We start from the raw sequence: 122,654 nt of genomic DNA, 5'->3' as shown, positions 1-122,654 counted from the left end.
TTCTCTCAGCTGTGTAATTGGTACTGCCAGATGATACCACAAACTAGTAGGAGTCTGTCTTCACAGAGAGGACATTTGCAAGTGCTTATCAGCTGCCCCTTCTCTGCATCTTATGGGAAAAATCTCACAGGAAATGTGAAGTTCTGCTCCCTCAGAATGCACTAGAGAAACTCCTGTTTCCTCAGGGAAAGGGAGAGGAGAGAAAATAAGTGTTTCTACAGTCTTGAATAAGCCTTACCTGCAAAAGAAACAATTTTTTGCCGCCTTTGTGCACAGGAATGGGATTTCTGAGAGCAACTGCACCTTTGTTGTTCTGGATGGCTGGTACATTGCCCATGGACCCTCAGCTCAAGTAGCAAGAGGAAGGGATGAAGGTCAGGTGGGTTCACAAGGGAGAAGGGAATTAGTTCCTCGTGCCATTTTAGCTCTGTACTTTTCATCCAGATCAGAGCAGTTGTGAGAGTTTGCATGCATTGTTTCAGATCAGGAGCTGGACAGTGAGTTTTGTAGCTGTGAAGATCATCTCCCTGGGGAGCTGGAGGCAAGAAGGACAGTGTGAAGCTAGGAGAATATGGACAGAAACATGGTTAACACGTAAGGAGATCATTCCTTTCCTTACCTATTGCTAAGCTTTTCTAATTACAGATGCCTTTAAACCAGAGGTGAGCAGGAATGGAAGTTCCCCTGCAAGTTTTAGGAAAATGTTGACATTTTTAATAGAAAATTTCACTTGCAACAAAACACATTATTTTCCCAATAATTTACCAGAGCACAGTATGTACTGATTGACTTTTAGTTTTTGTTTCTCAACTGAAAGCTACTTAGTGCACCTCAGTTTCTCCCTATGGAAGGTTTCTGTGCTGCTCTGGGGTGAAGCAGCAGGCTACAAGTCCAAGGGCTGCCTGTTTCTTCATCAGCCTTACCCTGGACAACAAATCTTTGCTTCTGCTCAGGAGTAGGAGGGAGCTGAAGAGAGTAATCCAGGTGCCCCTCTTTGGTCCTTGATCTATAGTAAGTATCATACAATACTTGGCACGCACACAGTCCTGTTTTTCCATCCAGAAATGAACATAGTGTATGTGAACTGATTAACAACAGCTCTGAGGATGAGCTTATGACTTGTTCTTTTACACTGTTCATCTTTTCTGACTTGAATTCTGTGCCCCCGTGCCCTGTCTAGGTCTACAAGCAGTTCTGGGGATCAGAAAGGCCAGGCTTCAGAACAGTAGTAGATTTATTGTGCATGAGGAAATGAAATCCTCTAGTGTTTGTGCTCATCACAGCTAAAATCTCTCCCCATACATACAACAGATTGTACACAGATTTGCTAAGAATCAGTCAGCTCATGGAGTCAGGAGCAGTGCAAAGTCCTTAAGCTTTTATAATTATTTTTTAAAGTAACTAAAATTATACTGTGAAAGCTTAGAATGTTTTTACAGAATATCAGGAAACCCAGTTCTTGTTTTGTACTGCACTCAGAAGTGCCACAGTGCTGCAGCACCACAGAGCTAATAGCAAACAGGCTTTTCTTTTACCTCCAGATGTCCTTGAAGCTGCTGGCTTATGTTGGAGATGTAATATTCTCCATCCTGCTCACTTGTGGTTCCAACTTGTCTCAGTCAGCAACGTGTTCCTGCAGGAGCCAATCTCAGAGGGACTGGGTTTGGTGATTGTTTTGGCTTTATTTCAGCCTCTGCCAGGATTTTACATCAGTTGGATAAAACGTGATTCTATTTGACCTTACAAACGTGCAGTGCTAGAGCAAAAGGTGAGGACTGTTACCAAGGTACAAATTTGAGCAGTGAATGTCAGAGGAAGTTATTTTATGCTTGTGTCCTTGAGTGAGGAGACAATACCCGGGGAAAAATAGAAAAAGAAATACCCGTTTCTGTGCTGTACTTCCCATTTAGTAAATATATTGCAGCACTAGCCCAGAGAGGATGTGTGTAGGGAGCAGAAATGCAGATTGGGAGAGCCTGGGGTGCTGGTTGCAGATCCTTCAGGGACACCTGCTGGCAGCATGGCCCGAGCAGAGAGGGTTTGGCTGGGAGACTCTTGATGCCTTTCATCCCAGAGGAGGGGCAGGGGGCTCGAACAGCCGTGGGGAGAAAGAAGGAGGGGGGTGAACCAGGTAGATCAAAGTCCACAGGGCTTACAAATTGCACCTTTTATTTCTAGATGCCTAGAGACATGTAGAGATTAATTTTGCACACGTTGGTAATAACACAGGAAGGAAGAGGGGGGAAGATTAGTGGGAGGGGAAGCTAGGAGAAGCAATCTCTGAGTGAGGTGTAGAGGAGCTGTAAAAATGCTGATGAATTTACTTTTGCTGAATTCTTAACACAACATCTCGTGTCACTTTTTCCCCCATCAGAGGATGAGGAATCTTAGCACTTACATGGCATATTGTGATTCTTCACTACTTGCTCCTTTAGCAGCAGGAAGTATTTTATCAATGGAGAAGTGGAGAGCCAGAAAATTATTGTTGTCTGAGGCTGCTGGACTAGAAACAAAGCTCAGGGATTCTGTATCCCAAGACCTTGCTCCCTCTGATGGCTTGTACTGCCCAGATGTTTTCAGTGGGATTAGATTGATTTGAATTGGGGGTATGGACGTGTTCAGAGCTGGTACTAAAATAACAGCTCTGCTGACCTCAGAAGGCAGCTGCTGTTTTGTGCCAATATCAGTCTCACAGGATCATGGGTAGGACTTTCACACATGCTTCAGTGAGTGAAGAGCTCAAAGTCTACCTGTTTACATAGATTCAAGCTCATCTCAGTTGTTTTGGGAACTCCATCCATGGGCTTTACCCAAAGTGAAGCTGGAGAATATGGATGCAGTTCAACACCAGCAATCTCTGGAGGCAAACCTGGGATCTAGAGAACAAAGGCCAAGTGCCTCTGGGGTTTTAGCTTCTTCAAACATTGCTGCTGTTCTGTTTCTTTTACAGTAGTGGCTGTTCTGCAGTGCTCTGTGAGATGGCTCAAAAATTCCTTCTGCAATCACTGATGCTGAGAGCTGGCTAGAACAGAAAACTGCATTTTTCAGCTCTGTAAAGAAAGAATCACACATAAGACAGAAACCAAGCTTGTTTAAAGGTAAATCTATTTTTAAAGTCACCATTAATCACTGGCTTTTAATTGGAAAACCTTTCTAATGAAGTATTTCCAAAATGCCAGTAGTAGGACAGAAAATTTCTACTTCAGGGTACTTTAAAACACAGAGCACAAAATATTCCCTAGGTCAGATTCAAGTTGCAAAATACTTTAATTTCCAGTGAGCTTAATAGATATGTTAGTCAATGGCTGTCTCCCTCACAGTGTCCATTCAGTTTGCAAATAAAGCAAGATTTATGCAGCTTTTCTTTTAATGCCCTACTAAAGCTAACAACACATCCAAGTGTTAAACACAAAGCACTAGACAATGTAATTTTCTGCCTTAAAATACTGAACAAATGATACTTTCCCGTTAAGGGCTGGTAAAATAAATTGATATTTGCAAAATAAGATGCTACTGTATGTTTCCAAATATTTTTGTATCGTGTACATTCTGTATATTTTTGTTGTAACAATATTGTTTGAGCGCAGAATCCATTAAATTTTTTTTGTTGGTGTTTTTGTTTGTTTGTTTGTTTTCTGGTTTTTTTGGTGTTTGGTTTTTGTTTTGTTTGTTTAAACAAAATTGAGCTGTTCTACACCACATGTCAAAAAACAGCCAAGAGAAAGCTTGGGTCAGCTAAGAAGTAATGCAGGTTTTTCAGCATTTCATCTGGTTTATTCTTGAGACTTCCAGGATGAAGACAGGGAAAAGCAGCTGTGGTTGCATCTCAGGGAAAGTTTATCACAAGCATTGCTGTGCCTAGGAGAGACCTCCTCACTGTAAAACACCTGGTCCCATGAGGATGTGGTCCAACCAGCTGAGGGCACAAGGAACTGGTCAGGACTAGAGCAGTGATTTCTTACACTCCAACCAGCTCACAGCCACCTGTTCTTTACATCCAGCTTCTCTTTGAGTGGTGAGTTCTTCCCTGCCTTCTGATCAGGCAAAATACTCCACAATCATCAGTGCTCCAACTTGAAGATGTGCAAGAGCAACAGAGGGTGACATGTTTTACTGAGTGGTGCTCTACTCACTCTGAATAAAACATTCTGAAGGAAAGTATTGTTACTTCTCAGAGCTCCTGAAAATGCTTGAAGGGGCTTGCTTTATCTTCAAACTACTTTTACTTTGCCCCATGTTACCTCAGATGTCAGTGACACTTGCAGATTCCTGCATGTTACCCTACCAGCTCCTCTGCATTGTGTGAATAAAGGTTTTTAAATGGGAGACATCAAGGACAACACTCCTGCAATTTAATGTAGGCAGACCAATATGGATTTGAATGTTTTATTGTAAACCTTATTATAGGCTCAACACAGTGGGGTCACAGGAAAGCATTCAACTTTTATTATCAGCATACAGCACTAGCAAAACAGTCACTCAAACTTGAACAAGACTGTTAAAGTTACTGTTTCAGGGAGAATTGTTCTGATGCCCTGTTAGCCCTTCAACCAGCCTCTGCTGCAAAGAAAAGTAACAAGAACTTTTTCTTGCATCAGGTTTGCAGAAATAGTCCTTCCTTACATGGTCACTCAGAGGCCTCAGGAGTTTTAATTCCAGCTGTAGCCAGATTTTCTTCAAGGATTCTGCTGTCTAAATGTCCTATCATGTGGGTAAGAATTCATTGCTGAAATATTTTAAGGTCTGAATAATTGGGAATAATAAGGTCTGAATAATTGTTCCCATCTTGGGAACTTAGTTTACTTCAATTTCTGAAGAAACTTCTATTAATTTGAAGTTAATATTTAATTTGAAAATTTTCATGTTTACATCTCCATAACTGAAAAACACGATTATTTAGAGTTATGCAAGATGGGTACTAAGAGCATACAAAGAAGGTCTTGATCACAACACAAAACAATGAAAATTCCTCAAATAGCCTTGGAATTTAACATGTCCCTCCAGTGTATGAATGCATACATACAGACTGGTTCCTAGAACTCTTGTCAGGTTTAATGCAGTTCTGTTTCACACCAACCAGCAAGTTGTTTATCTAGTACCAGAAAAGCAAACTTCCACTTTAAACGTAGAATGTAGGAATTAGCTACAGGTTTGTTTCCTATGTTTTCTTACATGAACAAATATTATTAGTTCATTTACAATTATTTATCCACACGTTCGTGCTTCTTTATATATTAGAAGAAAAGTAACCACATCTTAATGATTAAACATGATAATTTAAAAGAGATTTAAAATACTTAAAACATTGAAATGCTTGCCGGGTGAGGGATTTGGGTTGGTTTTTTTGTGTGTGCAAAGACTGTAAAAATGAAATATCTTGATTTCCTCAGAAAAGGAGTAAGTCATTCAAAGAATCTGGTAAGCACTGAAAAGTATGTAGGAGTTTGCATAACTGGATATTTACACATTAAAAAGAGCTCCAACTACTTTCTCTAAGAAAGAGGAAAGGCAGATGAAACCACAACTTAGGTTTTACTTAGGTAATACTTTTAAATATAAATTAAAAGTCCTGCAGTAGTGAAACTGAGCTGCACAGAAGAAATTAATGATTTATACAATACCCTTGAACAAGTACAGAATAATTAAAATCATTTCAAGCCACTGATGTTTCTCTCATGAATTCCTCAAGGACAGTCACTACGTTTTTGGCTTCTGGCATTTCTGCATGTTCTACTTTAACAATCTTCAAAAGGATGTCTCCACTGCCACAGTTCTTGAGAAACATGTAACACTTGAACAAGGCATAGTGGTTCATTTCAGCCTGGCGGATGAACCTCTTCAGGTTGTTAATGTCTTGAATAGCCTGGGAAGAGTAATAGAGCATTTCTTATCCTTTTACAGGGAAAGAAAACACTTGGGAAAGTGAAGGAAGAATAGCAGGAGAAACGAAAGCATTTCCAGTAGGAATTTTAAATGACTACTCAAGAGTAATGTAAGAACTTAGCATTGTCTTTGATGCATATTGCCACCATTATTATAATGCAAAATGCATGCCCACCACACCTGGGTAGTGCCCAAACTTGTAACAAGGGTTCTCTCATTATGGCAGATCACCTAAGAAGTGTTAACTACTGAATCCATGTTACCCAATTACAAGATGCTGTGTATGCACAGCTTAAATGAACAGTATTTTACGAGAAAAAAAAAAAGTTTTAAATATAAGAACATTCCTTTTGAGTACTCACTGAAGAAACCTTCATGCTACTTTACAGTTGGGTCTTGTCAACTACAGTGAGTGACTCCTCAACTTAAAACTTCAGGGTTAATCAGTTAATGATATATAAACAGCCATAATAAGTAACCATCAACTTTGCTGAAAAAAAGAATGTTTTCTCTCTCAATAACCTTGATGCCTTATCAAAGACTTTTACCATATATGAACAGATACCTTCAATTTAAAGTTTTCCAAAATCTGCCGGAAGAGAAATGGATTTCCCCCTTCAGCACCATTCACAAAAGCATGCATCCAGTCCTCACAGAATTTGTTGCTTCCTGTTACATCAGGAACACAGAAAAGAGATATGAAAAAGTAAATGAGCCCAGAGTAACCATAGATCTGTGTTCACCTGGTTTCATCACTCTCCTGTAACAACTGGCAACAGGACACCTTTACCAGGAAATAAATCTTGCAAAAAACAATACGGGTGGAAGAGAAAAGCAAACATAGCTACAGTGGTTACATGAAATTCTGTTATGCTTGCTGAATCCCTTTTCATAACATTTATCAAAACACAACAAGGAGAAAAAAAACAAACTTCTGCAGCTTCTCTGTAGTGTACAAATCATAGTTTCATGGTCTGCAAACTACATGCACTGGGGATTTTCTTATTAAACATTTTCAAACCAAAGTTTTAGGGTATCTGGTAAAATAAACTTGGCTGCTACCTCATAGGAAAATAAGTGTTGTAGCTCCCAGCTAGAATCCAAGCTCTTTAGGCATGAACCTATGAGCTTCTGAATGTCCTCAGCTCTCAGCAGCTGAGGGAGACAAGTGTGTAATCTGAAGTATTCAGTTTTAATCTCACCTGCATTATGAAACTGAGGCTGAGGTCCACTACAGTCTACAACCATTGACTTGTGCTGCTCCTCAGTCATGGCAATACACAAGGATGTCATCGTGCCTTCCTGAACAAGTCCTTGGAGACCAGCAACTGCCAGAAACCTGACACAAAAAGCTCCTGTGAAACACTTGCTGCTTTATGACTCTTGAACAGCAGGAACAGGAGGGTGTCATGCATAACAGGCTACTATAGGTTGTTCTTAAAGTATCTTTACCTGCTAATATCTTTTTCTGTTTTTTCATCCGCATTTTTTACTTCCACAGGAGTATAACTCAAGGCCTTAAATAAAAAAAATAAAAGAAAAAGGCAGCTAGATGCCATTTTGATATTCCATATTACTTCTGTTGCTATATTACAGTTATTAGCAATAAATGAATTATGTGGTACTCGAAAAAGTGTTCTTTACAGAGAAAGGGTAGAAGCTAAGGGAATATTCCATATTATAGTAATTGCAGCTGGTTCTGCATTCAGAATCCATTGATTATACTCTATTAGTGATTCCATCCGAAAAAACCTCCTCAAACCCAGGGACCAGAGACAGAACTAATTTTCCAGTGAATTACACAAGGCACACAGCCAATGTAACACTCATTTTGGTTCAGAGGAATTACAGCAGTCTCATGCTGTTTCTAACTTTTTATTCTAATTTCAGTTTGGACAATAGTATGTAAATTAAAATGAGTTAACTGTAAAAATTGACTGAAGACATTGCTGTGTACTTCCTTTAGCAGTAAAGCCAGGAAAAAAGTACTTGCCATGAAGTAAAAAAAAAAAACAAACGAGGAAAAGAAAACATTTTAGACATGATGGAGTCACTGAAATTCCTTCTGAACCTTTTTTAGTTATTCAGTTTGAAATACACTTACAGCATGTAATAAAAAGGCAAGTTTCTCCTGGAAGAGCTGTACCACTCTCTGTATAGGGCATATGGCATTCTCAAACCAGCTTCTCAAGTAGGGGTTAACATGGGTCTCCAAGGTTTTTTGCTGTAACAAGTTGAAACATTGCAACTTTAACTTCAAATTAGATTTCTACACCAATAGAAGCATATTAATAATCCTTTCAACCTAAAATAATTGCATGTCAGAGCCTTGTTAAGTTCAAATCACAGTAGGCTAAAATAATGAGTTTGACATTTAAGCCACACTTATGTGGAATATCAGCAATAAAGGGCTTCACATTTGAGGCAGACAGAACTGTTACGTTATGGTGTATGCTGAGCAAAGACCATGCAACAGCAGATGGGATGAGACAGACTTGAAATGCATCATCTCCATTAAAAAATTGTGACGAGAAAACCACTAAAAATCCCTCCTTATGGTTCAGAAGTTCCAAGAATCTACAATGACATTGATAAGTTTTCTGTAGACCATTACCTTTTATTAGTCATTCTTCTTTCTGAATCTGACCTTTAAGAGATTTATGACTGGCACAAAAAAATAGCTGCCTCCCTTTTTTTTTCCACTTGACTTGTGTGGTTGATAGCACTTCAGACATTCACTGGCACTACACTGAATCAAGTATTTCACAGTGTTTCCTCACTGGTATTTGAAATAGCTGTTTTGTCTCTATAGACTAAATCTACCACATTCTCTTAGTAATCAGTTTGCATAAATAGTAATTTTCACCACTTAAAAAAAGTTACACCTTACCTCCAAAACAAGGTTTATCTTCAGGCTTTGAATGTATTTGTCCAGCTCAAGTCTGAAAGTATCTTCTTAAGGACAATAAGATGCATCAGTTAAGACCTGTATTTTTCCCTTTCAGTAGGTGGCTGTTACTGACACTTGCAGTTACTGGAAGGTGTGCACAAACAGGCTGATTTCAAGTAGGAAACAGGCAACATGAGGATATAAATTTTACATTACCTCCCTCTCCACACAGATAAAGGTAAGGATATAGTTCCAGACCCTTCTCTGAGCCACCTAAGAAACAAACCACATATTCTGGAGTGTTGACATCTGAGTCCAGTGCTGCCATTTCTAGAAGATTTTCTTGTTGGAAACGACAGTAATAACAACCAACTTTACATTCTGGTATGCTGTGCAAAAAAAAAAAAAAAAAAAGAAAATACCACCTTTGTTACAGATATATCACAATAAGTAAGTGCAAAAAGCAGCAGTAGCTAGATGGCAAGAAGTTTGACGCTGTCAATGTTTCCTACAGCTTTTTGTTCACAAATGTTTTTCAAAATTTACCTCAGCTCCACTGACACTACGTTTCCCATTCCTTCAAACAGGGCTCCTTTAGTGAGACGCTTGGCAATAAAACTGCGCAACTCAGTCTCGGCTTCAGCTGGTAAGTTTGTGTCCAGCAGGGAGAGGCTTTAAAAAACAAAATGTTAGCAAAAAGAAAAAGTTAGTGTTTTCTCTGAACAACCGCAGAACGCAACCTGCTTCTAGAAGCGGGACCACTGTGACCTCTCTCTGGCTCACAGGTAATTTGCCCTGTGGCTTCTGGCTCATCAGAACCGCTTTCCTGCGAGCCCAGCAGCCCGGAGCTGCCATGTCAGCTGATGCCCAACTCCCCAGCAGCTACCCACGAGTCACTGACCCCCCTTTGTTGCTGTGTTTCCCTAGTTGTAATACAGAGCAATAATCCGTTACAGAGCCTGTGGAAGTGCACCGGGCAGCAACACAGCCAAGACTTGAGGATGTTGTGTCAGGGGCAGTTTCGCTGTCCTGCACTGTGCCCTTACCTGAAGTCTTGGCTGGAAGGGGTCTCTGCCGCCGAGCTGCCGGTACCGGTACCGCCACCGCCATCCCCACCGCCCTGCTGCGAGGCTCTGCAAATCAAAGGCGTTTTCTGGATTGATCTCACAGCTTTACACAGACCGGGGAAAAACCACTGCGGTGGGGAAAGGTATGGCTTTAAGGCGCTGTAAAGCAGGAGCTGGGAACCGGGACATTATGGGATGAAAGAAAAAATTTTGGGGGGGAGACGGGGAGAGGGAGAAAGGGGGGAATTAATGGAAGTTAAGCCGCTGGGAACTGACAAGGCCTGGAACCTGCCTCCCCGCAGGGCGGGCCCAGCGCGCAGCCTCCTCCCCAGGCTCCGGTCCCCTCACCTGCAGCTCCGGTAGCCGTAAAGGCTGTGGTAGGTGCTGCCGTGCCGCTCCGGCCGCCGCTCCTCGCCCGCCCCGCCGCCCTCCTCGCTGCTCTCCAGCTCCCGCTCATCCCCGTCCGCCAGCGCCGGCAGCATCCTCACCCCCTTCCCGCTGCCCGGCAGCTCCGCGCCTGCGCTCGGTGCTCCCCGCCCCGGAGGCGAGGCCGGGCAGGGCATGGAAGAGCAGGGCAGGGCAGGGCATGGAAGGGAAGGGCAGGGGTGGGGTTGTAGCTGCTCCCAGCCCGGCGTGGGGCAACCACGGCCGCGGAGAGACCGCGCCCTGCACCCGGGTGATGGGTGGGGGATGAGTGGGCAGGGGAGCTCGAACCGGTCAGGGTGCGAAAGGCCACATCCTCATCCAAACCAGAGCTGTGCGCGGTAAAGCTGAAATAGCTCTTGTTGCTGTAACTGCTGCGTTGATGTAACTCACTGAAAAGTGCGATATAGATACGATAGTACCTGTGTCAATATAATACTTCAAAGGCTGCTTACTGACTTAAAGGCGAGACCCACTCAAACCGCTTTGGACAAGATTAGCTGTGCTGCCTGTTTTTTAAAAGCCAACTCTGCTTCTGAATTTTATTTTATTTTTTTCTGCTAAAGGAGCACACGTGCTAGCTAAGCCTCATAAGTATCAGGCAGTTCGCACAGCAGCCAAGCCCTGCAGCTGAGCTGCTGCAGGAAACCAGCAGGTCTTCTCCGAGCTGGGGCCTCTTGTCCAGCTCTGATTTAGTTGATAAGCCAGGACCCGCTTCTCCTGGACATGAAACACGGAGTCGGGAAGCACCATCCCCCCCCTGCAGCTCTGACAAAATGGCGGCTGAGGGCACCGCCCAGCGGCAGGGGCAGCCTCCAGTCACGTGGGCAGCCCCCTCCCTCCCTCCCGCCCGCCCGCCCGCCCGCCCGCCCGCCGCGGTGCAGGCTGGGAGCTCGGAGGCGGTCGCGCCAGGAGGGATCGTGGCGGCCATTTTGTGGCTGCTTCCCTCCCGTCCGCGGTGTGGCTGCTGAGGGCATCGCTGCTCAGGAGGGAACAACTCGGCTGTCTCCTTTTCGTCTAGGTTGGGGTTGCCGCCGCCGCCGTCATGGGCCGTAAGAAGAAGAAGCAGCTGAAGCCTTGGTGCTGGTATCCTTCTGTGTAGGACGAGGCGGGTGAGGTGAAGGAGGGGAGCGGCCTGGCCTAGTCGGGTCTGTGTCCCGTCCTGTCCCGTTCTCCGCTCGGCTTTTGGGCTGTCCTGGGATGGGACTTGTTCCTTCTTTCCACCCTCGTTACCTCTCCATTCTTGGTCCGTTCTGGTTTCTGTTCTCGGCGCGACGATGGGGCCTGCTCCGTGCCCTTCCTCTGCCCCTCCTCCCTTCCTCCGCGCGGCCTACTCCGTCCCTTGCCGCCTGCCTCGCTGGAGGCCTCGGCCTCAACCGATGATCCGAAAAACCTGGGCAGGCCGCAGCTCCTCCAGTCTTGTGGCGCTCCTGTAGTGAGGTCGTGGAGAAAATGGAGAATGGCCTTTATCTCGCGGGGGTAGGAGGTCAACAGAAGAAAAGGCTCTAATTAATACAATTATTTCAGAAAAAGTAAGGTAGATGTACTTTAAAAAGACCCTTTGAAAACTTTTTTTTTCCTTTTTTTTTTTTTTTTTTTTGTGGGCGAGGGCTTTCAAATTTATAATTGCTGCATCAAAGTCACGTACAATTTCTTAGTATGCAGAAATACCGGTGGGTTTTTCTTCCATCACTTCTTCATGATCTGCTTTTTTTTCTTCTTCTTCTTTTTTTCTTTTTTTTCCTTTCTTTTTTTTTCCTTTCTTTTTTGTTTTTTTTTCTTTCTTTCGTTTTTTTTTTTTTTTTTTCCCTGCGAGGTGATTGCAGATTTACTTTTTCTTTAAAATATGTCTGCATAATCTAGAATCGTTTATTAAATTTAAAAGCTATTCTGAGATCTTTTGCTGTTTTATGTTGGAAGGCACCTGTGCTTCTATTTTAGCTGTTAATATGTTTCAAGTTTTGGTGGCAGTGAGGGACAAGTTGCCTTAACAGGGAACAGCTACTAAAGAACAACTGTGTATTTGTGTTGCTTGTAAATACGTGTTTGAAGTGTTGACTTAAATACTAATTCTGTTTTGCAGAAAGGAAATTGCTGCTTGCATCTTCTGTCCCATAGATGTCCAGAAATATCTTAGGTTTAAATGTTTCTTTCATTATTGCAGCAAGCTGTGCAGTGTGGTAACAATTGATAGCTGGGTGGATGACTGAAAAAGGAAGAGCATCTTTACTTAAACCTTTATTCCCTTTTATTGAATGTTAGTAACACATGTTTCTAAATATGTACTTCTGAGTAGTTAGATTCACTTCCCTTTTGAGGATTTAAAGGCAATTTCCTCTTTAATGTATCTAGTTGTATGCAGAGAAGCAAGGGGTCCACTTTGAAATAACTTAGAAGTGGACAGGCTTGTACCCAGAAATATGGAATTAAAATATTCTGATTGTGTGCAGGAATCTTGCCCATTTTGTACCCATCTGAAGAGAGAAATGCTGGATGGTGTGAGGAGGAGGTTTGGCTTCAGATTTGTCATGCTTTGAATGCTTAGAGGTGCTTCTTATGCTGCTTTTTGCTTGAGGAAGAATGAGTCTCAGTAGCTTATTGTTCTTTGGAAAGTCACTTTTGGTTTCAAATGTTTCCTTAACACTCTTCAATAGGTATTGTAACAGGGATTTTGATGATGAAAAAATCCTTATACAGCATCAAAAAGCAAAGCACTTTAAATGTCATATATGTCATAAGAAACTGTATACAGGACCTGGTTTAGCCATACATTGCATGCAGGTAAGAAGGTTCAGAATTACCTAAGCTTTTTTCCTAAGTTTCTAAAACGGGAGTTAATAATAACCTTAAAAAGATGTGGGTTTGGTGCTTCTGGAGTCTTAAAAACTGATGAGAAAAAGGACAGTAATGGGCTGTTTCTGAATGAGGAGCCCTACTGTGTTAGCAGTCATGGAGTGTATGCAGTAGAGATCTGATATAGGAGTGAAGGATGTGTAATGTCTTGGCATTCAGAAGACAAGTTTTTGTAAACTGTTTTTAGAAGCTAATAGTAGCCAACAGTGATTAGGGATCACATAACAAGGAAATGCTTGGCCAGAGAGATTCTTTCCATTAAGGGTATTTCCTTTGTATCTTGAAACTGGCTGAAGAACTTGTAGAATCTAACCAGAATTGTGGTCACAAGGCTTTTTTTGTTTGGTTGGTTTTGTTTAGGTACATAAAGAAACTATAGATGCTGTTCCAAATGCTATTCCTGGAAGAACAGACATTGAACTGGAAATTTATGGCATGGAGGGCATTCCAGAAAAAGATATGGAGGAACGGAGGCGGTTACTTGAACAAAAAACTCAGGGTAAAGTGTTAATTTGCTCATTATCTGTTACTCCCCTCAGCTGTTCCTTAGTGATACTCAGCTGTGTGATACACCTCTTGCTTCTCAGAAGAGTAAGGGTTGGGTTTAATGCGTTCTTTGAAGCCTGAGAGCTATTTTTCTTGTTCAGAAATGTGTCCTAGTGCAGCTGTAACAGTTACCTAACAAATACGGGGATGGTGATTTTACTTCTCAGCATAAGGGGAGGAAAGGCCAGGGTTGATACAAGCCTGGTGGGTGCCTGAATACTTAGATTTCTTTGCTCTTTAGGTATACATATGTTTGAATTACTTCAGTTTATTCAGAAGGCATGAGGCTGTCGTGAAGCAAGACCCCCATTTGTGTTGTGGGTCATTACAAGTCACTTTTTATCCCTTTATTATTTGTACACATATGTAGGGTCACTTTTTTTCTTACACTTAATTCTCTTTAATTTTAAAACATATGATTTAAAGTTTGTTTTCAATCCAACTTGTATATCCCAGATGAAATGAAACTTGTAGAATATAATTTGTCTGCAGTGTGACCATGTACATTGTACTACCTAACAGAGAGCCAGAAAAAGAAGCAACAGGATGATTCTGATGAGTATGAAGATGATGAATCTGCAGCTTCAACTTCATTTCAACCCCAGCAAGTTCAGCCACAGCAGGCATACATTCCCCCAATGGCACAACCAGGTTTGCCTCCTGTGCCAGGTGCCCCAGGGATGCCTCCAGGTAAGATGGTGTTACTGAAAAACTTTATAAGGTTTTATTTTTAAAGAAAAACTTTAGTTTGTATGCTGGAATAATGATTGTCCTTTGTGACACTGGGTGTTAAGAGGTCACAAAATCTTATTGTGAGGTGCACATAAGCAGTTCCTTCATGTTTTTTTTCCCTTCTTCCATTCTGTGTGTGCACACACATCTTCCTGTGTGAAGTAGATTTAAATAATTAATGCTTGTGTCTAGATTGAAGGAATGTTAATGTGGTAGTAAGGCAGGTTATTACTTTAAAGGTAAGTCTGGCAAGTGTTATTTGTGGTATTTTATAGCCATATTTTGGAAACAGGGCAGAAAGGCTGCTGCATATCTATAGGCTGCTAATATAGACCAGGCAATTTATACACAGGCTACAAATATATTGAGGAGAGACTTTCCATCAATGTCAATGAGTGAAAACTGTTCTTAATTACATGTTTTCTGTAAGGATGAGGTATATTCTGTGGGGACTACTAAGAAAATGTACATGGCTGAGAACAATTAATCTAAGTCAGATTTGCAATTAATCGTTTTTACTGTGTTATTTGTAAGCAGTGTTATTTCAAAAAAGTAATCTCTTACAGCTTCCTGTATAGCATCTATCCAGTCTGGTTGTATTAGATGAGATTTTTGTTAGTAACTTGATGTTGTCAGAGTTGTTTGAAATTTGTGTTTCTTTTTAGGTATACCACCATTAATGGCAGGTGTTCCACCTATGATGCCTGGAATGCCTCCAGTGATGCCTGGAATGCCACCTGGGTGAGTAGCAAGAAAGACTTCATATTACATGTTCACGCTTTGCATTTTAAACTGTCACAGAAAAAGTAAAACTAAAAAGAAAAGTGTATGTATGTGAACACTCTAACCTTAATATAAGACTAACCAAAGAACTGGATGGCTGTAAACCAACATTAGAAATATGACCTAGCTATGAGTTTATGTATAAATTATGTTGCCTATTTCTTAATTTTATTGAGTAGTAGTATAGTAATTAAAATCTTTGTGTTGGTTTAGAGCCGTCTGTGAACTGCTGTTCCTTTGTGTATTGCACGTTATGTTGTGCCTCTGGTTAGCAGTCATCAACTTAACAGGAAAAAAATGTTGATAGCTTAATTTTTCTTGTACTTTGGGCAAAAGTAAGTTGTTGGATTTTGTGCTTGTTTGGGGTTTACACCGTACCCTGTCACAATGTGTTTGGAAAATCATAGTTAGATTTTTGATTTTGTCATAAATTTTCACAGATTACATCAACAGAGAAAATACATGCAGTCATTTTGTGGTGGAAACATGTAAGCATCTCATTAATGTAATTCTAGGTACATTTCATTATGCCATTTTGTCATGTTTTTTATAAGTGTAAAATTGTCTTACTGAAAACCTCTGAATATTGCCTAAGAATTTTGGGAAAGTGTCTAGTTAGGTTTTGTTACTGTATAATTCCAAGTTTCTGTGCTTTACCTGAATGCATATTACAAAACTTTGAAAAATGCATTCTACAAAGTAGTAATGAAGTAGATCCCTAGGGACTTGCAACCTCTCTTGAACTAGAGCACAACTTGCTCTGCTTTGTGTTTTACACTGTGGGACATACTGCAGGAACTTTGCTTCTAAGTTCTAAAATTTCCTGAAACATTGTTCTCTACTGAGACATAAATGTTGTTTTAACAGTCTTTGAATTTAAAATCATGAAATAGTTGAACATCTTGTCTATGCCCATTATGGGTGTACCTTTTCTGGATGGAAACTGAGCGGAGTTCTACCAGGCTTGCTGGTACTTAGTCCTCCTTAAACTCTGTAAGCTTAGGCTAATGTGATGAGATCTAGTAAAGGATAAAATAATTTGCCAAAAGCTCACTTCACTTGCATTTTGGTGAAATTTCAGGGAAGGGAGGTGGTGTTACATCATGCTTTAAGCTATTCTAATCTAAAATTTATGTGGTGATAGTTTGTTTAAAAATGAGCAAAGAAGAATTAGGACCTAGGAAAGCAAAATTGCTGCCAGTGTGACACTAGTTTTGGCACTATTCCTGCTGCTTCTCAGGTTATTTTTTTGGTGGCAGCAGGCAGAGAGCATGCTGCACTTTTTTTGTGTGTGTGTCTTAAAAGGTAGCTGTCAAGATGGGTAGCAAAGCTGACTTGGCCTTCTCCAACTGTTAATCCAAAATAAGGGCAAGGGTGCTATGTTCCTTCTCGTTTCTGCTTCTGCACTGGGTCTTTATCTTGTGGCCATGGTAGACAAAAATAAAATAAGACTGGGTAGTGATTTGCTTTGCAGAATGAATGCTCCTCTGTTGCTGGTAATTTGTCTTGATTTTGGAACAGCAATGGTGAAAGTTTTTGACTTTATCATACAAATAGAAACTTCTTAGCGGGGTTTTGGGGTGCACTTGCCTGCTATGTATCTGCTTCTCTTGCTAACTAAGTACTAAGCTTTCCTTTATTTTGTTTCACTAATCCAGCTTCAAGTGTCAGCAAAAAATGAAGCAAACTTAAGCTCCACTTGGTTTGTTACGCAGCTTTCTAGTTTTAAAACAGTGTTTTAAACAGCTTTTTATGGAATTGCAGCCCTGTGCTGGAGGAGTTTGCTTATATTAAGGGTTTTATGTATATAGTGTACATGGGGAACTTTTATTCATTTGTAGTGTGATTTAGTAGATGAAGATAAAAGGAGTTATTTAGGTGCAACATTTCTATTAGGAAATACAGACCACTTATTTTCTGCAGGCATCAATAGCAAGGGAAAAAAACCAACAAAACCCAAACCTGTTTTTAAGATGAAGGAAAAATTTACTATAATAAATTCTCATTTAAAAGTAAAACAAAAAATCCCACTTCTCTGTTATTAGTATAGGGAATATTTAATATTATTCAAACTCCAGGAGCTTTCTTATCCTGTGATCTGTTTTATTAGTCTTTTGTGGATAGCTTTACAGGTTTAGGTTTTCTGCAGTTTACTAGGAGGAGAATAAGTTAAAATAGTATGAGGGTGATATAACCACAGAGAGACTTGTGGTGTCAGAAAAGAGTAATAGCAGATGTACAGACATTCAGTGTGATGGAGTTAGCTGGTTTTACAATGTACAGTTTTTCTGAGTGTACCAAGATCAGATTCTTGAACACTCTGCTGAAACTAGTAGCTTGAAAGAGATTTTAACAGACACCAGTTCTGGAAATCTGGCAATAATGGAAGTGAAAGCTTGAGGAATTAAGTTCAAATAAAAGGTGTTTAAGGATTTTCTTGGGTTTTTGTTTGTTTCTTTGGGTGTTTCTTTTGCTGTGGGAAAACATTTCTAACTGTGGAGACAGCTGGTATTGAATTGCCTCTGAGAAGTTATTTACCGTAAATTTTTATCTGATCCAGGTATGTGCCAATTGTCCTAAAAGTTTATCATGAGTGTTCATACCAGTGCTTATCTTCTGTTCATTAGGATGATGCCTATGGGTGGAATGATGCCTCCTGGGCCAGGAATACCCCCCCTTATGCCTGGTATGCCACCAGGTAGGTCAGGGTTGTCGAACTCGTACTATGGTGAGAGCAAAATTATATTTATTTCTTTCCACTAAGATTTAAGATTTCTATACAGAATTATACAGACTTATGCTACTGCCTTTGTGGGGATTGATTGCCATTGAAGCTACTGTAGTGCACAGCTGAAGTTGATTTATGGCTTTATGGCTTTTGATTATAAATAATTATTTGGTACCACTTTAAAAGTAAAAATTAGAATACATTCTCCTGTTCCTGTTGCACCTTCTCTGGCTTTTGTGTTGCCTAGTATCTCTTCATCCCTTTCTTAATGTCTGTGGCTGTACTTGGAAAATCATAGTGATTGAAAATGTGGGAAATAAGAAATATCCAAGAAATGAACCTGCTGTGTGAAGAAACTAAGTGGGAGTTTGGTCTCCTACCATAGCTAGGAGAGATGTTTCTCAAGTTTGTGCAGCTCTTAACAGCCTTGAGTTCTGAGTGTTGCACCTGACCTGCAGCCATACTGTGATGGCTTGAGATGTTCTGGTTTCCCATTGATATAGACAAATGTCATTGATATGATGTTAACAGCCTGGTTCTGCACAATAATACAATAGAACTGATCTGGGCTGTTGGATAAAAGGCTGCAGAAAGTAAACTTGTGTCATTGTTCCATTGTGCTAAAGACCCCTAGCAAAGCTGATCTTTGTTTTGGTCACAGCTCTGATACTGTTCATAATGGCTGCATCTTTTGGATTTTGTAAGGCCTTTATGGCGTGCTTGGCAGCATAAACACCGTGTCCTGGAAACAGTTACTGCTTTAATTGTGTTGTGAGCGCACACACTTTGCAATTGAAGCTCTATAGAAAATACAATTCAGTATTGCTCTGAAGTGTGAGGTTACTGCCTGTACATGGACATTTATTGACTGCAAACATTTGTCATGTTTTATTTTACTGATGCCTTAATACATCTTCTTTGAGAGACTTTAAGAAACACTGTTAACAGTAGCCTGTAAGGGGTGTTGTTAATCCCTCCAGCCTGATGTGTTACTTTGTGTTTTGTAGGTATGCCACCTCCTGTTGGTCCTCGACCTGGAATGCCTCCAATGACCCAAGCACAGCCTGTTACAGCACCGGGCATTCTTAACAGACCTCCAGCTCCTGCTGCATCAGCACCTACCCCTCAGCCTCCAGTTACTAAACCACTCTTCCCAAGTGCAGGGCAGGTAAGGTAGCTCATAGCCTGGAATCTCTCCTTATATTCTTCAAATCGTGTCAGTGTGTACTCTTTATTATTGAGGAGACCCAAGAAAGGACTGGTTAAGTTTCTTGCTTGTGTTGATGCTTATGTTTAATTTAGTGTACTGCTTGAATGAGTTTTAAGAGTCTTTTGTTTGTCTTACAACAACTATAAAACCAGGCAGAAGTTCTGTAAGCATGTGGGCAAGGAAGGAGTAGGCCAAACACTTTTTTAATCCCTTTAGTTATTTGTTTTAAGGGTGCTTTGGGTGGGTGAAGACGTGTTAGTCAGCTACAGGATTCTGATTGCATAGAACTTTACCTAAAATTTCCAGAGTATAAACCTTGACATGACTTGTTCTCTCCCTTTCATAATGGCTCTCTACCTATAGATGTACTAATTTATTCTGTAGTCATGTTAAACTGCATAACCATTGCCTGAATTAGGAGGCTTTTTACTTTTAAAAAGTTTAGGAATAAGTTAAGGTAGTAAAAATCTGTTCAGAGGTTTTGGGGAGGGAAGTGGGTGATTGGTAGTGCCTTGTGACCTCTGCCCTTTGATTGCACTTGTTCTGAAGTTTTTACTTGCTTTGAAGTATGTTGCAGAAACCTTCATAGAGTACTAATTTGCATTTTGGACTTCTGCAGGGAAAGTACTCATTTACAAAAGCACAGTCCTTTAGTAAGAAAGGACTTAGCGTAAGAAATCCTTTCATCTGGCTACTATCCACCCATTTGTTTGGAGACTTTTCACCATTTCCTTTCTTTTATGCTACAGATGGGGACACCTGTCACAAGCTCAAGTACAGCTTCCTCCAATTCAGAAAGTCTGTCAGCATCTTCTAACGCTCTGTTTCCTAGCACAGCACAAGTACGCAGGAAGTCACAGTTAAAAACAAATTGCTTTGCAACTTAACCCTTTGGACCGTTCTGTAAAAATCTGAAATTGACTAAACATCTTTAGATAATTTCTGTTACATTCCTCATTATGTTGAGCTGGAAAAACTGTAGAGTCCTTGATTGCGAGTTGCATCTCACTAGAAATAAGCATACCAAAGTGCCCAATTGTTCTTAGTGTGAAAGAATGAAATGCTGCATCCTGGTTCTAAAGGGTTAAAAGAGCATGAAAGCAGTTAAATGCATTTTAGTGGGCAGTGGTTAGCTTGATGCATGGTGAAGGCTTTTTAGTTTATGTTGTGTAATATAGTACATCATAATGTAGGGAATCCTGTAACTTGCATTGTGTGCAAAAATTAAATACTTTCTTTTGATTAGAAAGTTCAGATAATTGTAAATGTACCGTGACCAGAAACAAAAGCATTTTCTCATAACCAAAGCTTGCTTTGGAGAGTATTGCATCTTCAGAGAGAGCCTGGTAAAGCAAACTTTTCTAATATAAGAAAAATACAGGAAATATGACATCCTGGAATCTGTAGTAGATCTCGTATTTGCCTTTCATATTGATTCTTAATTCAGCAGCGAGATCAAAGATCCATAGAGAGAGAGAGTACTTTATGAAAAATACTGCAGTGTTTTTATAGAGACAGTGCTAAACGCTGACACAATAGAGCTTTCTTAAATATTTAATTAAAATATTTCTTAAATACCTAATTTTAACGACTAACACTTTAAGCCAGACTCTAATGGTTGCTTAAGTATTTTATTTAGTGAGAACCGTGAATTTATACTTACAGACTGTTAATGGAACAGTGAATCAGGAAAGAGGCATTTACCAAACTCAGTATTTTTAGATAAAAATTGTGATAGCGGAGGGGACGTTTTGTTGGTTTTCCTTTTTTTCTAGTTGTGGCTTTTGACCTGCCAATTTTAGACTTTCCTCTGTGTGTGTGTGTGTGTGTGCGTGTGTGTGTATATGTGTATATACTGGGGTTTATTTTGTCTTTTTTTCAGTTGCTCTAGTGTGCAATAAGGCTGAACTTTACTTTTGTCAAGCTTGTTTTAATTATGTATCTTACTGGAAAGTTTCAGAGTTTTAACAGACATCATATAGGTTTTCTTATGCTTTGAGAAATAAATACTGATCTATCTCTTGTGTTCCACAGGCTGCAGCAGCTGTTCCAGGTCCAGTTGGTACTGATTTCAAACCTTTGAATTCTACACCTGCAACAACAACAGAACCCCCAAAACCTACATTCCCTGCTTACACGCAGTCTACAGCCTCAACCACTAGCACGACAAACAGTACTGCAGCTAAACCAGCTACATCTATAACAAGTAAGCCTGCAACCCTCACAACAACCAGTGCAACCAGTAAGTTGATCCATCCAGATGAGGATATATCACTGGTAAGTTAAAAGATTTTCATTGTCATATTGAAAAATGCTGTTTTTGCTGATGTGGCTGATGAAATAGTATTTCTTCTGCGTTATGTGTATTTTAATAACGGTGAGAGTACAGACTGTGCCTGGCTGGTGTAACAACCAAGTATTGAGAGAACTTGAGTTGCAAAGTGCTGACTGGAATATCACAGGATCTCAGCCTTAGTTTAGTAGTGATAGGTTACTGACCCCAAAATAGACCTTGATGTCAAATCAAATAGGTGTAGCAAATGAGTTTAGGACAAAAGACTTAAGGTTGGAGTAGTCTCAGTGCTCTTACACTCAGATTTATGGATAAAAGCAACCTTAATTTCAGTTCAGATAGCTTTAGATTTGTTGTTACCTTTTTCTCAACTTGGTATGAGGAACAGGCTTTCTTTAGCTGAGGGAGGAAAATTTGTGCTAGAATGGTAGATTCTAGTGTGAATTAATACATTAATTTTGAAGGAAGTGGGGGAAATCCTGATGCTGCTGTATAATGTTACTACTAGCAGTTTTTGAACTTGTAGGGTAGTTGAAATAATGTAGTATCTGTAATCTGCTTTGTTATACTCTTTAGTTTGGTACATTTGAGTCTTACTATGTGTTGTGGTTGTCTGTCTGTTCCTGGTTGTAGGAAGAGAGAAGGGCACAGTTGCCTAAATATCAGCGTAATCTTCCTCGACCAGGACAAGCTTCCTTGGGTAATCCACCAGTTGGACCAATTGGAGGTATGATGCCACCACAGCCAGGAATCCCTCCACAACAAGGAATGAGACCTCCCATGCCACCTCATGGTAATCATAATTCCCTAGCTTTTATTTCTTGAAAAGATTTGCCTTCACTATAAACTCTTCTAAAACTCACAGTGATGTATACCAGTGGGGAGGGTGAAGCTTTTCACAAAACAGACAAAACAAAACAAACCAATATGGGAAGTCAGCATCATAGTGGATATTGCAAAATACAAGAGAACAATGATTACATCTCAATAAATTTGTTCTGACCTTGAAGAGGTTGGAATCACCTGTTGAAAGGCATATACTCAGTCATATGTTTATGATATCTTAAGTCTTTGCAGATAATATATTGCAGTTGTTACATTTCACACAGATTAGATCATGGCAGAAGCTCAGATGTATGTACTGGTTTGTGACAGGATTGTTAATTTTCTTCATAGAAGCCAGTATGGGCTATGTCTTGGATTTGTGCAGAAAACAATGATAACAGATGTTTTAGTTACTGCTGAGCAGTTCTCACAGAGCATCAAGGGCTTTTTTTTCCTCTTCATACCACTTTGCATCTTAAATGTTCTGTTTATAGGTCAGTATGGTGCTCATCACCAGGGCATGCCAGGGTATCTTCCTGGAGCGATGCCTCCGTACGGTCAGGGCCCCCCGATGGTGCCCCCATATCAAAGTGGACCTCCTCGACCTCCCATGGGAATGAGACCTCCGGTCATGTCGCAGGGTGGCCGCTACTGATGCTACTGCAGACGCTCTAATAGGTTTGGAGATTAAACGTTTTCTCATCTTGTGCTGTTAATATAGCCCAGCTTCCGTCAATTAAGGCTTCATTGTGACTTTAAAAAAAAAAAAATAAGTACCTTCCCACATGCAAGGAGCTATTGGACATTCTTATTTTACATGGGAAAAAAATTATTTGGAATAATAACAGGAAGTTTTCCTGATGTTGCAATTTATACTGTATGGCTTCTTTTTCATGTTTCATCTAGGTTTTTAGAAGTGAAGTATAGTAAATATGGTTCGTTAAATTGTGAAGGCGCTGGAATTACATGAACATACCACCTTAAAGGCAAGTTCTGTGACATTATGTTGCTCTTTGTGAAATGATGCCTTCACAGCACTTCAAGTGCTGTTGGACTTCACGTCCCCAACATAGTTTGGTGAGGGCTGTAACTGTTCCCAACTACTTGTACATTTAAGTCTGAACTTGTAACAATATTTAATGTATTTAGAGTTACTCCTGTTCCAGGGTTTAAGTAAACTGACCCACTAAGGTCGTGTGACTTTTCTGTACTGTTATAAACTTCATTGTAATAAAAGAAGATAAAAATTTATATGCCTTTTTATTCGTGACCAGATGTGGACAACTGCCTGAAAGGTTTGTACAGATGCATGCCATGGTAGCTATTGATGTAACAAACACAATTATTGGTGCTGTTTTGATAAGATCTGAATTTGTTGTTCTAAAAGTTAAGTCACTCCTTAGCTGCACATCTGAGTAGACAAAGACCTGTACACTTATTAACTCACTCCTCAAAAATGAGGCTGCAGGAGGCACATCTTAACTCTTGGTTGTGACTTCTCTTAATGCATACGTTTCTTTATTTGTGCTTTCTTGTCCTCATAAATCTTAAATGTTTTCTAGTCCTGGAACTTGTAGGCTGTAGAAGTGATTGCCCTAAGATGCATCCTAGTGCCGGATGTGTCCTGTTAGTTCATTCTTTGGCTGACTCTCTTTAATGGGCATATGAATTTCAGGAATCTTTTAGATTAAGATTTCTAGAAGCTTAGGTGCATGTCACATGGGTGAGTGACCTCCAGTTGATGTTGTATTGAAGTTGACCTGCAAAAGACAAAAAAGCAGTTTGACCAGTGTACAAAAGACTAGAGCAAGAGTAATTTGTAATATGCTGTTATTTTTACTTTAAATGTTCAGAATTTCAGATCTTGGGAGAGTCTGAAAGATGAACCGTCTCTTAAGTGCTATGATCAGATATTGGCTGAGTTTCTTGAGCCATTTAATAGAAAGTGTCTAAGAGTAAGAGAGACTGTAATCAGTTCTTCTCATTATTTATCAGAGAGGTCTTGCCCATGTGAATTAGTCACTTACCTGTTTATGAGAGTATGGTAAAGGTTGTAAGTCTCTCAGTGTCTAGTATCCCCTTGTTAGTGTGCTATATTTATAATAAGAACTAAAATGTAGAGGGAGATGTTGGAGGGAAGGGAGGTAAGAGCTTCCCTGGTCTCATCACAACAAGGGAGAAAAGGATTGGTGAACTTTTCATTTGCAGGTCAACTTTAAATACATGTTCCAGCCTCAAGCCTTACCTGTGCAATTTGATTTATGGGGATACCTCTTTCAGGCTAGCTTAGAAATTTTATCAACATTTTAATATCAATTCATGTTCCACTAATATTTTTCTTGGTAGTGGACATTTTTTGCTTAGTTATAATATTGAGCATTTTGGCTCTTTGTCTTGAAAGTCTTGGTTTTCTAGCTGCCCTCAAGTACTTCACGTGGCTTTATTCTGTACTGTCTTTTAACAATCCACAAATACAGTACAACTAAAATACTACATTCTCTCTGCTTCAGACTTGGGGTAATGGAATGGCTCATGTAAGCACTGTAACAGCCAGTACATGAATTGCAGCTGAATGGCCTTAGTTTAACCATTACAAATTATCAGGCACTTTTTTTTTAAGTGTTAGTAGTTCTAAGACCATAACTCCAAGCCTCTGATGAGAAGCAGTTCTCTCTGATCACTGAAACCTGCTGATCACCTGTCAGATGTGCAGTATTTGGCTTGCAAATGTGCTGAGTGGGCCTTGGTGTCAAATCTTCTGTTAGCTTTTCATCTTGCTTTATACACAAGTCTAACAGATGAAACTCTTTTGCCAGGCAGTGCTTTTACACTCAAGTTGCCTTCTGTTTTTCTTTATCTAATGAAGATAATTACAAAACACTGGAGAGAATTTTTTTTAGTGTCTTACATTCATGCTTTTTATGATACTACACATAAAATTAATACATTGTGAATGGATCTTAATTTCTGCTTTTAAAACTATAGGCCTTGTAGCTTTTTCTGAAGATCATATTGCTGCTGTAAGGATGCTTTACTCCACTGCCCCTAGTAAAGTAAATACTTTCTCCCTTTGGTGTCTGCATAACTCATTGGTATGTTGGTTTTGGACCCCTACTTTTATTGGGATAAATACTTAAAAACCTTACTGCATGTACTTTTAACTCAGCATATTCTGCAAGTTGTATTAATTAAGAGTTTTCCTCTTTTAAATAGTGACTGTCTCATTGTACCAATAATAGTACCATTTTGTAGCTAATACTGTGTAGACTTACAGGTTGGACACACATTAAGACTGAGCTTTCCTTAGTTGTAATGTTATGATAGTTCCTCAACTAAGTACTGCCATTTGTTATTCATATGGTACTCTAACAGTTAACCAGCAAGCAGGTGAACAATTTTTCCATGATTTTTCATGTGAATACTTTCCTGCTTCTGTCATTTCTGTGCTGTAAGTGCTGTGATGTGGCTACCTTTAGTTCCTCCTATGTCTCTTGTGTGTATTCTTCTCTATAAACAGCTGGGTATTTCAGTGCATATGTTGTCTGGTGGTCCCTGCCTTCATTTATTTGGATACTGCTTCTTAATATTCAGAGAGTTGGATTTATGGTGCATTTTCCCAAAAAGAGAGAAACTACTTTGAATGTGCTAATTGTTTGTATAAAGACTAAGGCTTGGTTTACAATACAACATAGTTGAGCCAGCAAAATCTCTAATGGAATGCAGCCATGCAGACAGATTTTGCTTTAGTTTCTCTCTGCCCTGGAAAGAGATTTTAGAAGCCTTTTATGATGACAGAATAGCAAATCTCTTCTAGATCTGTTGCAGGAATCTAGTGATATAACTGCATGGGCTAAAGCTTTATTTTTCAGTATTTGCCTACATTTGCCGTGGCTAATCCTTAGTTAGAATTAAAACGATGCAAATGGATTTTGATCAGCCTCATAAATGTTGAATAAAAAAAGCAGGCTGCAAGAAAATCTTCAGAAACAGGTGGGAAAATACATTTAGCAAAATACTTAAAATTTATGGCATCTAGCATGTGTTAAGAGGTTCTGAATTACTTTATGCCTGGTCTCAGTGTATCATTATGAGAGACTGATCTCATACCTGCTGATTTTAAAACAAAAGTGTTGAGACTAGCATGAAAGAACCTTGGAAAAGCATGGGCTAGTTTTTCAGAAGTCCTTTATGGATGTTTCATATGCCTTTGAAATGTCTTTTGCCTTTGACAAAGGTTGCTTTAAATAAAATCTTGAAAATTTAGCCGGCTTATATGGACTAAAAATTTAATTTTCTGAGATTTGGATTGGGTCTTTTTCCTTCTTCCACAGATGAGATATTTACATGCTAATAATAAATTTGAGGCTGGGATGTATATCTAACAATTTCAGTGCATAACACTTCCTCACTCTGTGCATGCATGGGAGAATATAAACAAGCTTCTAGAAACACATTCAGCTGCATCTGCCTTCAATGATTTCTGCAAATATTTTAGTGTATGAAGCTCTTGATCAGTGCTTAAACAGAACTATATAACTTCCTTGAAACCTGGATAAAATTGGAGTATATAACCTACACTTATTTTATAGGAATCAAAGAATTCTGCATGCAAGATTAAAAAAATATTAAGATTGCTTCAGTTTTATAAACAGCAAGAAGGGCATTAATGACTCTTCAGTTAAATTGAGGTGGATATATCAGTCCATGAGCTGGGGCTGCAATTTAAAATGGTTACTAATGACAGTTAAAAATAATAGTAAATGTCTTAATAATTGTACTGGTCTAGCTTCTACATACTGAGGTGAGGGTGAACATTTCAGTGGCTGATGGAATTTATAACTCTACTTTTTGTCAAGTGGTACAGCAAGTACTATCAGTTCTGGGAAAAAAAATGCTCCAAGACCAACTGACTTGTGTTCCATTGATCAATAAAAAGTGTCCAATTCAGAAATAGTTACCAACTGTAAGGAGTTTTGTTTGGGCCTAAAGAAATAGATGCAATAGCAGTCATTTTCTTTTGTTTGCTTGATCACTGGAATTTTGTTAACTTTGAATGCATGTCTTTCACTTAATTGGGTCATGTTTTTTCTAAAATTTAAATTTTTCTTCTTCCTATAGCCCTGCCATAGGACAGGCTGAGGCAGAGTCTCAGTGTTGCCCTGTTCAGTCTGAGGCAAGTGGGATTTATTTTATTCATTCTGGGGGCTTTCACAGCTTTATGGCTGTTGGATATTTATGTCCCCAAACTTGCAGCAAGTTTGGTGAAGGCCCCTAAATTTATTTTAAGTTAGGGTTTTTATTCTCTTTCGGTAGATGGGCTCTATATTAATATTTATCTTTTATGGTTGCATTTTTAAGAGTCTTAGGGGGAGGGAATATGTTTCTAGATGTTTGAGTACGTTTTCTCTTCAGGGAATGCCTTTCCTTCATATCTGCTCAGGTAGTCCTTCAGCCACACTGCCCCCTCTCCCCTTCTTCCCCTGCATTGCATTTGTGCTGTATTTGATTTTGGGAATGTGACTTCGTGTGGTCTCAGAAATAGCAGCATTTAAATGTTAATTACCACTATTTCCTCTTCTGGGGGATGTATTGGTTGAAGTGCTGAAAATACTTAGGTTTTAACTAGTAAGTTAAAACAGTCTTTACAGTCACAAAATTGTGTAGCTCAAATTATAGAATAGAGTTTCCTTGGATTTAAGATGTTAATACTGCTGCATCTGTGAGCTGCATCACAACAAGTATTAATGTAGAGCCCTATGAAGAAATAGAGATTCAGGTTGGTGAAGTAGAAGAATGAGAAATGGAACCTGCAGATTTTCCACCTGGCAGTTTCAGGGAAAACCTTTTCATCAATCTCAAGTACACCAAACTTGACAATACTGAAAATCATAGCACTTTTTTGAAACCTCATGGAATTCTGCTGTATATTCAAAATTTGCTTAGGTATGTGGTTACCTGAAGTTTTCACACAGTGACTAGCAAAAGCCTCTATGCTGTGTGAAGAAAAATTGGCTTTAGTTTTGCTGCTTAGTTTGTTGCACATAGTGGCCTTGAATGCTTGAGTTGCTTAAAGATAACTTCAGCTTCATAAGAAGAGTTTTTGTCCAAGGAGGTCTTGCAGTGAAATTAAAGTGAAATACCACAGTGAAACAGGAAATTCAAGAGTGTTGGAATGAGGCCTTAAAACTTTTTTTAAATTTGAGATATTTTTTAAATTTGTAGCCTTTTCTTGATGAGCATAGACTATATATTTAATTTCTTGCTAAGTAATGACCCCTAATGTGATTTTCAGAAATCTTTATTAAAGGATAGAGTTATAATTCTAACTTCATTACAAGAATGGATTTCACATTTGTTTTGTACTGTGCTTTGCTTTTAGTCTGCCCATTATTTTTTTGTGTACAACTCCCCCCCCAATTGTAGATTAGGAAAATTGACATTTCCTTTGTTAACTGTTCTGAAATTATTACTGGGCATGGCATTGCTTTTCTAATTCTCCTTGTGATGCTACTCTTGATAACACTGAAGATTTTTAAGATACTACTGCAGGTAGTGTTAGTTTGATATGCTCAGTCTCTAGGAGCGTGTGGCTTAGCTTTTATTTCCATAGAATATTTAAGGAAACTTTAACCAAAAATTATATGCAGTATGGCTGGCTCTTTTTGCTTACAGACTCAAAATGAAAAAAGGCAAATTTCAAATGCCTGATACTGAACTTCATTAACAGTTTCCATGTAAGACCAAACCAGTGCTAGGTAGTTTTTATCCAGCTACTCATATTCAGCTTGTAATCAAACACACAAAGATAAAATTCAGATATGTATGGTTTCTTGTGTCCAGTGGAGTACCCTACTTAGATCCACACTTGGATGATATCTTATAAATCAATACCTTGAGGAGAGGTAGAAATTTTTTAATGTAAAGAAATTGCTTTGATCCAGTTTTGTTGAAAATAATTAGGTTGGGCATATTAATGAAAGAAATGTATCCAAAAGGTGGATCCTGTTTTCACCATGTCACTGATAAAGCTCTGTATATGCTAATGCTTTGGAGCAAATGAACCATTTCTTTGTTCTGAGTAAAATGTAGCTTTTCTTAGTAACACATTGCTGTGGAAATTTTTCTTGAAGCTGCTTTTAGACAATTTCAAGAAGATAAATTGCACACTACTTCTGGAACTATCTGACATGAACACAAGTCTGCAGGGTGTTAATTACATGAATTAAGGTAGAGTTTGACAGGGTTTTCCTGCTATACTGCAAATATTGCTTGTAATTTCTGGTGGGCAGTTCACACATACTTCAGTCCCATCCTTGATAAATTTGTCCTTCCTGTGAGCTTCTAAAGGACGGGACTGGGAGATCTTTTGTGTTCTGTCTTTGGGAGTTTGTAGTTTCAGCAGATTACTTCTGTATCACTCTAATCTGTTTGTCCTTAAATTTGCAGCAAGTAATGATGTGCATTTATTTGCTTTAAATTTTGTCCTAATGAATGCATGTGCAAGTGCTGCTGTCTTTCTAGTCACAAGGATGTCACATTGGCTCTGCTTTTTGCTGGGAGTATCTCCTATTAAACCAGCTGGCCTGTCATCTCTTTAAAACAACTTGTAAAACTCTCATCTAGTGCAAATGGTTCATACTTTGCTCTTTCTTTGAAGTTGTGTTAATGATGTTTTACTTCCTGCCTCCTCCTGTGGATCTAATGGGAATAGTTTAAAAACATGACACTCTAAACAGGGTCCCTTTATTTGGAAGGGCAGTAGTGTGTTTCTGCTGCCACTACAGGACTGCAGCAGTCTGAGTGGAAGTAGGTCTTGAGGAGTTTGTTGGGTTTTTTAAGGTTAAGTAGAGGTACGTTTTTATTCTCTTTTTAAAGGGCAAGAATTACTGATATTCTGCTAAATTTGGTGAGTTTACACCCACTGTTTTTAATAAGAAGTGAAGGGGATGTGTAGCAAATTAACTACATACCATGTATGAAATTCTGGCTTGCTTTAGAATTGTCAGATGAGGTCATTATGTGTTCTGTGTTTTGTCTAACAGACTAGCCCTTAAATTCTCTGAGGAACTGAGGAAGATTTTTGGTTGTTTTGTTTTGTTTTTAATTTGAATGGTAGTGAGTGGGTTCTGTAAAAATGTAGCTGACTACCATATATCCTGTAATAGTAGTGGCAAGTAGGTACAGGAGTAAGAAGTTTTGAGGCAGCCTTTGAAGGGCTTGAGATAGAATTGACGTGATTCTGAAGTGAAATTTATATAACAAACCTTTTGAAGTTCTGAAAACAGAAGTTTCTCAAAATAGAAGTTTTTTTAAGGCACTGTGAACAGCAGCTTTGTGTGGTCTTTCGATTATCAGAATGCAGATTCTCATTAAGACTCTGATAGAAAATACAGTTTGGCCACAGTAGTTGTAGAGTCTGTTGCATAGAGAGTGCATGTTTAGATTATTTTGTGAAGGTCTGTGTGAGGGAACAGATTTTGTGGGCAGCCATATCTTGTCTTGAACCCCAGGATCCAGGATGTTGTGCTCAGTTGTTCGTTCTTGGCATCCTGATGAATCCTGACTGCCCATGGTATGAGCTGTTTGAGGGCTGGTATTTATAAGTGAGCATGATTGTGAAATAGTGAGGTGCTTCTTACAGGCTTTTTTGCAATAGGAACGATTAGCAATAATGCTGGTTTAATGACAGTGAATTTAACTTCTCTATAAATATTGTCTTGAACTTACCTTAAGGTTTAATAGTAGAATTTTAATGCCAGTATCATCTTAACTAAAAATAAACCAAACAAATACATGGAGATCTTGAAAGCCTCCTTAAAAAGCTTCTCCTGTTAGCAGTTAAAGCATATCACTGTTGGCTAACTGCCTTATCCCAGATTGAAGCTTCTGACCTATCAAATTTTATTTCTTAAGTTTTGTCTGAATCTTAACCATGTTTCCAGTTGCTATTCAGAAAGAGTGTGTTTGTAGGATCTCAATTTCTGCTGCCCTTAGTAGCCAGTATGTTTAAATGGTTTTAACTAACAGCAGCTTTATATTGCCAGAAATTAATGCCATACAACCAAAGAAGTCATTTCACTGTCTTCAACTTAGGAAACAATGTAATGGTTTGAAATGTCATGCAGAGGGGGTTTTTTTGTTTGTTTTTTTGTTTTTTATTTGGTTACCTGTATATGTGTTACTTGCATTGAATTTTTTAGCTTCTCTCTGATTAATTTTAGTGGAAGAAAATACATTTTACTCTTCCATTTGTAAAATCTAGAATAAGAAAACCCACTTTAGCAGACTGTTTAATGAAGGAACCTGGTGATGTAAGTATTATAATTTCCTTTGTTTGTGGTAGGCAATAGGATTACCTTGTTAAACTTCTGGCTTATGTATGAAAACTATCAGAATGTAAGGGCAAAGTTAAAGAAGTTTTAGAGTTGCCTTTACTTCATATGCTTTTCTTAAGCAACAAATTGCAGTTACTGAAGTTTGGCAGCTTTTTAAAATGAAAACGAAATTATGGGTTAAGCTCCTTGGTTTAATACAATTTGTGTTTCTGTTAACTAGCAGCAGAATTTCAGCATTTGCTACTTACTGGTAGAGAAGAAAAATTCCACAGCACTGCCAGTACAGGTTAGTTTAATCTGTAAGTACCTGATGTTCCTATTTGAAATAATTTGTTCAAATGATACCACTTAAGTACCTGAGGGGAATTTGGGTTCTTTGATATGTTAATGTATCTGTTTTCTACTACTGTTTCCAGTAGTGAGTGAACATCTAGATTTATTTTTTTTTTTAAATCTGTAATGGTTTTAAACAGCACTTGTGGGTAGGTAATATCTGCCAGCACTTGTAAGGAAAATTTAATATGGAACTTTAACAAATAGCCATTGCTGTTACTGGAAACTGTGAAGACTGAAATTGAAGTCACTTCTTCAGTAACTTGGCTGTTATAGAAGAGACTCTTATCAGTGAACCAATTATAGGATATATTTGTTGTGTTTGGTAATAAGCATTTCTGTTTGTAAGAATATGTAGCAGTAATGTAATCTTTATTTCAGTTTCCTTTAGCTATTGCTAATTACTCTCTTACTAACAGATTTTTACTTTGTTAGGCCTGTAAGCCACGAGCTTGTTCTTATTTATTTTTCTTATTGTTGGCCCATATCAGCACTTCAGAGATGATCTAAAAATAAAATTTTGCCAAGCCATTTTATCTTACCCCAGAGCTGCTGCTCTTCCTCTGTTCTTATTTCTTATATCAAGTTCCATATTCCTAGAAATTTGGCATTATGCTTTTACAGAACATTTTACACATTAAAAGAAATAGAGATTCTTTGTAATTGGGTAAAAGAGGCAACCTTCTCCAGAATAGCTGCATACATTTTTTTATTTAAGTTTTTTGTACCTCATTTCCATGTCATCAGCATGGGAGATGGAAGCTTTCTGTGCTGTAACACATGGCACAGTCTCACAGCTGCTTTAGTTCACTTCCCAAGGGCATCTGATCACACACTGGATTTTGAGGGTCTTGTGACATTGTTGATTGATAATTATACAGAAACCAGATATGGGGAAGATTATAGATGAGTGTGGTAGCTGTACAGGCACCTTAGTTTTCCAACTCATCTGAATGGTCTAGCATGGTTTCATGAGTGACATGACACCTCCAGCAGTATTGCTGCTTTTAGAACTTTGAAATCTTACCTGATACTGGAGAATTCATCACACTTAACATAAAAAGTTTTAAGGGGATTGTATCTTCACATATTTTAGAATAGCTCCACTTGAATGTTATGTAGTTGTTTGTCCCTAGAAGAAGAAGGAAAAAAAAAAAAAAAAGTTGAATCATAAAATCTGTAACTTAGCTTTGCCTGTGTTTTCTAAATCTTAATGGCATATCTCTGTGAATAATAGAGGTATCTTGCTGTGAGGCCATTATCCTGTTAACAGAATATGTGCATCTTCATTCTAAGTCCTGTGGTTGACCCTAGCTGATACGTCATGCAGTGCTCAGTAATAACTCAGAACGAGAAACTGATTGGTTTTGGCTGCTGAATTACTTTGGGAAGTCTGAGTTTTGACAGTGTTTGGATGCTGACCTACACGACTTGTACAGCAGCACGGCAATCATTGGGGATAACTGAAGGCCAGTGGTGGTTCTCCACAAAAGCTGCATTTGTCCAGGGTAGAACCTGAGATGAACTTGGGTAAAACATCATTTCTTTGTGAAGCTTGTGGCAATTAATTACAGTACTTTTTGGTAGAATTTTTATTTTCTTTGAGACAGGACCAAAACAACACTTGGAATCTGAGCTTTCAGAACCAGGTGAGAAGTCTTTTAAGGTGTAGCTCAACTTCTAATACATCGTCACAGCAGCTGTCCAGTCTAATGTGGTTCAGAAGTCTTCCTTCCCAGTCCTGATACGGTACATGTGCAAACAGTGAGTAAGCTGACACTGTTTCCTTCAGGCTTCTGCTTGATGTGTCTGAATCACCCCTTCAGAGTTTCTGGTCACTGTGCAGCGAACCCAGACCCCAAACTGGCTTTGCTGTCTTCTTCAGGTACCTTAAAGCACATACTGAATTGTGTCCCCTCTCAGTAGCAGTACAGCCACAGAAGTCTGTGTGTGTTGAAGTGTTTTTCTGAAACTTGTCTGCGTTTGTGTAAGTAGTATGAAAGGGATGGGATTATTCATCTGTTCAGTAGACAAGTGGCAAAATAATTGATGTTGAATTTGAGAGAGACTGGTAAGTATGTACATCACTTTAATGCATGCAAATAGTCGTAACAGAAACTAGCTTAATCTTATAGCATTCAGTTTACAAAGAAGATTCAAAGAAAATACGGAGCTGACATCATTTGCATCCATTGGGAAACTTCTGTGAACTGTATGCTTCAGGAGTGGATCATTGCACATATACAAGTCTGTAATGTGTGTCTACTGCTTTGTAACAGTATCCGATTAAACAAATGAAACACTGTTTCTGTGTGGGTTGTTTTTTTTTCCTCTTCTTGAGGACCTTTTTAGATTATTGCAACAAATGTTAGCTATTCCGAAGTGTGCAGAAGTATAAAATCCAGCTTAACTCATGTTATGGTCTGAAGAACTTTGGCCTAGCTCTCTGGTTATCTATAAATTGCAAAAACTCATTCATGTGGGCTTGATCTTGAAGTGCTTTCTGCCTGGAGAAGAGCAAGCTAATCCTGACTTCTTCACCTGTAACTTTCTTTTGCTGTTGATCTGCTGTCCTTCAGCTGACCTGGCTATTTTAATTTGGAAGAGTCGGGGAATATGGAGGAAAAGTATCTAATAGCATTTTCATAAAACCTGGTAGAGGGCGTGCTGTCTTAAGTGGTCTGTCCTAAACCCTTTCAGAGCAAAACACTCGAGGAACACAAGGCAGCTGTGAAGATGTGTGTTCTTGCAACTTCAGTCTGCAGCAAGAGACTGGATTACTCTGCTAGGCTTGTTGGTCTCATGTAGCTGACTGCTGTTTATTCATAGACTGAGGTGACAAAAGGAAGATAAATCCACATCTATTAAAAAAAATGATGTGGGCAGGCTGGAGAGGGTCCAGAGAACAGCCATGATGATGACCCAAGGACTAGGAATCCTGCTGTATCAGGAAAGGCTGAGAGAGCTTTATTCAGCCAGGAGGAGAGAAAGCATAGGAGAGAGAGCAACACAGTGACCCAGTATTCAAAAGAGCTGCAAAGAAGATGGAGGCTCCCTTTTTAGAAGGAGTCACAAAAAAGACTTGGAGTAATGGATATGAATTGCTTCTGGAGAGATTCTGATTGGCCAGGAGAGGAAAATTTTCACGAGAAAAGTAAACCATTGGAATAACCTCCTGAGGAAGATTTGGCTGGACAGGGTGCTAGACCATGCTGTTGCCAAGAAAGGTTGGACCAGATGAACATGGAAGTCCCCTCTATCCTGGAATTCTGGTATGTTTTTAATGCTACACTACCTGGAATAATGAGTGCATTCTGCATGCATGTGTGTAATGAGAAGGAGCTTAATACTAAGTAGAGGACCCTTTAGGGAAGACTGCTACTTTGCATGAGTTTTTTCTGGTCCTTTTGGCTCCAGGGAAATCTGAAGGGGCATTTGGGAAGTGGGGAAACTGCTTTACCCTAAATGCTTGCCAAAACAAGGCAGCTTGTGTGGTGTGTGGTTGGGTAAAGCACTCCCAAGTTTTATTTATCAGACTTGGAGAATTTGAATGTGACTTGGTAGAGTAAGAAGGCTGGGTCTGTACTTTCCCCTATGTGAGCCTCTGCAGCTTGTTTTGCAATGTGTGAGCCTGAGTGTTGTTATGCTTTCTCTAAATTTTTTTTTTTCCTGTGGGGTCTGGGGAGGATTGTGTTAATAATACCCTGATGAGATAGAGTTTGTAGTTTCTAAGAGGTAAAATGGGTATCTTTGAAAAGCAAAACACCCCTATTTAGTCCTCAAAGAAAGGACTCAGTCTGCTGTTAGGGTTACAGGGCAAAGGATTACTGCCAGGATCATGTCAGGTGCCTGCAGCCAGGATAGAAGCAAGTTATAAGATGCCTCCTCTTGGCCAGGTTGACTGTTTTAATTCTTGATCATGGTAACAGTTTTTAAAACAAAGCCATGCTTTTGCCATAGCAGTTGAGCATTTTGTTTCAACTGTTTAGCAGTCAGCTCCCATTCCCATGCTTTTCTCTAAGTTTGAATGCCCTCTATTTACTGAGTTAAAACCATCCTTTATAGCCCATGCTAGACTTAACAAAGCTGCATTTGCCCAATTAAATTTTCAATCATACACTTGCCACCCCCATCAAGGAGGGACAGGAGAGGTTTTCCCAGCACCTCAGCTTTTTTGGTCCTAGCAGTTATGGGCTCATCTTGGAGAAAGCTGCCTTTGATAAGCTTAGCCCCTTAAGGTTCAGCTTAACCTTTAAGCCTACTCTTAAAACAAACCCTTGAGTTTGCTTTACCCTGGTGAAATTTCCCAGCCTGGATTTCCTATGCAAAAACTGCAGCCCAAAAATTTACTTGGCTGTTGTGCCTCCTAAGTTGAAGGCAAGGGAAGGAGGTGAGGATTGCTTGGCCAGCAGTCACAGGCTTGCTTTCTGCTTCCTGAGGTCAGAAGGTGAAGGCTTGGACTGGACAGAATAATCTCTAGGTTTCATCCTGTTCTCAATTCATAGTAGCTTGCAATTCCTTTTTACAGTTTTTGGCTGCTTCCAGATCTTGACTGAAGTTAGAAAAGCAAATCATACCTTGCTACTGTTAGAACTGCATCTTCAGGTAGGGCAATTAAGTTCGTAAGAAACTTAAAGATAATTCTTTCTAAAGGTAATTTGTTAGTTTAAAATTTAAGCTATATGACACATTTTCTGGAAACTAGTAAAAATACAGTATCAAATGATGTGAAACTCCAAGAATAAGCTTTATTATTAGAAGCTTAATATAACAAGATGGTTGTAGACATAGTGCTAGAAGCAGGCTCCTTTGCATTTTTTCAAATGGCTAAATCAGGCTAGACAACAGAATATTTTTAAATGCAGATGTATACAGTACAAAAAACCTGAATTATGTACTCTGTACATTTATTGGATAATGCTGCAAGAACATTTCACCAAGTGCAGGAAATAACAGTGCTTACAAATACCTAACAGCTAACACATCTCTGCACCCCTTCCCATAGACAGATACCTCTAGTATGGTTTGTCATATTTACATGGAGGAGCAATGTAAGAGTGAGTTTGAAATTGTAAACCTATTTTTTATCAATCCTTATGTTTGCAGTTGTTGGGTAGATATATTTTGTATATTTTAGTGAGCAAAGTCTATAGTGGAATATACATGTTAAAAGTTCACTTGACCTTTCTGTTGCTGCTTCAGAATGAAGAAAAACAAGTGGTCATAGTGGATAAATTATGTTATTGATCAAAAGCACCCAGAAATTAATTTAAAATCCTAATTTATGAGCTAAGAAGGGCTCCCTGCTATAAGTGCTTGCTCCAGATCTCAGTTCCCCAAATATTCATGAGTGGGGAGGAAAAATAATGGTTCTTTTGTCCCAAGCATATGAGCCCTGTTATTATTGCTCTCTTAAGTTTGAAATCTTGCTTTTGGTGACCCCAGAACTATCAGAGGCTTTTGTCTCAGGGTATATATTTATTTTTTTTCAGAAACTGAGACATTACTTTAGAAAAGTATGGTTATCTTGCTGTCTGATGCTCAGCCACTGCAGCCCATTCTGTGTTTTCAGTGTGACAATGGTCACTTCCAGTACTGTGTTGTCTAACAGCACAGTAGGTGCTGATGATTATTAAGTGTTTGTTCTGTTGAACGGTGGCTCATTTTCAACCTCAATATTGAAAGCAACAAGACCTCTAAATGAAAAGCCCAAGTAAAAGGTCACGTTTTCATTTCCAGGGGGTACTGAATCAAGATGAAGTGGTAAGATAGGAAACTCCTTCACGTGACCACGGATAAATAATTTTCTGTCCTTGGTCCAACCAGAAACTCGTTTGAGAATTTCACGAATTTTGCCAATATTCCATACAGTTCCATGGAGCCACTTCATTCTCCTCTCATCTAAGGACCCACTGATTAATTTATCAATTTTAGTTTTGTGCACAATCTTGCCTAAGCCATAACCCTTCCCCAGAAAAAAGTGAGTGTAGATTCTTTTCTTTCTGGTAGGAACATCTTTCATCTTGATGTCATATAAACGTCCCAAGGTTTGAAGGGCTGTGTTAAGAATTTCATCTTTTTCTGGATGAGGCTCTTTGTCTAATGCCTCATCTGGCCAGTACAACAAGGTGAGCAAAAAATAGGCACTTGCTGGAAATGGCCTTTTTCCTTTAAAGAACCTTGCACTGAGATCACGAAGAGTTAGCATTGGAACAAGTTTACCTGATCCTGGTGCTAGGCATGCTAATGTGATGTGGCACAAAATGTAATTGATCAAATCACTGTCCTCTAGTCTTAGTGGGTTTTCTGTATAGAAACTGAGGATGTTCTCTAGCTTGTCAGCTGACCTATTCTCTTTCTTATCTGTTAAGAATGACAGGATATTAGTGACACTACCTCCACCGCTCTTATAAATATTCATGCGCCTGATCAGATGGCTGTCAGGGCCACCATTGGTGACTTCCATCTGTGATGCTGAGATGAAGAATTTGGCATATACTTCTGACTGTCTTTTTAGCCATTTTCTGGGGTTATAAATTTGCTCTTCCTTTTCAACTTTTTCATCTTCCTCTTCCTTCTCCTGGTGTTTATCTGTTTGGAAATAACTTAGGTCTTCCGAGATCCATTCCAGAGCATCATACAGGTTCTGGCGTAAACCTTTTAAGCGTGCATGAAGCCTTCCCCATGGTTTTTCAATGTCTTTAGGGATGTAATCTGTGATCAGGTATTTCACGAGCTCAGAATATTCCCCCTCTGGACTTCTGCAGAATACAGGGACTGTGGACAAAAATCTAAGAAGACGACATCCTACTTCAACTTCTCCAAAATAGCCAGCGTTGTTCATACTGTCTCGTTCTGCTTTTGCAGCCCTTTGTGCAGCCTTGAAGCATTTCATAGCTTTTAGAGCCATCTCTATCTTTTCAATGATGCTTTCAGGAGTGTCTTCCTGTGTCATTTTATCCACAGTAAAATTAAACCATTTCCTGTAGACTTGACCTTCTGTATCTAAAATATAAGAATCATTCGGCAAATGAAGTTTTGCAACCCCTGCCCAATATTCTGCATCTTTAAATTTTTCATTGCTGTAGTGCAGTCTGGCAAGCTGCTGGGCAAAAAAAGGATCTTTGCCAAGGAGTTCATATGCAGCTTTTAAAACAGCTATAGCTTTTTCACAGTCTTCAGCTTCACAGACATGCTCAATGAATGGGGAAAAGAGAGTATCAGTATTGTCACCCCTGCTTCTTTTATCACGTCGAATAAACAGATCTCTGATGAACTTGATGAATTCCTCTCGTCCAAATCTGTTTTCAAAGAGTGTCTTTTCCTGAAGAAGTGCCATTGCAAGTTGACTTTGAGGTTCACTCCCTGAAAGCTGATACAGAATTTCTTTTGCGACCAGACAGTGTATTATCCGAACAGATGAAATGTAGGTGGTACTTTCTCTTAGTTCAATAAAAATCATTCTTGCTTGTTCACTCAAGTTACTTTTGAAATCATATACTCTTGATTTCCTTTCTGTATATACCCCAAGTCCCAGAAAAGCCTCACAGTGTGACAGTGAAACATATGAATTAGGTACATAAAAATTAAGCAAAGCCACATAACGCATCAAAAATGTGTCACGAGAAGAGCGGTCGATGTCTTGCAGTATGTGCCCTACAAAATCTCTCACGTATGTTTCATTGAACTCCTCACACATCAGGACAAAGGTAAGTATGAATTCTGGCCTGACATCTTTCTGCTTCAGTTTTTCAAGTTTAGCTTTGAACAGACTTTTCTCTGAGTCCGTCAGCTTGTGAGTGACAGAAACTGTGTCCAGTGGAGAAACCTTGCAAAGCCTTTCAGGGTCATTGGATCGTCTGCAGCACATGAGGATGAAGTAAGGTCTGGGGGAATTAATTTTCCTGGTTCCTACAGCATCCATTAACTCATTCCTTAGTTCTTCTAAATAGTCTTCATCATAATCTTCAATCAGGAGGAGCACAGGAAGACAGTGACTGATTTCTTTTTCTTCATAATCTCTAAATGCAAGTGCATGCTCACAAACAGTTGCAGGCGAGTATGAGGTTTTTATAACAGCACATCTTAAGTCCTTTCTTCTTTTCCATAGAACTTGCCGTGCGATTGTGCTTCCACCACTTCCAGGATGGTGAAATATCTTTAGTTTAGCCACGGAATAGTTGAATCCACTTCCTCGCAAAATATCACCTAAGAGTTTGCTTGCATCCTTGCATGCTTCACGTTCAATGATTTCCCCACAGCGTCTTGTGTCAGCAAGCCAGAAGTTTTCCCAGATGATTTTTCTCCCTCGGTAGAAGTTTTGTTCTATTTCTTGTATTTCTTTTTCAGTCAAGAGATCTATTTTGATGTCGTCACATTGGTCAGCACAAAGGATTTCTAGGGAATACATTTTCTCTTCTTCCAGCAAGGGAAGTGTGCACAGCCCTCTGGTGGAAACGGGCAGATGCCTGGGTTGTGCTGTGGAAGGCAGCATTGCTTGAATGGTGGCATCAACATGACTTAGTTTCATACCCACAATACTGTATTGTTCAAGTGTCTCGATGCTGCAGGATTTCTGGGCTAGATTTGCCCACTTCTCGTAATTTTCTCTGGACTCTGCAATGCAAACAATATACTCTGTGCCATTCATCTCTGTATAGAATTCCTCAAAAGTGTCCACAAGTGGTTTCTGGGCAGGAGATAGCAATAGGAAGAGCACAATGAAAGACCCTTTTGGCAGGATTTCATCACAGATGTAACTGATGGCTTTCTTAAGGTATTTTCTTTTTGTTCTGGTCCATGTATTGTCATCACAAGGCTTTTCATCTCCGTGGAAGTCGCTGCGCCCATTGCAGAATACCCAGCTGGTCTGATCAAACAAGCACAAATGTTTCTGAGGGGTAGGGATGGCAGTCTTACTTTCATTGGAAAAATCCTGTAAAAAATAAGACCTTGTTGCATGGTGTTCTTTGAACTTGCTGTACAACCCTGACACATTAGAATCTTCATCGAAGTCAAAGACACAGAAAATGTTCAAGTGCATTAAGAAGTTGACATTGTTCAGATTATGCTGTTCACATCTGTTTGTGACAAGGATGTACCTCAGGGAATCGTCCATATAGCTTTTGCCATCATTTAGTAGAACTGATAACTTTCTTCCTAAATTTTGAGGTATTTCTGTATGTACTTCTGCACTGGAGAGCTCAGCTTTTTCTCTATGAGCATCTCTGCCTTGTAAACCTTTAATGAAAGTAGTTTTATCATTGTCCTTTACAGGTTCAGACTTTGCTCCTAGTCTCTGATAGAGAACTCGATCTTTTGTCAGGATCACCTTCTTGCTGTCTTCTTTATATTTTGGCAAATACACTTCAAACAGTTCGTTTTTCACTAAACTGTGTGTTGGTTCAATGTCAACCTCCACCACAAATCTTTGTTCCTGAGAGTCTTTTGAAATCACTTCAACAAAAACAGGTGGGTGAATACATTTCCTTGCAATTTCTTGTAGATTTTCAGAAAAGCATTTTTCTATATAATCTAATGCATCCACATAGAGTTCTCGCTCTTTGACCTTTATGCCAATTATCTGTCCATGTTTCCAAGTCTTGTCATCAATGCTGTCCATGACACCAAAATGTATGGTGCCGTTAGTTCGAATGTTCATGCAGGCTGAAGCAAATCTTATTACTTCAGAGGCAAACTTGGATTGCAGTTGGCTTTTTTTCAGTTCTGCAGCAATGGCAAAAGATTTGTATTCATGGCAAGGAGTGATCAGATCACTGACTCCTGATTCTGGAGGAAGAACTCTGTTTTTCACATATTTGAAATCAGCATTCTGACTTCTGAAAGGCCGGCAGTTGCTGAGCTCTAAGGCTTCATCAGTACTTCTAGTCTGGGAGTTGTTACTTCTCCTCTGCTTCTTGCCAGAACCAGAACCTGCATTGTCTCCATCAGTTTTGTCTCCTGGACCACAGCTGCCTCCACTTGAAGTTTTTTGAGCAGAAGCATTTCTGGGTTGTTCTGGATCTGTTTGTGCATCAGCTCTGTTGGAGGTTTTGCTGCTGGAGTTCTTGGCTTGCTGAGCACTCAGCTGCCGCAGTTCATTTCTCTTGCGGATTAACACGTGGATTTGTCCTGCCTTCATGCCAATGCCTTTCAGGAAAGATTCATCCAGTTCCATTAGCACTGGACCTGTCACTTCTTCTGCATGTAGCTTTTTTACATACTCTTTCTTGATTCCAGTAGATTCGAGCCAGCATTGGACATGATTCTCATCCCATTCATTCACAGGTAATGTTGTGTAATCTAGAAGTTAAAATAATGTATTATTAATACAAACTAAATGCATACTTGACAAGACATTGTAGTCCTTGCAAAACTGGCCATGCTGAATGCTAGATTTTCTTTCTACCAGTCAGTGAGAGACTGTGTCTTAACTTGTCAAATAAGTCAGTTCTGATGACAAAAAGCATCTTTAATCAAAAGCAGTCCTGAGCAATGGTAGAGGACTAATAAATGGGTGAAGTAGGAAACCTTGAGAGAGGTTTGGAAGCTGTCCTCAAAGGGAGTAATGGAAGTATCACAATATTCCCTTAATAAGTATTATGCTGTATAAAAAATATTACTAAGGTATTATTTTAAAAAGTATTATAAAAGTCTTATGGCTGTATTCTTCAAACTAGTGAGGTTTGGCTAGATCATTTATGTACTGGTGTCTGTACATAGCAGACATCAGTAGCATCAATACAAAGAATAAGATGATGTAAAGAGTACTGATTAGTTTCTCACTAGAGATGAGCCTTAAAATGCAGATACCGAAACGCAAATTGCTAAATATAAAGTGCAGATTTTCTGAAAGCAGCACATACCCATGGCCTTTGATGAAGGAAATCCTGCTGTTAATGTAGAAAACCCTAGAGAGAAGGGGGGGGAAAAAAAGTTTTCAGATTTGCAGCAAACATGCCTTTATTGCTTCTGTTTTTTCAACTCCCTCCCCACCTTTTTGATCCAGGGAAGTTTCTGTACCTCTAAAAGCCAGCCCAGTCTTGCCAGCTATGCTGCTTCTGTGCACCCCCACTGTGCAAAGGCAGCAGTAACCACCCATGATCTAGGGACAGCTAACAAGGGCTGAAGTGAGAGAGATGTGGTTGGTTATGAAGTTTCTCTTACTGTCATGTGATACTCAGCTCTGCTGGTTCAGCAGGTGTCCGTGGTCCAGCCAGCACCATCCCTGCAGCTCATGGTGGTAACACAGGGACTCACAGCTTCTGAATTCCAGTGTAAAAGGAGCAGTCAGCAGTGCAGCCAAGTCAGCTGGAGGACTCAGCACAAGCTCCCCACAGTGTCTGAAAGTGCAAGGATTGTAACTGAGGGAATGCCAGGAGCGCTCACTGCCCAGGATCACAGCTTGGCAGGAGGTGAGTGCAACAGAAAGTGGCAGCTTGGGGAAATACTGGGCATAGGAGAACAGGGGCAATAGAAAACACTGTGGTGTTGGGTTCATATTCACCATTTAAGCACCTGCTGGGCCCTGCAGAAGCATGTGCACTTACAGGTCTCACTGTGGCCAATAGCTGTGGGCTAACCAAGTGACTGTAAGGGGAAATCTCTTCAGGACTGCTCAAATGTGCCTTAGTTATGAGCAGGCTGCTCGACCAAGCACTAATAACAAGAAATGTGTGGAGACTGATTTCTGGCACAGCCTCCTCCAATAAATGGGCTAAAAATGTCCCTGAAATACTGGCCTTTCAGTGCCTCTGGCCAGCACACCACCTCCCAGAGCTGTGCTTGTAGCCGTGGGTGGGCCTATGGGCTGTCACACACAGACACAGAGCCCCCACCTTAGTTTCTGGCACAGCCCGGTGGTGCAGCTGACGTCAGGCAGCGATCTCGAAAGTGAAACTTAACGGGGAAGAGGAACCAGGGGGGGCCTGGCGGGGGGGGAGGGAAAGCATCTGGGGGCCACAGCGCCTGGGGCTGGCAGGGGCTGCAACTGGGGAAGAGAATTTGGGGGGGGAATAAGCAGCACTGGTTTTGTGGTCCCCACAGCCTGGGTGTCACTGTTGGGTGTCACTGGGTACTGTCGCTGCATGGATGGGCAGGGAAAGGACATAACCATGGCTCTGTGGGGGCTGAGGTGTCTGTGCCCCCCCTCAGCTGCTCAGACAGCCCCACTTATCCCTGCTGAGCAGCCCCGGCCTCAGTGGGGTGGGGGGGCAGAGCTGGGAGAGGGGGACAGTGCAGTGTGATCGTTGCTTTTCCTGCCCTTGCTACCCGTAAAATAACTGATAAGGCTGCAAAAGAAAAAACCTTCACCCCCCCCCTTCCCGCCCTCCACCCCGTGCAGGACCCAGGAGGGCACAGGGAGAGCTCACCTGGTAGAGCCTGCGGGTAACAGGATTGGCTCTTCCGATGCTGTGCTGATGGAGACTGACTGCAGAGGTGTTTCCAAAGATGCTGCAACAATGCTGAGCTCTACAGCCCGCAGCGGAAAGAGCTGGAGGTGGAGTCTGCTGGGTGTCTGCTGCGTGCTTCTTCTGTGTGAGTCTCTTGCGCTCTTAAAGAGTCCTACGGCTACCGGCCAAGGAAAAAGAAAAGATAAGCACTCTCGACCCACCCAGCCTCCACCCTTTCTCAGCAGTGCTCTTGGAGCAGGGGTGGGGAATGGCATTATTTACCTATATGGGCATTATTTATGGGGTTTGAGTTTTGTGTGCGTTGGGTTTTGGTTTGGTTTTTTTAACATTTGGGCAGAGCTACACCACCACTTACTGCCCTATCAGCTGAGTGTCTTCTCAGGCCAGCTCACCCAAGTCAATATTGACAAGAGCAGTTGGCAGGGTCATAAACCAGCTCTCCAGCAAATAGCACTGGTGCACAAGACAGTGCTGATACGTGCACTGTGCAGGGCACTCAGTCTTGCAGCCAGACCTGTCTCACAGGCTCTTTTCCTGTAAATCACGTGGTAAATTTAATACAGAAACAGTTCTGAGAAACTAATATTTTTTGCAGGGTTTGTGTGGTTTTGCAGTGTGTGTATGTGGGACTGTGTCCCTGTCTGTATTCTCTGCGTGAAGCCTTATCTTCAACTAGCAGGAGATGGCTTTTTTTGGTTGGTTGTTTTTTTTTTATTCTGCCACTGCTCAAAACCCAGGCCCATGCCCCTTCTTTGGGAGGCAGGAGGTTGCATGCTGCAGGCCCAGTGCAGCTGTAGGTGATCTTCAGTCCTGTTGGTCCATATGCAGCAGAAGTCTGACCTTCTTCCCCATGCAGACATTGTCACTAAAAGCTGTGTGTTCATTCTTAAGCTGAATACAAGTCTTTATTTAGCAGACTTATAAAACAACTTTATACGAGAAGTACAAAAATATGAAATAAGCTTTTGAATCTTAGTTAAAACTACCATTATTTTTTTTCAAGCTTTAGAAACATGTAACTTGCACAGTTGGCATCCTAGGTAAATTGCTCTCATACACTGTAAAACTAGGGGAAAAAACTTCCCATTAATAGCTGTACATACCCAAACATACACACTATGTCAATAATTTATTAGTTTAAGACACAATGGCAGTCATACCAATTCCCACTTTGTCATTTTCTCCTTTAATGAACTCTATTGAAAGATGCAGTATCACTTTCCTCTTCCAGTTCCTATAATATTATTAAATATAAACATAAAACTGATTAGGGATGATTTGGCATGCTTTACACTTGTACCACTTGGATTTGATACCACTTTGTAGTAAAAATTAAATAAATATAAATATGTTAAATAATAAATATATTGTAAAAGAACACCCCACATATTAGAATTCAACATTTCTTCATCCTTTGCACACACTTAATGCTTTGTCACAGCTTTAGGGACAATGAAAAGAAATACTGCATCTTTAAAAACATAGGCTCACATGGATGTGATGCACAACCAATACAGACAGAAAAATGGGGTTCCTTTACAGCTTTATCACACCCATTAAAAATGCTGCCTCTGATGGCACTGTTCAGTACAACTCTCATTGTCTCATATTTAGTTCTTTTTTGTTTCCCCAGGATCCTCTTAACTCTGACTTTGCAACTGTGGACCCTTCTTAAGAAAGTAAGGAACACTTGAGAGACCATGATCAGCTGCTCATGAGAAGTTCACAGCTGACAACAGGGTATTTATTATTTTTTTTTCTGAAGTTAGTGTAGCCCTGTTGTGATACTGTTATTTAAATCAAGGGCTGTTCAAGCTTTTCTGTGAATACTGGTCAGTAATTAAACAAAGGCTTAATTTCAAAGTATGTAAACTTTAACTGATTTGTTAAGTCAGTATTTTTTTAGAACTTCATTATATCTGCTCAAGTATGAGGGAATAATTTTCCTGGGTAGTGCTGATTAAACAGAAATTGTATTTTCTCTACAGGGTTGGGGAATTGTAAAATATTCCCTTTACAATCACTGTGGTGTGCCTAATGCATAACGTGGCAGTAGTGCAACAGCAGGTTCTGATGATTTGCTACAACTCTAAGTCTCCTTTTGCAGATCCCAGTCCCTAGTAATTGTATGATTCCAATTGCAGTATTTTGATTCTTCATTGTAAAACACATCAGTCATAAAATCAGGTACAGTACAGGGATATGGGGTGGGTGACCACCTCAGCTTCTGTGCTCCATTTTCACTGTCCTGAAAACTGCCATGGAGTAACTCCATCACCAGGGCTCGGTGCTTTGCTGAAGTTACCCCTTGCTCCTTGGGCTTCCACCATCTCCGGATCCAGCGCAGGCAGAGGTACAAGGCACTTTTTGGAAGCTTGGTTTCTTCCAAGAGAGAGAATTCAGCTCTTTGATCCCACTTTTCCCTGCTAAAAGTAGGCCTGTTTCACAGCCCTGTGCTTGGAATGTTTGTTCCAGAGCAGAAAGCTCCACCCTTTTCCTCTCAGACATTGTCTTCTGCAAGGCTCAGCTCTGTAGAGTCCTGATAATAGTAATGCTGAAACAGTCTCTCTTGGCAGCAGATATGCATTGCATTGTAGGTGTGTAGGAGCAGGTGTGGGAAACGAGTTGTAAAGTAACACACAAAATCATCTGGGATAGAGCCCAGGGTCTCCTGCACTTCAGGAGGCAGTTCTCTGTAATGGTGCTTCTGTAGAGAAAAGAATAAGGAGAAGCTCAGGCAGGGGGTATGTTTTCAAGTTCAGCTGTCTGTCTGTCCCAGAGGCATTTTTCATGGACAAAGTAACCTCATATTAGGCTATTGTAAAGCAGCTTCACACCTAAACCCAGGTAAGACAGACACAGGCTGGCAATGAACAGCAAAAGGAGGCAGAAGCATAGTCTGTGGGTGTTGCTCACAGAAAGAAGTCCTTTACCTTGTTTCTCATTGCCCTCAGAAGATCCCGGACTGAGCCTCCTTTATAGGATCTGAATTTTCGAAGATCTGCAAAAGTAATTGCAAGATTTCCTTTTGTGTTTTGATCCAGCACTACTTGCTGGCCTCAGAAGCAAGGTCTGTGTGTCTAGCATCACATACACTTACAGGCACACTTACAGATAAACATGTACTGTAGTTTGAAGGAATACTTTGCTGACAAACAAATGTGTTAAACCTGACACAGTATTTTGCTTACTTTCCTGTCCCAGCAAACTGGGAACAACAGCACCTAATTCCTTTCACTCTGATAAAACACTTTCCCTTACCTGTCTGAAGAGGAACAGTGATGTGCTCTCTCCAGTCCATTTTCACCACCTCTCTTCCACCTCTTTCTAATTGCTTGACTATTGGACCATCTAAAGATTCTTTCTCTATACGGTCGCTAACGTCCTGGAAGAGACATTCAGGTTAGTTCTAGTTTTATTTCCTAGATTTTCCCAACGCTTTAAAGTTGCTGCTTCTGGCCAGTTGCAGCCTGGCCTGATAATGGAGTAATGATTCTATTTCACTTCATGCCAAAGTACAATTCAGAAGTCTCTGAGATGATGCGTTAGGTATTACAACTTTGCTTCATCACTCATAGTAAGGTTGTGGATTATATCACCTCAAACCTCCTCAAAGCTGGAAAAAACTGAATTCAAGATTCAAAGACTGTATACAACAGCTCTTAGAACTGAAATGATTGAAAAGTTTGACACAAACCTGAAAAAACTGGAGCTGTTTTTCTAAACTCCAAAAGAAAGGATGCTTTAGCACACAGCTGGCAGATGGACGTTTCTGAGGGTCCATGTTTATCATTTGCTCTATTAAATCACGAGCAACTATGTCTTCTGCAAGGAAAAGGGTGGTAATTATTAGGCTGTAAGGAAAACCGAATTTTTTGTACTTTAGAAAATCAAATCATTATGTTCTCTACTTCCTCCAACACGATCCTGAACACCATCCCCAGCAGCTCCAACACTGCCCCAACAGAGAAGCAGCAGTGCTGAGTCAGTGCCAGCATGGAGATGAAAGTTCAGCTCTGTCCTACCCTTTAAATACATGAAATAACTACAGGCAAGCTTGCAGGGTTCCAAATTTTGTATCTTGGAGATGCTTTGGGGGGTACTAAATCTAAGAACTTCAGGAGCTTTACTTCAGGAGTGCTTTAGGCGTACAACTCTCATCACCACGAGGTTGGGAACCCCGATGGGTCACAGTTCTGTCATTTCTGTTGGAATGTGAACACCAGTGGTGTTCTCTAAGCTCAGCAGTGGTTTTTGTTTCCTGGGTGTGTCCTACCGTGTGTCCCTGCACTCAGAGCCTCCAGGCTGTATGCTCCCAGCAGGATGTTGGCTTGGCGCTGCAGAGATTTGCCAAAGGGGTGGCTGCCTTCAGAGACCACGTAATAAAAGACACAGCCAGCTGAAAAGATGTCCACGGTGTATGTCTGCAAACAAATAACCTTTAATAGCAATACCACTTTTTTTTTGCCCAGGAAGACTTTGAGCTGTGATTCGTAGGTCCCTTATTTTGCAGCTAAGGAGCACAAGAAACTTTTCCAGGATCCCATAGTCAGCTGCAAGCCAGTGTGAATGTGGGGCTGGACAAGCTGACTCTCAGGGGTCCCAAAACATTGTGATTCTGTGACTGCCCAGGCACCTGGTACTGTGCATTTTACGTTCTGACTGAAGGATGTGCCATCTCTCAAGGTGTGCAGCCCTCTCTGGAGGAGCCCCAGGGAAGGGTGAAGACTTACAGGGTTCTCTTTGCAGTCTTCACTCAGCATCTCTGGGGCGATCCACCCCTCTGTGCCTGGCACACCCGACCGGCGGCTGAAGCTGTGCCTGCCCACAGCCAGCTTCTTGCAGAGCCCAAAGTCTGAAATCATGGCTTTGACTTTCCCATGGGCATTGGGCATCGAGATGAGGATGTTATGGGGCTTCAGGTCTCTGTGGACTGTTAAAAACACTCATTTATTCAAGCCAGGCAATCCCAACTATATTTGTAAAGTTTTAATGAATTGTAAACCTTTCAGCAGGCTGAGCCAGCATTTGTGAAAACAAATCTCAAACTGTTGTCTGTGGTAGAGGCTTATCTTTTTTTTCTTTTTTTAATCCATCATATTTCATGTGACTTCTCAAAAAAAAAAAAAATGCATCACCCTGAACAAATGGCAGTGACAAGCTGTGCAGCTCCAGTGCAGCAGAACATCACAGGGCCAGACACTCTTGCTGCCTGCACTAGGTGGAGCCTCTTCGACTCTCTGCTAGGACTGAATAAACAAGATCCAGACCAGATTCTTTTTTTTATAAATGTGCCATATGAAACAAGAAGCATCCTTACCAATGCTAAGGGAGTGTAGGTAAGCAAGACCAGATGTTGTCTGTTGCAGGAGAGTGATGGGTTGTAAGCCATGTTGACTGAAGGCCTTCTGCTCAACATACTAGAAATTATAACAGGAAAAACAGTCAGCAATAGCATTGCTTATCATTAGCCCCTCTATAGATAGTAAGTATAGCTCCCCCCCTTTCCCCCACCCCCCCAAAAAAAAAAAAAGAAAAAAAAAAAAAAACACACCAAAAAAAAAAAAAAAAAAAAAAAAAGAAAAAAAATAGACTGGGTAAATTGCAGTCTTCAAGCTGGTGACACATCAAAGACCCTTTCTGTTGTTGGCTGAAGGTGATGATCTCTAAAATGTCATTTGGCTCTAGAATTCTCTATAGCACTGTGCTCCAGAATTAAGAGCAGAGGGTCTTCAAAGTCTGAATGGTAGGAGTGGATGGATGATGAGAGGGGAGTCCTTCATGGGAAGGAAAATCAAAGACCAACAGCTTCTGCCCTTCAGTCAGTGCAGGGTTAGGGATGTCTGAAAACAGCCCTGCCCTAGGAATGTGAAACTATCACAGAGGTGATGGCAGGAGTAACTTCATCTCCTGCAGCAGGCACTTCAGCAGCTTAAGCTAAAGGAACCTGAGAAGGCCTTTCAGGGAAAAGACTTCTCCCAAATCCTGTATGCTGGTCAGTGCCCCATCACCTCCTGCAGCGTGGCAGCGCAGAGCTCGATGGCGATGTACTGGAACTGCCGGTCCCTCTCGGTGCAGAAGTAGCGGATGACGTTGGGATGCTCGTCTGACTCCCGCAGCAGCTGAACCTCCCGGTCTGCAAAGCTGAAGCACTCGGGAAGAATCCTTTTCACTGCAACATCACGGTTGTCAAATGTCCCCCTGCAGGCAGGCAGGAAAGCCACATTGTCCTTCTACACTGTGTACAAAGCCCCTGACAAGGGATGACGTTTTACAGAGGCATCTGAAAGGTCCGTTTGGGCATTAAACATTTCTAAGGGAAGCAGTGAATAAACACTGCATGAAGTATTCCAGACACAGGCAAAATTGTTTCATTTCTGTCAGTATTACATACGTGGGTTAGGTTTTTAAGAAAAGAAATATAAAGACTTTGTTGGTCTATTTAATGCTAAATGTACGTATTGTCCTCTACCTGTAAACAATCGTCCCTTCAGCTCCATGTCCCAGTACATCTTTTGGGTTAAAGGAAATCTTGCCAACCATCACTCTGTTCACATCTTCATCTGAAGGAAAAACAAGGAACAAGGACTTGGTCAGGATGGGCCAAGTCAGCTTTTTACAACTGCACATCCCTCTGGGGCAGTAGGTAAAAGTCTTTCTACTCATGCCAAAACTGATCAAAACACAAATGATGATCAGAACAAATGAACATCTGTGTTTTGGCATTTTTTTCTGAGTAGGCAAATACTGGTGGCCAAATGATCCAACAGAGTCACAATCTGTACATAACACCTGACATAATGTCTGCAAAGATCATGGCTCAAGACTATGTAAGAGACTACTGATTCTCAGCAAACAAACTCTTTCTGGAAAGCTTTATAGCTGTCTTGTTGAATTTAGGAAATGCTGACTGCCAGTTAGGGTAGTGTGTTTAACAGCAGTTCCTCTGAGTATGTGAATTGTGCTGTCATCCTAAGGGCTGGGGAAATACAAAGACTGATGATAAGAGAGACTGGGTCAACTTTACCTCCCTCATCCTGCTCAGTGGAGAGGCAGCTCCCAACATCAGATGTGGAGATGCTGGAATAGGCAGAATGGTTTGATGCTCTGGGGGACATATTCGGTGTGCTGGTAGCTGAGCTCTCTGTCCGTCCATAGGAGGAGTCCAAGAAATCTGCTTCTGGAAGGAGATCACTTGGAGCATGGAAGGGCAGCTTCTGTTGCTGCAAGAGCTGTATCTTCTCTTCCAGCTGATGCTGTCTCTGTTGCTGCTGATGCACACTCTGTGAGAAATCACATGCAAAAACCAGACCTGGTGAGATGAACAAAAAAACCCCTCCAGAGCTGGAACATCTGCCCTGAGAAATCACAGCTGTATCAATGTTGTAGCCTTTGCAACCCCCTGCACAGCTGCAAGGAAGTTAAAAACCCACCCTGTAGTGTGTTACGTTCTAACTACTCTGTCATTTCTTGGGCTACAAAGTGTTACTCTCCTGGCTCAGTTAGCATTACCATGGGGTAAGTGATGATAAAAGCCACCCAGCCCACAAGCAGGAAAGTGCTGAGAATGATGGTGGCCATGTCTTTCAGCATGGAGTCCACAGCAGCCTCTGGCCGAGGGATAGTCCGAGCTGGTTTCTCCTCAAGATCCTTTGGAAGGACAGGAGGCACTTCTGAGGAACCTCCAACCATGTCAATAACCTGAGAGGAACAGAGAAGCTGTCAGGTCAGTGTCTTCATGGGTAACAGAGCAGTTACACATTGTCCTTTCTGCTGAATCATTTTTAACAGCTTCTAATCCTACCAAAGTCAAAGTTTTGCATGTGGGGAAAAAAAAAAAAAAAAAAAAAAAGCAGTGGAAAACCCTAATTCTGAGATAAGGAATGACAGATCATGATAGCAGTGCTAAGTACATGAAAATATGACAGAAGAAATCCATGTAGCTTTTCCTTCCCCAACTTGTACTTCTTCACATCCTTCAATCATCCAGTAAAATGATGATTCTCATCACAAACCTCTTCAATTGTGGCTTTATCAGAGTCAGCTGGAATCACATTTTCAGGTCTCTTAGGTAAATTGCTTGGGAATTTCTCCAGGATCTTTGTAGGGGCAGATAATGGGGTCTCATGGTGCCCTTTAAATAAAACACATTTGTTGAAATAAAAAGTTGCCTTTTTTTAGGAAAAATAGCCTTGATATCTGCATCTTTGCTGAAGAACATAGGTAAAGTTGATTCACAGCCCATCCCTACCACAGAGGCCCTCTGGACATACCACTGATTTATAAACTTCAGACTGAACTTGAACTTGCTTCAATTTTGAATCAAAACTAAATACCCTGAAAAGTCAGTTCCAAAATTTTGGGATTTGGGACACACAGGACAGGCTGACAGTTTATCAATATTATCTTCAGCCTCTGTGCCTTAATCCTCCATTTGTAAAATGGGGAAAATGCAACTATCGGATCCATATGATGAGTTAGAATAACATTATGCACAATCAAAAAAACTCAAAGGAAACAGAATACAATATTTACAGTAAACAATAAATGATCTCTGTTCCTCTGTGAAGGAGGGAGCAGATAAATCCTGAACAAACTGAGCTAAGCACTCCCCATCCTGAGCCTTGAGCAACTCATTATGTAGTCCTGTTCTTAAAGACATGAAGCATTCTTATGCAAGTGAGGACGAATTGGAAACCATTACTAGAATTCAGTAATGATTGCCCGGGTCTGGGCAGTCCTTGTGACTGATTTACAGCTCTGAGGTTTGGATGACAATTGTCCTCCAGGTGGCAATGTGACCCTGCAGGGAGGCAGTGGGTACCTATCAAGAGCCAATCGTTCCAGTAGCTGAGTTTGTTCTTTTTCAGTCTGCCTGAAAACTTGACATCTGTACTGGGGGTGATAACACACTCGCCGTTGTCTTCAATCGTGACTCCTTCAGTTTTTGGACCTTCCAGTAAGGGTATGGCACTACCACGGGGCTGGAAAGAGAGATTATTGTTACTGTTAAGGAAGCACCGTATCCCTGGAATATTTAAATAGGCAACTAAATGAAAAATTGGAGGTCAAAACTGGTGGGCATGTAAAAATAACAGGCAGCCAAGTCACCGTAAGTAAACACTGACATTGTGCCCTCAGCAGCTGCTTCAGCAACCTTGGACCTTGTAACCTTCCAAGTCACACGTTGCCTGGGAGATGAGATTAGTCTCTTTTTTCTTAGAAAAGTTAAACAGGATCTTTATTTCCTACCTGAGTAGTCAGAGCGAGCAAAACAAAACCACGATGCAGTTTCCTGCCTCTGGGCAGTTACTTTGATGAACAAACCGGGAATTTTAACATTAACCACAATGCACCAGCAATACCAGAGGGCAACCTCTGGCTCACTCCTGCTAAGCTGGCCTGGCACAGCTCTTGATGAGCTACAGCTTCTTCTCTGCAGCATTTGAAATGATTGCTCGAGTATGGTCAGACAGTCCAACACTCCTGCTCACTGTTCCATGAAGTATTTTATTTGCTATGCACCTCGATAGCAATCTGCAATTTAAAACCAAATTTCTCTAGGTGCAGCTTTCAGCGTTTTACTCAGATCCTTCTGCCACTTCACTGCTGCAAAGTTGTCTTTTTGAAATATATTTTAATGTATGTTTCCTTTAATTATTTTTTTTTAAACCCAGGACAGTACTAATTCTGAAGACTTTTCAGCAGGGGTTTTGTAGCTCACAACTTACCACAACAGTTACTCCTTCGTGCACCATTGATGGGGACGCATACAAACTTGTGGAGTATTTCCCTACATACAGAGTTGGTCTGGAAAAAAACAGTAGGTGTTAGAAAGAAGCAGACAAAGGGGTGTTTTACCACCTTAGCCAAAACCTTGGCAACACAATCCTGCAGAACTAATGCACAAGCTTCTCAAATCATCAATATTTGTAGCTGGAAAAGCTGAGCTCTGTAAAATTCTTTTAAGTACTGCTATAGTATGAAGCCATTGGTTTTAATTATGAAAGCGTTTTAGTTGATTATTCATGTCACAATTACTCACTGATATAACTTCATTCTATTTCTTAATTACTCAATAATTGGTATTTGCCAAAATCTTGTGCTCTGTTTTTATAATGTGAGAGGCCTCAGATCATTAAAAAAACAATTAAATTCCAGATTATAAAAAGCTATTCAACACAGAACTTCTGATAAAAGTTATGAATATACATTCCTAAGTTTATGATAATTACTTGGAGGGTTTTTTTTTTGTCTCCATCTGTAGACAGTAAAATATCAAATTATTATAGAAAATAATGGCTGGAGAACTAGATCTGTTTTATGTATTCTCTTCACCATCTTGAAACTTACAGAACAATCCTTAGCTGTGTATATAAATAAGGTTTTAATGACAAAGCTCTGTCAAATAGAGAGTGAGGACAACAGGAATATCCATGCTCACGTCAGTTTGCTCTTGGTCTCTGTTTCCTTTGGGAAAGGGTATTTCCACTTGGTGATGTGTCCAACCTCCCCAGACATGAAGGTCAGGTACCGCAGGGTTTCTATCCCCACGTTGGTGTGCAGGACCTTCCGTAACCCTTCTCGTTGCCAGATGTAAAAAGCCACCACAGGAGAAGCATAATTCTGAATCCAGAGGACGTCACCAGACTCACTGTCCACAGTCACCACCAGTCCATCCCCATTAGACACAAAGTGGGACATTTCTGGAACACAGAAATTCACAGGAGGTTCTCTGGGGTGCTGCAGACGTGAGGTGTTTGTAATACAGAGGGGCAGAGCTGGTGTCAGCTGCAGAGTCCATCACACCTCATGTTGCAAAGGAACAGCTGAGCAGCAAATCCATCAGCAGAATTAAATCTATGAAGGTTCAGTTGTGATGCAGTAGCACTTTTTCTGAGCGTGCACCTCAGTTCAGGTTTGCTTCCTCTCCTAAATTTTAGAGTCCTGTTTTCAAGAGCTGTAACTTTTTTACAATTTACCTGAAGCTACACAACATGCTCTGGACATCACGGCATGTAAAGGATAAAACCTGGCAGATGTACATCAACTGCACAGAAATCAGACAGGCAGTTTGATCTGTTAACTACAGAAAAAAGAAATCAGAATATTTTTGCCCATATGCAAAACCCATGGCCAATAGGTGTGTGTGGGAGGGAAAGAACACAGAAAAGAAGTCAGCAATTGAATTCTTACTGTATTTTGTATCTTCATCAGGCAAAGTAGCTGCATAATCAAAATAGGTGGCATTCCATCGCAGCTCCTTCTTCTTGGTGTCATACATTGTGATCGTGTACTCTGTTAAAAAATATACAGTCTGTGAAGCAAAAAAACCTATGAGAGAATAGAATCAATCATCTCAAATGTGAGAGACTCTTCAAAACACCACACACACCACTTACTGCTCTCTGCAGTTTCGTTTTCCTAACACTCCTGATAAAACAAACATTTCAGAGCTGTAGAGAGACATTGTCAACCAGGTGCCTTGAGTTGCCAAAGAGTGGGTGTGAGTCCACCTGTGCCTGATTAGGACAGGCCCCTATTGGGCATGAGCAAGACCAGGGGGCCAATAAAGGTGGGACACACACCCACAGAAGGCACCTCAGCTCACTCTGGTGCGAGTCCTGGAAGAGACCAGCAGCTCGTCGAGCTTCAGGAGCAAGAATGGCTCCTCCCACTACACAGAGCTGTTAAAGGTAACTCCTGATCCTCTCTCAGGAGGCAGAGGGGCCTCCAACAAGCACAGTGACAGTGCCTGCCCACCCTGCCAGCATTCTGCTTCTGCTGCACAGCTGCTTCTCATCCACTTTATTACACCCAGAAATTTCCAGAGTCTGCATTCTAAAATTCAGCCTACTGTGTTCTGTAACTGAACTATCACACTTCAGAAGAGCAAATTAACAAGAAGGTTGAAGAACAAGTCTAGAACACTTACTCGTCCACACCTCTCTGGTATTGGTCTAAGTGTAACAGTTATTTAGAGTATTGCATTTGTCCTTTCAGGGGGTGTGTTCTATCTCCCTCTAAGCAGTTCTTATAAAAGCTGTGTGGTACAGAGCAAACTTGGGGTCACAGCTGCTACTGGAACACAGTTACATGGAATATGAACACCACTTAGTCAACAAGCACCACTGCAGGGGGTTGGATCTATACAGGTGCCTTCCAGTCCAAACTGTTCTATGATTCTGTGTCTATTGTCAAAGCTTTTTAAAAAAAGTGTCTTTCTGCTGCTATAAAGAGTTAATAATTTTTCTGTGTACAATCATGATTTAAGTAAGTATTTCTAAGAAATAAACTTGAACACCTAAACTGATCACAAGGTCATTTGTTATAATCCTAAACTTTAAAAACAATGTCAACATCAAATTTTATTCTAAGCTGTAGAAAATAAATCATTTGACCTGTTCTCCCAAGGTACAGGAGGGACGTTGATGGGCAAAGAGTTTCTGCGAATGAGGAAGTCAAGGTCTGCTGTTTCTCCCCAGTCATGAGGTCAATCACATACCAAATATCCTGCTTTTTACCTGAAATCACAATGAAGCCACATTACCATTCTCTTGGAAAATTGCATTTCTATCAAGCTTTTCACTCTTTTTTTTTCTTTAGTAGTTTCGTGAAGTTAAGGTGGGTAAAGCATTTTTAATAAAAGAATTTCTCATAGTCAGACTCAGTTTCATCATTTAGTACTAATGGCCAATCCCAAATATGGGCAGGAAAAGCTAAATACAGCATTTAGAGTGGTAAGTACTAGAGGCTGAATTATTTTTTCACACTGACAAGATCTCACAGAGTTCTGAGTGCAGAACAGCTGTGACCTGGCAGAAGAGGAGACTGAAGGGCTAATGTTGAAGGACAGTAGGTGGAAAAAAAGGGTTTAGACATTCCTAATGGATTAAGGATTGTGATCCTAACATCCCACTCATGAGCCATGACCATAAACATTTCTTTGACTGTTTGAAAGCTTCAAATTAATATTTTTCACCCTTTTTTTTAGTGCCGTTAAGTGAAGAATCAGCAGTAGGTATTGGCCCTTCAGAAGATTAAAAAAATACTAAAGTTCATCCTGATCTTTTTTATCCCATTTTACTGTTACTATGGTAAGTAAAAAGTCTTTCCTTCTCCCTTTCTCCCAAATCTATCTGCAATTAGAACAAGTCATGACAGCCACCTATCAATTCATTATTTGTAGAATAAATGAACTGACTCTATCTCAGGACATGGAGGATGCCCAACTGTTGTAATGTTGTAATTAGATGAGAATAATTAATTCTCATCAAATTATAATTGTCAGTGGCATTTATAGGTACAAACAGATTTTAAGTAGAAGTCACTTTTTGTTGATAGCATCTCATAAACCAAAAAAACCCCATGCAGGCTACTGATTGCTCATAAAAGCTGCTTTCTCCTTCAGGACAAGCAGTTGGTTTTCAGTCTTCAAACAGTAGCTGAATTCTGTATTAATCAGATTTTCTGGCATCAGAAGGGTTTATGAAAAATCCTAATAAATACCCAAAATAAAACATATTTCCATGCATCCCTTCTGGGAGTCTCTACATTTTCTAGTTGCTGAGCATATTACAGTCTGAAGGAGATGAAATTTGAGCTCACCCATGTACAGGATCCCATCTGAACTGCGACAGGGAGATGCCTGCACCAGCTCTGGGATGGTAAATGGAAGTTTCTAGAGGGAAAAAAAAAAAAAAATGTCTTTTACATTGGTGGGGCAGTCTTCACATTTGTGCTTCTACACAGAAATTAAATAAATTCAAAAAGAGAGGAGTTAAACAATAAATTAATACATAAATACTAAAAAATAAGAAGGAATAAATTAAAATAGATCACTGCTTTCTGGATTCACCCATGAAAAGAATTAAAAATCATTCTGCAAGTTACAGGGGTGGGTGGGAGTGGTAAATACTAAAATATTTAACAATAGTAAAGTTCTTAAGGGAAATCATAGCACCTGCCACAAAAAAGAAGCTTGTGGGAAGCCAAATATTTTACCTGGGTTTCACCACAAAATTTAAAAATAAAAATCAAATGTTAGCATCTGTGGGAGACATGGACTGGTGACTGCTTTGACAAGGTTCAGCATTTTTGTCTGCTTACTGAATCTTACATCTTCTCAAGGTGACAGCACAGACACATTAATCCTGCCTTTGCCAGAGGGATTGAGAAAATTGAGTATTTGGGTGAAAGTGACTAATCTGTATTATTCCAAGTGCACCTGTCCCACCAAATTGTACAGATCATTCACTATTTGGGTAATAACACATACATTTGATTTTTCACCATCGTTATTTTAGCAAGCTACAGAAAAATAGTACAAGGGGACAGGACATGGATGTTGTTGCATGTGTTGTCCACAGGCAGCAGATGATGGTTTTTGACTAATCCCAGCAAGCTTTTCCAGGAAAGTGGTGCACTGCCACTGCACACTACAAATGTCTGCAAAACTTTATAGTATGGTCAAGAAAGCAGAAAGTTTCCTTGGGGACTCACCCTTTGTACCAGTCTGATGATGACACTTTGATAAAAATTATTAGAGGAGAATTTAAAAAGGTACTTACAGTCAGGCCTTCACTGTTCTTGCCACCCAGAGTATACAAACTGCCATCGTTTGGGTCTGGAAGAAATGCTGGCCTAGGATGTAAGCAGCAACTCTTACTGACAAAAACTGCACCATGCTTCTCAGACAGGAAGGCAAACCTGGTCAGCACTGGCTTTACAGAGAACTTCATCTGAGATTAGTTGGTTTTTTACTTTGCATTATCCATTTTTTAAAAACTTTATTAACATGACAAGTGAAAATGTAAATACAAGATGTTTCAGAACTGGCACAACATAAGGTTACTTGTGCATTTGAAAATGAAAAGATCTAAATGTGGCTGGCAATCACTTGGGTTAAAGCTCTTAAACAAGAGCCATAATCTTTTGAAGTGCCACAGAATTAAAACCAAACAAATAAACAACAGGGAGCATAAAGAAGACAAGCAGCCATAATAAGAGGTGCCAGAAATAAGTAAACTTGAGAGGTAAAGGCATTGCTCTTCCCCCCAAACTACATAAAAAAACCACACAAAAAGCCCAACCTCAAAAAACAAACCCAAAAAAACCCCAAGAAAGAAAGGATGTTACCACTGACTTCAGAGGCATCAAGTTAAAGCCCCAAATTTTCTGCTAATGTGATTGCTGTGCTGGGGGAATGGCTCTGAAGTAACAGCTTGAGGGATTAATTTGAAGATCCTGGTGGTGGTGGTTGGAGCTGCCTATGCTTCACTATTTTTAGTCTTTTATTTGAAGATAATGAGTAGTACAAAACCCAGAGATCACTCCTGAGCTGTTTGTTATTTTCAAAGCTCCTCGAATAAGATTCTGGCACAGTCAGCACGCTTGATCTCTTAACCTGAGCAACAGCTTGAGAGAACAGTCTGCAGACAGGACATTTTTTCTGTGTGCTACAAATAATTCTATGTAACTAATGACATCATTTCTGTATCTGCTCTCCAAACCACCTGGAACTGACTTGCACAGCTCCTCCAGAACATAGATCCTTTCTGTTCTGACTAAGCTGAATTTCAAGATGTCAGTGAAACTGAACAAGCAGTAAGTGAGATAAAGGAACCAGACTTACTCTTCCACATGGATGGGCACCTGTAGTACAGGATCTGTGGGAGCAGAAAAAGATAAAAGTAAAAATGCTGGCAATTCCCTGAACTCAGCAGGCACAGGATGAAGCCAGGCCTGCAGCAACTTGTTACATTTTCAAAGGCTGATGCAGGGAGTTCCAAAGGGGCCATCTGAGCAGCTTCAGTGATCCCCTTTGGTCAGGAAACAAGGTTTGTAAAATGGGAAAGTACAAAGTACCTGAGAAATTTTAAACCTTCTGTGGTTCTTTGCTGAGATTGCTGCCCAGCAAACCCTGGGAGGCAACTCAGAGCAGACAGCAGTACCCTCCTGTACCTTGAGTTTTCTCCTGATTTCTCAGTGGTGTCTGGTGCCCCCAGGCACCCTCATGAAAGCCCACAGTGGATGTGTGTGACCCCCCCCTGCCAAGAGCCACTGGACCAGAACTTGCAGCAACTGCTGTCTCTGGGCAGGCTTCAAAACAAATTTGTCTTAAAATAAAAACAGTAATTTCATTTTCATGTAAGATGATGTGACTTCAAAATTACCATCTGAGGCCTCCATAAATCCTGAATCACAGGATTTTCAATCCTGATGACAAACCCACAGAAGTTCCCAGATTTGTGAGACATACTCTACAATTTCCAAGACAACTGTCAATTTCCAAGTCACCAGAAGATGCACATATAACACCAGAGACAGAAAGCAAGCAGGAGGTGAGAAATAGCAGGTTTTATTTTCATCAGTTTCTTTTTACAATAGCAAACACTCTCAGAGCAGCTTTCTTGGGAACATAACTACATACATTATTATTATTTTTTTCTCTTTAAGCCTAAAAAAATGTTCCAGATACATCCTCTAAGCTGTCACAAGGTACTCTCCTGGTTCCTCACCACCACACTCACTGCTAGCAGGCAGGAATATATGTGAGAGAAGAGCTCCACATGCTCTCTATTTAAATTACCCAAGTACACATCAAAAGGCCCTAAGAATAATTAACATCCAAGCAAAGGAGCTCAGTGATTCATCAGTATCTATCTGACCACACTCTGAGTCAGACCTTTAGCCTTTAACTACATCAAGCAACTCATTCCTATCCCATGTGTGAAGAAATCATTTTCAGGACACACTGGGAGGGAATTCCCCACTCCAGACCTCAGTGGATTACATCCAAATTACTTCCCAGTGTTTGCTTCAAGTGTGCCACAAACTTTATGATATTTAATGCAGCACGTGGTGAATTGAACAAAAAGAAGAGAAAGACACTGGAGACCACAGGCTGGAGTTTTATAATGACAAATGCTTCAGGGGATGGGAAAAGAAACAGTATCATAAGTCAGGAGGAAATGGCACCTGCCTCAGCTGATCTCATGCAAATGCTACAAGGAACACGACAGGCAAAAGTCAAATAAACTTTGCAGGTGCCCTGATGAACTGATTATGGTCTCTCCTGGTAAAAAATAAACTGCTGACTGTGGTAAAGACCATTGCTAGACACCAGCAACCTTCCCCAGTGCTTGATGAACTTTGTCATAACATCTCCTCAAATTATCATTAGTGATAACAAAGCTACACAATTTGGTTTTGAAGTGACTGACTGCACATCCATTGTTTAATATAGTAATGCAATTTTTCTTTAAAATCCCCTTCTCAACAGTCTAGGCAAAGCATAAGAAAATAATTTTACAGTAAAGAGCTCCACTCTGCTCAAACTATCTCAAAGGTCCAAGAAAGTGTTGCAGGATTTTATCAGCTACAGAGCATGCACCTCAACAGTGGAAGAACACACATACAGAATGCAGAAGATTGAGCTTTTACTGCCAAGCTTGTACTGCTGAAAGCTGCTGGATGTCACTGACTACAATTCCTTCAGCAAGTGTATTCAGTACTTTAACAAATGATGCCAGAAATCCCATTAATGTCTTAAACTCCTTTTGCTTGTTTTCTCAGTTACTGAAATTTTGTTTACTAACACAGATAAAAAAGAGATAAATGGAACAGATTAAGATGTTATGACAACGCAGCAGGACTTTTTTTAGTACTTACTGGCACATGAAGCAAAGCACAGATTAATTCTGATGGCTCCCTGCAACATTTAAGTGTTGTGTATGAGCTGTTAGGAACATTTAGTTTCAGTATCTGAGTCATTTCCATGGATATTCACAACAAGTAAACACAAACTGATGGAGAAGTTTATTTTCTGAATTGCAAGGAATTCTCCTTTCACTACTAGCACCATCCACATGGAGAGATGGGCTGTGGAGAGTCGTTTCTATTTTTAGTTATTGGAGTGATGTAAATTTTCTCATTCTCTTAGCACTCATGATCTGAAACTAAGGTGGTGGCTTTGTGAAGCTACCTTGAAGGCAGACAGTGAACTCTGCATATTCACTTTCATGTGGTTTAGGACAAATTCCAACTGCATTTCAAAATTTGTTTTGAAATAAGAACTCTGAGATAAAAAGAGAATCTCGAGCTCAATTTCATGTTGTCAGTTGTTAAAATAGTTTTCATATGCTTGGCTACAGACTAGTAACAGAATGAGTTGTGTTACAATTACCTTTGGCCCCACAGTGAGTGAAACAGAAAAAGTTCTTGCAAAAGTCAGGGAACTGAGGTCTTGTCTTCCCTTCAGCACTCAGCACTCAAGTCTTAACATGCTGAACTGGAATCACAGAACTCAGCTTTCAAGACTTCCCTGAGCTCAGTTCCCTGCAAGTGGGTAACCCATCTGTTCAGTGCCAGCAACAGTGACACCACTGAACAAAGCAGTGAGTATTCTGTATTGGAACAAAAGGTTTAGAGAGAAAATGTGATAAAACTGATAAAAATACATTTACCTTTCTCTTAAGCTTCCATTCCCTGTAGCAGAGGGAAAGACAGTTCCCTGCCATCTCCTGCAGAAAGCTTTTGGTTACAATATCTTGCCCCAAAGCTTTCTACTTTCTAGACTAAGAAAACAAAGATGTAAAACCACCTATGGAGCCCCTGGGTGGGGCTGGTTAAGAACCAGGACATCACCCTCTGGAGAGCTCCAGTGCTGGAGGGAAGATCAAGTTCTCTGTAGATATTTCCATGGGTTTCCACCTGTTTTTCCTGCAGCCTCCACTAAGGCAGAGTACATAATGATTCCTGCACTTAAAATCCTACAATTCATACACACTAGCTATAGCTTTTTTGTCTGGTAATACAGACCTCTGGGTAAACCAGCACATGCACACACTATCAGTAAAATTATCACCACTGGTACTCTTCATGAAATTAATTCAGCAAAGCATATCAATGCCCACAAGCCCAGGAAGCTCCAGGGCACTGGCAGAATTAAAAACATTACTGACACCTCTCCTTGTCAGGATGGGACTTCAAAAAAGTTACCCTGTAAGAACTGAGAGGCTTTCCTTGTTACAAGTTAGTAAGATATTTGTAAAATAACAGTGTCAAGGAAAAAAAAAAAAAAAAGAAAGTAAAAGGATGTTGATCCAAGATTTATTCTAGAACTCTAAGTTTATTCACAAGTGCAGCAGTTATTAGAAACCTGTTAACATAATGAATGTCCAGTAATTTAGTAATTACTTGGCTCAGTTATGCTTCCCTAAAATTAACATTTTGACCTGGCAGCAGGCAGATGTCCAAATACTGTGTTGGTTGCATCATGACCAGAAAATATTTCTGCCTGTGAGTGGGCAGAAGTATAAAACAGGTTTCAGATGAATCTAAAATAATTCTAGCCCATATTTTGCATACATACATGGAAAAAAGCCATATATACAATTTTTGAAACTATAACCATAATGCTAAACATAATGCATTTGAATTTTCTCCATCTTTCATAAACACATGATAAGATAAAATTTACCCTTTGTCCCTCAAAAATCCCAGGTCTTGTTTAATGCATGGGATGGAGTTGCACATTTTCAGCACAGTAATGTGCCCTTGCACAGAACATACAAAAACAGTGACTGAAAAGAAGAAGTGGGAGATTCTGAAACAGCAAATGAGTCAGTCACTGCCCCGCTGGAATGAGCTGGAAAAAACAGTTTCCTGACCTGAGGCCCTGCCATAAGATTTGGGCTAACGGGCCAGTTCTAAATCCTGTCATCCTTGCCTGCTGTTGCAATTAGTCAGTAAATTAGGCAGTAAATGAGGCCAGAGATACTAACAAAATATCCTCTGGAAATTGCTGAAGAGAGAACTGTTCTGCAACTGCTTTGCTTTGACAGTCTTTATTAATTTACAGCTATGCACAAAGATCTTGTTTCTTGCCTGGGAATAACCACTGTAACTAGAGGAGGACCTACAGGTCTCAGAGTGCTCTTTAGAATCTATTTCATACCATTAACAGGTACAGTTTTTATATCTTTGTCTTATCATGACAAGTCCACTGGGTTCCATAGGTTCTGACTAAGGTGTCAGAAATCAAAACCATTTAAGTCGATTGAAGGTCATAATTTTCTGGATTTCTACAGAGAACTGAAGATTGTACCAAAATTTCTGCTGGCTCTAAGTCTAGACCCAAACCTGTATCTATTATATGCACTTCTGCCAAATTACTTCAACTTAGTTTTTAGGGGAAAAGCTCCAAAGGAGCTGGTGAATGAAAAGAAAGAGATAATTTCGAACAGTAGAGAAGGACAGAAGATACTGTCAGAAAAACAGAGAAATACTCTGTCCCAGAGTTCTGTTTGTAACTCTACATTCTTAACATTTCAGAGTTCAACACTCTGCTCATCAGCCTAAGCTGTTAACAGCAATGTAGAGGATGATTTTTACAAAGATGTGAGGGAAAAGGGCAGTCTTAAAACCACATTCTTAAAGCTCACAATGAAATCAGAATTGTGAATACGAAGTCTGACACTAAGGGACACTCTCCAGATTCCATCTTGCCAACAGGTTTCTTGTCACCATTTCTATCACTGTCTGCTTCCTCACCTGCATGTAAAAGCAAGCACACAGTGCTGAGCCCCTGTACTCATCAAAAAAATCTGTAGGAAATGACAGGAGTTGTTTTATTTCCAGCAATTTTGGGGAAGAAGATTTCACCCCAGGTAATCTCACTGAGGATGCTCACTAAGTATCTTGCTAGTAGCAAGTGCAGAAATCATGGGAGTCTATCACACTGTCACTTAGCAATGCAGGCACCTTTGCCAGAACCTTATTTTAGTCTCTGATTTTAAATGTGTGCTTTTCAATACAATGTTTTTGTGAGGCCACAGCAGGAGAAAAGGTGCCTCTCAGAAATCTGGGAGGAGGAGTGTGGGTTGTTTCTATAGGCTTTCCAACCATATTCCAGCTTCCCAAAACCCAGGGAATGAGCAGCATCAGTTACCTGGTCACTGAAAAACCCTGACAGCTCTCAGAGAGTAGAAGAGTTCATCGAAGCCACCAGGAAATGAAGGTATCAAGCACCCTCAATAAACAGGTCCACAATCTCCCTACATGTAACTGCAGCTTCATTTCTGAACCACTACCACTAAATGACCCATTTTTTTTGTCTGCTTTAAGGGGAGTACAAGTATTCAGACTGCCCTTCTTGCCAGCACTACATGGAGGCAGGAAACCCAAACATATTATTGTGGTGATAACCACTGGCTCATTTGTTTCTGCACACCCAAGATAAACTTCAGTGCTAAATTAAAACAAACCACACATGGCAAGATTTCCATGTTTGTTTAAGCACTGCTTGATAATGAACACTGCCTTGCTTTTTTTCCCTCAATGAAAATAAAATGTATATGAATTGCCCTTTGTTAAATACCTTGCTGCTTAAGTGCAGTAATAAAATGTTCTCTTCCTGAGGAGTGGCTCTGCAGCACTTCAGGTGACCTCCACAACTTCTCCAAGCACAAGAACTACAACACAAGGTTCATTGTCTGAGCACCAGGGGCAAATGGCAGCTGCAAGAACACTGCTTGCAAAGCACAGAGCTTCCCACTGGGGAATTCCCTGGTACAGTGGAAGAGAGAGGGCACCCAACAACTGTGTTTATACACTAATATTAATACCCAATTCTGCACTATTCAATCTCTCCAGGGATTCAGCACAGCAGGATGGCACCGACTCTCCAGGGTTATTGGTTTCCAACACTGCTGTATCTTTGTTGGGCTTCCCATCCACAGGGAGACCACCAACAAGTACAGTTTTGCAAAAATAAATACAAACCCTACAATTACAGATTAATTCACCAATTTATATGGACAGACCCTTGTTCCATGTACACTTAACTAAGTTAATTCATGAAGCATCTTGTAACAGTGGAAACTACCATTTTTTTTTTCATTGACCCTTGTGTGTTCTATTACACAGAATGGGAGTAAGTGCTTTGCAAAAAGCAAGTGAACAGAGCTGGTGCTCATGAGATGCAGAATAATACAGCTGGCAACAGTGAGAAGGTCTCTAAAACTGGATTATCCAGTCTGGCAGTTCCAGTGTACCAACAATGGTTTTGCAACTTTTTTAACTTTTTTTTTTTTTTTTTTAAGGGAATTTCCTTGAGCAATACACTGTGATTAAGATTCTTTTCATTACCAAAGTACCCTAATTTCTTCCCCAAAAATCTCTTGCTACTTACTAAATCTGGCTGCAAACAGTTATGATATCCTACTAGTACAGGACTACCTAGTGTATGTTCATGCCAGCTGAATGACAAACAAAAACCAGCAAGCTTCTCTTAACACCACAGTAGCCAAGAGCAACAATAAAGGAGGCTTACAACTTTTTTTTTTTTTCCTCCAAGCCTCTTCAGGTAAAGGAGAGGTTTAAATTTAAAGAGGAGTTTTAGGAGAAAATGTAATCAAACCTAAAAACAAAGATCCTTCAAGGAAATACTTGGTCACCCCCTTTTACTGCAAGAGGAGCTACAAAAGCATTCTTTGCTCATTTATGAAGTTACCTTTTTGTCTGGTAGATTTGCATTTAAATATAAATAGTTTTACAAATAAGAATAACTGGTGTGTACTGCAGGCATCAGATAAACACAATCCCTTTTGTGGAATAATTTCAGCTCACCTACTAAAATGACATCAGCCTTAAAAATAGAGGACAGAATGATGCAATCACTGACTCCTTTCTATTTGACCTGTTTTCTCATTTCTTTCCCAAAATGAAGAGAAAGTCCTCCTATCACTTCTACCATATGTAATCAGAGTCCCACTAAAACAAAATCTATTAAATACTGAATTTCTGTTCAGTAATTAAAATTACAAAATCACTTCCAGTCACTGAGCAATGTTAAATTTCTTTCCATAAATATGAGGAGTTTTTATTTAAAATCTGTGCTGTTTCTTATCATTTACTATAGAAAAAAAGACCTGAGGTTTGTGCAATATCCACTGCTCTAATTAATGTAAAGTATTCCAGACAGAATCATGCAAACCCTTTGCTCAGTTCCACCAGCTGACATCCTCATTTGACATCTTTGCTGTGATCCTACATTGAGCTCATTCCCATATAACATGACACCTACCAGTTATACCACTAGAGTTTACACATTCTGGTGAAAAAAACCCAAAACATAAACCTGGAAATTATCTGCAAGTGAAAATGTGAACATAATTCCAGAAACAGCTTAATTCTGGAGGAAGAGCAAAAATAAGAAAGACAAGAAAGTATTTACCAGGCCCTACAGCAGTCTGGATTAACAATTGATTTGTCTGTTACTACTGTTCCTGTGTAGAGGGCATCAGGACACCTGCTCACCTTCTTTTAAAGTCCACTTGATAGCTCCTGTCCTCTTGCTGACAGCATGCAAACTTCCATCAAGAGTGGAAACAAACAACAGTGTTTCTGGTACAGTGACCGAGGTGGTGTTCTGGAAAAAGAGAAATCCAAATGCTGAATGTAATTGTTTCCTACAAAGTCTGCTTGTAACTGCATACAATGCATTGCCTGGAACACCATCCTTCTTCCCAGTCACACAGACTGAATAACTATTTTGTCCCTTTGAATTCAGTGATTTTTAAAATTTTTAAAATAATTTTTTTGCTGTCACTGCTGTGGAGCTGCTTAGTGTGCTAAGAGACAAACTGGGAGATGCCTTAAATGAACGATCTATCTACAACTCACCTTCCATTTTCATTTTTCTTAATCAAAGTCTGCTTGCACTAGAGTTAGGTGAAACCAGAGAGGGAGCTCACCTAGGGAAGGACTGATACAAAGATTTTGTGATGAGATAGCACAGGTAAGGAGCTTCAGAGCAGCTCAGAAAACCTCAGTGTGAATGTCAAAGCCACATTTCTACCAAGTAAACAGAACACACTTTTACCAGGGTTTAGTGCCCTAGAGATGTGAAGATACTGGCTGGGGAGAACATGGATAAATAAAACTGAAAGGTGATCAATATTCTGTGGGGCTGGAGTGATGGGCAGGACCTGCAGGATGGCACAGAGCAAGGCAGAATGTTTAGGAGAGATGCAGCTTAAAAAGGCTACAGGAGATGCACACTGTTAAACCTCTTCATTGTGTTTTTATACCTCATGTCTCCCAATCCTGTATTTCTGCTGCAGAGAGCAAACACCACAGTTAAATGTAATTCTTAACCTACCACAGTTCATGAAATGAAAGTGTAGGCATTTAACATAATAATGTCTCCAATGGTTTGAGTTACAGAAAAAAAGCCATTTTAGTCATGTTAGAACTATTGCAAAATAAAATAGAAAATTGCCAATTTAAAATCTATGGATATAGGAGTAACTTTCTTTGGAAACTGATGCACTTTTAGTGTAACTCAGCTGCAGTGTTAGACTTTAAGGTGAAGTATAAAGCTAAAAGAATAATATAATAAAGTAATAACTAGCCAACTTTCAGGTCATATCTACAAATATGATAAATGCTTCTTCCAATCAAAATGAAAACGCCTGGAATAGGCAGTGCAGAAAAAATGAAAGTACAAATCATCAATACACAAACCATAGGTCAGAAATAACTGCTGGAGGTCCAGAAAAAAGATCTGATGTTAAATTATGCAGAGACATCTGCACTTTTGGAGGGCTCTGAGCTTATAAAACAGAACAAAAAAACATGAAGCAAAGCATGAATGAATGAATGGATGGATATTCCAGCTTTGAATTTCAACAAATTGCACAAACTGTGCCTGTCAGGCTAACTGTTTAGTTGTTTAGGTAACCATCATTCTCAACTGCCAGATGTTGCCCAACACCAGGTTGCCATTTCAAGTCATGCTGCATGTCTGTGCAAGTTCCAAGAAGAAATCCCAACTGTAGAATTTTAACAATGTCTTATAAACTAATTTTTTACCTGGGCTTTTGACAAGCATTTCAGCCTTCTCATAGCAAACAAATGTTTATTTTCACTGCACTTGTACTCACAAAAAAATTCTATTGCAGACAATTTAATTCTTCCATCAGATTCACAGATAAGGCAGAAAATATTTGTAGGTATTGTTTCAATAAAACAATGCATTTGGTGTAAATCCTGTACATTGTACATCAGGGGGAACACAAGAGATATCTGTTCCTTCATAAAGATCTGTATACCCTAAACCTGACAAAAGCCATTTAATTTAAAAGAATGGATGACTCTGTTTGCTCTTCTGTCAAAAAAGACACATCAAAAACATCCATTATCCAAAGTGATCGTTTAGGTTAACAAGTTCAGTGAAACTGCATCCAGTAAATTGAGCAAGAACTGTTAAAGGCAGGAAGTGAAAATTACTGAAGTTCCCCTAAGTTGCAGGTGGGAATCTGACACCCAGAATGTAATGGCTGGTGTTGAAGTTTAGTTGCAAATAAAATACAGCATAGAGCAAATCCACCTCGTCTTCCATGTATACAGGCTTAAGATTGTTTTCTAGGCTACTTTTTACTCTCTGCACAAGTTTTTTCTTATCTTTTAGCTCTTTATCTTACAGAATCAGCATATTCTCTTCCTGTCTTCTTATTGTGAACAAACTGTGCACCATCTTCACAAAAAAATTGCCTGTAAAATAGCCACCATGATTATGGTTTGGTATCAAATCTCAGTATGTGGAACTCTTGTATATCTGTAGATTTAACATTTTCATATTTAACATTTGAGAACCTACTTGTGACATCAAGGCTATAGAAATTAGGGATTTAAATGTGAGCTCTGAAACTCACATTAGAATATCAATAACCAATATTGTCTTCCAGATTACTGACATTTCAGGAGGCTGCAGGTACTTGGGATTAAATAAATCTTCCCCTCAGTCCAGATCTACCAGTTCTTTAGATAAAATGTTTTAGGAATCTAAGTAACAAAATTACTCAGGAGAAAAGTCAGAGAAAGCTGGAGAACAAGCTCTGATGCCTTGGTATAAGCATATGGTACAGGTGTCAAAGAAGATACTGTCTTCATTTGCTGCAACCTTTCAAATCCTCCTAAGGGTTACCAGAGCAGTGCCCTATTTTGTTTTCTTGCATCATAAGAAAACAGATCCCCAGAGGTGTAATTTCTTCTACTAATTAATCTGCTTAAAACCAGTACTTTTGAAATGCAGGTCACTGAGTATGCACAAATCTGACTAAAGTCAGTGGAAACAGCAGACAGGAAAAAAAAAAACAGGCCACTCAGTTCCTGGAGGTCATAGTTCTGTAACCTCAAAACATGTTCTGCTGTGCAGGTGATACCACAAAAGGTTCTTTGAGTATGAATAAAGAACAGGAAAACACTTCACAGTGACCTGGACATGAAACAGCATCTTGCTGGCCCTGAGAAGTGTTACTGATTTCCCAGAAATAACTGAGTGCTCACTAGTGAACACACCACAGTGCCATGTGTTCCCAGGTAGTAATTTTCTCTTTTCTGAGCCTTAAGTAGGAGTACATACGCACCCAACTTAATCTGTAAGGTCTGATGGATGGCAAAGGGTGGATGGCTTGCTAATTAAAAGTTACAACCTCATCATTTCTTTGGTAATGCCTGGTTTACCTGCATCTTCCTTAAAAACCAACTTCAGCACTAACTGCACCAGACAGTTTCTCCCAGTAGCAAGGGGCCTGTACCAGAACTTATGCTACTGGAACCACAACTGGTAAACCAATCAGGATGCAATGCAAAATATTTTTAAACGTTACCACACAATGCAAGTAATTGGCATATTCACCACGATAGCTTTCAAAACCAGGGTAATGAATCATAGGCTATCTCCTAATTACCCTGCTAGGCTAGAGGCTAAATCTCACTATGCATAATAAAACCATGTCATGAAGAAACTCTGTGAGGCTCAGTAAACTACTGTGGGAAAGCTTTTTAGTATAACTAATAATGAGGTTGATACATGAAAGCAAGGTGACAAAAAAAAAAAAAAAAAAAAAAAAAAACAAATTACATTTTCTGTAGAAAGTGAAACAAACTGTACAGATCTTTTAATCTAAAATAAATTCCAACATGTCTTTGTTAGCTGTTTCTCATCAACACTGTAACCCAGTCCCAGTGACTTTTCATTCATACTCCCATTTGTGCTGCAGCAGGAAAAAAGAAAAACTGCAGGAGGTCCACTCCAACCATCCTCTGATGTGACTGAACTTTGAGTGCTGCTCTACACCATAAACTCCCAGCTAAGTCTTCAGACTTGTCCTTCTGTAAACTCAAAGCTTATTGCCATATTCACAAGAACACCAGCAATCAAAATGGGTAGAAGGGCAGAGTGCTGTGCACATGAATTTACACTCCAGGACAGAGCTGTCCAGGATAATTTTAGGTGCATGAGCAAAGTTTGCATTCCTCTCCAAAAACCCTTCAACCCTAGTATACTAATTTTTTTTTAGTTACTAAAGAAATCTGTAACTCAAATAAACCACATTCATGTTAATTAATATAGTTATTGAAAATGTCCTCTTTAAAATCTGCTGCTGCCTCACCCAGATTTTGGTGCCTAACATTTATCTGGCCAAACACCCCAGGCTGAGATAAAGAGCACATTGGCAGAAAGGACACCTGGTTGGGGCTGGGGTTTTCCCATGTCCAGAAGAGCCTCGTGTGCTGCCTGCACACCCCGTGCCCCAGAATGGGACCAGTCCCACAAGCTGCAGGAGGGAACAGACCCATGTACTAAATACCAGTTTAATCCCAGAGAGGTTATTTTTGTGTTGCTCTGACTCCATGTTAAAAGAGACACAGGCAGAGTTTTGAATGTCCAAGTTTCACAAAATCAAGGGGTTTTTTCAAGCCAGAGAGAGCTGTAAACCAGTACTGCATAATATTTATGGTGAGTGCTTATTTACTGCCAGCTCTGCTGCACTTCTCATTGCTGTACCTGAGATGTAACCCTTCTATCATGTGTTCCTATACATCCCATCCTCAGGGCAATTCCAAGTCTATCTTGGAATACACTGTGATACAAGTGATCTTGTACATACACTGTATCACCTAAATAACAAGAGAGAGTATTTCATCTTACAAAGAAAAGACAGGAAAGGAAACCCCTTTATGAAACACGTAACAAACATTTTAGGAAAACAATAGTAAAGTTGGGATATAAATTAACAAAGAGCATATTTATACCACAAAGAAAATACAGAGCAAGAAATCAACACCAATAGCCCTAAGAAAAATCTACAGAAAACACAATCTGCAAAATCTTTAAGTAATGTTTTTCATGTTTCCTCAATACCAAGAATTGTATGCCAACCCTTCATGGGAAGTCATGACTCAAGCAACATTAAATGGTTCTAGATAAGCCTTTCCAGTTAAATGGGTTAATTACAGGAGAGCTGACTGGTACTAAGTTAATGGAAATGAAAAGTAGTTCTGAAAAGGGACTGAAATATGAAATAGATTTCCACTTGGAAGTCATGGTGAGGACTACAGCTGGCAGAGCAAAAAGACTAGGGTGAGCACAGAGAAAAGAAACCAAGAAATGGAGAACCTAAGATCAGATACTGATCTGAAGTAAAATGACAGGGCAGGGAGACCAAGCGGAGAGAGAAATACAGAGAAAAAAGGGGCTGAACTGTACAGGTGCCCAAGTCTACATTTTTGTGACTATGCAAGTAAAATTACACAGAATTTAGTAATAATCTGTGGATTCAAAAGGTATTTTTAGTATTTAAAATCTAAAGTTCTTAGTATTCTTATTGAGTGCTATTTTTAATACTTCATGAGTTGGAAATCAGTGTTTCCCTTGCAAAATCTGAACCTCAAAGCTGTCAGGACCCTGAAGAGATTGCAGTGTGGACTAAGACAAAGACATTAGCACCCTATATAAATATTTTAAAGTCATTTTTGTTGACAGGCTGCATTTAATTTTTCCAGTTTCCTAATGAAATAACAACACTAGTTATGTTACACAGTTTCACTTCTTAATGTGTTTACTTTTCAAGAAAGGTGAGTGGAGCTATTATATCCCAGGTGAAAAACAAAGCCCTCAGCTTTGCTTACGCTGAAATATAACCCCATATATTACACCAGCATTTTCAAGTAACAATGAACAATCCATGAAACAACATAACCTAAAACTTTCCTCTGCTACACTTCAGTACAATGGAAACAGCAAATGCCAGCTGGCATTTACATTGTCTTCTGAACCTGAGAATTCACAAAGAGGAGCACCTTTCAGAATGGAATTTTTTAAGACTTAGTTTTCTATCCCAGTACAGCAGACTGCACACATTTTAAATTAGTTTTAAAACTATTACCTCCATACAGATAATCTGCCCAGTATTCCACCTGCTCCAGTTTCACTGTTCCCTCTGCTTTTATTGCTCCATGCAACACTGTATAACCAACCTGATTATCTCTCCTTAAGAGCTTTTGTAGGGCAGTGACTTGTGCAGTGTGCTTTTCACCTTTGAATTTAGAACTGCAGTCTCTTTCGATACCAACCATGTGTGCATTACTGCACGTTGCCATCTTTGCTCTGCAAACAGAATGATCAAGATGCCCTAAGACAGTGTACAGGGCATGGAACTAATAATGTGTATTTGGATGTCAATGTACACAAAATGGATTTGCTTGTGGGATTTTGGTTTATTTATGGTATAGTTTTCTTCAGAAAGAAAACAAGCCCCCCTACTCTGGAGGTTAGGAAGGGGCAGAGCAAAGATCTTCTAGAATGCCTTGCTACTTCCATCCACCTCCACAGGTTCAACTTTCAAAAGTTTATTCGACCTGCGTTCATAAATTATTTTATTGGAAATTAACAGCATTTTTATTTTTCAAGGCTTATTATACACGGTACCCGTCCAGGTGCGGTGTCGGGTACAGGCGCAGAGGAGCAGGAACACAGCTGCGGAGCTGGATCCCTCAGGCGTGCCCGCTGCCCCCCTCACCCCGGGGCAGCACACGGGACGTCTGGCGGCTTCGCCACCACCTACGCCAAACTTTCGGCAAACGGCGGCAGGACGCGCCCGCACCCCCGGCTCCTTTCTCCGCGGGCGGGGGTCCGGCCTGCACGGGACGAGGCCTCCCCTGCCCCTCCCCAGCTCCGGCGCCCCGGGCCCAGCCGTGCCCACCCTCCCCCCGCCGCGGCCGGGACGGGGACACCGCCGCTTTCCGTGTCCTGCCCTGCCCGCCCCTCCACCCCAGGGCCCAGCGGGCCCAGGCCGCCCCTCGCTTACCGCGGGCCTCAGCGGGATCAGCAGCAGCAGCAGCAGCGGGAGGAGCAGGGCCCGGAGCGGCAGCGCGCCCGGGCTGAGGCGGCGGAGCGGCCCCATGGCTGACACCGCGGGGCGTGCGGCCGTGTCCCCGCGCGGCGTGTCCGGTGTCCCCGCGGGGGAAGGGGGGGGGGAGGCGGGGCCGCGACACCGACGTCACCTGCGGGCGGCCCGGAGCCGGTACTGCCCGCGGGACCCGCTGCCGGGACGGGCACACCGGGTGGGAGGCAGACCGGGGACACCGCCCTCCCCGTGGCTCCTTCAGGGGTCCGGCGGGGCCGCGGGCTGGGGGCACGGAGATGGCCAGCGGCTCCCCGGGGTTTGCTCTGCTGCCGGAGCCTCCCCGTTTGTGCCGAGTCCCGACAAAACCGCAGCCTGCCCCGGGGGTTTGGCCAAGACACCTTGACATTTTAAACCGCGGGCACAGTGACAGCGAGCTGGCTGCTGCTGCTGCTGCTTTATAAAAATACTTGGTGGGTAAAGCCAAAGCCTCTCTCCAGCACACGCACCCCCATCCCCCCGCCCGGTATCACTTCCCTATTGATTTTTCACTTTCAAAGCAGATCAGGCCAAATTTATTTGGCATAGCTCCTGCTTTAACAAAGTCACTGTTGACCCCTGCGTGCCTTGCAATGCCTTCAATAAATTCAAACCCAAAAGACATGCCTCTCTGAACCACAAACCAGGTCCAACTTCCTCTGGACACTTAAAAATAAACACAAAAAAAAATAATCAAATGGAAGAAGCTTTAAAAAGAGAACAGTATATTTACACTGCTTGGCAAAGGCCTAGCTTTCAGACCCCTATTTATATAACAAAGCCACTTTGTCCTTGCTACATACTGTTTGCTTTTTAATACTGATATCGTTAATGGGGCTGCAGAGCACACTGAGTCCTAAGCATGCACACATCAGATCGGCCCCAGCAGCTCCCTCTGTTCACAGGTGTGCCTTTGATTATATGGCCAGGAGACATAATTGTAACCTAATCTGCAAATCTGAATACATAAAAACGTCCTGAAGCTACAAACAAGACTGAGATTTCAGTTCTCCGGTACCGACAGATGGGTTCCTTTAGGGTGATCTTGCATATTAAGCATCCACCCCATTTGAGAAGGAGCAAACCCTCCAGCACACCACACGTGCTATGGCAACAGCACACACCAGGAGCACATCCAGGTTTCTGCCACAGGTACAGAAACTCCTCGTAACCACGACAGTGAATGCGGGCTGTTGTGTTTGTGTGAAAAAGCCCAGATGTCGGGCAAGAAGCGGGGCCTACCCTGGGCACAGAGCTGGGTGTTCATTGCTAATGCCGGGCTGCTCCGGCCAGCTCCCGGCTTGGGGCTGCAGCGACCGCGGGATGGCAGCACTGCCCTTCCCACCGCTCCACCGCGCTGCCCTAGCATCCTCGCCTCTGAAAACTGTTACCAGCTATCGTTAAAATTAGGCATTACCTCTTTACGAACGATCTTAGTCGCTTTAAGCTGAACTTCATGCCATGCTACGTGCTACGTTAAGGGAGATTCTTTTTTTCCAGTGTCACACTGTGGAGGCCGCTACCCAGCTGCAGTTCATTGGCACAGCTGCCTCCAAACGGCCTCACAGGTGGGAAAAATGTCGAACACAAGGGCTGAGGCGGCGGGAGGGGAGGCCTTCTTCCCCAGGGCGGGAAGGCGGGCGGCCTCTCCCGCTGCCCTGGCATCTCTCCTCAGAAACTGAGGAACCCCCTCAGATCCGGGCAGGCAGGTGCGAGCAGGGCCTAACCTGCTACACTTTTAACACTAAACCCTGACTCTTAACAAACCGTTACAACAAATTACGAATGAAAAGAGCACTACTATGTCAGCAAGGGCGAATAAAGCTGCCCAGCGCGCTGGGAGAGCGGGCTAAGCAGGCTCCCTCAGAGCCTTACCTCCTGCAGCCCGGCGCCATCGCACCGCTCCCTCCTCCCGCCTCAGACCCCTCCCCCGCGCGCAGCGGCAACCGCATCAGCGCGTGCTCCCAGCTTTGAATTCTATTGGGCGAGACGAGGAAGGGCGGGGTGCCGGTAGCTTTATAAAGGGGAGCCAGGCGCTACTGCGGCCTTTTCCCCAGCGCCGCGGGTGGAGGTGAGAGCTGGTGTGGTGCTGGGCGGGGCACTGAGGGCACAGGATGGGTCGCACTGATGTCTCTTGACACGTGTTAGACTGCTGACATGCATGAAGCAAAACTATTACTGAGCGCCCAGGCTGCCGCACACCCTGCGGGGCGGCTGCTGTGTACCGCGTCTCTAACCTTTCCGTTTTTCTTCCGTGTTTTGCAGGCCCCGTCTGGCTGCCGCCGAGGAGCGGCCTGGTCAATAAAGGTGTGTGCACCCGTTGAATGTGTCCGGCTGGTTCTTGTGGCGCGTCCCTTCCCCGCACTGCCTTTGACCCGGCGGGGTGCCCTGTCCGCGGCGCCGCTGGCCAAGCTGTAGTGCAAGAGTGAAGCGCTTGTTCATAACTGGGGCTGCTCGGTCCGACCCGGGCAGCGCTTTTAAAAGCAAGGGACAGCTCGTCTGGGGGAGCACCCCCTGACCCCCACCTCCCAGCCAGGAGCGGCACCGCACAAAATGGCGGCGGAGTCTGAGGGGGGAGGGAGCAGGAGGTGGTGGAGGAGCCGGGAGGTGTTGGCGGGGCCGAACTGCAGCTCTGGGCTGACCGAGTGGAGCGGGGTGAGGGGAGAGGGTGATGGCCGGGACCCAGGCTGCCTTTGCTCTGATGGTTGATTCAGCCTACACCTAAAAAAACACTTCAGGGTTCATGTACATAAAGGGGATTTAGAGGTAACAGCAAAAGTCTTTGTGTTCCGCATAGCTGTTGTAGGGGTTAAAGCACACCCGGGTGAAGGTGAAATAGGTCTTGAGCAGGAGAAAAGGATCCAGTGTTGAGGGTCTTGTTATGCACACAGTGAAAGAGAACTTGAAACAAATGAGACTTGAGTCCTGTGATCAAACTGCAGTTCTTTAAAGGCCTCCATTTTCTCCCGTCTGTTCAAGAGCTGTGCTTGTGCTGTCCTGGAGGCAGAGGCATCTATAGAGTTTTCAACTATAGAAAAGTTACATCTATACTTGACTGATTACAGGATTAGACAAAAGCTCAGTCTAGAAAGACTCTAAAGGACTCCTGGTAATAATTTCAAGGATCTCATGAAAGTGATGTGAAAGAACTCATTTTTAAGGCACAATACAGACTGCTGCAGTGAAATGCAGTTTCTCTACAGTACAATTAACCTTTTACCCTTTTAGAACAGTCTCAGCATTGGTTAACCCATCCTGTGCTAGAATGCACAAGCTTTCTTTCTAATAAAGTTTCTGAAATCACTTGCAGCATAGGGGCTAAGTGGAAATGAATTTTAACTGAATAGTTGTTTGACATGGGATAAATTTATTTAATAAAACAAAGCAAGCAGATTGTAGTTACCCATGGTTTATGAAGTGCAATATGACAATCTTGTGTAATAAGTCTAAGTCTGTTTACACATTAGTGCATCTAGTCTTTTGACTTTAGTTATTGCACGTAGAAATTAAATCATATAAAAGACCTGCGTACGAGACATGCAGACTTCATGAAAGGCAAATAATGCCTACACAATCAGCAAACCCCAGAATATACACAGCCTGGAATGGTCAAGGAGGAGTTCAGGTAACAAATACAACCTACTAATATTTCAATTAAAGGTAACCAAAATAGGTGTTCAAATATAGAATTAATTTTAAATATATTAAATGTAGTTTTCTTTTTGTTTCAGGCAAGGTGCTGTTTAAAAAACCTTCAATATAATAGCTTCATTTAGAGATGGTAAATCATCAAGTTACACACGGAAAAATTTTGATTTACATCAAATGTGACAACACAATGTACAAAAAAGTTTTTTAAAAATTACTTCTAAAAAAAAAAAAGAAAAGCAAATCATGTTATAAAAGGAGAGCCAAAACTCACCTTCTTTGTAAACTAAAAGGTTTTCTGACACCCATGAACAGTTGGCAACACTATCAGAAAAATATTCCATGTGTTGAATAGTGGATATGTAGTGTTCAAATCCTCAATTTACTGCATACATTTTATCTTGAATCATCCCAGATAGAAATAAAAGGCAGCTCCCCCCCCCCCTTCGTTTTGGCCACTAATTAGCACAAACAGTCCTAAATTATATCGCGATCAGCTTGAATAACTGCAATGTTTGAGTTCCTATTCCACAAAGTCCAAAAAACCAATGCATGGGGGTCAAACTCTTCGTGTCACAGCTGTTCTCAGGAGCACTGAGCTGTAACCTCAGAGTTTGGTCCCATGCTTAGCGTGTAAACACAGTGCAATGGAAAAGACTCACAGCAACAAACTCTCCTACAAGAAAAAACTTGGTGTGTTTCATCACAGCAAGAGGCTCTACACACAGCAGGGTAAGTACTGGTAATGTGCAGTATTGACACTGTATGTGTGTGCTCATGTCTTTAATCAACATTCAGAGTTAATAATGAACCAAGGTGATTGTACCTCACTGTAAGGCGGTTTGCTATGGTTTGGTCTCATGGCTTTACCAATGGTTTTTTTTTTTCCTTGTTTACAAAAATCTGACAGTCCCACCTTCACTGCTAGTTTGTGTGTGTTTTATGGCTACTTGCTTCCCCAAAAAAAGCACAAGTTCTGTATGAAAAAAGTAATACGTATATACCACATTGAGTCACTACATTACCTATACATCCAATTTACATTCTTTTATCCTGAAAGCATTTCATATTTCGATTGCTTGACACAAGCTATTGACTGCAGAAGTGAAAGAACATAAAACAGTTCATTCTACACCTCCAACTGCCTGAGAAAGAAAAATATTCCTCCAGTTTTATAAATTCATTCCTTATTTAGGATTTTTTCCATTTGGCACGCAGTTCCTTTGCTGCCAAACCACCTTTCAATGCCTTAATGCACATTAGCATAAAAACATAAGGTGAACAAAAGGTGTGTCAACAAGCTCCTTGTCCTATTACAGCTAGGTTTCTCCTCCCTCCCCCAAAGAACAGGTCATCTTAGCCTTCAGTTAAAACCCCGATGGCAGCCAATACAAAAATAAATCAACCACTTAGTGGAATGAAACTTCATGTAGCTGAAGTACACAGCAACAGTAACCAGGCAAGTGAGCACAAAGGTATGGTAATAGGCAGTCCTTGGTGGGGAGAAGTGGCACAAGTTAGGGATGAGAACTACAGCACAGTTTATAAAACCATGAGAATAACTTTTATAATACTGTAAACTGCAAGAGTCTTCACATGTCACAGCTGATCAGAGGCCTCCACCACCAGATCTTTAGGAGGGCATGTAGAGGAGCGGGGGTCCATGGCTGAGTGCATTAAAGGAATATAAACATCATCCATGTTTGGCATGACAAAGATTTTCTGTGAAAAAGATGCAATTAAATCAAATTACATTTCACGTGCCACTTGAAAACCTTAGCTCCCTGATTTTTTTTAGTTAAAATTGCAACTCATTTCCAGCCATTTAGTTGTGTTACATTTCTAGATGAAATTCAGAAATACAAGGATTTCTGCATGTTCCATTAAATTGAAATGGCACTGCAGGAAACATGCCAAGTTTTCTTAACTGATGGTTTCTCAGCTCTTACCCATATGCTGCACATTGTACTTTTAATAAAATAAGAGCTTCTGATTTGTTGGAGTTTGGAATGAAGCTGGTCAATAAAACTGACTGATGAGACCATCACCTACCAGAAACCAGTTTTAGCTGAGTTTTTATTTTCCACTACACTGGAGCAGTGGAGGATACCACCTAGTCTTAAATGAACTAGGAGACAGGTAAAAATTTAAGAACCCACCCCTCTAAACCAAAGCTATCATTTACAACATGAAAATGTAAAGGAAATGCACCTGAAACTCTTGTTCTAGTTTCCTCTCTATCCAGTCAGTCACATGAACCAGAGTCACTTCTCTCTCACCAAGTTTTGGCCGAGCTTTTAACTCCAGGTAGGGAGGTTTTCGAAAGCCATACCTGGGGAGAGTACACAGAACAAGTGGGGTTATAAACACTGCAGTGTGTTAACTGTCAACATTCTCTTAATAGTTCCTGCTTAATTTACAACTAGCTTGTATTAGATCTCTTCCAGAACCCATTTTAACTGCTGTTTACCTGTTTTCTTAGTTGCAATCCCTTAGGTAGCACACACCTGAAACATTGCCCTGTTCTGCAGTAAGTTCCTCTTACCATATTCTGTCAGTAGGTGGAGGTGGAATGTTAATTACTAAAGTTCCTCTGCACTCCTGGACTTCCACTGTTAGCAGCAATGGAGTATTAGAGACCTCCTCGATTTTCTTCTTAATGAACTCAGTCTCTGTTGCTTTCTGGAAGTATTTTGACTTAGTAATTTTATCCACAATTCTCATGATCTTACTCGTCCGATGTCCTCCAACATACCTGTGAGAGAAAAAGAAGACATCAAGGTCATTTTCTGAAGTCATTTTCTATTATTAGAGTTTTTGATATAAAAATTCTAAACAAATACATATTCCCACATCTAAGCAGTACCTATCAGCACCTGCACACAGCAGCCATATTCTGTCAGCTACAAGTGTCTGGCAGGAATTCTGTCCACTCTGAACACCCCTTCCCAGCTGCCACTGGAAATGCAATATTTGTTTTAAATTGCAAATACACTTACATCATTTATGGCAGCAAGCTGGCTTGTTTATTACCATTCCAATAAAACTTTCAAGACATGAAGGCACCAAGACATGGTACATATTATCAGCACAGAATGCCCAACCACCATGTCTAATCTATTTAACTGTGTGTGCTGAACAAAAAGGTTTTATTTTAAGGTATTGTAGCATTTACAAGAAGTATAAAGGCACTGAAAAAGAAGAGGAAGACAATTTTGGCAGTGGGTGGAATGATATTCCAAAAATGGTTAATTAGGCCTGCAAAATTAGGCTACTTTTCCTGGCTATTGTGTCAGACAGCATCCTAGCTTTTAAAACAGATGCCTTAAAGATTGAATGTCTTTTCTTGCCCCTATTCCACCCCTATTCCACCCACTCTAAGAACAGCATATTTGGCATTTTCCACACACTGTGGTATACCTAATCATGGCTCTTGATGTTACATAGCACAGCACACCTTGCTAAGGAAATGACATCTTCCTGTCCTGCAAAAAGATCATTCTTACAGTTTTCTCCTTAGCAGAAAAAAAAGGAAGAAACTTCTCAGCTGATATAAAAGTGGTGAATTAGTTTCAATTTCTGTATTTTACACTAGATGTATCGTTATACAGAGAAAGTAGTTACTCATCAGATTCTGTAGTAGTAGAAACACAGATTCTTGATAGCATCTGATGAAATAATTAAAAAAATATTCACATGGTTTTCAAAAGGGTTTGAAGTAAAACTAAGGAAACAGCAGAACATTTTGAGTATGTCATGGAGTCTTTTGGCATATTCAGGGCAACATCACCGAGGTACATTCAGACATAGGCAACAGTGTAACTGAGATATTTCAGACTGATTACAGCTTCCTCAATGCATGGCATAATTTCAATCAGATGCAGAAAGCAATAAAATCCTAACAGCAGCCAAAACAAGGAATGACGTGGCAAAACTGATGTTAAGAATTTTTCTTTGAAATTCCTGCACAGCATCAGAGGGCAGTGTTGCACAGCCCAGACACTCAAAGCTTGAATATGAAAAATGCAGAAAAAACCCAAAGCAAACAAGCAAAAAACCAAAACAAACCCTCTGAAACAACAACAACAACAACAAAAAAACCCAACACAAGATCCTAAGCAAGGAAGCTAGGCTTGAATAATAGTTGTTTTCTTAAGAAAAGAATGAACTGGAAAAGGGATCAGCAGGTGTCACACCACAGAGTATTTCCAGTTCACACACTAAATCCTGTTCTTAGCTGTGCTACCAGACAGGACATGCTGGGGAAGGTCCCTCATTCTCTGGCCCAAAGACTTGGCATTTTCTATTCCAATAGTGAAGAAATTAGGAGGAGGTGTTAAATGGAGCTGGGGAGAGGTCACTCTGCAGGTGAACAGAGCTCCCAGGGTGGTAGAACCCTCCCAGAGCAGAGCAGCTTCATTTCTGTTTGTGGTACATGTCCTGATTGCTGCCCTTTGCTCTGGAAACATGTTTGTTTCATTGCTTGGATATACTCACATGATGACATCCTGTGTGACCATGAGCATTAAGAGGGCTGGAATAAGATATCAAATATAGTAGAACTGAAAATGGAGGGAGGAAAGGATTAACAAACTGTGTAGACAGCTCACCCTTCTGCTCCTGGAGCCACCTGCTTCTCTCCTGCCAATTCAGGAGCATCATCCTCTTCTGAAGAGCCAGCACTGGAGGATTCCTCATCACTGTCTGCAAGACAATACGCCCTTGGCCTGAAACTGAAACAATGCAATTTCCAGGTCAAATGTAATATTTTGAAACAGCTATTCAACATGTACAGCTTTGGCTGACACTACATGTATTTGTACTGAAGACTTAAAAGGTAATTTTACTACCACAAGTCTAACATAACCTTGAGAAGTAATATTTCCTAGATGTTCTGCTGAGATACCTTTGTCCCATACAAATTTAGGCTATAGTCTTCCTCTAGTATCTCTGCTGGAAATTCTCCTTTCCCTTCTGTATTTGTAGGGAAATTTACTTCTGGGCTTGTAAATGTTTAAGCCTGGCTGACACAGTGATCAATGTTTACAGGATTTAAGGTTTTGTTTTGTTTCCTCTGAAGAGAGTCCAAGATGGAGTAAAGCAAAGAATGTCATGGGGAGAAGAAGAGAAAATGTAAATTAAAAAAAAAAAAAAAAAAATCAAACAAGTGCTGCTCTTAGCCTACAAAATATCACAGTCTAATTCCTGGACCTCAACTGTGACAGAATTTCTATACACAATCACAGAAAAAATCTGAAATCTTTTAAACAGATTAAAACTAGAGAAGGATACAGTAAATGTATTCAGTATTAACAGATCTCTACTGAATACAAGAGCTTGAAATAGTTACACAACACAGGCTTCAAAAGCACATGGGTTTAGCCCTAGGGACTATACCCAGGACTGTAATGTTTTACAGCTTGTTTAGAACAGTCCATAGCTGTGTCTTTTTTTTTTCTGTGTGCATTCCTGGAAATTCACTGTTCTGTATACAGCACACTGTTAGTTGCTGCATGAAGTCCTAATGAAAAAGGACAGTCCAAGCAGAGCTCACAGCACTCCTTGCTCCCTGTCTAATTCAGAACTGGAGCACTGACACCATGGCCTCTCCATTACTGAATAATTTGCTACCCAGGCCATGGAATCAGAACTGTAAAAACCTCTTCTTACCCAGAGATGCTTTTTGTACCTGCAGCAGAGTGAAAGAGCACAGCAAACTGAGCCACCTCCCTGAGGAGTTACCTTGTGGTGGATGGTTCATGTCACTGGCCCCAATAGCAATGCTGGAGCTCTTTTTCAAAGTGAAGTTCACCTTTTTAGGTCAAGCTACAAACTTCCTACACCTGGGTGTGACCTCACTTCACTTTCCAGTGCACATCACACCACCCATTCAAAGGATGCATCAAGGCTCTCAAAGGTTTCACCTTCTTACAAGGTGGTTTTTTTTGCCTAGGTTACAGGCAAAGCCTGTGGGTTAAGGCAGGATTTCCTTGCATTAAACAAAGCAGCAGTAAGCTTGAGTGAGATTCCAGGGGATCTCTAAATACAATGGACCATTTATATGACAAACACTGGCAGAAAAAACACTTTGGAGCTACAGAATTGTTCCTGAGCAGACTGCACAATGTTTTATGAATTGCCATTTGTTGGTTTGTTTTTGTGTGGTACAACATAGCAAAAAGGACTGATAATGGAGTAAGAACCTGTGGTGACTTTGGGCTAGGCTGCCTGCATCTGCCTATCACTGGTACTGTAGAACCTGCTACTGTATTATTTTTAACAAGTTGGCAATCAAAATTGTTTTCCACCCTTTCTGAGAGCTGTGTTTCCCTGACTGCACACAGACAGCATTATCAAACCAGGCAGCTGCACACTTGAGGTTGATTTCAAACAGTAGCAGCAGCAGCAGAATAGACTGCAACATTCAACCATTTGTATTGGTTTACACTGACAATCCAAGAACTGTGAAAATTCAGTTCTGTTTTCCCCCACCCTCCTCTTTCTGGCCTTTGTTATACCAGTTTGTGGTTACTCTATCTCTGTTTGTTCCAGGCTCTTGAGGGGCAGAAAGGAGTGCAGGCAACCACCCTGTATCACTTACAGACAATACAATTAGGATGCAAGTGCATGCAGAATAGTTTGATTTGATACAGCAACTGTCAACTGATAATTTAAAAAAACAGTAAAATTATCTAACACACCAGAAAGCACAGAGGAGAATCAAAATGTTCTATACTTCCCAGAGTCCGTTTGTTCATAATATCCACTGCATTTAAGGGAAAAACAAAACAAAACCACCAACCAAACAAAAAAACCTTATATGAAGTAGAAAATATGAAAATGCTCTTTGTGTAAAGCTGGCACAGTACCTGGCCCTGAGCATTTGAAACGTCACAGCCATGTGCAGGGAGCAATACACTTAATGCAAAATACCTTCAAGTCATCAGTTGCTTAGTTACAGGAGTTAACATTTACGTGGCTAGCAGCCTATTGCTCAGCTAGAATCAAGCTGATTTTTTAATATGAAATCAATGCATTCACTAATTATTTCTGAGGCTGTTCTTGCACTGGGCAAATAAAAAAGAAACAAAGGAAAACCTGAATGGATGGGGAAGAAAAGCAAGAATTTGGTTTGTAGAGAGATTTCCTCCTCTAACCCCCATTTTTTGAGTGGACAACATTAAAATGATTTTTCAAAAAACACACCTCCCAAATATACTGATATAAATTCAGAAATATTTCTCTCAGGAAGTGAAAACAAGAATCTAGGTCAATTTTAAATCCTCTGATATTCTTACCAGTGTATGAAATCATTCAGCCATTAGGTTTTTTTCCCAATTGTTTTCTTGTCCTGACTGCACTGTAATGTAGTGCTGCTGTATTATTCAAGATATCTCAGAATAAATGTGACAATATGAGCATACAAAAAGCATCTCAGTTCTAAAAGACCATAACATTTTATTCATATCTAAACAAATGGCCAGATTTAGAGGATATTTTCTTGATTTGTTGCCAGTGGTTATGCCCTAAATCAGAGACCACCTCTGGTTCAGGGACTGCAGATTTCTTGAGCACAAAGAGAACACAGCACAAAGAGGATGAACACTCCACAGCTGACTGCATTTGACAGGTGTCACTCACTAGGCTGATTCAAGTGGACAGAATAACAAAACTCAAACATCATCATAAAAATGAGAGGAGAAACACTGATACATGCCAGGTAAATTACTGTGTGTTTGTTGTCTAATCAGTTAATCTATGAGGAATTTCTCTTAGACACAGCAGGTAAATTAAAGTGGAATATGAGGAAAACTGGGGACTACAGTAAGGGTGTGAGTATTCCCATGATGCAATAAAGCTGTTGAAAAAGTCTTTACACAACAATTACAGCCTATTCCCCTTCCATGGCTGCTCACTACTGCATGGTTTACACGCTGTAGTAGCATGGTACATGTGTCCATCTCTGTATCCATGTGTCTATCTCCAATATTCAAGTCTAACTGGCTATGACCCCAAATCAAACATCAGACAAAACTTAGTTTTTGTCACAGAGCATTTTAAAATCCTAACAAAATATTTATTTAGAAAATTATTGTATTACAAAAGCTTTTTATTAAGGCAATTACTAATGGTATAACCAAATATCAGAATTGCACAGAAAGGCCAAGTTCTACACTCACATGTATACAAACCCCCCAACTCCTTTCCATCTACTGCAGAGTCAGAGCTGAAATTATGCAAGGAAAAGTTCACTTTTACATTACAAAAGCTCTGGCTTGATTCTCCCACTCTGACACCTTACCCTTCTTTGCCGATCTCTCCAACTTTAAATGCCTCGCCAAGTGGCTCTTTACCAAGTTTGGTTAAATTCATCTTGGTCTCCAGGGTCATTAGAAAAGATCCATTGTAGGACATTTCCAAATCAATCCAAAGTCCTAAAATTAAACAACAAACAAACAACTCAAAAGATGTCACTTTAAGAACAATCACAATCACTTTATTTTCAGGTCAAAACTCATTTTAAAAAAGCCTATACATCATGTTTTCCAAAGAGAAAGCCTGCTTTTTGGGCAAGTAATTATGTCATTAACTCACTTTTATAAGCTTTTAATTATTTGTGAGTTTACTGTTCTCATTAATCATGTGAAACAAAGTTCAAGTATGACTCAAAGTCACTCTCAAAGACAGATGAGTAAAGCTAATAATCTAAAACAAAGAAGTGTGATTTACACACACGTAAACTGCTTATGAGATCTGAATCAAGACTAAAGAAATCAGAATACAATCAGGGATTCACTTCAAAACTATTTGCAGTACTGCTCCAAGCCAAAGAGTAATGGGGACAACTCCTCTCTATATTACTCACAGAGTTCAAATGAAATAAAACATGAAATCCCAGAGCAACATCACATGTCACACAACACAAACCACACTCTTTTGCTTTTGACAGCAGTGGATGGAAGAAGTATGAAAGGGTTTGCTCAGTAACTCAGTTACAGACATTCTTCTTATAACTCACAGCAAACAGGGTGATTACTCAGAACAACTTTAGACATTTAGTATTAAGTTAAATCTAATTGCCTGGGCAGGCTATTTGCTTATTGTAGCCACCAAAAGAATTGTTTTGGGAATAACTGCAAGATTAGGTCCAGCCTCTTAAGGGACACTCTGCAGTCCCAACAATTAAAAAAGCTGCAGGGTATTTGTGATCCAGAGATTAGAAGTCAGATGCCACTAAGCATAGATTATTTATCTTCTTTTCCAGCCACTGCAGCTGCACACTGTATGCCAAACCAACGTCTGGCACATCAACAACTTAATACATTCTACTTTTATTTTCTTATTTGGAAGCAAGTTTGGAAGTAACTACACTTCAGGTTTGATTAACCTAGTAAAAAAGTTGGGGTTTTTTTGTTAAAGAACAACTGCTTTCTTTTCTACAAGACCATATCAGAAGAATGGTGCTGTCCACAATCCCACCCATTTATAGTAACAGACATACACATAGCTCCCAAAGACCAGAGGCATTGATCCACGAGGAGATTACATGTTGGAAGCAGCAGTGAAGTCAAGCAGCTTCTCTGCTAACCCAAATTACTTCTAATGCTGCTCTGAAGCAAACCCAAGAACTCAAATACAAGCTTATGTAGATCATGGAATCACAGAATGTGTTGGACTGAAGGGACATTTAAAGGTCATCTAGTCCACCCCCTAGTGTGAGCAGGGACATCTTTAACTAGATCAGGTTACTCAGAGCCCCATCAAGCCTGACCTTGAATGTCTCCAGGGATGGGGCCCTCACCACCTATTTGGGCAACTTGTTCCACTATTTCACCACCCTCATAATAAAGAACTTAATATCCAATCTAAATCTACCCTGCTCTAGTTTAAGCCCATTGCCCCTCATCCTCTTGCCACACACCCTTGTGAACAGTCCCTCTCCAAAGAGGAGTCCCTTTTCCAAACAGAAGAAATTCCTACATTTTTCCTCTTTACTATAAATGAAGAAGCAGTAAGATCATCAGAAAGAAGAAAAGAGCTAAACAGACCCTTTGGATAACCAATGAGTCAGCATACTTCAAATGTCAGTGTTTTTAACAGCAGATCAAATTTAGCAAAGGATGCCATGACTGAGAGGGAAAGTTCCTTCTGGCCCAAAAACATTCACACACATTTTCCAGAGGGAAAAAAGGAGGTAGGGGAGGGAAAGGGAGTGAAAAATTGGGCAGATGGTGCCATTTTTATAGAGTTCCCTGGCCTTTACTGTAAATACTACAGTGTATGCTGTCAGTCAAGTAGGATTGTATTAACAGCAACAAGATTTTGTCAGAGGAGCCATGTAATTAAAAATGTTTTCCTTGTAATGAAGCACTGCTAAAAAAGTATGGATGAAACAAAGCAGAACACAATTTGTATCTGCATTATAAAGCCTCACAAAAGGCTGTCTCAAATGACTGTGTCAAACACTCAAAAAAAATTCTTACAAGTGCTCATTCTGGATACTAGCCTCAAGGTTCAGAATTCTATTTTTCCTCTATGTGGATTTTTCATACGTCAACTTACCAACAAATACATTTATCCTTATGAAAACAAGCATTTCCAGATACCACCTCCTTATTTATTTAGGTCCTTTTAAGTATAACAGCAAAGCAAGTTATTTCATTAATAATTCACTGCAAACTCCTGAAACCTCTCATATGCAGAGTTCACTTCATTTGACACTATGAAAGAAGTGACAAGGACTACAAATTCTACCATAAATGTTTGCTTGTCACAGTTCAACTAAACAAGAAACTGAAGGAGTTAATTTTTCTCACTGCTGTAGTTGGCAATTGAAGCCAAGCAGCCCCCTAAATCCCATCTCATGACTTGGGTTACAACTGAAGTTATGAGAACAGAGAAAGGAATTTAAAAAACGTTTAAATCTAGGCAAAAAGAAACACTCTGACAAGAACCCCAAAGTGGAAGCTACTTTAAAAAGAAACCACAAAACCACTTGACTAGCATCATACATAATGATTTTTTTTTATTATTTCACTGTGCTTTCTACAGCTCAAAATAAAATTTTTACCAATGCTGAAGACCCTTTCCTTCTGGGAACACCAGAGGATGTCACAAGTTCTGCAGAGAACACACTGTCCCACACAGAAAGCATATGACAAGCAGCAGCAATGCCTGGGTTCCCCAAATACTGATTGCACAAGAGCTTGTTCCAATTCTGTCCAATTTTTATTTCTCTTAAATGACAGTTTCTGTTCCTCCTGACAATAAAACACTTTGCTCTTTTCAAACAAGCTTTGTTGATAAAGCTCCGTGGAAAACATACTTAGAAAACCAAGTTCCCAGTGTTTTATAGATCAGGGTTTTCCCCAAGGAGTTGCAAGTCTCAAGTGAGTAAGTGCAAACAATAGCATTTGGATATAGCATTAGGTAACGTTATGTATGTCCAAGAGAATCTTAGTAATTCCCTGAAGTCTGTTTTGTTCACAGTTTCAGAAGTGAAAGTTTAGAGCTTACTAACCTCATGCTTTTAGTCAATAATTTGAGTGGCACAATGCTTTTAGTGTTAGTGATAAAGTTTATTTACTTCCTGCTAAATTTCATGTATTTGGTATTCTTCCAAAGGCCTGATGATAACTGATCACCTGAGTTAGAGAAGAGGGTGGTAATAAGAGTGGCAGACAAATGAATCTCACACGAAAAACTACAGCTTCATAAACCTTGAATAGGTCAGGTCCAAACTACTTAATACAAACTACAGGAAATCTCTACACTCTCACTACCAGTTTATTAGCACCATACAGAACTGATTCTGATATTTTCCTCTAAGAAAGAAAGAGCAGCCATTTGCCATGCAACCCATACCACAGGTCCCTCAAGGAAATACTTACCTTTAGACCAATAGAAACTTCACCTTGAGTTTAAAAATTCCCTTTCACTTCTCCAGCCCAGTTTAAAAGTATGGTAACCAAACAAGTGAATGGAGCAAGAGGAGACTGAATTTCAGTTTAGTTCAGTAATAATTTCAAAGGGGAAGACATGACCAAAGCTCTACAGAACTATGTTTATACCACACCTGATGCTACTACTACTGGAGGTAGAGACCACTCAGTATCTTCTCAGAATAAGCTCTTATTAAGGGTACCATCCTCTAATTAAAACACTCACAGGATAAGCAAATCAAAATTCTGTTCTCCACAAGTATGAAAGCATGAACCTGACAAAACCAGAAGAGGAAGCATGTATTTTACCTTCATGATCAACAGAAGGTTTGAAGGCTTGAAGGATCTTTGGCACTGCTATCCCCATGTCAAGTTCAGTTAGAGTTAGCTCATTCATGAAGTATGGCAGCTAAGAGAAAAGAATGTAAAAATCAAAACCATGTTATGGAACTAAACATCATTGTGTCCTGAGAGAAGAAAGGTCAGTAAATGTAAGAAATTAATTGAGCTGAAAAGTCACCAGTGACAGAACACAAATATGATTACACAGATTTCTGCCAATTCTCGGATTTCAGTTATCAGTTTCAAAATAAGATTTTAGGGAGAGATTCAGAATCTGATTTGGAATGTTTTTAAAACTTTCCTGAAAGTTCAGATGTTGACTGTAAACCCTCCAGCACGCTCTTTAGTCAAAGCATGTAACAGGCCCAAGCATTAAATGTAAATCCTATTTTCCAGTGAGTAAAAATCAAAGGCTTCCTTGAGTTTGAAATTCAGTCACATATTTTATATGTTGCAGTTATACCAATGCCTCAGCTATTTTTATCTTCAGTAAATTATTTCATAGCACTTTGGCTTTTAAATGTGTATCATAATTTTAGTACAATAGAGGCACAGAATCACAATTATTTGGTATCTAGTTACTGTATTTCTACTTGATAGAAATTCTATTTCTGGTGAACAGACAGTGCTTTAACCAATCAGAAATACATCCATCCCCCATTACAAGTCTTTCCACTTAAACTGTTCCCAGCAACATGTTTGGGTATTCTGCTGTCACAGTTGTGGAAACAGCCAGGGCAGAATAAGGTTACTGTGCCCAAAACACAGGCAACACTATTTCATGCTGCAGCTGAACTTCAGAGCTTTTGTCAGCAAGACTACATTTTCCATTGACTTCAGGAACTGGCAAATCCCTCCCCAAAACAGCCCTGCCATTAACTGCTGCTTTTCAGGTGTTACAGAACACAAGTGGAAGACCCAGAAGTCATTCAGAAGCATCACTCCTCCCTTCACCCTGCTGTGAAATGGATACCTGCATGACACTTATGTTAAAGACATAAATAAGCATGAAATAAGTGTTTCTTCTACTGTTTTAAAACTCAAAGACTGTGTGTTTGTTTTCTACCACAAGGGATGTGTAGTGCAAGTCTTCAGATTAGTTACCTTTATCTTGCTAAGCTTCATTTGGATCTTCTTTGACACTAGATCAGACCAATACTTTTCTCCTAAAAAATCCCAAAATATTCTTCCAAGCAAAGCATTCACCCAGGCTTCCTGTTCTTCTTCTTCAGCTTCAACATGGGCATCTGGTAACTGAAAACACAGAGCAATTATTCAGCTCTACAAATTCTATGAACTAAATTTCTCTAAGGCCTTGTTTACCCTTGGGAGTTGTTAGCTAAGAAAACTAACCAGGCAGCATGGGCAGCAGCTTTACAACCACATCAGCTGGCCTGACATGAGCTTGCTTGTCATCATCCTGACATCCAACAGAGTCAATGAGAATATACAGATAGAGATTCACCTCTGGCAATGAAATGAGAAAGTTGTATGTAATTTAACCTCTGGCAGAAAAAGCAGATAAGCCAAGAGTGAGCAGACTTACAAATGTGTGTAGTAGAGACACACTCTCTTTCCAATAGGATCTAAAACAGCTGTTCTGCTTTTTTATCAAAGAATAGGAGAGAACAGGCAATCTTACATCCTAAAATCCACTTCAGAAACATCACAGCTAGATGAAAAATAAACACAGTACAGGGAAACACACTCTTTCTTCTAATGTTTGTATTTGGGATTCAGGAAAACACAGAGTACCTTCTGCTGCATTAAAGATTTTGTTTACAGTCCAAGAGGATTACAAGTTGCTAAAACAGTTGTTCAGACTGAACAATACATATGCTGATGTTGCATCACTGACTATAGACATAAAGCAAAAGGCAACTGAAATAATTTTAGGTGTGTCCATGCTCTCATGTATTTCATTAAGACCAGGAATTTTCCACAAAAGAAAGACAACACATTTGACATCTCTCAAGTGCCTGCAATGAAAGAAGGATTTGCCTTCCATTAATACTGGCAGAAATCCTAAAGCCATCAGAAAAGCAGCTCTTTCTAAGAGTAGCAGAGTAGATACTACAGTTCTGAACATCATTTCTTGGCAATGGCTGCACCCAATGGCTGCAGCCTCACGCAGGCAGAAATGCTGGGTTAGGAGCTTCTGCTGGGACACAGGATTCCTGCCAGCACCAGGGATCTATCTATAGAATGATTTCTGACACGTGCCAGATTCAGCAGCACATTCATCACTGCTTCAGAGGTTGTCAAGAGCTAGAATATCTTTTTCCCTGTGGGAACACAAGATGTGTTTATTAATATGCTAGGCACATATTAATATATGGCCTCCTACTCTTTTCTGGAGGTTGCATAAAAGTCCAGCAACAAAGCTGCATCCCATGAATGACATCTCCTGAATGAATGGTGATGGTACTTCATGTTAAGGATCCAATTATTGAGAGTGTTGTACTTTATATTAAAGCTCTGTTTAATCAGAGTGATCCAAATGCACTCCAAGAGAGACCAAAGGATCAGTCAGAGCTCCAGACAGTGTTCACTGTGCTGCTGCTGCTGCTTTGTACTACACAATCCTCACACATCACCATTTAGCATGGTGTTATGAGACATTGAAAAATGGAAATCATATGATCCATCTACCCATGCCTTATTTCTTGTGAACAAGACTGCCCAAATCAAGCTGTAGCCTATACAGCACCATTCCTGTCCCTCAATTAGTAATAACTGCCCCACTACCCTCAAAGCCACAGCCAGAGGACCAGATACATACTAAAGGTCAGTTCCTAACCCTATTCATTGCAACAGGGGCCAGCACATCATTCTCCAGAAGAATTGAAGAGGTGAAGTACCCTCTGAGCACCCTCTGAAACGTGTTACAGAAAAACAGTTCTCAGGTCCAAGGCAAACAGCACTGCCACATGTGGTCCCCAGTGCATGAGAGAAGCCAAATGTGGGGCTGAAAACAGAATTTATAGTGTGATATCTGCACTGAAAAACTGCAATGAACAACATCCAGCTTGTGTTACATGACAACTCTATCCCAATCTGGTGCTCAGATGCATTTAGAAAGCTTTTAGCTCCTCCCAGTCAGCAAAAATTAAGGTCTATTTTTCTACTACTACTAAAAATTCAACTTAATTGCTTAAAATTACCTCAAAAATATGCTTTTAGTTCAATCCACTTTAGAATATACACAGAAAAAAATAGTTTTACTACTATTGGGAAGTGAGGTTTATGAAGTTTTGTTTGTTTTAATCTTAAGTATAAGATAGCAGTTCTTTGGGAACCAACAGTTATCAGGACACACCTGTGCATTCCTAATGAAGAAAATCTACAGCCACATTGCCTTCAGCTGTACAATCTTTCCAGTACAAGACACTGCAGAGGCCAGAAAAAACACAGATGTTCTTGGGAGATAAGAAATCAAACTAAACCAATTAAAACTCTCACGGACCTTATATAAAAAGTTTAGATCCAACCTGTGGTTAAAGAAGTTTTTTTTTTTTTTAGTTTTTTAAACTAATTTTTAAAGTAGGAAACAGGGTAAAATGTATCACCACCTCTGATGTATCTCTTGGAGGAGAATTATTACCTTTTTCCCAGCAGTAGGGCTGCTGTCTGCACTGAGGACTGGACTACCTGAAGGGCTTTTCTTTTCATGTGGAACACACTTTGCCATATAAACATTGTAATCCAGGAGCATTTTCTGCCTCATGTTGCCAGCCAGATCTTTGTGCTTTGGCTGGGATGCAATTTCTTCTGCACTTCCCTTGCTGCTGCTTCGGCTGTGTGTGAGAACTCCAGATGGATTATCAGTTCTGCTGAGCATTGGCAACACCCCTAAATCAAAAGGAATAATACTTGTTTAACAGAAAAGGAGCCTGAGAGTTTAACAGCAGAGTGCATGGCACACCTGAAGGAATAAAACTGGCTTGCAGATTTAATTTATTCTGAAGAAACACCATTCAAATAGTGCTCTCTCGTTTTGAAGGGTAGAAGTAAATTCTACTATGTGCTTAGGTGGTCCTAAGCCCAAAATAGTCAATATTTGGTACAATTCAGCACTCAGCAGGATGTGTGACTGGAAAACTCAGCTGATCAATCACCTGTTTAAATATGGACACTCACATATGTACAACATATGGCAGAATTCCCAGCAGCCCTGCTGGGGAATGCCTAAAATAGTCAGGTGATTAAAGGGTACCTATAACTAAACCTTTTTATTATTATTATGTAATTATAGACTGTTACAGACTATGAAAAGCATGTAACTATCATAATTTTAATTAGCCATTAATTTTGTAATTTGCATTTCAACAAGTTATGTGCAAGAAATAATACTAACCAATTTTTAAAATGCTTCTTAGAGAATATGAAAAGACAGAAAAGCATGAGTCATTTAGATATAAAATTATATCAGAGGGTGTTTTAAAATTAATATTGCAAACACTTGATCACCACTGTAGACTAACATCTATGTTGGTTCATGTGTATATTAGCACATGACTTTTTATTTACACAAAAAAAAATGTATTTGCTTGTGACAATTACCCACAAGAAAGCTTTTTAAACTCTACATGATACTGGAGTGGAAGGAATGATAGAAATGGAAAAATGGGTAATAAGAGGACTGATTCTGGTACTGCAAATATTGACACCAGTTCAAACATTATGAAAAAAAAGGATTGAACAATTAATCATTATAGAAATCAAAGGAGTTGCTACAGTCACTAAAAACTACTGTATTCCCATAAAACAACCTAAATATAGTAAGAATAGTTGAGGGCACCTAGCCAAGTATACAGCCAAGAGAGGAAAAGGCAGGGTGGGAAGGTGGGCCAAGGTAAGGAACAGAACTGTCCTAACTATTATTTGTCTGTAAAGATCACTATGGTTCCACAGTTGCTGTAACTACCACAGGGCAAACATAACTTTGGATTGTTTTTTTAACAGCCATTTTTACTAGAATACAAAATTTGAATACCTGGCTTGCTCCCACATAAACTGGATGCCTTCTTTGCTTCAGACTTCAGCTTGGATGCGAAAAGGAACCTTCTGAACCATTCCTCCTTCTCCCTGCCTGTCCTTCCAAAGAGATAAAGCACTTGATCCTTTTGGCTACTGTACTTTGCTCCATCCTGAGGTTTCTTGGCTTCTTCATTGTTCAAGTCCACGTTTTCAGCAGATGACTTTTCCTCTGTATTCTCTTTATCAGTCTGGGCCTTAGCCATGAAGTCATCCTGCCTAGCAAGTTCAATGCAAATTGGGTACTTCTTATTCCAAATCCGTTTTCGGGCCAGACCCTTAGGAACCAGGGAAATCTGAAGCATAAATGAAAGGGTTAAGTTAATTTATTTCTCAGTTGTATCTCTGATGTTTCTACAGTCACAAGAGGAACACAGGAACATGAAGAATACAGACCCTGCATTGGATCTGCTGGGTTTAACTGACTCTGGTAGCTGGTTGATGTCCAATCTGCTGCTGTCACTAGGTCTTTGGGGAGCTGTAGCCTTGGAATTACAACAAAGACCACTTAAGTAGCTTAAGCTTCTACAGTCACGTGGAGGAACTCACTTTTCAAAGTTTTTATTCTCATACTTGTGCAGAAATAATAATGATAAAAAAAGAACTCTTATTTGTGACCACAGAGTAGGTAACGAACACAAATTGAGTTGTAAAGCCCAACTTTTCAGGCCCACCTCATGAAACTGAGTGTATATAAGAACCAAGGAATAAAAGTGGCTTCTAGATAATTATATTCTAAATTCAACATATTCACAGAAAAGCAAAACAATGCAAGTGATGAGAAGAGCAGCAAGAGTCAAAAATTCTAAGCTAGGGACTGAACTTACCCACATTTTCCAAAAACTGTGGATAAATAGCTTGGAGCATAACAATGATTTGCTTATTATATTCAGGACACCCAGCACTTCTGCATCCAGTCAGGGTGGGGAGTGGGTGAGGTGCAGAAGTACTGGAATTTTTTCTAAGATACCATGGGGAATGCTTGTCAGTCGAGTGCTCCTCTACATGTAATAGCTTTGCCTGTCTTCAGGATGAGATAACAGATCTGCAATAGGCAGGAAGCTAAGAGTTTGCTGTCTTTTTCACTGTCTTTTTTTAATGGAAAGCTGAGCTGACAGAAAGCTCCTTTTCCATACTAATTTAAGGAAATGAAGGGAGGTTTTCTTCACTATTGCCTTTGTCCCTCTGTCCCTCTCTCCCTCTAACTCCCACTGTCAATTGCTGCATAGTTTCCTCCTACATCTGTACTGCTGTTGTTGCAGCACATTAAAAAAACCAATCCATTCTTCCACTAATGGGGTATTGATGTATTACTTAACACAATGCCAATGGAATCAACTTCACATGGCAACACTTCATAGATTTGAGGGAGGCAAATAACACGTGGGAAATTTGCCTCAGCATTACTCCTGATGCACTCTTCCAACTGCAAAAATCTCAGTCTCCTTCCCTAGAAAGTAGGGAACCAACAGCTGTTCTGTTCCAGCCAGCTCTCACTCTACTCTTTCACATTCAGATATAAAGTATGTTCCCCTTCAACTGAAATGCAAATGTTGCCTGAACTGCCTTGGGATAGAGACAGCCACCAAATATTATGCATTATGGTGCAAGCTTCAGAGCAGCTACAGTAATCTAATGTATGGGGAATAATTCTCTAAACTCCCATGTGTTAACTTCTGCTTTGAACTAACAGAGGAAAACCATGCTTTTCCTTTACTGTGTAAATATGTACTTTTTGTTTTCTAGATCCTCAATCTTCCTCCCCAGCACAATCTTTTGCAAGTTAATAATGACAACAGTTCTGTACACAGAAGGACAGCCCATGAAATTAAAGGAGTGGGAAAAAAAACAAAATTCAAGGTATTCTTTGTTAAAATCAGAACTAATTCAGTCACACTTACCTTGCTCTCTGTAAGTTCATAAATTTTCTGGCTGACATAGGTGACTTCAGGCTTTGGCTCATTGTACAGAGCCCTTCTAGAAATATTCTTATTGGGTTTGGAAAGTCGTAAGGTGCTTCCTTCAAGTCGCACATAGACAGAGTGAGTCAACGTTGCATGGTATGTTTCTGGATCATAATTATAAATCTCATTCATCCATCCCTAGAAAAGAAAACACTTGGTAAGAGGCTTTTAAGCTGCTGGAAAGCCAAGTACAGCACGTACATTAAAGTTCTAGATAATTACCCAAGCTTTTGCCAAAGTTATTTCACTTGATGCATAAATATTACAAAGCAGTAAACACTCTAAATGAGGCAGCACCAAGCTGACAGAGCATGAGATGAGGGCTGTATCCCAAGCACCCAATTTGTTTTTCAGAGTAAATAATTGTGCATGTGTAGCACAGTGCTCTTCCACCTCCCGATGAAACGCTGCGAGATGGCAGACGCAGACTTGCTGGGAAAAGCCACAAGGCAGCCAGGAAGAGCAAGCTGCAGAGCAGCCTGTCTGCTTACAGCATGGACTTTTTAATCAACAACAGGCAAGGCACAGCAAACAGTCTGTCTGCTTACAGACAGCACTGACATTTTAATCACCACCAATTAAGGACTGAGTGGAAGACCACAATGGAGTTTGTGTTAATGCACCCTCACCGCTTGACATCCTCACACACGTCGTGTCACTCCCTCTGTACAACACAGGAGTCATACGTGTGGATTAAATGTCAATTGTTTCTGTGCAATGAAAGGAACAGAAAACAAACAAACCAGTCCTGCTGGAACAAGCCTGGAAGAGCTGACTAACCATTGCAGGTGATGCTACTCCTCTAATATCTGATTACAGGAAATGCAAGATGATAAATGGGGCAGAAGACTCATTCCAGGAGGACAAGCTTCACCTGCCCCACAACATACTTCAATAATTACTTCTACCTCTACACCAAAACCTTAATTTGGCACACTCAATATTCATGAATCAAAACAGAAGGCAAAGGAGATAACAGATATACCCTAGAGCATAAAGTGGGATGGCATCTTGATAAATACTGAAATGAGCATAGGAAGGGGGGAGAACATCTGCTGCTGGGAAGGGGGAAAGATGAATGAGCATCCCTAGTACTCCTCAAAACAAAAAAATTGTAACTACCTTATGCAAAGCACACCAGAAATTACTGCAAAAATTTATTGTACTTAAAAGGCTTCCACCCATACATAGAAACGTAAAATTTATTTTGGTGCTCGTTTACTTCAGTGCAATGTAATTTCTCAAAGTAGACAGCATAGACTTTCTTAGGTGCCATGGTAACAGTGATCTCTCTTTTGCTTCCTGCAACACCCCACTCCATTTTCACTATAAACCCTGAAAAATCTAGATAAATTGGCTATTCTTTTATGTTCAGATAAGATCATTCATCTTTGCTCATCTCAAAAACAGACTTTTTTTATTACCAGAGATACTTGCACAGACACAAGCTCTTTGAAGAAGCTTTGTGCTTGGTTGTTTTGCTTACACTGTGTGTCATGTACTACCAACACATAGGAAATATATGAGGAAGAGCTTTCTATAAAGCATCAAGGCTCTGCACAGCAGGGTTGATGTTTGTTTGAGAATGTCCCATTTCCTTCCTAGAAATTAAGCCACAACATCTTTGAGCAGACAGCAATTAATTTTCAGCCAAGAACTCCAGCTGGACCTACTGAAGCACAAGGACATCACGTGAGTTGCCTAAAGCCACCATGAGCCATTCACTTTGTGCAGAACTGAAATATCCATATGGCCCTCAGATCTCTGGAGACACTCCCATCTGCCCCCAGATCAGATCTCTGAGGTATTTCTAGCTCAGACACCCAGGTCTGGAGCCTGCAGCCAAGCAAACATACAGAGGAAAATTTGCTGCCTCAAAAGTCTATCACCACCTTCTGCAAGATGGTTCAGCTGAAGACCACAAAGGCTGGCACAAAGAGAAAGAGATACCTGGAAAGTGGATCTTCATATGAAGCTTGGCCACAGAAGCCCTTTTTATGACTGTAATAAGCTAGGATGTGATTTTCAGTAGGAGGGTTGGAACCATCCAGGTACCCAAGAAAGTACCCAAGAAGGAAGGTCAGAGTATACTTGAAGTCTCCTTAGGACTCCTTAGGACTGGATGGAGTCTTCTGACATCAGCACTTGAGCTGACCAGAGGACAAGAAGTAATGAAAACAAGGGGTGGATTCCATACACATCATAATTCTCTTGTCTGTCATGTGCCATTGTAGCACTCAACTTTGAAGTTATTTTGTAACACAGAGACACATTGCCTGGTTGAGAGTGAAATGTTAATACTTCAAAGGATGATTCCTCATTAATTAATGAATCTGAAAATGTGTGCTGGCTGCAGGAACTTTTCCCCCCTTATATCTAACAATGTTAAAGAGGGAAATGTCACCAGTTGCCTTCTCACTTCAGCAATTTCCATTTTTGTAAATTGTTTCAGCTGGGCATAAAAACCATTTTTGAGAAGATTATCCAAGAAATCCCAAAATTAATTCCAAAGTTCCAGCATTTTAAGAACAATTTTAGCAGAAATACCACCATCCCTCTCTTTGGAAAAACAAACTGGAACAAAAGATTCACAGCCTACAGAAACCATTTTGCAATGCATCTCAGCAGAGAAGTTATGTTGCCATAACGTGCTAGCAACAGATGAATTTTCCCAAACTAGTGAAAAAACAATGGATTTCCTTGTGTAGGAGAGAAGTGACTTTATGATGGGTCTTTTTTGTACTAGCAAAGTTGTTAAAATAAGAAATTTAGTAATTCAGGGAGGACAATGACCATAGTCATATGCTACTCTGCAGCTGCTTGCCATTTACACTGATCCTGTGATCTCCATTTATAAAGGTCAGCAGTTGCTCTGAATCCACAGCTGAAATGAGAAGAAAGTGCCTCACCATCAGCCTGGTAACTAACATGAAGAAGTGCCTGGTTAGAACACTGGGCAGCACAGATTTTATAAATGATTGATTAATGAGAGAAAGTGTAATGCAGTTCTTTTGAGCTATTTTGACAGGGAATCTAAAGACACAAAAAAGGTCTAAGGAGGGCAGAAGTAACCATCACCTTAACTGGAAAACACATTTGTGTACCAGAGGCCACTATCTAAAGTTTAATCCCTTGGGTGTTATTCATGAATAGCATGCTGGTAAAAAGCCTTCTCTTTTTGTACAGCTTCATTTCTCTAGCAGACACTGCCAGTAGTGCCTTCTCATAAAAGTTCTTTCTAATGGAAAGGATAAATTCATAATTTTCATTTTAGCTGTTATTTAAAATCTTTTGTTTTTACACAAGGGAATGCACACTCGACAAGGCCAATGAGGAAGCTGGGGGAAAAATAATACATTTAAGAAGAAAAAAAAAATGTGCACAGGGGAAGAGAGAGAACTGACAACCAAGGGTACATAAAGATAAGGAAACAGACTGAAGATGCAGGGGGGGTTGTGTGCATTTTATGGTTGGTGGGGGATGTTCTCCCTCCAATACAACAGTCCTTTGAGTGAAGTAAGTGCAGAAATCTCCAGAAGCACATGCTACCCAGCACAAGTGTTGTTCACATTGTGAAGAAACAATTTTGCAGAGGACAACATCAGTGTCCAGGTATTTCGGCAATCGCCGAGGGGAATTTTCCACTAGGTCTTGAAACCAGGGAAAAGCAAACTTCTCAAACAATATTTACATGGAGGAGAATGCACACATACTTGTACTAAAATAGCTTGACAGCAGTTTGGCAGAATCCCAACTCCTAGAGTCCCAGAAGGGGATATTACTCACAGTCTTTATCGTAATGGCATGGAAGCAGTTCAGGCCAGAATTTGATACCAACAAGTTCTGATGAAAGCATCTTTAGGAAGAGAATCAAGTTTGATTTTCCTATATTCATGTGAGTTTTCCTATAGATTAAGTCCTCATTTGTCCAGTGCTCATTTTGACAGAGGTAAAAAGAAGATAGTTGTATGATGTGGGAATAGCAACTTACATTACACCATGTTTCACTGCAGACTGAGCTGGCTTTTCAAACTCCAGAAGCATTTAAATCCCTTTTACAGGGCTTCACATATGAAGGACAACTACTTTGTGTGCTAATGAGCACAAGAAGCACTTACCAGGCTCTAGAAGACAATCTACATTCACACAAACTTCTCTCCACAGTTCATTTCTTGCCTACAGACATTCCCATGAAATGTATTTCCTCCCAAATAAAAGCATAAAATACAGTTTAAAGGTTCCTGAATAGCAGCTAACACCTCAAAGAGCCCTCTTAACATCAACCAACAATTAATATCATGATCTTTCAGAATGAAAGTTTGTCAAGAGTTGTAAACAAAGCAGGTAAATAAAGTGGGCAGAAAGGATTGTTCAGTCTGCATTCAGAACAGCAAAAAAAAAGATCACAGACATATGAATCAAAAGCAGCTTGCAGTATCTGAACCAGAACTGGATATGAGGAAGTAAAAAAAAAAAAAAAAAGAGTGGATAAATTTTCTCAAAAGCTTGATTTAAAAGCCAGTTCTTAGCCACGTATTTTATTGAACTGTAACCCAAATTAAACAATAAAAGATTTAAGATATCAGCACACAGAAAGAAACATCATAACCCATTAGTTTGCCCCTTTCATCACTCATCCTTTCTCCCATTCTAATTAGCTCATGTTAAGGAGAATCCATATGCTCTCCAGCTATCTATGCATTACTTGAATATGCTTTTGAATTTGTTTAGACTGATCAGACAAGACAAACAAATTACTGCCTAGAGTGTAAAATACACCAGAAACAAAATATATCTCCCAGATGCAGCTTCAAGTCCAAATGTTACTTTACACACTAAACTCTGACACTATATGCTCTCACTCCTGCTGGATCATTTCAAACCCACCAGCAAAACCAACTGCCCTCTTACTTTTGAAGTAATTCTGGTTTTCTACTAAGCCTTAAGGGACACATGAAGTCTTACATATTCTAAAGGATTTTTGCCCCTGCCAAAGCCACATGACCCTAAAACAATATTCTGTTTACAAACAGGGATAATTCACCTCATTACACCTTCAGAATAAGTCTAATTTATGACTTCTACCCAAAATAATGCACCCAGATACACACACACAAAATGCCATGATCTCACCTTCAGTATTTCAGGTTCTTTGATGTCTAGAGCTTCTGTATTCCATCGCTTTTTCATACTTTTATGCAATTTGAGATATTCATGAGTACGTGGAGTAAGAAGCCAAATCACACAGACAGCTATCAGAAATCCAAGGGCCATTCCAAGTAAGAGTCCACTTAAATAGCCAGGGAGAGGGATAATAAAGTAAGCATAGACTAACAGTGTTAAGAAGTATAAAGTTTTCACTGGTAGTTTAGGCTGTTGCAGATAGAGATTATTTTCATTTTCACTACTGAGCATAGTACCATTTTCCTCAGTCATCTCAGGATCAAGCAAAGTTTCAGTAGGTTTATCAGCTTTGCTTTCATCCTCTAGGAAGGAAAAGTCTTCAGAATACAGTTCACAAAACTCCTCATCCTCTCTGCTTGCTAGTGCAGACAATGAACATTTTTCAAGTACGAGTGAAGTTTTTGAACTCGTGTCCTTTGTGCTTGCAGACTGAGAGCTTTTGTTCTCTGTCTCCTTTGCATGTTCCTCAGCTGCTTTTGACTGATTGTTCTTATCCAGGTTAGAGCCATTTCCATAGAAGTCCCCTTCAGAATCACATTCTTCTTCCTTAATGCTGTAGTTGTTATTGCTTTCTAAATGGCCATTCAAACTGGAAAGGTTTGAGAGTTCTGAAGCACTTGAAGATAAGGCTTTGGGCCTGTGGCTACTACTTTCATCACCCATTATTTTACTGAGGAGCTGAAAAGGTTCATAGATGACCTCAGAAAGGCGCCTCTTAGTATCTTCAATTTTAGCCTCCATTTCAGGTACTTTAAAAAAAGAACGGGTGTCAGAGGGAGATGTTAATGGAGATGAGGGGGCAGTTTTGGAATCCCCACCTGTAGCTCGAGGTTGAGTGAACTGTTTGAACAGATGCAAGTTCAGCTTCGAGTCAGGTGGCTTGTAAGACACAGCTTCAGATTCCTGTTTGGAAGTGTCTGTAGACAGAGATTTCACCAAGGTTTTCATTAACTGCCTATGTCTCATTGGTGGGGTGGGCTCCTTCGGTTCCACATCTGTGGACAGGGACTTGACTAAACCTTTAAAAGGCTTTGCACTGGAACCTGTGGATGATCCACTGGAGCAAACAACTGATCTGGAAGGGGATGAGGATGGGGAAGATGACAGGCTGGGTTTCTGTTCCGCAGGTGGTGGTGCACTCGATAAGCTAACTGTATGACATGAGTGGGATGATGGAGACAGGACTAGTGGCACTGCACTGAACACCTGGGATGTGGAAGAAGAATCCAGGAGTGTCTCTGCAGTTGGCAGAACTGCAGGTGATGAGGACAGCAGTGATGCAGAGTTGGCCATGTGAAGCGAGGTAGCTGGACCAGAAAAATCATGGCCGGTATGCTCAAAGCAGAGGTCTTCCTTGGCTTCAAGTGCTGTTACAATGCTTTGGTCATCTAGTTCCTCATCAAGAAATTCCTTAAACTCCTCTTCCTCCTCTTCTTCCTCCTTCCCAAATGCAGAGAAATGAATAGTGATGGTTTCTCGGGAGACAGATCGTTGGACCTGCACTTTTGGTGCTGACTGCTTTGAGGACATTTCACCAGTTTTCTCTGCATGGCTACTGTTCTGACTTGTCATTGCAGGTCCCAGAGATGTGTCAGAGTCTGTGAAGAAAAGGTAATATTATGTTAATTGCATTTTTTCTCCCTTCAAACACCTTTATTTTCAAGCACTGAGCCAACACAAGATTCAGGTTTTATGCAACAGGTCACTCAAACAGGTCACTCAAAAATTAAAACAAGGGACACTCTTCATTGCACTGGATTTACAGCTGCCTAGTCAAATTATAGACTGTTACTAAAGGAACTGACTGTAGATTTATTTCATTACATAAAATTTTAGTTAATACCCTTTTCACATCTGCTTAACTACCTCATTCTTGATATCACTCAATGCAAGATCAGATTCAAAGGCAAAGAGAAAAAGATGCTTAGGACGATTGGCAGTCATCGATAGGAATGGAGAACATTTCAGGTGGTCTTAAAGGAAGGATCTTATATAATTTTGGGGATATCTGCATAATATTATTTTGGGACAAAGCATAATTGGGCAGAACTTTAAAAATTAAGTTATCCTCCTGAATTCCAGGGCTAGGCACCCTTTATAAATGTAATCAATCACTGCACACAGGCTGCTTATGTGATACACCAAGAAAACTGTATTTTATATCAATTATATCTACACATTATTTTGTTGACCCATGAAGTATGGCATATATTTACATGGAGAAGAAATATCACAGAGTTAAAGTAAGATGAGCATACAGAGATGGACCAGGAATCACAAGAATTGCTCTGCCATTCCAGCTGTGAGGCAGCACTTTGTCTTTCTTCATTGCCAAGGCAGCAAGTTTACTACTTGAGTAGCTGAATTATTTTTTCAGAAGCTGTTACAATGCTGTAATGGAACCATTGAGCTGAATTAATGAGAGGCCGTTGCTGACGTTTAAAGAGCAGTTCAGAAGAATGATTATGTGGTGGTGAAGAAATGTGCACTTCACAAGCAGTTGTGATATCAGATTGTATTATCCAGCATGCCAGTGCCAGCTGTTCATCACCATCTTCCTACTGAGGCTGTAACCCTTTATATTTGCTAATGGAGCTCTTCATGTGAATATATTATTATTTTTAACCCTAGCCCCCTCTTTGAAGGTGCACAATTCCAAACTGACTGCAGGTTACATCAATACTTGCAGAAACCTAGGATTTCACTGATCCTTATTTTGAAAGCCACATCCTCCTTCTCTGGCTGCCTCTGTTTCTTGGTTCTTTTTTTTTTTGTTTTGGTGTTGATTCTGAAGATGTGAGGTTTCAGTTTTATTTAGGTGGCAGCCAGGCCAGATTAATAATCTTCGATCCCCAGACTTCAAATGATTCAAAATATCAAGTTTTAACTGGAAGGGAAGGAGGCTGTTCAGAAAATAATTCCTTTCCCCAGAAAGTCTGAACTCTGGATGCTTTTGCAGGGTGGAATGAGAAGCTGCCAACCAACTACTGCCACTTTCACTTCTTACATTAAGGAACACATCACAACATCTTGTAATCCTCACCTACAGGCACTGCTTTTAAAGAGCTACAGCAAGCCAGGCAAACTCTGCACACAGGCTGCCTGGGAACAGCAACTATTTCTTGCCCAGCCTTTCCTCACTGAGCACTGAGGAGCTGAGGACAGTTTTACTCTGATGATGTGTCCATCACACACAGTGATTCACCTGCAACCCACAGGGACACCCAGGGAGAGCCCAGGTGTGGTAGCACTGGGTCGAGTTGGGCCATGAATCCTCTGCTCAGTGCTGCTACACTAACACGTGCCCTCACCTGCACCAGGAATGACAAATTGCAGTGTTTAGAGACAGCCAAGCAAGCCAGGTTGTGCCCAAGAGCATAAACAGCCTTCTCCAGAACTGGCAAATCCTCCTCTTTTCCCTTCAGCTGAGGCCCCCAAACCACCTCCTCCCCAGCACACAGAAAACACAGGGTGCACTGAAGTGCCTGGTTTAATCATTTATATTATCAACTGTATAGATAAAGCAGCCAACTAGGAACTAACTTAAAAGAACAGGTTAAACTGGCACCCACCATCCTTATTCTATCCACCCATACACAAATGAATTTAGCCCCACATACTGATGAGGTAAGGGATATTCAGTACAGCAATTCCATGTTTTTCATAATCATTCCACTGAAGAAAAAGGACAGATTGGGTAACTAAACTCACACATATTGCAACAGCCAACTATTCCACTCACATTGCTATTACTTAATGCAACATTCACACAAGGAGAAAAGGGTTTGCTATATTAGTAAAACATTTTCATAAAAATCTGCAGCAAGGTTCAAAACTGTTATTTTCCCTGCTCGTTGCTACTAAACACAGACCAGGAAGTGTTTTCCAGAAAACAGAAATTCCTTTCCTGCCAAGTAAAGAAAAAGTCTTACTGGTTATTAAAAAGCACCGTAATACTTTCCCCTGTGTCTGTCAGTTGTGTCAGAGGAACAGGCCCTAAATGCTGTTCAGGAAGCCACTAATTTGATTACTGATAACACCAGAGCACCACTTGGTAGAGGCTGCCACTGCTGCTCAAAGGGAAAGATGTTTCTAACTGGTTTCATCTCTGCTTTCTCTAAAAAGCCTTCTACACCACCACTCAACATGCATCTCCTGCTTCAGCAGACTGCTATAACCTCGACTGGGGAAAAATGTCATGGCTCTTTAGGAGTGGTGGGGCTCATTTTATTTATATATTTTTTATTTATTTTATAGTCATTTTGAAGCATCAGACTGAAGACAGATATATAGTTCATCCCCTAAATCCATCCTGTTTGGAAGGAGAAATAGTGTGTTTCCCTTACACTATCCTTACAACATCCACAGTGCGACAGAAGAGCTACAGATCATCCTGCATTAGGACAGACAGGGCCACCCTGCTACCTGTTTCTCAGTTTGAGAAACCCTGCACAAGCCAATGTGATCTGAAATTCATATTTGCTCTCAGAAATAGAAATCCCATTTGATTTTACTACTCAGCCAGTATTTTCCTTCAAATACTGAGAGATACAGGAGGGCTGTTACAGATCTTAAAATAAGCATCAGAGCTCTCAGCATCAGACAAAATTTTTTCTAATATGAGCAGGAAGTTCTGGGTTCTCCAAGACAAAGCACAGCATTAGTGATCCTAATTGGTTACAGTCTTTATTTAAGCAATGTTTTAAATCATTGGAAGTTTCCACCTTCCAGAACCTGTTATTACTACTTTGCCACAGTTGTCTAGAAAGCCAATTCCCATTTAGAACTGGATGGATCTCACTGCAGGAGAGATCACAGCTACTGGGACAGTATCTGTTGCACATATTTCACCTCATTCAGCAGATGTGTATCACAAAGGACAGAAAAAAAAAAAAAGATATGAAAACTAAACTTCAACTTCCTTTCCTATCCCCATTCAAATTTCTAATGACGACAAATTCTACTCCTCTGGCATCTCCCTAAGTTAATGTATTCCATGGTTAACATCTATTACTCCTTTTACATCCACTAGTCATTACTTTTAAATGAACTACACAGAAAGTGTTGGTAATTGCCACTACTCAACAGCCCTGTGAAATCTTTGTCAGGGATCCAGTTACCCAGCCTGAAAATAATACTTGGAAGCTCACTTTCCAACAGGAGTAATAAGTTTTGTTTCACCTTTCAAGTTCACTCAAGTGGATCTGAGATAAAGAGAAGGGAAGGGAAAGGAGAAACAAATACCCATTAAAAGTCTGCTTTAAATCTAAGCATTGAAATGAAAAATTTTATAGCAATATCAAGTAATAATAAAAGAATGTAGTCCAATGTGTTCAACACTATGGTCACAGCCAGAACAGATGATGCCACCCAGTATGGACTGTAATATACACACACAGACCACCCACAGCACACACCTGTAACAAAAATCTACCAGGTTATCACAGCTAAGCTGGTTAACAGCTCAAATACCTCCATCAGGAGTCCTCTGAACCTCATAAAAATAAAATAAGCAAATTGGTTTTTTGTGCAAATGATTCTGAGGTAAGACTAATCCAAGTTAAACAACCACCATTTAGGTACACTTAGGGATACTTATCTGACAGGTCCCAAGGAAGGTATGAAAGTATAATCAATGACTTAAATGAAAACTACAAACCTACCAGAGACAAATAAGAGGGAGTACTTACTTAAGTCTAGTACAGAAAGGCCAAATAACATCACAGTGGAAAATAAGACTTCAAAATTACTGGAATCTTTTTTAAGACAGGCACTGCTAATGAGGTCTTTACCACGAGCTTGTTCTTACAAGGCTCCATAAATAAGCAAATAAAAATTGTTTAAAATTAGCTAAGCAAATCCATTCTATATTAACATGCTCCCCAAAGCCCTAAGAAAGGTCAGCTACCACATCAGCTTCTCTGCCTGCACTGGTGAAAGATTAATGATCCCTCTTCCCTATTCACCTTCCATGCACATCACTTACACCAAGAATTCCAGCTTCACTAGTTTAACTTTTGACAAACACAGAAAAGTAACCAGAAAGGCCATCCAGAAACTCAGAAAAAATAACTTCTTCCTATTTAATGCTTTTCTGACAGCTGAAATGAAGTGTAAGAAATTGAATATTTCCCCTAATAAAAGTAATAAAAGTTAAATCAAATGAAAACATGCAATAACTCACAGAGGAACAATAAACAGTAGGTGGAGAGGAATCACTTTCTTTTGCTATGTATTGACATTTGTTCTTTTAAAAGCAAGAACACAGAAACAACAGCAGCTTTCTGGAAATGCAATCAATTGCAGTGGCAGGACAAGCTCCTGGTCCCACTGACCACATTGACAGAGACATCTGTGTCCTGCTGGGCTCCAGAAGAAAGGCTCAGTCCCACCAGGAGGAGATTCCAACAAAAGCACCATGAATCAGCACCAGATGAAGAAAGAAAGGGCAGCAGCAAATCTGCTGAAGTGTGAGACAGCAACCTAGTGAGCAAAGCAACACTCCCAAGCTGCCAGCTGGGAGCTGAAGCCTGTCAACACCAAGGCAAGTTCAACCAACCTGACAACAAGCCCAGACAGAGGTTGCTGCCTTGCCATCCTAGCAGTGTAGCACTTCTCAGTTGATATAGGTCAAATTTTATTTTGCAATAGAACTGCTTCCCTGAAATTCAAAGGAGGAGCTGGAAGAGGCATGGAGTTCTGTGCTGGTACCGTTAGGTGTAAGCTGAGCCCAGAAACTGCTGCTTAACGTGCAGCTCTTTCCAGCTCAGTTTCAACACAACCTCTACTAATGCTTCTTTCCCAGTCAATTGCAATACTACACTACTGGTAAAGCTCCTCAGTATCCTGAGTACTATATATGTTTGTAAAGCACTGTGAAAAGAACTACTGTACTAACCAGAAGTTGCATTTACCATCCAGTCAACTCATAATCTATTATTTCCTTTTTTATAAATCACTCACACACTTCTGGTGACATATTCCTCTGCTCTTTGCAGTTTATTCCAACAGCACCAGAGTGTAATTTCATTGAAGGTTTATGGCCAGTTGAGCATGAGTGAGAAGCAAAATGCTCCAGAAATGCTCCAGACCTAGATCTGAAAATCCTGCAGTAAGGGATTTAGAAATAAACACATTACAACAGAGCATATTTAAGCAGAAAGAGGCAATCCAACTTCTGCCACTGTGTAAAACCTTTTTTCCACTATTCTCTCCCAAAACTGCTGTACTGCCTGGCTAAAGCACTCTCTCTTCAGTCATCCTGAAAAGGCAAAGAGGAGAAAAAACACTTGACTGTTAGCAATCCTAAGCAATAACAGGTAACTGTTGTGTTTGTTCCCATCCAAAAGGGAGGAGAGACTAAATCACAACTTGCTGGTGCTGCACAAGCACTTCATCTCAACAGAAAATGGTTTATTATTACAGAAACAAAACAACAAAAGCTTACACAAAAAACTACAACCTATTGAGAGGGTAAATGGTGAGGCAGAACATTATGCAGGACTCTTTCCATTTTGGTGGAAAAAAAAAAATCAACTCAGTAATCTGATGAAAGATTAACTAAAACCTCTGTGGATTAGGCCACAACTGAAAATGCTGCCCACATCTCTGATGAAATTAAAGGTCGCCAAAAAATCTTTAGGGGAAATTTTGAGGGACTTACAGAAAAGCACATTTCCAAAAGGAAATAAGCTGCCTTGATCTTAAATTAAAAAGAGCTTATCAGAATGGCATTACAGGCTCATTTTCCCCAACATTTCAAATGCACATCAATAGGAAAAACTGTCTATAGGTAACAAGTGAGTGCTCAAGGACTTTTTTGACATTTACTTCCATTTCACTAACAAAAAATTTCAATCAATATTCAAAACTACTGTGAAGTTAAAACATAAGTAAAACTACATGGCAAAAACATCTGGATGTGTGTTCTCATTTAGATATCTTTTCTTATTTTCCACACAGTATTTATAACTCACAGCATTTCAAGGTGTAAACTTCCCAACTGACAGACACTGGTGAGATTCTTCCCTGCTCTTTGTTGTGCAGAACATGAAAGAGATTTCTGCCAAAAACAGGCTACTAAAATCAAAGCCACTTCCTTCATTTGCATTCTCCTCCATTTCTTATGTTAGACACAGAAGAGAGTAACAGTTAATGGATCAGTTTGATATATTAAGGCTTTCTGGGGTTTTCTTTTTTGTTTTTTTTTCTTTTCTCTTTTTTCCCCAAGAGCAATGAAGTAACTCCTACTTCTCAAAGCTGAAATACATATTAATTGCAATGTATGATAGGTCAATTACAGATTGCCTGACCCTAACAGCTGCTTCACAGGCTTGACTCCAATTGAAATCAACTGAGTCAGAAAATGCTGAACACCTCCTACAACGTATTTTTTAATCCTAATTGCTCAGAAACTATGGCAAGTAGATACATGAAAGAAAAACAACTTCTAAAGCCATCTGAGTTAACAGGATCATTTTACAGAAAGCAGATATGAAGACACTGTATTTCTCATAAGGAAAAAGAAAATTGGTGTGATGTGGTGATACAAAACAAGGACCTTATGTACCTCAAAGCCTTCTCTCTCTTCACACTGCTAAGCAACAAGACTAGGAGAGGATCCTCCCTATTCTGTTTTTGTCTCAAAATGTGGGTACCATTATCACAACTAGGAAGATAATTTGTCATGTGAATACACCCAAAAAAGGAAACAAAATAAGACTGGGAAGAACACAACAGTGTTCTCTTTTTTCAGCAGAATAGATCTATCCCAACATGCTTGTTCACTGCACGAATTAAGCCACAAAAGTAAAATAAATAAAAAAACTCTAGAAGGTTTAAGTTAATTAACAGTGTTTGGAACTTTTCAGCACTCCTTGAAAAACATTCTTACTGCCTATGGTGAAAAGTAGTTTCCAAAGATCAATAATGCAGGAAGCAACACAGCCATTACCCAGACTCTCTCAGCTCAGAAAGCAATTATTTGTTCCTATAGGGTGTAATTTGCCCACAGAGCATGCAGACACCAACACAAGTCCTTATCTTAGGGGGAAGTAGCCTTCAGGTAGACTTGTATGATGGGACAAGATCTGTAAATAAAATCATTCCTTCAAGCCCCTTTATTTCAGAGATGCACATATTAAATTCTGATCAGCTGCTCAGGGATCTGTACAACATGCACACAGGTCTCACTTTGGAAACACTGATCAACGGAGTTGTCTCCAGGAATTACATCTGACAGCTTCAAGGTCTGGAAATGAAAAGCTCAGAAGGTCTTGGGGCAACATATCCCCCAATTCCCCAGTTGCTTCAGAAGTTGTAATGCAATATGAACAGAAGACTTTTTAAAAAATAGTTCTTTAAAATTATTTTTAAGAAGAACCCCAGGTCTAGTTTGAATTCACGTGGTATTCATGCAAGCTCTCTACTCTCATTCTCTTTTACTTCCCTGTAGAAAAGGGTTAAAATCTTCTCTTTTTCATCCTATATTTGCTATTCAGTAACCAGGTATTATTACCAGTGCTGTTTGCTTGGCAAATGCCTTCAGCACTGTTAAAGTTTCTGCTATTGCAGACAGAAATAATGTCTCAACTACTTGATAAGTAGGTAAGAAAGAATGCACTTCCCTCTATGTGGGTTACATTTTGTGCATGCACATGCACAGAAAGAGAAGTATCACTAAAGTGGCTTCAAGGAAATGAATTTTTAGGTCATCAGTTTTAAGGTCTTAGTTGCTGGGAGATAAAAGAACAGAAAAAGCCACCAGATGGACTCAAAAGGGCAAAGGGAAGTTAAGTGTCTTTGAGCCATATCCTGCCTTGTTCAATTACAGCATTATGCAGCAATTCTTATTTCAGGCACATGGCAATGTTCTTACACACATGCTTAATTAATCCACCATGCATTTTTTAATCAAATAGAGTCAACTCTCCAAGGTCTGAAGGCCATACTGTTAATGCATTTGTGAGCACATACATCCTCACATCCTCATACATCCCCATCCACCAGGGCAGGGCTGTTTCAGTGAGGCTTTTAATTGCTGAGAGGTCAAGTCAGAGAAGCCAAGCATGGGTGGCAGCTCCAGTTGTCTTCCAGGATATGGTGACAAAACACTGATGAATGAAGTGTAAGGAAGCTGCACCCATCCCTAAGGAACTGCCTCTGACATGCTACATAAAATGAAGGCTTTAGAGACAGGATAGGTTGGTCGATCTTTGGGGAAACTTAAACAAAAACCCCAAAAACAAAACAACCAAAGAGTACAAGTAGAAATTTAGACATGGGATGGAAGTATTTTCACCTTACATTCATCACCACACCATGGGAAAAGCTCCTCTCCATTAAAACATGGAACAACCTTCACACCCCCTCAAACGTTCTCCTGAAATCCATGGAGGAGTCATAAGCGTGATCAGAACAGACAATGCCTTCTTCAAGAGTGAGAGATCTGAGCAAATCACACAAATCAGCATTTATTTGGCTTGGGGAATTGGAGACTGCAGCCTGAAAAGCCACTGTTCATACCATACCCACTTTGTGACTTGAAAGAAATTTGCAAGACAGTAATCCCATAGCAGTTTTGATTGGTAAATACACTGCTTAAGGCATCTGGATACATGAAGAAAATTTTAAAAATATACATACTGGGAAAGTAAAGAACTAAACCAACATTCATGATGCTGCACAGTGATTTATGCATTTTTACTACATAAATTGCTAAGTTTTAACTTGATAGAAAGAATAATAAACAGCTAGCTAGGATTTCTAAAATCTGGCCAATAAAAATGAAACTGAAGAACTGTACCAACACATCAGAAAAGCAAGAGTTCATAAAATCTGTTCAATACTCACAACCACTTACCAACCCACCTCTCAAATACACGTCAAAAAATGGGAGATCCATACAACTGAATATTTAAACTTTTAACATCAACACACCTCTAAATCTATCCTTCAGACATTCAGTTTTCTACAGCTGTTAAGCACAGATCTTCAGCTTTACCTCTGGACAGTGTTAAGTTGTCTTGGAAATCTGTTTTGGAATTTCTGTTTGGAAATCAGCCCTTGTTGTTATAAAGGGAATGATAACGGGAATTACAAAACAGGAGATAGTTTGCATGCACAGCTGGTCCTTTCTCCATCCACATCTCCACATCACTAAAGCAGCAGATAAACAGAACAATACTGTTTTTTGGTTTTGGTTTTTTTTTTTTCTCAAATACTTTTGTAAAGTTGTCCCACATTTGCTTAGTAGGTTTATTTAAGATCTGGCAAAGCCTTTATTAACTAGCACATTTTTCAGCTGATAGAAATTTAGGATTATCTCCCCCTTACTCCTTCCCCCTTGTCTCTATTCATTTGTTTAATACTTCAAGGCAAGTTGAAAAGGAAAAAGCATGGAAGCAATTGGACAAAAAGAACTGCTACTGAGAAGGTCTTACAAAGATAAGCCTTATCAAACTTCACAGCAGTTACAAACAATAGAAAGAACATTTGGATCACTTTCATTTACCACCAAAATACATTTATTTATGCATTCAACCTCAAACATTACACAAGAGTATTAAGAAAGAAAGTTAAGCCCCTCCAGTATTAAGCAAGCTGAATTCAAATATGCAGCTTGGAAGGTATCCAGAGAAGAAATCTTCACCTTGCCTTGGGTGCTTTAGGGCAGCGAGTTGAGAACAAGAGGTGGGAGATGACCAGCAGGCAGGAAGCAGGACTATGGGAATGCTGTGGAATTCTCAGTTGTGACATTATCATTCCTGACCTCAGGGAGAGTTTGCTCACAGGAACCCAGCAGAGCCCTGGGCAGCCAGATCCTCAGCACTCACAAGTTTCAGAAAAGAAGGCACCATAACATATTGCAAATGCAAGCCAAGAGAGAGGAGAAAGCTTAAATGACAACTTTCACTGTCTGGTTTTAGTATCACATGTTAGGCAATATTTCCTAATCAAGCTACCAAAATCACAAGTGTGTCAGCATGACTCTCTCTTCCTCTCCAGGCTCTTAAGCCTGTCTGGGCTCACACAACAGACATTTGTATTTCCTCAGTCTTAATCCTGACTTCCAGAGAAACAAAATTCTTTATGCAGGTCTCTATTTAATTTCCAATCAGAACTTCACTGCATCTATGTTTTAGTCCTGTCATCTCTTTGAAATTCCTAGTATCAAAGGAGATACTATCTAGGTCTGTTTATATTTTGCAGTCCTATTTACAACTTGAATATAATTTAAACAAAACACATGAAATCCAGAGTAAGATCTAGGATCTTACAGCTCTGGGTCCTCTGCACAAGCTCCTAAAGCCCAATATAGCAATTTTTTGGACTCAAACTGATCCATTAGAAGAGCACTCCAATTCCTGAACATTCACTTTCATACACTTTTAAGAGCTCCTCTCTTTAGCTTGGCCATCCCATCTTCTCACAGCTTCAGGATAACAATCCTGCATCAAGAGGATAAGTGATCCAGGACATGTAACATGTTCACCAGCACTAAGGGACATTCTTCTGCAATGTTCCTGTCACCCAACACCAGTGGGGTCAGAGAGCCCAACAGTTTACAAACCACAGAGACACTGGGTAATGAAGATTAAAGCCCAGTTTGTACAACAATTCATTTGTGCTACCCTCCTGGCCTTTATGGGAAAACACCACTGCTCACTGTGTTTTATTGATCTGCTGTTATCCTTTGTCCATCAGTTATCTTGTCTTTTAGAACACTACTTTAACTGCTCTGTAACTGTGCTGTGTATTGATTTGGACTTTGGAGGGCAGAATACCACACCTTGCTGTTTGGGAAGGAGAGAGTTAAAAGAAATAGGAGAGAAACACAATGAATAGAGGGCTAAAAATTTCAGGAGCAGGAAGGCAAGAAGAAAACAAATGCTTTTTTACCATTACATTCTCATGTTTCTCCAGAGAAACTAACAATCAGCTTCATCAGAGACAACAGCTCTGAGTATCCAGAGAATAAGGACAACTGGTAAATAACGCGAACACCTTAGAACTGTTTTCCTCGCAGGGCAGGAAGCAGGAAGAAAAAACACCTGCAAAACCCACAAGGATTACTGCACACTGCTGATATTTCAAATACTCTGTTGTCAAAACTTGCTCCTCTGCTTCCCACCACCCAAGACTTCCAACAGGGTAGGACTGGCCCTGGCTAAAACAGCAAGTTTTTAAGAAGCTCCCCTCAGATGCCTTAATTGAGCAATTTCAGCTTATGGAATTTGCTTTTTATTTTCCAGATACTGGTCATCAAGAACTCCATTAAAGGAAGTGGTGATGAATTCTGTTAATTAGGTCTTAAAAGGGGATACCTCCATAGCCCTGGGGGATCCAAAATAATTTATTACTGTAACAGCCTTGTTCCACAGCAAGAAACTGCAGAGAAGGCAGATAGAAGAGGAACAATACAGGCAAATACTGCAATACAGAAATGATTGGAAGACTCACACCACACTGGGTGTATTGTTGCTGTGCTTGCCAAAGAAGGGGAATTTTGCCCTGCAGACATACTCAAAACTCATGAAACTAAGTTAGCATATGGCAGCCTTTAGTGCAAAGTAACTCCAATAACAGATTTGCACGAAAGAATCTAAACGTCACCTTAAAAGACAATAAATTTTACTTGCCAAATAGGTGGGTACCAACAATGCAAAGCTTGGCCCAAATCCTAGCAACTCCATTCACTTCCATTTCTTCTGGAAAAGATGATATGCAAGTGCTGACTCTCCAGGTGATTACATCTCAGTCCTCACATTGCATAGGTGCAGAGGCTAAGGGCACTGGGTGAATTTAAATGCTCCTGGCCAACATGGAATCTCCATGTTTTGTTGCCTCAGGATCTTAACCAATAATTATTAACCTTCTGCCTTCAAACTTCTGGGTTTGCCATGTTAACAGATGCCTTAGAAACAGCAGGTCATATATTGATAGGACACAACAACTGGGATTCTGTCCCACACATCCAGAAAGGAAGCTGAATTCAACTACTTGTAATTAAAAAAACAAACAAAAAAACCAAAAAAAAACAACCAAACCCCTTACTTCATGGGTCATTTGCCCCCATCCTCTACACTAATGGAAGAAAAACACATTTTTTTTTAAAATCAGAGTCAACAACAGCATTACACATACCTTAATGCTATATATCAGTGCACTGAAGGAATAAACACAGAGAGATTTCTGAGGGACAGACAACACTGCAGCTTTGCCTTTGCTCCCTAAATGTTAAATATTGCTTTTCCTCAAGCTAACTGTGATTGTGTTACTCAGCTGAATTTAGAAAAACTGTTCCCAGATTGCATCTATCTTCAGATTTGCAGTTTCCATTTCAGTCTGCAGTAAGATTTTGCAAATACAAGCTCATTTCTGTGTTACACATCCTTTTCCAGCAAGCCCAATGAGAACGCTGCCTTCCCTACACACCTGAGGCATGAAGTAACAACAGAAAACACTCAGACAACTGTCCCCATGTCTCCAACCTCTTGCTAGAAATAGGGTCAATTTCTAGCCTTTTACCAAGGAGAAGACACCAGGAATAAGGCCAGTTGCATGCAGCCTTGCAGGTTTGGTTCTGAATGACAGAGATCTTGGAACATCTTCTGGTACCCACTTTACACTACCTAGAGTAAGAAAAGCCATTGTTGATCCCCCTTGTTGGGCACATGTGGCATCTTTATACATTTCCAGAGTTGAGTCCTACTCTGAATATTCTTTATCTCTTACAGTACTAAGTACACACTCATGAAGGCTAACAGTATTAACTCTAATCTTTATTTCTGTCATCTCTAAACCTACATTACCCTTACAACATACATCACCACCTGATTGTTTCACTTAGAGCATTAAGGGCTTCTAGAACATGATGCCTTTATTACTCAAGGGTGTTTTAGAGCACACTGCTTGAACATTACTCCTTACTGTGGACATACAACATCACAACTTCTAGCTCATCAAAGAACAAAAAATCCAGAAATTTGCAGGATTTTCCAGGCTCCACAACTGTGTTTAAGACCAGAATTTACTTACCATCCTCTTCATTCTTTTGAAACCTACAATTTGCCCTAATAAACAAGCTTTATTTTTCTTCAGCTTCTGGGCAGGTATGAGCTACACTCTACACACACCACAACTGAGTCACATCAAGGGCCTTAACAGGACAAAGTTTCACCCTTGGTAGCACACAGAGAACAGGAGAGGGGAACAACAGCACATGAAACATACCCTTATGTATGCCGACTGCCCTGTTTGGGGCTGGTCACCTCTATACTCACACAGCACAGGGCTGGTGGCCTCTCAGACACACTACATGAGATGCCTTTGGATTTCATGTAATGCATTTGATTGCCTGCACATGGAAAGGTGAAGTTAAGAGCAGCACAGTACCCAAATCTGTCAAATAAGCAGCTGTTCATATAAACAGTGCATCTTCAGTATTCTAGTTAAGATGATCTCACATTTATTTCAGTTATATTATTTACTAGAGAAGTTTCCCTATCTCTTATTACTTTGTTTACACATCTACCACAACAGGGAAATTACTCTTATATATCATTATACATTCTGCCTAGGTTTCCCACTGCACATTCTTTACCATACAGCTGTCTTAGTAGTTCTTTAGTTCTAAACAACTAAGTATTTGGTAGTAATATTTGAGACTACTATGAGTTGTTTTCATGCAAAAAGAAGTATGCAATTAACATATGTATTTTATCAGGCTGTGCCCTTCCTCAAATGTTCACTTTGAATTTCATTAATTGAGTTTCCAAAAAAAAAGCAATAGAGGTTGTTTAGAGAAGTTCTTTGCATGGACCAAAAGTGAAGTTCACAAAGAGAAGCACCTGGCTTACCAATGTAATTCACAGGAGATACCATTTCCCAGGAGAGTGCAAGACATCTCTGAACACAGAATTACCTTTTGGGTCCTTTGCTCAAGACAGAAAGGACCTTACCCAACCCTGCCTTAGAAACTCTACCTCAAACCTCAGCACCTTCTTGGAGTATTTTTAATATGCTACCCACAACAGAGCAGCTTGTTGGCTTTGAAGTCAATCAGAACAGTAACCTCTTATATATCATAAAAGAATATGATGTCAGAGTCTTTAAAAGTCAATTCTAACATCAAAAACATCAGTTTAGTTTCTTTTGCTTCTACCTCTAATTTAGCACATATTCAAGTCAGAGAAAATTTAAACAGACTTTGCACTCACACTGCCTGAATTTTATTCAAAGCTTAGGAATGTTCAGTTATTTTTAAATTAAAAAAAGCTACATCTTCTTAGGAAAAAATACGCCTTTGAGACTGTGAGCCTGCCTTGTTTTTCCCTGATTTATGCAGGCAAGATCGTCTTGAAAAAGGAGTTGTGTGAAGACAGAGAAGTATGACAAAGCATCTTAACCAAAGATAATCTTACAGCACTGAAGCCTTACACTAATTTGTTACAGTTACACTATGAAAGTTGCATACTAAAGTTTAAATTAAACTCAGCTGCATACTTAACTTCCCTAAATCACCAACAACAGTTCCTGCAATACATTTGCTGACAGATACAAATCCTCAAGAAGTTGAGCACTGACATTCAGAAGGAACTTTATAGTACATGCTGAAGAGACACAGTAAAGGGATTGAGACACTGAACTGCAACAGAGAAGTGAGACACTAATGATACTGAGAATTAAGAGGAGCTGAAACTAAAGAGCCGCCACTTAGGACAAGCAAGAAGGAAACAGTTTTAGGCTACTAAAAGCCATCTAGGAATCCCCGCAGTTCCAGCAAGAATAAACCTTACTGTTTGTTTTTCCGATGTCACTTCTACTCCAGCAGTGCTTCTGCCAAACTGCGTACCCTGCCTCAGCCAAACCTTTACCTCAGTTGCAGGGAGGGAAGGGGGAAGTAACTCCATCCCGACGAACCTTGCCCAACAGTAAAAATAAACCCTGCACCGGCCCCCTCTGACGGGGCGGCCTCAGCCCAGGCATCGCTCCCCTCCGAAGCAGCCGCCTCCCAGCCGAGCCCCCGGGGTCCCCGCGGCCGGACCGACACCAGGGCCGCCGCCATCAGCCCGGGATCCACCGTCCTTTGGGGCGCCCCGGGAGCCGTCTCCCCCCCCCACCTCGCCCTAGGCCCGGTCCGGCCCGGCCCGCTTCTCCTCACCGCCGGACTCCCCTTCCTTCCCACCCACCCCAAACCCAAACCGAGACCGGAGGGGAGACTGCCGGGTTCCGGTGCCTCACACCGGGCGCTGCAGCGGCTGTTCAGCCCCGGCGGGTGCGGCAGAGCTGCCGGTGCTGCTCCGCTGCCCGGAGCGGGCCGAGACGACGCGGCGGGGCCCTCCCTGCCCGCCTTACCTTATCCGCGGCTCATGGCACTGCCCGGCGCGGCCCCGGCGTCCCCCGGCCCGCGCCACCAGCGCCGCGCCGGGCGGCAGCAGGGGGAGGAGAGGCGGCGGGGCTGCCCGGAGCCGCCAATCCGGGCCCCGCGGTGGGCCGGGCCTGCCGGAGCCGCCGCAGCGCCGGCCCGAGGGGTGGGGCGGGGCACGGGCCCGGGGCTGGCGGCGTGAGGCGGGCAGAGGCCCGGCAGAGCAAGCCGGGTGTGAGGGGATGGCGGCGGCTGAGGGGGGACCGGGCCGCTCCCCTGAGGCGGGCAGCCCGCTGCCAAAGTTTGAGGCAGCCGGTAAGAGGCGAAGAGAGGGAAACGGCTCTCCGAGTCGCTCCTCGTCTCGGGCAAAGAGCAAACGGCTCTTTTTTACGGGGTCGGTGAAATTATGGGAAAACGTCGGTGAATAACAGTGGAAAGGAGGGGAGGGCTTGTGAGGGGCCGCCCTGCTCCCGGTGCCGGTGTGAACCTTCCCGGGTCTGCGGTGACCCCGGGAAACGGCGGCGTTGGGTCGGGGTCTGTGAGGTGGGCTCGGGGAATGGTGACCGCGGTCAGGTCCGCGGGAAGTGTGTGCGAGAGGAAAATGAAAGCAGCTGGGTGGCAAAACGTTGTACAAATGGCTAAAAATGATCTGCCAACCAACCAGGCAGTTGTCGTGTGAAACGTACCGTGTCAGAGGTCATTTTATTTACTCTTCGTATTTCCCAATTTGCAGCAGACTGGAAAATATATAAAAAAAGAAAAATCTCGTTGTCAAAATGTAATATAATGGTCTCTTGCAATAAATACAGCCTTACCACTGCTTTTACCCTTCACCTAATTGCTCTTGCTTCTGAATTCAGTTAATAATGAGATTACAACATCTACGCTGTGTCAGATTGATGCTGGCCTTAGCTACCCAGGTTTCTTTAGCTACCAGATGGATAATTTGGCTGGGTCAATTCTTTTCACTTGTCGTTACATTAGCAATTTCAGTTTGAATTAAAACATAAAGAATCCCGTAAGGTCTTTATTTCTCTATTTCATACCAGTGTTCAAATTCATTAAAAAGACAAGGTATTTTAAATATATGTCCAAATGTATTCAGTCATCTAGGACAGGTTTCTTTTCATAGCTGTCATTGTATATAGGCAGACCTTTGAATCATTATACAAAGCTGATGTTAATGTTTCCAAAGGCTAAAGATAATGGTTGTTTTCTTAACAACAGGTTTTCCCCAAAAGAACAGAGGCTATGGCTGAAACTGTGACTGGTGGGCTGGCTTTAGCTCTGTTTATATATAAACAATTAATTAATTTTCTTGAGCTTTTTCTGCCCTCTATTTGCAAATAACTTAGGCAATATATGGCCTAAAAGGCCTGACCTCAAGAGAAATATTTTTGCACCTGAAGTTAGGTGCTCAGCAAAAGCTTCTTCCATAAAGTGATAGCTGCTGAGCAAAAGGCTGAAGCCAACCCCTGGGAAAAACTCAGCACAAGCTGTATCTGAGCAGGTTACCTGCCTTTGAGCTTCATGGTTTCTACAACCTCTTGGGAATCCTCTTCTAAAGGCAAGTCCCAGTCAGAGGGAAGAGAAAAAAAGGAAAAATCTGGATTTTTGAATCATTCAGTGCTGTAAGTCCTTTTGTTGGATAATTTATCTTCCACCCATTCTACAAAAAGACAAGAGAATAAAGTAATGCTTTTTTATTTTTAATATTTCACTATCCTATGTATAAATATGCAGTCATTCTGAGAAACAACAGGCCTGCAGGTTCTAGAAATAGGTATCCACAGTCAGTGCTTTTGAAAAAAATGACTTTAATCTTTCAGAATATGTGAGAGAGACATTTAAATGCCTTTTAAAAGCAGTGCTTCAGCAGGCTGTAAAAGAAGAAGTAATATTTCTCTCCCCCAAAGCAATTGTGTGGCTCAGATCATTTCTCTGTAATGCCCCCATCAGAATTGCACAGCTCAGGACAGTTAAAAGCTTGTGCTTTTGTGAGAAAAGAGCACTACATGAAATTTGGGTTTCCACAAACCTCTCATTGCTGTCAGATCTCCTGGGGAAGACCCAAGAACCACAGGACAGACCTGCCTGCAATTTTATGCTGAGAAGCTTTAAAACAAATGAGGCAGCAGCTGTGCCTGAACACATGAATCTTGGCACACACTGCTCTGTGTGTCTGTGTGAGAACAGCCTCACTGTTAGGTTGTTTGTTGTCTGTACAGCATCAACCCCAAGGAAGCCTTAGCACAACAACAAACAAGCCCCCCAGCCCACTCAGTGTGTACAGCAACCCAACAAGCACTCAGAAGGCCAAGGCTTCCCACTGGGCTTCAGCTGGTTCTGACTGGGTATGGAGATGAGTTATCAGCTTCCAGAATGCCCCCCTCCTTCCACACCACTTGTGAGCCTATCTGCTACTTGTCAAACACCGAAACAGCAGCATCCTCAGCACCCCCAGGGCTTTCCCTGCCTGATGCCCTCTCCCAAAGGGAGCAGGAGCTACAATATGGACCTGACTCTAAGGTGCAAATCTGTCCATCTTGGCCTCCAACCCATCACTTTTACTTTTCCTCACCAACTGACCCCAGCCCCTGAGCAGCAGTGCTGCTGCCT

General features: G+C 40.6%; 5 protein-coding genes and 2 non-coding genes across 23 annotated transcripts; 3 read left to right on the top strand and 4 right to left on the bottom strand.

Annotated features, from left to right (window-relative positions):
• Positions 1-4,372: 4,372 nt before the first annotated feature.
• Positions 4,373-10,362, bottom strand: C18H17orf75 (chromosome 18 C17orf75 homolog). Its single transcript, XM_030461756.1, has 10 exons — positions 10,189-10,362; positions 9,820-9,906; positions 9,320-9,445; positions 9,022-9,162; positions 8,774-8,831; positions 7,988-8,107; positions 7,336-7,400; positions 7,086-7,222; positions 6,449-6,552; positions 4,373-5,863 (listed from the first exon to the last, which is right to left on the bottom strand). Exons 1-10 carry the CDS (start codon positions 10,320-10,322, stop codon positions 5,654-5,656), a joined length of 1,182 nt encoding a protein of 393 aa, XP_030317616.1. The 5' UTR covers positions 10,323-10,362; the 3' UTR covers positions 4,373-5,653.
• Positions 10,363-11,131: 769 nt separating this feature from the next.
• ZNF207 (zinc finger protein 207) lies at positions 11,132-24,846 on the top strand. 9 transcript variants are annotated; one of them, XM_030461537.1, is made up of 13 exons: positions 11,133-11,349; positions 12,918-13,044; positions 13,477-13,615; positions 14,185-14,352; positions 15,060-15,135; positions 15,618-15,665; positions 17,805-17,875; positions 18,913-19,073; positions 19,865-19,957; positions 21,150-21,392; positions 22,042-22,201; positions 22,728-22,911; positions 23,140-23,803. In XM_030461537.1, the coding sequence occupies exons 1-12, from the start codon at positions 11,309-11,311 to the stop codon at positions 22,886-22,888; spliced, it is 1,488 nt and encodes a 495-aa protein (XP_030317397.1). In that variant the 5' UTR covers positions 11,133-11,308; the 3' UTR covers positions 22,889-22,911; positions 23,140-23,803. The 9 variants fall into 9 exon arrangements, with proteins under 9 accessions (XP_030317400.1, XP_030317397.1, XP_030317399.1 ...); XM_030461536.1 differs by having other exon boundaries at positions 11,134-11,349; positions 17,805-17,905; XM_030461540.1 differs by lacking the exon at positions 15,618-15,665 and having other exon boundaries at positions 11,132-11,349.
• An 11,782-nt stretch (positions 24,847-36,628) lies between these two features.
• Positions 36,629-44,556, bottom strand: LOC103529232 (sterile alpha motif domain-containing protein 9-like). Its single transcript, XM_030461641.1, has 4 exons — positions 44,273-44,556; positions 43,068-43,243; positions 42,767-42,811; positions 36,629-42,203 (listed from the first exon to the last, which is right to left on the bottom strand). Exons 3-4 carry the CDS (start codon positions 42,768-42,770, stop codon positions 37,534-37,536), a joined length of 4,674 nt encoding a protein of 1,557 aa, XP_030317501.1. The 5' UTR covers positions 42,771-42,811; positions 43,068-43,243; positions 44,273-44,556; the 3' UTR covers positions 36,629-37,533.
• A 634-nt stretch (positions 44,557-45,190) lies between these two features.
• Positions 45,191-74,956, bottom strand: ERN1 (endoplasmic reticulum to nucleus signaling 1). Of its 2 annotated transcripts, XM_030461643.1 has the most exons (22): positions 74,476-74,611; positions 67,637-67,748; positions 59,949-59,982; positions 58,885-58,957; positions 57,923-57,995; positions 56,716-56,838; positions 55,511-55,612; positions 54,759-55,020; positions 54,046-54,124; positions 53,139-53,298; positions 52,330-52,448; positions 51,827-52,015; positions 51,342-51,597; positions 50,787-50,877; positions 50,326-50,515; positions 49,635-49,734; positions 49,048-49,247; positions 48,591-48,738; positions 48,012-48,139; positions 47,576-47,699; positions 47,248-47,315; positions 45,191-47,021 (listed from the first exon to the last, which is right to left on the bottom strand). In XM_030461643.1, the coding sequence occupies exons 1-22, from the start codon at positions 74,569-74,571 to the stop codon at positions 46,815-46,817; spliced, it is 2,934 nt and encodes a 977-aa protein (XP_030317503.1). In that variant the 5' UTR covers positions 74,572-74,611; the 3' UTR covers positions 45,191-46,814. The 2 variants fall into 2 exon arrangements, with proteins under 2 accessions (XP_030317503.1, XP_030317502.1); XM_030461642.1 differs by lacking the exon at positions 67,637-67,748 and having other exon boundaries at positions 74,476-74,956.
• Positions 74,957-76,671: 1,715 nt separating this feature from the next.
• Positions 76,672-76,734, top strand: LOC115599340. Its single transcript, XR_003988330.1, has one exon. It is a non-coding gene; the product is annotated as a small nucleolar RNA SNORD104 (small nucleolar RNA).
• Positions 76,735-76,911: 177 nt separating this feature from the next.
• On the top strand, positions 76,912-77,046 carry LOC115599342. Its single transcript, XR_003988332.1, has one exon. It is a non-coding gene; the product is annotated as a small nucleolar RNA SNORA76 (small nucleolar RNA).
• Positions 77,047-77,896: 850 nt separating this feature from the next.
• Positions 77,897-120,160, bottom strand: TEX2 (testis expressed 2). 8 transcript variants are annotated; one of them, XM_030462142.1, is made up of 12 exons: positions 120,026-120,160; positions 102,617-104,265; positions 97,421-97,621; positions 95,479-95,815; positions 94,087-94,334; positions 91,587-91,736; positions 90,450-90,549; positions 86,501-86,633; positions 82,809-82,931; positions 80,744-80,953; positions 80,410-80,530; positions 77,897-79,920 (listed from the first exon to the last, which is right to left on the bottom strand). In XM_030462142.1, exons 2-12 carry the CDS (start codon positions 104,237-104,239, stop codon positions 79,798-79,800), a joined length of 3,369 nt encoding a protein of 1,122 aa, XP_030318002.1. In that variant the 5' UTR covers positions 104,240-104,265; positions 120,026-120,160; the 3' UTR covers positions 77,897-79,797. The 8 variants fall into 8 exon arrangements, with proteins under 8 accessions (XP_030318002.1, XP_030318010.1, XP_030318004.1 ...); XM_030462150.1 differs by lacking the exon at positions 120,026-120,160 and adding an exon at positions 119,879-119,990 and having other exon boundaries at positions 79,739-79,920; XM_030462144.1 differs by lacking the exon at positions 120,026-120,160 and adding an exon at positions 119,912-119,988 and having other exon boundaries at positions 79,739-79,920.
• Positions 120,161-122,654: the final 2,494 nt, after the last annotated feature.

This window comes from Calypte anna, chromosome 18 (genome assembly GCF_003957555.1).
Source record: "Calypte anna isolate BGI_N300 chromosome 18, bCalAnn1_v1.p, whole genome shotgun sequence".
Taxonomy (NCBI): Eukaryota; Metazoa; Chordata; class Aves; order Apodiformes; family Trochilidae; genus Calypte; species Calypte anna.
This window is presented reverse-complemented; position numbering and strand designations above follow the sequence as displayed.

Excerpts from the sequence above, each read along its gene's own strand:
- ZNF207 (XM_030461536.1), top strand. The coding sequence starts at position 11,309 with ATGGGCCGTAAGAAGAAGAAGCAGCTGAAGCCTTGGTGCTG. Across the intron at positions 11,350-12,917 it reads CAGCTGAAGCCTTGGTGCTG|GTATTGTAACAGGGATTTTG; the intron begins GTATCCTTCTGT and ends ACTCTTCAATAG. Across the intron at positions 15,136-15,617 it reads ATGCCTGGAATGCCACCTGG|ATTACATCAACAGAGAAAAT; the intron begins GTGAGTAGCAAG and ends AAATTTTCACAG.
- ERN1 (XM_030461642.1), bottom strand. The coding sequence starts at position 74,920 with ATGTCAAGGTGTCTTGGCCAAACCCCCGGGGCAGGCTGCGGTTTTGTC. Across the intron at positions 59,983-74,475 it reads TGATCCCGCTGAGGCCCGCG|ATCCTGTACTACAGGTGCCC; the intron begins GTAAGCGAGGGG and ends CTGCTCCCACAG. Across the intron at positions 47,700-48,011 it reads AACAGCTCCAGTTTTTTCAG|GACGTTAGCGACCGTATAGA; the intron begins GTTTGTGTCAAA and ends TGTCTCTTCCAG.
- C18H17orf75 (XM_030461756.1), bottom strand. The coding sequence starts at position 10,322 with ATGCTGCCGGCGCTGGCGGACGGGGATGAGCGGGAGCTGGAGAGCAGC. Across the intron at positions 7,223-7,335 it reads ACAGAAAAAGATATTAGCAG|GTTTCTGGCAGTTGCTGGTC; the intron begins GTAAAGATACTT and ends TTTTTGTGTCAG. Across the intron at positions 6,553-7,085 it reads GCCTCAGTTTCATAATGCAG|GAAGCAACAAATTCTGTGAG; the intron begins GTGAGATTAAAA and ends CTGATGTAACAG.
- TEX2 (XM_030462142.1), bottom strand. The coding sequence starts at position 104,239 with ATGACAAGTCAGAACAGTAGCCATGCAGAGAAAACTGGTGAAATGTCC. Across the intron at positions 86,634-90,449 it reads ACCTTCTGTTGATCATGAAG|GACTTTGGATTGATTTGGAA; the intron begins GTAAAATACATG and ends GTTTAATTTTAG. Across the intron at positions 80,531-80,743 it reads CCACCTACTGACAGAATATG|GTATGGCTTTCGAAAACCTC; the intron begins GTAAGAGGAACT and ends TACTCTCCCCAG.